This window comes from Haemorhous mexicanus, chromosome W (assembly GCF_027477595.1).
Source record: "Haemorhous mexicanus isolate bHaeMex1 chromosome W, bHaeMex1.pri, whole genome shotgun sequence".
NCBI lineage: Eukaryota > Metazoa > Chordata > Aves > Passeriformes > Fringillidae > Haemorhous > Haemorhous mexicanus.
This window is the reverse complement of record NC_082380.1, coordinates 7,099,316-7,243,494: the sequence shown is the minus strand read 5'-3', so window position 1 is coordinate 7,243,494 and position 144,179 is coordinate 7,099,316. Positions and strand designations below refer to the sequence as shown.

At 43.9% G+C, this 144,179-nt stretch overlaps 4 long non-coding RNA genes across 4 annotated transcripts; 3 read left to right on the top strand and 1 right to left on the bottom strand.

The window, feature by feature from the left end:
* The first annotated feature begins 51,960 nt into the window (after nt 1–51,960).
* On the top strand, nt 51,961–59,585 carry LOC132341477 (uncharacterized). The gene is made up of 4 exons (XR_009490233.1): nt 51,961–52,094; nt 53,933–54,078; nt 55,974–56,045; nt 57,035–59,585. It is a non-coding gene; the product is annotated as an uncharacterized LOC132341477 (long non-coding RNA).
* Nucleotides 59,586–94,390: 34,805 nt separating this feature from the next.
* Nucleotides 94,391–107,439, top strand: LOC132341403 (uncharacterized). Its single transcript, XR_009490182.1, has 2 exons — nt 94,391–95,102; nt 100,296–107,439. It is a non-coding gene; the product is annotated as an uncharacterized LOC132341403 (long non-coding RNA).
* A 1,971-nt stretch (nt 107,440–109,410) lies between these two features.
* On the top strand, nt 109,411–123,501 carry LOC132341402 (uncharacterized). The gene is made up of 3 exons (XR_009490181.1): nt 109,411–109,871; nt 115,166–115,291; nt 117,976–123,501. It is a non-coding gene; the product is annotated as an uncharacterized LOC132341402 (long non-coding RNA).
* LOC132341404 (uncharacterized) lies at nt 112,875–140,900 on the bottom strand. The gene is made up of 2 exons (XR_009490183.1): nt 140,789–140,900; nt 112,875–113,451 (listed from the first exon to the last, which is right to left on the bottom strand). It is a non-coding gene; the product is annotated as an uncharacterized LOC132341404 (long non-coding RNA).
* Nucleotides 140,901–144,179: the final 3,279 nt, after the last annotated feature.

The window sequence follows — 144,179 nt, the reverse complement described above, 5'->3', positions numbered from 1 at the left end:
TTTACACTTAATAGCAATTTTACTGAGAAACTCTAAGTGCTTGCTAGCATTATTTGGACAAGACTCTTAATCATACGCTTTAGTTTAGGTAGTCTTGCAAAGAGCAGGGAGTTGTACTTGATGATCCTTTTTGCTCTCTTCCAACTCAAGATATTCTATGACTATATGAGTTGGGAAGTCATGTAATTTTATTGGCATCTCATCTGAACATTAGCACCTTAGCACAATTGCTTTGGATTAGGTAGTCTTTGCTTATTTTTTTCCTTTTTTTATTTTTTAAAGTTCTCTAAAACAAATCAAACTAAGCTTCCTAGAGATCTTCTGTCAAGGTACTCAAGTGTACTCCAATTCCAAATTAAAAATCTACACTCTGATGAAATAATCAGTTGCTTTATAGAGCTCGGACTGTCACGCATCCTGAAAACATTTACTGTGCAAACCAGTGTCAGTTGCCCTGATGATTCAGGTTTTAGCTTTTATATTTTTCAGATTCTGTACTGCCTTAATGTGTAGTTCTGAGCTTCATATTAGGGGATAGTAAGCTCTCTTTGTTAGCGTTCAGGAACACATAATCACGAGAAATGATTATATGCAGGTGCTTTTATTGAAGAGCTCTGGGTGTCAGGGGTACAAACCTAAATCTGACTCCAACATAAGTTCGGGATGAACATGTTTTTATATTCTACTGTTATATAACTTTCATGTTAATTATTAAACTTACACTGTTCTATAGTATACATAGATTTCAGCCAAGCATAGCCACCTTAGACTAGGAACATACAGTTTCTCATTGTTCTTCTTATGATTATACAATAATTATTTTAATTACTACACAATCATCACATCTAGTAATTATACTACTTACGCAGGTAAAACACAAGGCTTAACATTTGAGAGTTTTATCTCAGCATTTTTCTAAGGCCCTACTATCATTATCCCCCCTTTGAAAGCATTTTCACTTCACTATAGGTGTAAATGTTTTCACTTGATACAGTCCTTTACTTCTCAATTTATGCTTGATGTTCTCCAAATCTAGGGTTGATGTAAAAGTTGTCGTGGATGCTATCACGGGCTGGAGAACTAGAAGATAGTGGGCATGGATCTCGTGTCAGTGCCTTTATTATTTTCTGGTTCTAGGACGTTTTCTTCTGTATTTCTCTCCTTAAAATGCTGTAAACTAACCAAATTGCTAAGAATACAATTAGTAAGATTATCACACTCTCAATGATAGATTTAATCTATGAACTCACATTCTACTCTAACTCTTTAAAGATTTTTCTTAACCAGCTTGTAGTCAAATTTTTTTGCTCTTCTTGTGCTTCATGTTCTATTTGTTTCAACTGATTGACGTCATATTCTACATCTGCAGTTACATTTGGGATGTGAACACAGCAATGATCAACTTGTCCCTTTAAAAATCCACATACTCCATGCTCCTTCAGGAGTAAACAATGTAAGGCTAATCGATTTTGTAAAGTCATTTTTGTGGTGGCTTGTAATTGTATGTTCAATTCTTTAAATCCTTCCCGGGTGACTCTTGCCAGTCTATCTACCTGACCTGTAAGTTTGTACAGCATCTCTCTATTCTGATAGTTTGCTATAGGACTAAGCAAAGACTCTAGGGCTCATCTAAGTTTCACTCCACTAGAGGGTTCTTGCCAAGTGTCATCTGGAGTTTCATTGTCTAGAACTTCTCGTCTTGCTCTTATCTGCAGAAGTTCATGTTTTCCATTAAATGGGGACTTTTTCCAAATTGGACATAAGGTTGGGAGGCCCAAAGTAATTTCCTTTACTTTCCCATCTACAGGCAGATGTGTTGTCTAAGCACCATCGCTTGTTGCCCATACAAATTGTCCTGGACTTTTAATTGTACTCTTGGTACATCCTATAATCACTTTATAATTCATTTTGCCTTGTTTATGTTGGATCCCTCTGCAAGCACAACAAATCTGTAGGGCTATTGCCAGGGGTGGCATCTGTTTTATCTCTGCATTATCAGAAGTGCAGTCATAAGTTTTATTGCACACCTACTAACTTATTTTGTCTGCCTACATTCTGCTACTAGTGGCAGTGTATGTTACTGCTGGATCTGTTTCATTCTCGGAGCCTTCCAACTTAATACACCAAGAGGTGTTTGCCATATATTGGAATTTTTGAAGTATACTCACAGACCACGCACTGTCCCAAGGCTCTATCTGATCTTTCTGATCTTCGGCCTCACACTTCCATATTAGAGTGGTTTCTGTAACATTTTCTATGATCTTTTTATAGTGTGGCAAATAGCATTGCCATTGTGTGATGCCTCTCGACTGTCCCATAGGGGTTCTTAGTATGCCATCACTTAGAATACAGTCTTTCTGGCCCATAGGTCTTATCCATGTTCCTATTTTCTCTCAAGTTTCTTTGACCCCCTGTCTCAACTCGGGTACCTGTTTGCATGCAATTGTTTTGTTCTTTTGTATTTCAGGTAGTTTTGATGTTATGATTCTCTAATTTACTGGGTCTCTTGCTGCCTTTGGTATTGGCAGACAGGCAGTTATTCTACTGGTGTTTTGTATTTTGGCAAAATCTTTGACTAATCTAATGATTACATTCTCAGCTCGAACTGCATTAGAAATTTTTATCACTTGTGTTTCTGCCTCTCTCTTCATTCTAGAATGAAGAGTGGTTAGTTGATCTTTTGCCTCTCACATCTTAAAAACATTAATGACCATAACATTAGCACAATTACTAATAACAATCTCAAAGTAATTAAACACATCTTATCCGCAGTCTTGGTTCCACAGTTTACACAGTCTGTGATCCAGGATGGACTTTCTTCACTCGGGTATAGTGAATCCAGGGGTCCACACCAGCTACTTTTACTGCTGTAAAGGTGGTCAGCAGTACCTGATAGGGTCCATTCCACTTTTCTTTCAGCAGTTCTTCGTTCCAGTTTTTAACGTACACCTCATCTCCTGGATGTATGTTATGAACTGGGTTCTCGAGAGTTATTGGTCTATTCTACACGAGGATGCTCTGGAGCCGAGCTAAAGTTTTCTCAAGAGACAGAACATAAATATACACTTCTTGCTTTCCTGTGACATGTACATTAGGGTTAGGCTCAGGAGATTCATATGGTTTCCCATACAATATCTCATAAGGACTGACTGACATCCCGCTCCTAGGTTTTATCTTAATCCTCTCTACCTGTCCATTTGACTAGGGTCTCCATGGTGTGTGGAGGTCCCAAGTTGTCCCCAGCAATCTACTTAGCTCTTTTACTACTGTAGCTATGAAATGGGGCCTCCTATCTGATGATACCCCTAGGGGTACCCCGAACCTGGGAATAATTTCCTGTATTAACCACCTAACTGTTTCCTTTGCTTGGTTTGTGCGACAGGGAAGGGCTTCTGGCCATCCAGAAAATGTGTCAACCCCTACTAACAGGTATTTGTGTCCTCGAGTTCTTGGCAATTCTACAAAATCTACTTGCCAATAGTCTCCTGGCTCTATTCCTGTTTGAATTCTTCTTAGCTGTGCCTATCGCCTAGCCACTGGGTTATTTTTCAAGCAGATATCACATTTTGACATGACTGATTTTGCCATTGTTAACATCCGTACCGATATTAAACTTTGCTTTAGCAATTTTACCAATGCCGCTGCACCCCAATGACATTCGTTATGTTTAATTTGTAGAACTTCTCTCGTTATCAAGGGGGGTACCACTGTTTGTCCTTGTGTAGTCAAATACCATCTTTCCGAGTTTTTGTGCATTTAGTAAACGTGCCAGTCCCTCATCTTCTACTGAATATCTTGGTTTTGGAGGCAAATTGAATTGGGATATATTGAGCTTTGAAGGTATCAATGCCGTTGTTGTTTGCACCTATTGAGCAACTTGTCGCGCTGCTCGGTCTGCCTTTCGATTTCCTTCACAGATTTTGGAGTTTCTTGATTGGTGTGCTTTACAATGCATAATTGCCACTTGTTCAGGTTTTTGTACTGCTTTTATCAATTGTAGGACTGCATCTTGGTGTTTAATGTGTATACCTCGAGAAGACAATAATCCTCTTTCTTTCCACAGTGCTCCGTGTACATGCACCACTCCAAAAGCATATTTTGAGTCAGTCCATATATTTACCTTTTTCCCTTCACTTAATTCTAGTGCTCTGGTTAGAGCAACCAGTTCTGCCTTCTGGGCAGATGTATTTGGTGGTAATGCCTTTGCCTCCACTACTGTACTGACTGTTGTTACCGCATATCTAGCGTATCTGGTTCCGTTTTCCACAAAGCTGCTTCCATCTGTAAATAGCTCCCACTCCGGCTGCTCTAGCGGGACGTCTTTCAAGTCTTCTCTTGCTGAATAGGTGTACTCTCTTACCTCTACCCAGTCATGCTCTAATGGGCCTTCTTCACTTGTGGTACCTAGGAACAAAGCTGGATTCAAAAGGTTAGTTGTTTTTAATGTAACATCATCTCGCTCAGTCAGGACTCCCTGGAATTTTATTATCCTGCTTGGAGATAGCCAATGGCCCCCCTTCTGTTCTAAGACAGTGGTTACCATGTGTGGTACATAGACGTCTATGTGTCTTCCCATAGTAAGCTTCCTGGCTTCTTGTATCAGCATCACAGTGGAAAAGTAGCCCACCGGCCTTTTCCAACTTCCCAGACGTTGGGTCAGGACTCCCAGTGCTAGGTGTAGCCTTTCATGTACAAACAGCTAAAAATCTTTAGACAGATCAGGTAACCCTAATGCTGGAGCAGTTGTCAGTGCTTTTTTTTAGTTTTTAGGAAGGCTTCTTTCTGTGGCTTGCCCCAGGTGAATGGCTGCGTCTTCTGAGCTTCATACAGGGGTTTCACAATCAGTCCATAGTCCATGATCTACAAGCGACACCATCCTGCCCTCTCGAGGAAGACTCGCAGCTCATGTAAGTTCTGGGGCTCTGGAATAGCACAGATAGCTTGGATACGGTTAGTACCTAGTTTTCGTTGCCCTTGTGAAATTTCACATCCCAGGTAAATCACAGTCTGTTGGGCAATTTGTGCCTTTCCTCTGGATACTTTGTAACCTCCCATTCCCGGTGAATTTAAAATCTCTATGGTTACCGTTATACAGGTTGCTTTTTTTCTGTAGGTATTAGTATATCATCAACATACTGCAACAATAGGTATTGGTCTCTTGGTACTTGCCCATTTTCGGTCCAAATCTCCAGCTCCTTTGCCAGTTGGTTTCCGAATAGGGTCGGCGAGTTCTTGTTCCCTTGTGGAAGTCATGTCCAGGTGAGCTGGGTCTTTCTTCCGTTCCCTGGGTTTTCCCACTCAAAGGCAAACTGTTTCTTACTTTCTTTGTCAAGGGGGATGCAGAAAAAGGCATCTTTTAAATCAATTACAGTAAACCATTTATATATCTCTTTTTAAGGATGTCAGCAATGTGTAGGGATTTGTTACTACTGGATAAATGTTCTTTGTTATTTTATTTATTGCTCTCAAATCCTGCACTAATCTATATTCACTATTTGGTTCTTTTACTGGAAATATTATGTCCTAACCTATTTTACAAATTCTATGTCTAATCAGCTGCTATATTCTCCCAGCCCCATTGCCTTGGTAATGTTTTCCTGCCGTAACTGATTGCCCTGGTGAAACCTGTCTGGGCACTCTCGTTTCCAATGCCCTTCTCGCTTGCAATACGCACATTGATTTAGGCTTAACCCTTGCATAACTGGTCCTCTACCACGACTACTTCTGCCATGTCCCTCGAAACTTGGGTTCCCTTTTCCTCGTACCACTGCCAAAGATTTTGCTGCTGCCCCCCACCAGCTTCTCTTTCAAGATTATCATACACTCTCTAGGCCACCCCCAGGATTCTGAGTTTTCATAACTATTCCCACTACTCGTGCCACCTTACCAGGACCTTCTCTACAAGTTCCAGCTGACTGCCTCTAAATAATCAAATCTGCAGGAAAAAAAAGGCACTTCTATAAACACTGGCCCCTCCACTCTCACGCCTTGTCGCAAGGGAGCAATCACAGTCTGTTTTTGTCTGCCTATGTCTTTTCCCTCCATAACTAGGGCAAGCCCCGACTGGCTTCGGGTTCCGCGGGCCACTGGGGTCGCTGATTCATTACCACCACCATCTTTTTCACTTGCATCCCTCTCCCTCCTTTCTATCACAGCCAGGCTTTGCCCAGCTTCTGAGGAAGAGGGATCAAGTGTTGATGGGAGAGGAGGACAAAGAGAGAAAGGTGTACTAGATGAGACAGGTTCAGGATCAGGTGAGGTAGGGGCAGGCAGTGGGATAGGGACAGATGAAGCAGGTGGGATGGGGTTAGGTTCTCTTAGTCTTATTGGAGCTACCTGTAAATCAATATCTGTATAATTTTCCCTAATCAACGCCAAGTGTTCTAGACAAAACTCCACACTTATCACTTGCAGAAGCTCTAACCACCATTAATCTACATTCACTCCGCCATTCTGGCTTTCCCCGTAAATAGAAAAACAAATCTACATATGAAACCTCATCCGTTGTTGGATTTTTTGTTTTTTTCTTTTTCTTTTTTCTTCTTTTTTCTTTTTTTTTTCTTTTTTTTTTTTTGCTTATGAAACGACATTAACTGTGAAATACTGTTATATTGCAAAGTGCCGCATTTTGGCTATTTTTCACCATTCTCCAAGACATATTCTGGCCACCATGTATTACAATAATTAATCAACTTAGCTTTACGTAATTCTTACCCAAAATTACCCTGTTTCCAATGTGCTATTAAGCACCCCAAATGCGAAGTTTGTGGAATAGAGGCATTGCTGCCCAAAATTCCTTTGACCTTCTCCATCTAAAAAACCAAATGCCGGACCAGCAACGCTTTCGCGATTGTCTTACGGAATGGCGCCTAGGCAATACCACCCGGAATTCCTTAGCCCAGCCAAGCGTAGCTTTCACTGCGTCTTATTGGCAGGCACCCAAACCAAAATAAAAGCACCTTACCTCTCTCCCAGGGACGTTGTGAGCGGCAGAGGGGGTCACGGCCAATGGGCTCCCTGAGAATTCCTCGGTGCCGGCTGGAGCTTGATCGTGTGGCTCAGCAGCACCCACAGGGTCCCATCTGGGTCTCCAAAATGTTAGCGTTCAGGAACACATAATCACGAGAAATGATTATATGCAGGTGCTTTTATTGAAGAGCTCTGGGTGTCAGGGGTACAAACCCAAATCTGACTCCAACATAAGTTCGGGATGAACATGTTTTTATATTCTACTGTTTTATAACTTTCATGTTAATTATTAAACTTACACTGTTCTATAGTATACATAGATTTCAGCCAAGCATAGCCACCTTAGACTAGGAACATACAGTTTCTCATTGTTCTTCTTATGATTATACAATAATTATTTTAATTACTAAACAATCATCACATCTAGTAATTATACTACTTACGCAGGTAAAACACAAGGCTTAACATTTGAGAGTTTTATCTCAGCATTTTTCCAAGGCTCTACTATCATCTTCGCAGAGTAGGTAGACAAAACAATTCCTTCTCTAGCTGGGGACCAAGGACAAATGATCCAAATTTCAGGCCCAAGAGCATAAACAATGGTGGACTGAAGAGAGAAAAACAAGATGCAACTTCATAAGCTAAAGTTATAATTGGACAATTAACTCCAATATGCTAATGGACTAGAACTTATAAAAGTGTATGACCCCGTGACCGGTCATCCATTTTGTGACCATTTTGGGTTCATCTTGGGTGTAGCCCTGGCTGGGCTCTTGTACTGCCTAAGGTATATCCATTGAGGCCTTCTAATAAATACCTACTTTATTTTTTAACTCCATTTAGTCTCTGTTCTAGGTCAGCCTTCCCAAGGCATCAGTTTCTGGCGACCACAAAGGGACAGAAGGCATCTGGAAAACCCCCTGGACTAGAGCCATAGGAACATCCAGCTCTTGCCCCCCGACTACTGCAGGCACTCCCGGGGGGTGGGGGGGGGGGGGGGGGGGGTGGGGGCAGCTGCAGTTCAGAAGATATCAGAGCCCAGAGCCCAAGAACCCTTGGACCTGACAGACACGCATGAGTAGATAAAGGGGTATTCTGTTTAGCACCTAAGTTAAGTGTTAAGGGGTCTCTTGTGCTCTAGAGTCCAGACAGAGTGCTGATGGTGCTCTCTGTCTCCCCCGCTGGTAGTAAGGGAGGATGTTATCTGAGAAATTAAGCTAGATTGCAGTGTTGCTGGCTGTAGGCCAGGAGGGCTGGTGCAGGGGACAGCTCCTGTGCTGCAACTCCAAAGGGCTGGGGTTCAAATCTCATCTCTTCTTTCTCTTAGTCGCTCTCCTTCTCTCCCTGGTTCTTTTAATTTCTACTCATAACTGTTAAGATATGGGGTGTACATTCTCCTGCGAGTGTTATAGTAGTAATATCCTGAGAGATAATCCCCTGGGATTTATACTGAGACACTGGGCAGACCTCACAAATCTAAATTTATTAGACTCTCCGAAAAGATGTGGCCGACCTATGAACTAGAGGATAATCAGACATGGCCCGATTTTTGTAGTTTGGATAAGAGATTAATATCAAGTTTGATTTCCCATATAAGAGAGGATAAATACTTAGGTGAGTTAGAGTACACTAGGCTCTTTATGGCGATAGCATGTCAACGAAGCCCAGCAGCAAACCAAAAGGAAGACCATATCTTAGTCTTAAAGGAAAAAGAGGGGTAAAGTAAAAAAGAGCCAATATTGAACAACAAAAGAAAACAAAAGATGAAGAAGAGTTAGATCTAGTTACTCCCACCCTTAGGGTGGGGCCAGTTGTGGTCATGGTGGGCGCAGGCCTGGGCCAGGGCATGGCCCCCCTGCCACAGCTGCCATCACCCCCACCACCGCCGTCACAGACCGAGTCCCAGTCAGTGAAGGAGGAGAAAGGCGGGCCTTGGAAGGCCTGGATGCCGCCACCCCTGCCCCCACTCCCGCCACTGCCCCCACCCCGAGAGGAGGAGCTGGGGGGCAGAGCCTTTTTCAAAGAGGGCAGAGAGGGAACCTCCCATGGGGGGAGTGGTCTCTCCGCTCTCAGTCTTGTGAGTTTCCACAGCAACCCAGAACGCTGGGGAGCAGCTTCAGGGGTTGACGTCACCGATGCATGAAGACATGCAGCCCAGGTTAAAAGACGCAACAAATCCTGCATAATGCTTTTTAGTCAAAATAGATTATATGATACAAGAGAGTCAGCCGAATCAGAGAGCTCTTGCTCAAGTAGCTCAGAGGAAGATGAAATTGATGAAATCATGGCAGCCCTGAGCAAGTGAAGGAGGAGAAAAATCATGATAAAAGACATCAAAGAGTGTAGCCCAATAGCCAAACATACTGGATAAAAAAAGGGAAAAGAAAAAGAACCAGTTTTACAATCCCCATTACGACAAGCAGTTGGCAAGCAGGGGCCGATGTATGTAAAGGTTCCATATTCCCTTACTGAGTTAGAGGAGTGGAAAACTACTGTAGGGAAGCATAAAGAGAATCCAGTTAAGGTGGCACAATTGGTAGAAAGAGCAATTAACTCACAAAATCCTGACTGGGCTTATTTGAATTCTATGTTAGACACATTACTTGACCCCATTGACAGATGAACGGTCAATAAAGCCATCACAATATTTGTTGAGGGGAACATAGACAGTGGGCTGCTTCAAGGCACTATCACTGAGATATTTCCTCTTGAAAATCCTGGATGGGATGCAAATATACCAGAACAGATGGTGAGGTTAAAGCGATTTCAAAACCTTGTGGTATATGGGTTAAAGCATGGGGTCCCTAAAGCTATAAATTGGTCAAACATTTATGAAGTGAGGCAAAATTATGATGAATCACCCACTGATTTTTTTAAACAGGCTAAGAGAAACTGCCATCAAATATACATATCTAGATCCTGAATCAAATTATGGTAAAACACATCTAGTATGTTTGTTTATGAGTCAGGCTTCAAATGATATAAGAAGAAAGCTGCAAAACGTAGAGGAAGTTTGAGACATAGATAAATTGCTAGAGGTTGCCTGGAAAGTGTTTCGAGATAGGGGCCCAACTAAAAGACTTAAATCCCAACCTAGTAAGAAGGCTACTCAGGAAAAGTCATCCAAGAAAGCTCCCCCTACAGAGAAAGACAAGTGTGCATACTGCAAGAAGTGGGGACATTGGAAGAACAACTGTCCAGTGCTGAAAGAAAAATCCTCAGTTCCCCAACTCCCAGTAGTACAAACCTCAAGTGGTTCAAGTTCCGAGTGATGGGGACTGAAGGCTACCCCCCCAGCAGAACCTTTGGTTATAGCTAAGCTGGGGAAAGATGACATGGAGTTTTTAGTAGATACTGGAACAGCATATTCTGTGTTAAATACCTTAGAAGAGAAACTGAGTCGTGATACTGTACATGTTGTTGGGGCGACCAGAGTAAGTGAAACACGGCCTTTCTGCCAACCTTTAAATTTAAAACTGGGGAAGCACTGGGTAACCCATTAATTCCTCTATATGCCTAACTCCCTATAACCATTGCTGGGGAGAGATTTGCTAGAAAAATTAGAAGCAGAAATTAAATTCAAGAAAGGGAAGGGTGTACGAGTTGTAATTCCTGAATCTTAATTTGTCCAAGTTGCTGCACTTTTTATACAGGAAAAATGTGGTGAAATGCCCACTGGAGTTGAGAATGCAGTCAATCCAATAGTGTGGGCCAGTGATATCCCAGGAAGATCCAAACTGGCTGAACCAGTGAGTATTGCACTCAAACCAGGAGCCACAGAGGTAAGGCAAAAGCAATACCCTTTGATATTAGAGAACTGTAAGGGATTAGTGTCTATAATTGAGAAATTCCTACAACATGGTTTATGAGTGCAATGCAAATCCAAATTCAACACCTCCATTTTAGCTGTTAAAAAGGCAGATGGCAAGAGTTATCAATTACTACAAGATTTGAGAGCAATTAACAAAATTACAGAGGACATACACCCAATGGTAGCCAATCCCTACAACCTTTTGACTACACTGACAGTCGAATTAGGGTGGTTTACTGTTGTGGACCTGAAGGATGTCTTTTTTCTACATTCCTGTGCACAAAACCAGCCAAGAGCTTTTTGCTTTTGAGTGGGAAAATCCCAAGACAGGGAGAAAAAGTCAACTTACATGGACAGTTTTACCCCAAGGTTTCAAAAACAGTCCAACAATATTTGGAAACCAGCTAGCAAAGGAATTAGAGGACTGGAAAAGACAGGAACCAGAAGGAGTTATTCTTCAGTATGTGGGTGACATCCTGATTGCAGCCAGAACCAGAGATGACTGTATACAACTAACCGTAAGTTTATTAAACTTCTTGGGACTGAATGGGTACAGAGTTTCTAGAGACAAAGCACAGATTGCTAAGGAAGCAGTAGTTTACTTGGGGCTTGAGATCTTCCGTGGACACCGACAGCTCAGCAAAGAACAGAAAGAAGCCATCTGTTGACTCCCAGAGCCCCATACCATGAAAGAGATGCAAGCTTTCTTGGGGATGGTAGGTTGGTGTCATTTGTGAATAACAAATTATGGATTGCTGGTAAAACCAGATATGGAGCATTAAAGGCAGCCAAAAAAGGAATTATCATATGGACTGAAAACACTAGAGCAGCTTTTAAACTGCTGAAACACTCTCTAATGTCAGCTCCAGCACTGGGACTGCCAGACTTAACTAAACCCTCTGAACTTTTCACACATGAGAGACTGTGAAGACTCTTGGGGGTACTAGCACAGTGCATTGGGAACCAACGAAGGGCTGTGGCATATTTTTCTAAACAGCTAGACAATGTTGCCCAAGGCTGGCCAGGGTGCCTCAAGGCTGTGGCGGCCACTGTCATCTTGATCCAGGAGGCCCAAAAACTCACCCTTGAGCAACACATTTTAGTGTATGTACCCCATGCAGTAGTGGCTGTACTTGAACAAAAGGGGGGACATTGGCTGTCCAGCAACTGGATGCTTAAATATCAATCACTATTATTAGAACAGGATGATGTTACCTTGAAAACAACTTCTGTTGTTAACCCTGCCATGTTTTTGTCCTCCATCTTAATTGACAATGAGCCTGAACATGATTGTTTGCAGACAGTTGACAAGGTCTATTCTAGCTGACCAGACCTGAAAGACATACCCCTGGAAAATCCAGATTGGGAGCTTTTAACAAATGGAAGCAGCTTTATGAAAAATGGCAAAAGGATGACAGGCTATGCAGTGATGACACAGGACAATGTGATGGAGGCAAAGGCTCTGCCAGCAGATTTGTCATAACAGAAAGCTGAACTGATTGCACTAACAAGAGCCCTAGACCTGAGCAAAGGGAAAAAGGTAAATATACGGGCTGACTCTAAATATGCATTTAGTGTTGTCCACACCCATGGAGCCATCTGGAAGGAGAGAGGACTTCTGAATGCTCAAGGCAATCAAATCAAACATGCTGAATGAATACTTGCCCTCTTAGTGAGCATTAAAAACCCTGCAGAAGTAGCTATCATGCATTGTAGAGTTCACCAAAAAGGGAAAATCACTCCAGAATTGGGAAATTGTTTTGCTGATAAAGCAGCAAGAGAGATTGCAGAAAAAGGGATTCTCACAGCAATTCCATATAGAGATTGATTTGTCGGGGTTCACCCCAAAATATGATCAAGCAGACCACAAACTAATTAAGTTTCCTAAAGCTGAGATCACAGAGAGTGGATGGGCTGTTACACCAGCAAACCAGGTGGTAGTCCCCCCCCCCCGATCCTTCGGGAGCTAGCTCAGAGAGAACATGAAAACACACATTTCGGGGTAGAAAATCTTTTGAAACATCTAAAAAATGTAGCAATAGGAAAGGTAATGACTGATATTATACAATTAGTAGTGAGTAAATGTGAAATCTGCTGTAAAAACAACCCTAATGTGAGAAAAAGAGCTGTGTTAGGAGTAACAAAAGCAGGGTATCTTCCTGGAGATTGCTGGCAAATAGATTTTGCAGAGTTACCATGCAAAGAGGAATACTGGTACATGTAGAGGGTGATCTTGTCCCCCAGTGAGTTGCAGCTGGATCAGTTGCTGAAGACTGGAGGCGGGCCTGATCTTGACAGGCCACACCTGTAACCAACAAGAACTAGTGATATATAAGAGTAAGGAAAGAGGGGTGAGAGTAGTCAGATTACTACTGCAAGGACCTGGAACAGTCAGTGTGTAGAGGAGCTGCCTGTGAGGAACATCAAGAAGGTATGAAGCTCTGACAATACGAAATCCTTGCGCTATGATGATGCTAGAACTCGTGATATCTAAGACAACAGGTACATACTGGTAATAATTGACACCTTCAGTGGATGGCCGGAAGCTTACCCCTGTTGCACTAACATAGCCAAGGAAGTGGTCAAAGCTTTGCTCAATCATATAATTTCAAGGTTCGGGGTTCCTTTGGGGATGTCATCAGACAGGGGACCACACTTTGATGCAACTGTGGTTAAAGAAGTTAGCTGGATTTTGGGAATTTCTGGGGATCTGCATACACCTTATAGACCCCAAGCGAGTGGTAAAGTTGAACGTATGAATGGGACTCTCAAAACACAAATTAGCAAAATTTGTCAGGAAACATCCATGACATGGCTTCAGGCCTTGCCTATAGTTTTACTGAGAATCTGCATACAACCAAGGCGAAGGGATAACATCAGTCCCTATAAAATACTGTATGACAGACGTTATAAAATTCCACATATTCCAGGTTAAATTCACATGAAGGGGAAACTTGATTTAGAGATATCTAATGGCTTTAGGTTCCACTTTGCAGAAGCTCCAGAATTACATCATGCTATCCAGACCCATAGGACTGGACACACCTGCACATCCCTTCCAACCTGGAGACTGGGTCTATGTTAAATGGTAGGACAGTGATCCTCTACAAGCCAAGTGGAGAGGACCATTCCAAGTTCTACTGACCACCCTCACCGCATTGAAAGTTGCTGGCAAAGTACTCTGAGTTCACTACTCCAGAGTTAAGAAAGCTTCTGCTCCTGAAACAACTGTAAAAACAGAGACTGATACAGACAAAAACCTCTTTTAAATTATTCCTCTTCAGTGCCCAAAGAACTGTTCACAATAATCATTATTCTTCTTTGCATGATACCCAACTGTGCAAGGCATTACTGTTGTTAGATGTTCATTACTGTTGTTAGATGTTTATTACTGTTTACGATAGTTTCTTATTAATATTATTAGATATTTATCTATTATTAGACATTTACTGTTATTTACGGTTATTAGATATTTATCTAGTATTAGATGTTTATTTACTATTATTTATCTGTTGTTAGATGTTTATTATTCGATGTCCATATTGATAGTTGCTCACTATTTTAAGATACTTATCTGTTATTAAATACCTATTATTAGTAAATATTTAGAATAGAGACTCGACGAGAAAAAGTCCTTGTTGAGCCTCTAAAGGGGGGAAATGATGCCTCAGGTTTTAGCTTTTATATTTTTCAGATTCTATACTGCTTTAGTGTGTAGTTCTGAGCTTCATATTAGGGGATAGTAAGCTCTCTTCACAGAGTAAGTAGACAAAACAATTCCTTCTCTAGCTGGGGACCAAGGACAAATGATCCAAATTTCAGGCCCAAGAGCATAAACAATGGTGGACTGAAGAGAGGAAAACAAGATGCAACTTCATAAGCTAGAGTTATAATTGGACAATTAACTCCAATATGCTAATGGATCAGAACTTATAAAAGTGTGAGACCCCGTGACCGGTCATCCATTTTGTGACCATTTTGTGCAGAAAACCAAAAACCAATCATGAGGCTGATCCTAACACAGCCCAGCCACAGCTCCCTGCCACAAGTTACCAGTGGGTCAGGTAGGCCCTAGGCAGTATGTTAACCCTTTCAGTGCTCCAATGCTTCAATCCTCCCTCAAGTGAGAGAAAGAACCAAGATACAAGCATGTAAAGGAACAGCATGAAGACATCAAGGTCAGTGAGAAAGAAGTTAGGTCCCAGATGAGAGGGAGGAGGAGATGCCTTGTTTTGGAGCTAAAATCCTCTTATAAGCTATAGAGAAAGGACTCTCTTTCCTTATAAGGCATGAAACTATAGGAACATGAAAGTATTCAAATTAATATCGAGCAAAAGCCTCCATGCTAGCATAAACAGATGTTAAAATAGCTGTGATCCCATGAGAAATTTCAACAGAGGAAGAGAGAAGACTAGTCCTGTGCTTCCAGGAGAAGAAAAAGATCTCTGTTCCGAGGGAGGAAGATGATTTTAAAAAGAGATAATAAGAACTTTTACCTTTAAACAACTCATCTTTAAAACAATACCCCATAAGTCGACATGGCCCATTGACAAGCTGTGGGAAAGTTTATAGAAATGAGAAGGATTTCACGATGACAGGTTTACCCGGACAGCTGTTATTCGTAATGAAATTGAGAACCACGAGAGAACTGGTTTTTTTCTTCTTATAGAGAAGTCTCCATAACCTTAACAAGAGGGACTTCTCTCCCTTAGTAAACTGAAAAAAGACTATTTTAGAAATAGTAAACTGACTAGAAGTCTTAGGTTTAGTTTCTTTACATTATCAGTGGGAAAGAAAAGGTTGTGGGGGGAGGAGAAGTGTTCTGAAATGTTTGGTTTGATTCTTACTACTTTTTTTCCTTCTAATTGCTTTTAATAAAATTTTCGTTATACCCTCTTAATGTTTTGAGCCTACTTTACCTTTGTCCTAATCCTATCTCACAACAGGAAATGAGTATATTAATGACTGAGCAACACCGAACCCACTACATTCTTTAGTATGTTAGCTGGAAAAATCTAATAATTGGGGAAATCTTAAATTAGCGAACAAAAACCACTACACCATTTTGGGTTCATCTTGGGTATAGCCCTGGCTGGGCTCTTGTACTGCCCAGGGTGTATCCATTGAGGCCTTCTGATAAATGCCTTCTTTATTCTTTAACTCCGTCTAGTCTCTGTTCTAGATCAGCCTTCACAAGGCATCAGCCCCCTGCCATAGTATTTCTTGAATACTCTCAAGGAGGATTTTTTGGTGTCTTTTTTAACACACATCAGACTCTTGGTGAGAGGAGAATGACGTTGAAGAATACAAAGTCATTATTCTACACTGTTGTTCATCATCCCACTCAGAGCAAGCTTTATCGATACAGCTTTTTATGGCAGCTCAGAAATGGTTGGCAGAGGTGCATGTGTGATGAGGAACAACAGCTGTTTAGCCACATCAAGAAGAGTTTACAGGGAAAGAACCAATGACTTAATTATACTATTTACTCTTTATTCAACTCCTTTTGGAGAAGGACTGTATGATAGCAGATGCAGAATCCTGCTTTTCCTAGACATGAGAATGGCTGACATTCAAGAAGAGTATTTTTAGTAATTTTTAAGGAGAAGACAGATAAACACTCAGATATAAAAGTCCAGCCCACTAGCAAGAAAATGCTTTTTCTGAAACTCACTTTTCTACTGTGTCATAGGGCTAAGCTAGAGTACTGAACAGGCTGAGGGAAAACAGAAATAAATCCACAAAATACTGATCAAAAGGGAAGCAAAGCATAACAAAATTCAGCAGATAAGCCTCTTTGCTCAAATCAGAAAACAAAAATCTGTGGATGCTGACAGAGAGAGAAACAGATAAGTTTACCAGGCATCGTCCTGGGAAAGTTGTGAGAATGCTCAGAGAAAGAATTAAAACAATTCTTATCTTAATCTCTGCACCTGGTGTTTGTGAACATGTGGAATGTTTGTACCTGATGTTTATGGAAAGATTTACAAAAAGGTGTTGTTCCTAATTAACCAGTGGTGTGAGGGGTGTTATTTAAGAACCAATTGGGTTCTGGATGAATGATCCTCTCTATAAATATGTGAAGTTCCTAATAAATCTCACTTCATGTATGTTGTGTTGTGTTGGGTTGTTCTGTTTCCCTCTCAGTTTGTATGTTGGATTGTTCTGTTTCCCCCCCTTAGTTGCAATGGTTCAAGCTTGGTTCACTCTGCCCTCCTCCCCACTACCTGTCATCCCTGCTTCCCCCGCCCAGCCCTATGTATCCTTCCTTTGATCCCTCACTGGTGCCCTGTCTGTCACTTGGCACTCCCTCCCTTCCCTCTAGAAACTTCTAGCTGGAGCATCGAGTGATTGGATCAGGGACCAGGACCCCTCCCTCGATGTATTCCCGTTGGTCTGTCCCTAATGTCAATCCCCTGCATCCCACGCCCCTCTGGTTTCCCACTCGTCCAGAGGTGGTTTCGTCCCCTGTTTCCCCTGCCCCCTTAAAAGCTGCTGCATTTCTGGGATCGGGGCTTCAGCCGTGGGATTTTATTAGAGCCGTAAAAGCCTGATTATACCCTCGGCTGGAGTCAGCTCTCTTTTTTCTGTTGGCTGTTGCTGCGAGCCCCGTCCGATGCAGGGAGCTGCCTTCATCATAGCGTGGAGCTGTATCCCTAGGCGCTGTCTCGGGTAAGACCCGAGAGAGAGAGTCCCCCTGCTGCAAGCAGTGTGCTGGTCGCTTGCCGGGCGAAAGGGGAAGGACAAGCCTTCCCCCGACGGCTTGCTGCTTCAATGTCTTCTGAGCATTGGAGTCAATGTCACCTTCCTTCAGCTGTTCCTAACACAACGGTGACATCTGGTGACCTCTCTGGAAACTGCAGGACGAACGGGATGCTTTGGATCTACCCCTTCGGGAGACGCCGCGGCGGCCCCGCCGGTCCTCGCAGGATGGACTGGACGCCTTCTGTCCTCCATTTAAGAGAGGTAACAGTGATTTTCCCCGCATCTCCTTGGGACAGCTGGTCTTTTCGTGGCCACGGGTAGAAGCCCAAGGCCAAAGAGCTAGGGTGGAATGGCTTTTCCCAGCATAGCTAAAGTGTCTACATCCTGGGGTAGACTGTTGCTTTGTGCGGGCTGCTGGGAAGTGTTTCCTTTAACATGGGGAACCAACTTTCTACAGAAGAGAGATTAGTTCTTTCTACATGGAAGGATGCTTTGCCACGTATGGGGGTGTGGATGCCATGGGACAGAGAGAGAAATGGCAAGCGTTTCTCACAGCAGCTTGTGAGAAGTTTTAGGGAGCTAGAAAGATGTGATAAATTGTTAACTGTAAACAATTTGCAGGTGGTGTTTTTTTACTTTATTTTTCTGTTCCTCTCAAAGACAGTGTGAGAGAAAGATGTTTCTGTTAGTTAGCCAATGGAATAGAATCTATTGTACTACTCTATAAAAATTAATAAAACCTTCTTTGCCTTTCTACGATCCTGCCTCTTGCCTGTTCCTGTCCCAACATCAGTGTAAGAGTAGCATGGGGTTCCTATGTCAGATCATTCCCTGTGTGCTTTACTTGCCTGGGCAAGGTTCTATGATTTTTCAGTAGACGCAGACACCGCATTTAATCCAGACACTTGGCAGTTACTAGGCAACTGCCTGTGGGACAAGGTCATCAGCGGAGATAAGACTGCATCTCAGTTAGCAGTTACCTGGGGAGTCCTTTCAAGGGCTTTGCAAGGTTGGACCCCAAGGGGAAGTGAAACAGAGATGGGGAACTCAGAAAGCGAAGATGCTCTCTCTGTGGACACAGACATCCTGGGGGGAGAGGGGGCCTGGGCCTGGGAGGGCGGATGCCAGCTCTTACTCGGCTCTGCCAGGACCCCCGAGAGACATGGGGATTCCCCGCAGAATCTACCCCTCGCCCAGGGACTATGTTCCGCCGAAATATCCTTTCCCCCGTGATTATATAAAGCCGAAATATCCTTCTCCTGCGACGCTGTCCCGACGACTTCGGTAGCTGAGTCCCAATTGGACCTGGCAGACCGTCCCCCTCCATTCGCCACAGGCGGTGGCTGGGGTGTCCCTGCCACAGCCGGCGATTCCAGCTCCCCCTGCACCACAAGAGACCATGGGGGGGGGGGGGTGTCATGATCCGCTCGTATAAGCAGGGGTTGTGATGGTTCGTTAACTGATCTCAGAGTGCAAAAAACAACACAGAAGGGATTTCAGTATTAATCAAAACAAATGTACCTTTTATTGAGTGCCCACAGCAAAAATGCAATAGAAGGATTTAGAAAGGAGATAAAGGATAGAGAGAGAAAGAAAAAGAGGGGATGGGGTATAGCTACCAAATGGAGAGACGAAATCCTGTTGTGGTCCAGCCAGTAGATCCATCTTGTCACGTTGGGGAGAATCTCAAATCTCTTGGTTTACTCAGGGGTCTTTTATAGTCCTCTGCCGAGGGGGGAACAGGTAACAGACAATGAAAGTCTATTGGAACTGGGTACAGACAGTCCATGTTCCGAAACAGGATAAGTCAGCCTCAGCAATGAGCGGGACCCATTGTTTCAGGACTGGTTTCTATGGGAAACCAGTCTTGGTCCAGTGAACACATCTGCAGACAACACTTGGCAGACATCCTGCTTCAGTCAGTCCAGCACCCCTGTGTCAGAATTATAGGAGTCTCAGTCCAAGGGAGGGAGCTTCAATCTCTGTCCGTCACAGTGGTCATGAGGCAGATGAGGGATCTTCCATGAGGGGATCAACAGTTACCTCAGAAAGTTCATTTGGCCAAGAGGTGGGGAAATTAATGGGCTATTGTGATGAGGGGATCGTGAAGCAGGTGTAAGCGTACAGAGTAAGCTGCTCCTTGTAAGCAGTGTGCCATGGTGGCACTGCAAACACAGCTGCAAACAATCACTTGGCAAGCATCCACCTCAACCAGGCCAGAACTCCAGTCAGGGTCTTCAGGGTCTTGGTCTCTGTCTTTGCGACGATCGTGAGGCAAATGAGGGAAACTTCAGACCGTCTCTTACAGGGGGTCCCTGCCGCAATTGGTTTCTCCCCCCCACGGCAGCGCCAGCTTTCCTTGCTCCACCAGCGGCAGCCGGAGTGTCCCCCTCCACAGCCGGCGTTTCCAGGCCTCCCTGCACCACAGCTGGCCAGGGGACAACCCTTGTACGGGCAGCCGGCTTCCCTGCCCCTGCCACCGGTTCTTTATTCCCCTGCATTGCATGCGGCAGTGCAACCGTCTCCACCGCCAGCAGGGGCCGGGGTGCCTCCACCACAGCCAGAGCCCTTCCCCCCGCTGGCCCCTCCATCGCCAGCGGCACCCGGGGCAGTTCCACTCCAGGTGGGTGGCGTGACAGGAGCCGTGGTCCCTTCTGCTCTTCCGTTCCCATCTGCAGAGCCAGCCCAAGAGCATGCGCTACCTCCCCCTGCATTGCCAGCACTCGCCGGTGCGCCTTTGTTCATGTAGACTTCGTTCCCCCCGCCAGTCGCCCCCTCCCCCACGGCGTAAGCGGCAGCGGCAACGGCAACGGCAGTGCCTTCACTGTTGACAAATGACGTGACCACAGATGTGGTCTCCTCCCCCTATCCGCTTTCATCTGTGGAAATGGTGCAACTGCCTGTGCCTCCTCCTCCTCTCTCTGCTGCGTGCGCATCATCTGGCATCATGTCTCTTGCAGCTTCATCTCCACAGCCCCCGCTGCCCTCCATAGCCAGGCAGACCATGCCGCCTGTCATAAATGAGAATCGCACCATGTAAATCTCTTTTTCTAATAAGAATTTATTCGATTAAAAAGCAAGCAGTGGCAAGCAAAGTACAGCGCTGGGCGGCCGAGAGTCTCCGCTCTCCTAAGGCACACATCGTTCCATCCCCAAGGTTCGCCTTTTATTGCCTTCTTCTCCCGGGTTCATGGATGACGTGTTCTGTCTTCTGTGCTTGCTCCTCCGGTTGCTAGGGGGTCTTTTTCTGCCTTCTGGTGGTCGTTGGATGAAGGCCCAAGTCTTCCTCTTTGACCGCTGGGTGAACCTTCCCTTATAAGGTGTATCTATAAAGTGAAAACTCTCCAAGGCACTCTACGTTTTCTGCAAGCTAAGCAATTCTTGCGAGGTTAATGATTGTTACAGACTTTACCATATGTGGCTGCATATAGGTACGAATTGTATTCTGCTGAACAAGCGGTTTTAACTATTTAGCTATTGCTTTTATATTGTAAAATTATTTAGCTATTGATTTAATTAATGGACAAACATATTGCTACTTATTACACCGCCCGCCATGGCTGGGTCCTCCGCCCTGCCGCCTGCAGCCGACTTCCCCGCCTCGGGGCTTGCAGCCGGCCCCACCGCTTCGGTGCCTCCAGCCGGCCCGCCATCCTCCGCCTCCCGCATGGTGTCCTGCCCGCCCCCGCCGCAGGACACGGGCAGTGGCAACAACAAAGATCAGCAACCTGCTCCTCACCAGGGACACGGCCTGGTGGCGGAACGCCGGCACCAACGAGCAGCGACACCATCGAGAGTCATCTCTGGATGCTGCCCCCTTGTCGGGTGACTGTAGGACCAAAGCACCCTGGATATTTTTGGTACTCTGTCAAATTGTGAGCTCTGGAAATGGGGAATTGGGACTTGCTAAGGAAGATGGGGGTCCCCGAGAACAGAATTATCAAAGCCATAGATGGGGGGGGGGAAGGAGGGGAACTCAGGGGAGAGTCGGGTGGTTGCTCCAGCTTTTAAGAAAAATAATAATTACAGACTAACCAAAATATAAAATCTTTAATCTTACTAACAAAGTAAAACAAAAACTACCACATACTAAAAGAAACTCCACCATACAATCAGCTACCAACTAAAGAAACACACTACACTCTTTTCACTAACAATTCCTATCACATCATAAAAACAAACTGAAAATAAAAATTTGCCATTTAAATATACATATCCTCAAAAATAAAAATAAAAATAAAATAAAATAAAACACTAAAACAATTGGCAAATAAATCAAACCACAAAAACAAAAATCTCAAAAATAAACCTAAATTAACAACACAAAAAAAGAAAATTATTCCTAAATAAACGAACTCATAATACCTCTGTAGTGGTTTTGGTTTGCCAATTTGAGATTTCACCAATTTTGAGGTTTTCTGGCCAATGCACTAATGAGTGTGGTGGGTTTGGTGCTGGCCAATCACCAATCACTCACTTCCTGCTGTGAGATAGGATTAGGAGAAAGGCAGAGCAGGCTCAAAACCTTAAAAGGGTATGAAGAAAATTTTATTAACAGTAAGTAAAAGAAAAAAAAAGTAGTAGGAATCAAAAAAAACCCTTCAGAACACTTTTCCTCACCTCACAACCTTTTCTTTCCCACTGACAATACAAAGAAACAAAACCTAAAATCTCCAGTCAGTTTGCCACCTCTAAAATAGTCCTTCTTCAGTTTACTGAGGAAGAGAAGTCCCTCTTGTTAATTTTATGCAGACTTCTCCACAAGAGGAAAAAAATAGTTCTCTCGTGGTTCTCAATTTCATCACAAATAGCAGCTGCCCGGGGAAATCTGCCATTGTGAAGCCCCTCCAATTTTCTACAATCCTTCCCACAGCTTGTCGATGCACTATGTCGACTTATAGGTAGTGTTTTGAAGATGAGCTGTTCAAAATCAAAAGTTCTCATTATCTATCTCTAAAATCATCTTCATCCCTGAGAACAGTGATCTTCTTTGTCTTCTCCCTGGGGGCACAGGGTCTCATCACTCTTCTCTTTTTCTCTGTTCAAATTTCTCATGGGATCACGGTGACTTAAACATCTGCTTACTTTAGCTTGGAGGCCTTCGCTTGATATCAATTTGAACTCTTCATCTCCCCATAGTTTCATGCGTTATAGGGAAAAAGAGTATTTTCTCCATAGCTTAAAAAAGGATTTCAGCTCCAAAATCAAGGCATCATCTCATCCATCCCATCAAGGCCTTAACTTCTTCCTCACCCCTTATGATGTTTTCCTGTTGTTCCTTTACATGCTTGCATCTTGTTCCTTTCTCTCACTAGAGGGAGGATTGAAGCACTGAAAGGGTTAACATCCCACCTGGGACCCTTAAATGGTCACTTGACCTGCCTGTAACTTGTGGCAGGAGCTGTGGCTAAGCTGTGCCAGGATTGGTTTCATGGCCGATCTCTGGTGGCATATAATACACCAACCCTGGGGAAATGACTTCTTTTTCCCATGGAAAATGGCCTCCATTGGTGGCCACTCGCACTGGCTGACACTGATGTGCCAACGTAAAAATGTTCAATTTTTGCTGAATTTCTCTTAAACTAACGATGCCAGCAATTAAGACCCTGGATGCCCTTAGAGCCCCAAATGCCACCTATGCGCTGATACCCAGACCCTGGGAAACATACTTCGTTTTCCCATGGAAAATGGCCGCTGTTTGCTGCAACTCGCAATGGCCAACAGTGGGGACCCGACCTAAAAAGTTGCAAACTTCGCTGGATATTGCTAAAAATAAAGGTGCCAGTAACTAGAACCCTGCATTCCCCTACAGCCCAAAACGCCACCTCAGAGTTGATACCCAGACCCTGGGGAAATGAGTTCTCATTCCCATTGAACATGGACTTTGTTTGTTGCCACTTTCTCTGGCTGAAAGCTGGGTGCCAAATTTTAAAATTTGAAACCTTTGCAGGATTTCCCCAAAACTAAAGGTATCAGAAGTTATGACCTTTCATGCCCTTACAGTACAAAAGGCCACCTCTGAGCGGATACCCAGACCCTGGGGAAAGGGCTTCTTTTTTTCATTGAAAATGGCCTACGTTTGTGGCCACTTGCACTAGCCGACACTGGGGTGCCAATCTAAACATTTGCAACCTTTGCTGAATTGCACCGAAACTAAAGCTGACAGTAACTAGGTCCAAGCATTCTCTTACAGCCCCAAATGCTACCGCTGAGCTGACTCCCTCTATCTGCAGCTCTCTCCATAGAGAGCAGCAGGCACAACTTTCCCAGGCATTTTCCGGGGGAAGGCTGTGAGGAGATCAAAGAAAACAATGAGAAGCAATTCTTATCTTTATTTGCTACACCTGTTGTTGTGCACATGTGGAATGTATTATGGAAATTTGTTTACCAAAGTGTGATTTCTTAATTGGTCACTAGTGATGGTGTTTGGGTTTGATTGACCAATCTGGTCAAAGCTGTATCAGGCCATCTGCAAAGGCAATGACTTTTTTCTTGTATAGTATAGTATAGAATAGGAAACCATAACTCACATAACATAGTGATTGATCTGCCTTCTAGAATCATGGTATTGATGCTAATTATTACCCGGCTGGGGGCTTGAGAGGACAATACCCAGACCCTGGGGTATGGGGTTCAGCTGTCCGTCTCTGCTCCCACACACGCGTAGGATGGTTCTTTGCACGCTGGGCCTCAAAAGATGAGTCTGGACTCTAGGTTTTTCCGGTCTTCAGAATTGTTTATTGTTTCTTATCAACAAAGTTCCTTCTGTGCCCGACCTGGATCTGACCAGCATGGCAGCCAAAGGCACTCTGACCGCCCCTGAGGCGGTCGCGTCTTTTTATAGCAAAAACTACGTATATCATATTTACTCTTTATTCCCAATACCTATCACCCTCATCACCAAGTGCACCTTAACCCCAGACCAATCCACAAGTGCCAACATCACCACAGAAGATGGATGACAAGAAGAAGAAAGAAGAGCCTTGTGACATGCCCTGATTCTTCCATCTTGTCTCCATAACCCCCCTGTACCAAAACCCCAAAATCTGTGTTTCACCCTATATTATGTCTTCCCTTCACCATTCACACCCGAGTGATTCTCACAGGTTTCATCTCCTCATACACAGGTGGCACATCCCTAGATGGATCAAAATCAAGCCACCAAGTGCTTCTGGCAACATTCCAAGACTCCCAAGCGCCCCCCCCCCCCCCCCCCCCCCCAAGGGTTCTCTCGGTAGCTCTGGACATCAGGAGGGATGTGCTGAGTTCCCACACTGGGGAAATGACTTCTTTTTCTCATGGAAAATGGACTCAATTTGTGGCCACTTCCACTGTCCACCAGTGGGGTACCAAACTTAAAACTGAAAACATCACTAGGTTTCTCCAAAACTTGTTCTGTCAGCAACGAGGACCAAGAATTCCTTTACAGCCCCAAATGCCATGTCTGAGCTGATACCCAGATCCTGGGGAAATGACTTCTTTTTCCCATGGAAAATGGCCTTCATTTGTGGCCACACACGCTGGCCAGCAGTTGGGCGCCAATATAAAAATTTTCAAATTTTGCATGATTTCTCCAAAACTAAATCTGACAGCAATTAGGATCCTGGATGCATTTAGAGACCAAACCCCACCACTGAGCTGATACCCAGATCCTGTGGTAATGACTTCTGTTTCCCATGCAAAATGGCCTCTCTTTGTGGCTACTCGAATCTGTAGACAAGACAGTGACAACCTAAAAACTTGAAACATTTGCTGGATTTCTCCAACACTAAAGATGCCAGCAATTAGGACACTGGATGCCCTAAGAGCCCCAAATGCCACGTCAGAGCTGATAATCAGATCCTGGGGAAATGACATCTTTTTCCCATGGAATATGGCCTCTGTTTGCAGCCATGCACGCTGGCCACCAGTGGGGTGCCGAACTTAAATTCACAAATTTTGCTCGATTTCTCCAGAACTAAAGCCGACAGCAACAAGGACAAAGCATTCCCTGAAACCCCCAAATGCCACCTCTGAGTTGACACCCAAACCCATGGGAAATGACTTCTTTTTCCCATGGAAAATGGCCTTTGTTTGCAGCCACTCGCACTGGCCACAAGTGGGGCCCACACCTGTACATTTTGCAAAATTCTCTGGATTTCTCCAAAACTAAAGCAGAGAGAAACTAGGATCAAGCATTCCCACTCTGCCCCAAATGATACCTCTTAGCTGATAGCCAAACCCTGGGGAAATTACTTCTTTTTCACATGGAAAATGGCCTTTCATTGTGGCCACTTGCACTGTCCACTAGTCCAACCTAAAAATTTGCAACCTTCAATGGATTTCTCCAAAACTAAAGCTGACAGAAATTAGGACCAAGCATTCCCTTACAGTCCCAAATGCTACCTCTGAGCTGACACCTAGACCCTGGGGAAATTACTTCTTTTTCCTATGGAAAATGGCCTCTCTAGCCATTCGCACCAGGCAATAAGATGGTGACAACCTTAACAGTTCCAAGCTTTGTGGGATTTCTCCAAAACTAAAGATGCCAGCAACTAGGACCCTGCATGCCCTAAGAGCCTCAAATGCCACCTCTGAGCTGATACCCAGTCTCTGGGGAAATGACTTTATTTTCCCATGGAAAATGACCTTCAATTGAGGCCACTCACATTGTACAATACTGAGGTGCCAAACTAAAAATTTGCAAACTTTGCTGGATTTCTCCAAAGCTAAAGCTGCCAGCAATGAGGACCCTGGATTCCCTTACAGCATGAAGCACCACCTCTGAGCTGATACCCAGACCCTGAGGAAATGATTTCTTTTTCCCATGGAAAGTGGCCTCAGTTTGCAGCCACTCGCACAGGCTGACAGTGGGGTGCCAACCTTAAAATTTGCAAATTTGGCTGGATTTCTCCAAAACTAAAGATGCCAGCAATTAGGATCCTGGATGCCCTTATAGCCAAAAATGCCATGTCTGAGCTGATACCAAGACCCTGGGGAAATGACTTTTTTTCCCATGGAAAATGGCCTCCACTTGCGGACACTCACGGTGGGCATCAGTGGGGTGCCATCTTAAAAATTTGTAACTTCTGTGGGATTTCTCTAAAACTAAAGCTGCCAGCAATTAGAAACCTGGACACCCTTAGAATTTCAAATGCTTCCTCTAAACAGATACCCAGACCCCTGGGAAAATACATCTTTTTCCCATGGAAAATGGCCGCTGTTTCTGACCACTCCCACTTGCCAACGGAAGGGTGCCAATCTAAAAATTTGCAAAATTTGCTGTATTTCTCCAAACCTAAAGCTGACAGCAACTAGGCCCAAGCATTCCCTTGCAGCCCCAAACGCCACCTCTGAGGTGAGACCCAGACCCTCAGGAGATGAAATCTTTTTTACCATGGAAAATGGCCTCTGTTTGCAGCCACTAGAATAGGTTGACAGTTGGGCACCATCCTAAAAAGTTCCAAACTTTGATGTATTTCTTGAAAAACTAAAGATGCCAGCAATAAGGACCCTGAATGCCTTTAGAGCCACAAAGGCCACCTCTGAGCTGATACCCAGACCCTGGGGAAATGACTACTTTTTCCCATGGAAAATGGCCTCTGTTTGTGGCCACTCGCACTCTGGCCAACACAGGGGTGCCAACCTAAAAATTTTCAACTTTCACTGGATTTCTCCAAAACTAACGCTGACAACAATGATAACCAAGCATTCCCTTTCAGCCCCAAAAGCCACCTCTGAGCTGGTAGCCAGACCCTGGGGAAATGACTTCTTTTTCCCATGGAACGTGGCCTCCATTTGTGGCCATCCTGGTTTAGGGCAAATTTGGGAGAAAACCTCCAAAGGGGGCCCCTCCAGAAAGCAAACCCACATGGCCCCTTCCCCCCAACTGGTTCAGGAAGAATTTTCTTAGAGACAAGTGGTAAGAACCTGTTTATTTAACAGGCAAAGCAGTCCCCAGAACACAAAATGAACAATACCGGATGACAAAACTCTTTCACCGCTCTGAAGACATGGCAAATTCAAAAAGTCTCTCCTGGGAGTAGTCGCTCTGTTATCAGTCCCTCTGGCTCTGGGAATGGCTGCTGCAGGCCAGAAAGTGCAAACTCTCGGTGTTTCTCAGGTCCCAGTCTGGAGCAGGTTTGAATGGTTCCAAGAAAAGGGAAAGAAAGACAGTCCAGAGAAAATTCAGACTGCCTAGCTAAACTAACTAACAAGCAAAAGCACGAGCAAAAGCAGGAACAAGAGCAAAAGCGAAAGCAAGAGCAAAAAGCAAAAGCAGCACTATGTACTGCCCCATCTGGATCCCGCCGACTGTGGAGGAGTGAGCAGGCTGATAACAAAACAAAACTTTGCTTTCCAGAGCCAGTCTTGAAGGCACAGAACACAATATCCAGCATAAACAGAACACACGACTGGGGATACAAGCATCATAGCATCACCCTAGGAAAGTGGCCACTCGCGCTGGCGGACAGTGGGGTGCCAAACAGAAAATTTTAATACTTCGCTGAATTTTTTCAAAAGTAAAGCTGCCGCTAACTAGAACAAAGCATTCCATTACAGTATCAAACGCCACCTCTGAGCTGATATCCAGACCCTGGGAAATGACTTCTTTTTCCTGTGGAAAATAGCCTCCGTTTGCAGCCACTCGCACTGGCCTACAGAAAGGTTGCATCCTAAAAATTTACAAACTTTGCTGGTTTTCTCCAAAACTAAAGATGCCAGCAATTTGGACCGTGCCTGCCCTTAGAGCCCCAACATTTTTTCCATGGAAAATGGCCTCTGTTTGCTGCCATTCACACCCTGGCCACCACTGGGATGCCAGCCTAAAAATTTGCGAACTTTTCTGGATTTCTCCAGAACTAAAGCTGACAGTAACTAAGGCCAAGCATTCCCTTACAATGCCATATGTCACCTCTGAGCTGATACCCAGACCATGGGGAAACGACTTCTTTTTCCTACGGAAAATGGCCTTCAATTTGCGGTAACTCATAATGGCTGACACTGAGGCGCCAACCTAAATGACTGCAAACTTTGCTGAATTTCTCTAAAACTAACACTGACAGCAACGAGGTCCAAGCATTCCCTTACAACCCCAAATGCCACCTCTGAGCTGATATCCAGCTTCTGGGGAAATTACTTCTTTTTCCCATATGTCCTAGGGTGACGTTATGATGCTCGTATCCCCAATTGTGTGTTCTGTTTATGCTGGATATTATAGTCTGTGCTTTCTGTGAGTGAAGGCGGGGAGAAGAGGAAGCATGGAGTTTGTTATCAGCCTGCACTCACTCCTCCACATTCTGCTGGACTGTGTTTTCTGGGCACAGACGGAGCAGAACAGAGCTCTCCTTTGCTTTTTAGTTAGTTTAGCTAGCTGAGGCAGAGGAGTTTTCCCTGGACTGGTTTTTTTTCTTTCCCTTTTCTTGGAACTGTTCAAACCTGCCCTGGACTGGGACCCGGGGGGAGCACTGAGAGCTTGCACTTTGTGGCCTAGCAAGGCCTACTCTGGACAGCAGCCTTTCTCAGTTCTGGAGGGACTGATAACAGAGCGACCACCCACAGGGGAGACTTTCTGAATTTGACATGTCTTCAGAGCAGCAAATGAGTTTTGTCATCTTGTATTGTTAATTTTTTCTCCTGGGGAGTTCTTTGCCTGTTAAATGAACAGGTTTTTTCCACTTCTCTCTGAGGAAATTTTTCCCGAACCCGTTGGAGGGAGAGGCCGTGTGGGTTTGCTTTCTGGAGGGGCCCCCTTTTGGAGGTTTTTTCCCAAATTTGCCCTAAACCAGGACAAATGGCCTCCGTTTTTGGTCACTCGCCGAGGCTGACATTGGGGTGCCAACATAAAAATTTGCAGACTTTGCTGGATTTCTCCAAAACTAAAGCTGACAGCAATGAGGACCCAGCATTCCATTACAGCCCCAAATGCCACCTCTGAGATGATACCCAGACCCTGGGGAAATGACTTCTTTTTCCCATGGAAAATGGCTTCCGTTTGCAGCCACTCACACTGGATGACAGGTGCCAATCTAAAAATTTGCAGACTTAAAAGTTAACTTGCCGTAGTTTTGATTTCCTTCTTAGATATATCACAGAGGTGTTACCAGCTTGTCTAATTGGCTTAGCGGCATGTTTCATCTTAGAGCCAAGGAGGGATTGGCTTTGTCTGGCATGGAGGAAGATTCTAGCAGCTTTTCACAAAAAATCCCTTCTGTGTCTGGCTTCTTCCCTCCCCACAAAAAACCAAGCCATGCAAAACCTACACATCAATTAATCCGTAGTACTTAGTGCACATCCAATAATTTCTGTTAAACGATACTTTGCATTTTTTTACCAAATGCACTGAAAATAAATGTATAAGTAATATTGATAAAAATAGTTCCTGTTAAATAGAAATATTGAGTCATGCAATATAGTGGCAGCAGTCCCCTGAACAGGGAATAATGAGCATTGACTCCATGATTGCAGAAGGCTGATCAATTGCTTTATTGCTACTACATTAGACTATACTATACAATACTATATGAAAAACTCATCGCCCTTGCCAGACAGTCCGATAGAACTTTGACCTAATTGGTCAATCAATCAAAACACCATCACCAGAGTCCAATTAGGAAATCACTCTTTGGTAAACAAATCTCCATAACACATTCCACATGTGCACAACAACAGGCGCAGCAAATGGAGATAAGAATTGTTTCTCATTCTCTTCTCTGAACTTTCTCACAGCTTCCCGGGAAAATCCTGGGAGAGAATTATGTCTCACTCTGTTCAGAGGATATGTGATTACCACAGTGCAACTCTCTTTTTTATAACTATTTTTTGTACAGTACACAGAAGCCTTTTTCACCTATAAAGAAATGTTTCCTGATGGTTTGGATCAGAAGATCCAGTATTGCCATCCTGAGATTTTTGTTTTGAAGGCCATAAGCTGTAGTCAGTGTTTTGGGTATATTCTTTGTTGTGCCTTGTATATATTTTGGATAGAAAACCAGTATAGATGATGTCCTTGCTGCAGTAGCGATACTAAATAAGGCAGAGGGTCTGGCTGAAGTACTGGAGCTGTAGACTATCCACCACTCCCCAAGGGTGGCGAGGATCTCTAAAGGAATATAATATTGGCTGTGCTCTGGGAGTTTTACAGAGAGAAAGATCCTCATAGCTCTAATGGTTTGTCTCCTGGAGCTCTGAGGAATATGTTGTAAAGAAGAAGGCTGCTGTCTTTTCCAACAATCTTCCGGGCATTCAAGAGGATAATTTAAGTTCTTGTCTGAGAATGAAAGAAATAATAGTAGTATTTAGTTCTTTCTCTCTGTGCATCACTGATTGAATTTGGGTAGGTTATGTTTCATTTATTTATTTTTTTTAAATATTACATTATAAGGTGTTCCAAATTCCCAAAATCTGCTTCACTTTATTTTGTAGGCCAGACTGGTCCATCTTCGCTCTGCTATATTATTGCAGACCATATCTGAATGGATTTTTTTTCATTTTGAACATTATTACATTTAAATTGTATGAACAGAACACTTTATTTTATCATTATTTTGCCATTTTGCAAGGAAATACACCATTTTGAAGACAAGTGGCACGACTCCACTTGCGGTTTTCAATGGAAGAGAAGAATTACAATGTCCTACATTCACAGCACTGTTTACAGTAATATTGCAGCTAGTTTTCAGTAAGTTAGGTCAGGTTCTGGAAGCAGGCACCCATGATAATATAGAGGTCTAAAGAGTTTCAGTTTGGCTGTTTTTCTTGGAAAATAGCTAATATGTCTCAACGTTGTGCTGAATCTTGTTGTACAGACACTTCCTTTGACATCTGAACTCCTTGCTGGACTTCCGTTTCTCTGAATCAGATACAGTAAATCTGTGTTTCCTTATAGCTTTAAGAATTTGGTTCTAATCTATGAAAGCAAGAAAGGGTTGCCATATTAATACAAGAAAAGGAATATATTAACAAAGCAGTTAATGGACTGCTTTTTATACAAATTGGGACAGATATTTTGTTGTTTGATGGGGTTTTTTTTGCTTCTCAATAGAATTTTAGAAGCGGTGGGGTAAGAAATCGTGGATTTTTATAGGTTTGCCTTAAAAGAATTACAGGGGAAACTGTTGAAAATAGTTAATCCAGAACTCTATGCCTTTCATACAGAGTTTCAGAACTGAAAACCAAGAGGAGAGAGTCCAGACAAGATGATTTAATAGAATGAATTCAAAATAGCATTCTTTTCTCTCTGAATTACAGCTCTAAACCTCAGGATATTAATAGGAAATACATACCAATCTCTAACATTTTAAAATGGATTACAAAGTTTTATATCCAGTAAACTGTAAGGTTTCACATTTTAATCTGATTTGCATTTTGGTGGAAGCCTGGAATCTTTTGCAATTTGCCAGATAACAAGGGATTTAGAACAGTAAGTATGCAAGTAATCTTTTGGACCCTTCATCTCCTTTCTTATGACAATTAATACATTTATTATACTCCTATTTTTATTCCATCAGGGGATTTGATCATAAAAATGTCTAGTCATTCTTTTCTTGTTTTCAACCACTCAAAGAGCATTAATCAAAACTATTCAGAAGTTGTTGATCTGCAGCAGTGACAAGCACTATGCTGGTAAAGAGTCAGTGGACATCAGCAGATCCCCTATGACAGCACATGGTGGGGTGTTCTGGCAGGACTGATGTTTGAGTGGTTCTAATTCTGTGAAATATAACATTCTAGGGATGGAAAAAATGGAAACAGATTCTGAACTTTCAACCCAACACATGAAAAAATAATAGGGCAGGTAATTTTCTGTGGAAATTTCTTTAGCCCCAGTGTTGTGGATGATGATTACTCTTCCTACCTCATTTGGCCAGCTACCAATGCAGACACTTGTTACTCTGCTTATGGACAGAAAACCAGAACAAGTGATCTTTTGAACAAAACATCTATCAGGACCTTAGAGTGCTTTTTGGTCCAAATGTTTCAAGGGAGATAGGAAAACAATTTCATTTCAGAGAGTGTGTTGAGAAGACAAGGTTGAAAGTTAAAAACCGTGGGTTCTGTTTCTATATATGTTACTCATTTTGCTCATTATCTCAGTCATGTTATATATATAATCTTTTTTCTTTTATTTTTTTTTTTGAATGCTTCCATGAGATTAAAGCATAACACAAAAAAGTACTGTAAGGTTAAAATACTTTTGAGATGCTTCGTGCTGAAAAACCTGTAGCTACTGTTAAAGGCCCATTGGCCTATTCCTGCTTCATTTCTGAGAAGCTATACAATTCCCATCTGTATTTTAGTTCTAACGATCTGTTGTTATGGTGGAGATGCAAATTAATAACAACAATTTTTTAATCTGTAGGGATGTATTTACCCTTTTGTAGCTGCCTTTTCAGTCTCTGAGCCATTAATGAGAAAAAGGAGAAGTATCTACACTGTTTTCAACCTGTGGACCATACACTACTGTCCTTATGCTCAGATTCAAAGGAAAACAATCCTCTCTGGCCTCATCAGGAGGAATTATTTGGATTCAAAATACTAGACTAGTATTTGATTTCCACCAGCACAGTCCATTGGGCAGCTTCTATCATCTGCATTTCAATATTTAATCCTCCTCTATGTTTACTGTGCAAAGCTCTTTCAGAATTATGGTGTGCCCACCACCTGTGATGTTTGCACCAAGTCTCCCATGGAAAGGAGCTGTAGAAAAGGCAAGCCAGGGCAATGATTTCTGTTGCTCACCTGCAATACCCACAAATAAAAGATATTTAGCCTAATTTAAGGCTGAAAACCAAAATACCTTAAAAGGATTCAAAAAATCATAATTCAGTACTGTGGTTCAGTATTCAGGACTAGAGCAGCTCCCACAGGCTGAAAGAACTAGGGCTGTTTAGCCTGGTGAAGAGAAGGTTGCATGAAGACCTCACAACACCTTCCAGTATCTGAAGGGAAGCAGGAGAGGGACTCCTCATTAGGAACTGTGGAGACGGGACAATGGGGAATGGCTTCAAACTGAAAGAGGGCAGGTTTAAATTAGATACTAGGAAGAAATTCTTCCCTGTGAGGGTGATGAGGCACTGGCACAGGATGCCCAGAGAAGTTATGGAAACCCCAACCTGGTGTTCAAGGCCAGGCTGGATGGGACTCTGAGCAACCTGGGCAAGCAAAAGGTGTCCCTGCCCATGTCAGAGGGTTAGAACTAGATGGCCTTTAAGGTCTTTTTCAACCCAGTCCATTCTATGATTCTGTGATTCTGCTATGGTAGTGTTCAGGATAAAACATGTTCTGCATGTTGGCCATTTCCAACACACCATTGGTTCCAGGTGCCATATACTAGCTTGCTACCTAAAAATTCTGTCAGAATAAACTATATATATATATATATATATATATATATATATATATATAAAAATATATTATACACATAATAAATGAACAAATGGGTTTACACATTTGTCCACTAAGTTTTTGATGAGATTGTTTTGAAGTTTCTTTTGGTTTTCTTGTTTGCTCATGAAGCCCACTGTCCTTGTGTCAGCTGCCTCAAAGGCAGCTTGTGCCTCCTCCTCCCTCTTCAGGGGTAACAGTTTCTTTCCACCAACAATTCATTGTCCTTTTCCCTTTCATGCCTGAAAATCCCTGCATGCCTCTGGGTTTTCTCCCTTTTCATACAGATCTTCTTCCATCCTTGACAATCCATACTTTTCATAACATAAGGGCATGTTTGTTGGCATAAAAGACTTTTATTCCTTATTATATCTATGGGAATTTAGTTAATAGCCTTTTCATAGAAACAGTGGGGGGAATTGATACCTTGTTCCCTGAAGTACGTTAGGAAGAGAATGAAAAATTAATAATGTTGAGTGGAAAAGTTGCTATCTATTTTCTTCTAAGAACTACCCCAAAAGATGCAGGGGGAGATGAAGCCTGGCTATATGAGTTTCCCTTCTAATGCAAGGAAACTACCATGCGAATAAGGGCTCTGTGCTGAGGTCTCAGAAGAATAGGGAAGCAAATGTGTTTGTAAAGTGGAATGTCTGTTAGGCACTTCCCTCTTCAAAGCAGCATGTTCCATGCTAAGCACACAACAAATAAACAAAAGATGAGTGTGACTCTGCATTAAAATCATGCAATGTTCCCACAAGTTAATTTCTCTCTTCTATAGGATTGACTTGAATGAAGATACACAGTGAAGTGTACCAAATGTCCGCTTTTCATTTACATGTTTACCCTTTGTCTAATAATAACCTTGACTATAAAAATAATGGTTACTTTCCTCACTCAGACATCTACACTCCTGTGGTTTTAATCCAGCTGAAGTTACCCATCCTTGGCAACAAGTTTGCTATTAGGTCTCTGATTACACAGATGCTTCTCACGCCAGTAACAAACCCATTGCAGTATCAGCTTCTAGACAACACCCTACCCATGCAAAGTCTTCCCTCTTCAACCATTCTACACTTGTTTCATTTGTGGAAAGATTAATACATAAAGCAAGAAATTGCTGTGCTATTGAAATGTGCCCTGTCAATACCTTTTCCTTCTCTCCAAGGAGCTATTCATTTGTGGGAAAGGCAAAGTTATTCCAAAAAGGGGGTTGCCCCAATGAAGATTAATATTCTAATAAGAGGCCACTGTTTGCATAAACACAACTGTTCTGCAGGAGATTTTCCTTTCTTTATGTATCTCTGCCTTACTGTCAAAACATTTTACTGAGGAATACTTTTTATTCCTGGTTTTGGTTGGGGGTTGCTGTTACATTGCTCTGCATCAGTGGTTCCAGACTCCACTCCGTGGCATTGGAGTCCCTGGATTGATAGACAGGGACCTGCACCTATCACACTCCATCCTGGGCTGCAGGTATCTCATTAGTCAGGAGTTGGGCTGTGTGAGGATCAGACCAATGAGCTGTCTAGACCCAGGAGTTTTGAACTCCCTATAAAAGTAAGCTCTGAACAATAAAACAGGCTGTTTGTCACAAGGACCTTTGGAGTGTGTGTCATCTCTGTCTCCAACCCACATCCCTCACCGTAACACTGCTCTGCTCTCACTGCATGTGTGTGTGAGCACACACATCTCATTGATGATGCACAAACTTCTGTCTATATGTTCCATAGCTGGGACATTAGATTTTTCCTTAGATGGGCAATGTTTGCATGATCCACCCAGAAAAAGCCTGCTTATGAAGACACTGAAAAACAGTCAAGTTGGAATTTCCTGTGAGAGTTTGAAGAGGTGTGGGAATCAGAAAGATCGAAATCTTCACAGACTCAAGAGGGTTTGATTTACAGCCTTAGAAGAAGCCTAGATTGATGTGAAAGCAAGGTACACTGACATTGAACAGAGAAATCATAAACTTATGTTTCTATAGTTATTAGTAAGAATATGCCTTAAGTAAGAAACTGTATTAGATAAGATGATGAAGGGTTTTATAGTATAGTAATGTAGCAATGTGATTGTAATAGAATAAACTAAGAGTTTAGCTATTATAATAAAGACATATATGTCTACATGTAATAAGATCTTATTGGGCAAAAGTATCCACATTGCAGTAGAAAGAAGTAAAGGTGACAAGTTAGAAAAGCAAAACATACTCTGTGGCGACTGTCTATTGGATTAGAAAGTTATATACTGTCTTGCAACAAAGAACTTGTGACCGTTTTAGACTATGGCTGACTGCTTGCTGTCTTATAAATCTAAAGGCCTTTGAGACTGATGTTATCTAAGCAATAAATCATTCTTATTCTGATTGTGGTTGCCATTGGGGCTCATCTCTAAACGTGGACATGAGCAATTTCTTAAACGTTCATTGTGGAAGGTTTCTGGGGAACAAAAAGTGTTCTTCCTCCAAACAGATTTGGAAGAATGCAAAGCTCTCTGCTGCTTCTCAGCTAGACGTGCCATTCCATTTTTCACTCTCACAACTCTCCTGTCATCTTTTAGCAGCTGCTCCTGTAGAAATAGTCTGCAGAAGTAAAAGCCAGCCATGGGCTGCACCTTGCCTCTTGCGCCACGTAAACCACATCAAACTCACTGGTGTACTTCTCTTCTGCAGCTGCCATAGAGTTCTCTGGATCTCAGAGAACCTAGTCCTCTTCCAGCCCTATTTATTACGGCAGGGGTTTTTGGGGTCTCCCCGACCCTGGCTGCCATAGGATTCCAGATAGCAAAGTCCCGCTATGCACAACCTGTCCGGGTCCCTCAGGCAGGCTCCCAGCCACAGGCAATCTTAGCAAGCAGCTCAGCTCTTAAGTGAGATCAGCTCTTTGGTGAATTCAGCTCTTTAGTGATTTCAGCTCTTTGCTTGCTAAGTGCCTCAGCAGACACAGGGAGAGAGAGGAGAAGAGCTGTGTGAGGTTCCACAGAGGTGTCTTTATTGGCAGCTTCTGCGAAGGGTCTCAGTGACAGCTCTTCTGCAGATCTGGGCAGCAGTGGGTGTTTATATAGGGTATGTGGGTTTCAGGAAACAGTCCAGTAGTAAGGGTCAAGGTGAATATGACCTATCATCTTACAGAGAGATAACGAGGGTCCGAAGGTGGAAGAGGGGCTTCTTTGGTTCAGTCATCATGACTAGGCATTTCTTATCTTAGGCAACTCACCACCAGGGAAGCCTTGCAGGCCCTGTGGCTGCTACACAGCCCTATGTGGAAACTATTGCACTTCCCTTTAGGCTTCCAAATACAGAGAACCATATGATAGATTCAGCAGAGTAAAGTTGTAGAAAGTTAGTTTGATGTGGATTACCTGCAGAAGAAGTAAAACGCAGCCCAGCACTGGCTTTTACTTGTACAGCCATTTTCTGTGGGAGCAGGTGCTGAAAGTCAGCAAGGGAGTTGTGAGAGTGAAAAATGAGACAGCACATCTGTTTGGGAAGGAGAGCGCAGTGTGTTGTGCATGGTTTCAAGGCTCTTTGGAGAAAGGGCACTTCAAGAACACCTATTTTTTCCCCCATAAAACCTGGAAAGCATGGTCAGATCGCGGTGCTCTCTGCACAGTCCTTCCCAGTTGGAAGTAGATCTGTGCACATTACAGCTTCAGTAGGACTAAAGATCCCCAAAGATGTCACCGTGGATGTGTGCAGCATCCATGCGGAAAAGTGCCAAAGCTGAGTGCCGTCACCTGGCTTCTACAATGTGCAGATGACAGAAGGTGAAAAATGAAGTAGCAGAGCACAGGGCTTGTGTGTGCAGTGTACCAAACTGCAAACCTTCAGCAAAAGCTCATCCACAAAAAGAGTCAGCAGAGAATAAGTTTTCTGTTCGGAACAGTAACGTGCTGCTGTTACGCCTCATCCCAAAACAGGGAGATGAGCACTTTCCATCGAGGGATGGAAGAGGACTAGGTAGAAGCACAAGAAAGTTTTCCATGAACTTCCTCCATAAGAATGCTAATGAGAATTTGGCAGGCAGATGAATGGCATGCACGCTCCTCTAGCAATCTGAACGCTGCACACACAAGCCCAGTGCTTTATGGCTTCGTTCTTTGCCTCTTGGAAGCTGTAGTGCTTTCATTCTCCCAGAGGCAAATCGTCGTCTACTTCTCGCACAGAACACTGTATCGGCTGCAAAGCGCTCCGGTGCACTGCTTTGACTGAAAGATGCCTAGACCTTGCACAAACATTCTCAGCGCTGCATATCTCCACAATCTGCCCCGCTTGGCATCTAAATCTGGATGGAAAGCATTACACCTACATCTTGCACAGAGAAAATGTGCCACAACAACACACTTGCGCGGAGCCTTCCCCTGGTACTTGTAGAAACTTGTATTTGCACCCCTTCAAGCTGCAGTCCTCTTTCCTATACAACCTGTAAACTGCTGCCAGATCATGGTGCTCTCTGCCCCCTCCTTCCCAGCTCAAAGTATCAGCGTGCAAATCACAGCCTCGCAAGGACAAAAGGCCCCGAGAGATGTCACACTGCGTACGCATAGCCCTGGCGCTGAAAACCTACAAAGCTGAATGCTTTCACTGAGCTTCAATTCTGGCAGATCACAGAAGGCAAAGAATGAAGCAGTACAGCACCGGGCTTTTGTGTGCATTGTACAGAATTGCAAGAATCCCGCAAGATATAATTTACAATCAGCATCTCCTTGGTATGCTCTTGCTTCTTGAGACTATAATGCGCAGCTGTGGGATCTCATGGCAGAACGTGGAGATAAGCACTTTCTTAAGCATTCACTGTGGCAGGTTTCTGTGAAATGCAAGGCGTTTCTTCTCCAAGCAGCTTTGGAAGAGCGCACAACACCTTGCTTGTGGATGTGACAGCCTGGTCAGAGAACAAGAAAACTAGGTAAGTTTTTCCAGAATCGGCCTGAGAGACCTTAGGGAGTTGAAGATAAACAATGATACTTTATTATTATAAACAGCCTGCAGGTGTTGTTTTCCTACTCTCTGTTTTCTTGTTTTTCTCAAAGATTGTTTATAAGAAGGGCGTCTTGTTAATTAGCCAATCAGGTGAAATGTTTTAACTAAGTGACCAATCAAATCCACCTGGATCGGAACAGCTTATAAAAAGGAGCAGTTCCAAATATACAGCACATTATGCTAATCAGCCTTCTAGTGAGTCTGTGTCATTTCTTACTCAACAGCGACACTTGCTGTTTGGCACTCTCCTTCTCAGATAGACGTGCTGTCCCATTTTTGACTCCCATGACTTTCATGGCAACTTACAGCACCTGCTGCCACAGAAAAAGGCTGTACAAGTAAAAGCCATCCATGGGATGTGCCTTCCCTGTTCCTCAAGCAATCCACATCAAACTCACCAGTGCACTCTCTTCTACACTTCTCTGCTGCATCTATCATAGGGTTCTCGGCATATTGGAGCATAAGGAAGTGCAAGAGTTTCCAGAGAGGGCTGGGAAAGGAATAGGTAGCAGCACAAGAATGTTGCTGAAGAAGTTCTTCCATAAGATTGCTAACGCGATTATGGCAAGCAGGCGACTGGCAGCCACCATCCTCTAGCAGTCTGAACGCTGTGCACACAAGCCTGATGCTTTGTGGCTTCGTTCTTTGCTGCTTGTAAGCTGAGGCGCTTTCCTTCGCTCGGAGGCAAATAGGCATCTGCTTCTTGCACAGATTGGGCATACTGATTCTTCCAAAAGAGGCTCAGGCCAGGCACTTGCCTTCTCAGCGTTACGAAGCCCCATATTCTGTGTCTCTCGTCATCTGAATCTTACCAAATGGCTTTTTGACTACATCTAGCAGGGACAAAATATGCCACGGCAGCAGACTTGCCTGGAGTTTGCCTCTGAATCTTTTATTTGTACCACATTCAAGGGGCAGCCCTCTTTCCTATACAACATGCATACTGCTGTCAGATCGCTGTGCTCTCTGCATGCTCCTTCCCAGCTTGAAGTACCAGCATGCACATTACAGTCTCACAATATAATTATACATAAAAACCCGATAACTACATTATTTATTATTTATTTTTATTAAAACTGAATCTACATCTAACCATAACAAACCAAAACAACCAAAACCAGACAAAATTAAGTTTAGCTTTGTATTTTGCTGGTATTTTTTATCAGAATGGTGAAATAAGTCTGCTAATCATAGAGATGTAAATATGAAATTTCTCATGAAGGATAGGGTTGCATCATAACAAACACAGAGTTTGTGTTAGTTGAAGCTATTATTTCAGAAGTTCAATGCTATCCTTACTCCATGGACTAAATTAAAGGAGAATTAAAAAAAAATCAATAGACTAGGATGGCAATACACTTTCTGGTACTTGATACCTATATGCAACTTTGCTGGAAAAGCTTGGGAGGAAATTTGGCTGTGCTACATGATTACTATTCAGTTTTCTAATTCCGTGTGGCCTTTATTTGCACAACTTTATAACAGGCTTAGTAATTTAGCACACCAGTAACCTTAGATAATTTATGTATTTTTGAAGTCTTACTGTAAAATATTGACTGTAACAAGCTCATCTCAGTGTATTTGTTTCAGAATATGAATTATGGATATCGTTAATTATATTACCAACAAATTATGTTTCAAAAGTTGAAATAACTTTATCTCATGTGTCATACATTCATGGGATGCTTTATTTGCATACTTAATATTTCACAGAACTTACATTAAAAATGATTTCATTTTTTAAATCATATGAGAGAGAAAAATTGTCTAGTAAAAAATAAAATAGAAGGTTAAAAAGAGTAAGCCACTCATTCTCAGACAGAATGGTAAAAATAAGGAAAAAATATGAATGTTCACTATAAAACATAATCAGCAAATATAAAGAAATAATGGTGTCAGAGAAAAAAAGTGAGAACACTTTTCAGCAGTGCTTAAGTATTGCACAGAAAAGGAGTAAGAAGAAAGTGGGGGGAAAAAACAGGGGGAAAAAAGAAAGAAAGAAACAAAAGAAAAGGAAGAAAATTAAAAAGGAGAAAAGAAATAAAACAGGCTGTGTATCGAGATCCTTGCACTGAGTAACACTACATGGGGAATTTCAAACAAGATTGTTAGTCACTGTGCATTAGTTGCCCCAGCAGCCTCACCTGCATTCTCCAGCAATGCCTCCACCCCTGCTCTGCTTGCCTAGATCAGGTGCTATGGGACTGTCTCTGTTCTTGACTGCCCACGGCCTCTGCCACGGTCACCCAGGGCTCCAGCTCAGCTCAGGGAGGAGCCCTGCTCTTTGCTCCTCCCTGACATACATGCCCACATGACCAGGATGCGTACAATCCAATCCTTTTACCACACGTGAAACATCTCCTGCTTATCCTCAGTACGCACAAGAGATTGTCACATATGACCATTTCTGTATCTGCGCCATACGATAGTAATTGTTTACAGGGGTCTTATTTACTCAAAGGATGGTTACTTCTGCACAGGAACCATTTGGAGTTTCTGAAAAGCTCAGGTTTTTCACCCAAGGTATTAGTCAATACTTTGCACATACAGACTGGTACAGATGACATATTTCACCTGGGAAAATCTTAGGGACAGTCTGAAATTCTTACCTGGAGAGGTCCTCTGCAAATTAGTAAACGGATTTTTTGGGAAGATGACTAAGATTTCAGTAATAAACTTCTCTCCAGTCAGTCCACTATCTCAACTATGCAGAGAGCTTCACAGGGAATTTCTGGACCACACCAAGAACTAATGACTTAAGTGCACTGGGTGTTCACAAAAGCTCAGAACTCATACCCTGCTATACAGCAATTATAGCTGAAAAACAAATTTGAGTCTAACTTGCAAATTATATTTCCACTAGTAGTAGCTCTGGGAGTTGGATGTGCCTGCAGAAGAATCAAACATAAACAAGGTAAGATAAATTATAAAATAGGAAAAGTGATTCAGAGAGTGGTATGTAGTACAAGTACAATTCAGAGTCCAGGTCAGTTTGTATGGGCAGCAAGTGATGGCACTTGGACAACGCACCTGCCTGTAGATGGAAAGGTAAAAAAAATTACTCTAGGTCTCCCCATCTTATGCCAAATTTAGAAAAAGTCCCCATTTAAGAGAAAGCATGAACTTCTGCAAATAAGGACGAGATGGGAAGTTCAGGAAAACGAAGATCAAGATGAAGAAAATTGGCAGGAACCCTCTAGTAGTGTAAAAATTGGGCAAGCCCTAGAATCTTTGTTTGGTCCAATAGCAAATTACAACAATAGAAAAATGCTGTACAAACTTACAGGTCAGGTAGAAAGATTAGCAAGAGTCACCAAAGAAGAATTTAGAGAATTAAATGTACAATTACAAGCCACAACTAAAATGACTTTGCAAAACAGATTAGCTTTAGACTTGTTACTTTTGAAAGAACATGGAGTGTGCGGATACCTAAAAGGACAAATTGATCATTGCTGCATCCACATCCCAAATATAACCGCAGATGTAGAACATGACATCAGCCAGTTGAAACAAATTGAGCATGAGGCTCAGAAAGAATGAGAAGATCTGACCACAAGTTGGTTAGATAAAATCTTTGAGGGGTTGAGATGGAATGTGAGCTCATAGATAAAATCTGTTATTAAGAGTTTAATAATCTTAATGATCATGTTCTTAGTAATTTAGTTAATTTACGCTGTTATGAAAGAAGAGATAAAGAGTATCCTGGAACCAGAAAATAATAAAGGAACTGACACGGGACAGACATCCACATCCTCATTTGTCATGTCCAGTTCCTCCAGTCTGCAACAACACTTATGACAACTGTGGATTTGAAGATGAACATCAAGTATAAACTCAGAAGCTAAAGGACTGTATATAGTGAAAGCATTAAACTTATTGTAGTAAAGTGAAATACTTTCAAAGGGGGGGAATGTTAGTATAGGGTTAAATGTTTCTGAAAATCATGTATAACTAGGCCGAAAGAATGCTTGGTATTCGGGATAGTTTAGCAAGCTAGAATGTTTATAGTAATGGAGATCAGTATTTAGAGCTTCTAAGATACGTATAGATAAGATTCGTACATGTTACATGTTCGTACAAGATCGGGCTAAGCTCTAATGAAGCAATATTTATAAGGTTGTCATAGTGATTAGTGCTACAGCTGAAATGGTATAAATATGTGCACTTTGAACAAAATGATGGAACTAGATTTGGGTTGCTAATACCCCTAGTTCCCGTGCGCCTCAATAAAGCACCTGCATATAATCTATCTGTGATTATGTGTGTTCCTGAACGCTAACATTATGAGGATACTTTTCAAATCCATCCAAACTTCCTGCAAATGCAAAAACTTGCATCCTGTATACATAGTGAACTACATAAGAAATAATGGAACAAATTATTATTTAAATTTTCTAATGGCTAGAAGACATTAGAAAAGTCCATAGCAAGTCTTCAGAGCCTCTAACTTTGGAGACCTTGCAAAACAGGAGTGCCACTGTGCATCTGCTGGAGTAGATAAATTGACATGTAAAGGAAAATGAAGTTTAACTTGTTTCAGAAGGGAATCAGTAAAGGCGAATATAAATTCTTTTCATCAGAAGATGTTTCCAGAACCTGTTCTTCTTTTCTACCTGACTAACCTAATTGTTTGAATATATTTTACACTTTGATAGTATATTTTTCCCAGGTAGAAGACTTTGTTGCCATGCAAATGAGAGAAAATGTATATTTATTTATTTATTTATTTCCTACTGTAACAGAAATATTTTCAGTATGCTCCTGTCCAGAGAAAAGCTCTTTTAAATGTTGTTTTTTTAGTTCTTAATTGGAGGAAAGGTGTGGATTTACAACAGCAGATAGAGGTGAAATGAAGGAGATGTCCAGTGTCTTGATGGAGGCTATGTTTGGAAACTGGGATTTAGACAGCATTAATAGGAAAGGAAATTTAACTTTTTCAGCAGCTAATTTGTATAGAAGAATGGTTCTGCACTTTTATTACTTAAGTAGTCTGAGTATTCTTCTTTATCAACTTCTAAGAAATCAGAAAGAAAATAATATTAATTATGAAGCAAATTAAACATGATAAAAGCTAGCAGAAGTCCTAAAGATTGGAGGCTTGTCTCCCCCTTATGCACAGATTTTTGATGCACTGAACTGATGCTGCAATGCAGCACAACCGACTACCATTTGTGCAATAGATGATTAGAAAAGAATAACATTGTAGATTCAAAGTAATCAACATGTTTCTCCAAGAAATATAATTTGAACAAAGGAAATAGTAACTTAATGTAGCCTGTTGAACTGCAGAAGAGAATATAATTGCTAGTTATGGGATATTTTTAAAAAATTCTGAAAATATACCATATTACATAAATTATAAAAATATTTTTGGTATCCTTTGTATAACCACATTAGTTTTATCTGTTTCAACTTCCTGGTAATTTCCAGATTCCCCTGATAAATTTAAGGCAGTATCAGAACACATATATGTGAGGCGGATGAAGTGTCAAAGTGAACAGTACCCTATTCTGTCAAAGTCAGATATGTCACACTCTGCAAAGTATTTAAGACACCAAGATCTGATTAGCACAGCACTGAAACCTAAGTTACAAGCCATAAAAAGTGTCAGTTGACACTAAAATGCTCTCTGCTGAACAAATTGAGCCATAGTGAACATAGCTGTGCAATATATACATATGGACGCCAGTTCATTTTCTTCATTTACATTCTTTCCCAAAGCTGTCTTTTCTTTGTGGCTGCATCTTCTCTCAAACTCCCATAACTTTTAGAGGTGTAAATGCTAGCTGAGATGATTAGTCTTACAAGATCAATAGAAAGTAGATGGATCTGTAATTTGCTAGATGTTCCCCATTGTTCTGCCACTACATGCATTTGGAAAAAGTTCCTTTCTAGATTTCTTGTAGACCCCCTTTAGATACTTGAAGAGTGTTTCTAATTTCTCCTCAGTGTCTTCTCTTCTCCAGGCTGAATGGACCCAATTCTCTCAGCCTACCTTCATAGGAGAGGTGTTCCAGACCTCTGATCGTGGCCTCCTCTGGATTTGTTCCAATGGGTTCACATCTTTCATGACTTGGGATTCCCAAACCATGGCAGTTCGGTTTAGGCAACCCACTTGAGTCTATCCCTTTCTTATTTTCTGTTTTCCATGTGGAGAACTCCAGTATTCAAAGGGGTTTATGGAAATCACAGTTTATGAGAACTTAATCATTTGCATTGTAAATTCTACTGCTGGAACCGAGCAGTTACATTTCACAATTTTGAGCATCATATAACTGAAGTCTTTTGGTTGAAAGCCTGCCTAGCTCTGTTAGTTTAATGCAACTGCACCACAGAATGCTAATGCTGCAAAGAAAAAGTATGTTAAAAACAAGTAAGTCAATATGAACTCATAAAGCAAAATGACATTTCAACCCAATACATAATTTAATAAAAGTAATTGTTTTAATTACCACACAGTATATAAATATAACTGAAATTAGAAAAATGTATTTGTCATGGTTTGAGCCTGGTGCAATGCCAGTGCCCCCATGAAAATACTTCTTCCCTGGTATCTACTGTGAGATGTGATCAGAAACAGAGCAGAGCAGGCTCCAGCTTAAGAATGAAAGGAAAAAAAACTTTATTAACCTAGGACTATAAGAGAAACACACAGAACACAGGATGAAAACCTTCCAAATATCCTCCTCCTCCCCCCACCAGATTTTCAACACATCACAGTAAGACAAAACCTTGGATTTTCAATTCAATTACCACCCCTCAGATCACTAACTCTTGGTCCATCACCACCCTTGAGATAATCAATTCTCAGTTCCACAAGAAGAGAGGAGTCCCTCTTGTACCCCAGACTTCCCCAGGAAACACAGTTGAAACCTCTTGTGTAGTATTGTCCACAAGGGTCCCAGGATGAGGGAAGAGATGAGAAAGTTGACTCCATGTATCAGAAAGCTAGGTTTATTATTTTATGATAGATAATATATTAAAACTATACTAAAAGAATAGAAGAAGGGATTTCATCAGAAGGCTAAGCTAAGAATAGAATAAGAATGAAATAACAAAGGTTTGTCTCTGACTGAGACAGTCTGGGCAGGTGAACTGTGATTGGCCCTTAATTAAAAACAACCAGATTAGACCAATCACAGATCCACCTGGTGCATTCCACAGCAGCAGATAAGAATTGTTTGCAGTTTGTTCTTGAGGCCTCTCAGCTTCTCAGGAGGGAAAAATCCTAAGGAAAGGATTTTTCATAAAACATGTCAGTGACACCTCTCGTGTTTCCATGTCACACGTGGCACCGCCAGGAGAACATCTGCCATCATGACATCTTCCTTCCATGCCCAGTGCTCTCACCACTGCGCATGGACCAGAGCAGCTTCTAGGGTTTTCCTTTTAAGGGTGCTTTGTCCAGTTCCAAAAAGAGCACAGTCTCTCACCTTTGGGACACCTGTCCCCCCCAAATTTCACCCCCTTGGGCCGAGGGGTCTCGAGAACACTTCCTCTTCTTCTTCTCTGAAGATGGAGGGCACCACCACCCTCCTCACCCATCGTCTCTGTTCACGCACTCCTTCACATCACTGCACTCTCCCGGCTCTGAGCCATTGCCTCCCCCTAAATGCAGTCTCTGTGTCACAGGAACAAAAAGTGGTTCTGCCCATAGCTATACAAGAAAAGTCCAGCCAAAGGCCACTCCATCATCTTCTCCCACCTAGGATTCTTCTCAGCTTCTCTCAAACCTCTTTCACTTGCACCAACTTGCACCACACTTGCCCATTTCCTGTTGAAATGAACAGGGCAGGAGATTTTCCTCCTTTTAATGCCTTTATTAAAGTGATCAGCTCAAAGTGGGGTTTTTGGCAGATCTGCAGAGTTCTGCCGCAGCTCCCAGCAGTGACTCAGAAGAGGAGGATTTGCAGCTCTGTCCCCTAGGGGGGCAGAGCCGGGAGTCCTGTCCTCGCAAGGGCAGTGGGGGTATATCCAGGTTTCTCAGTTTGGGTTATCAGTCCAGGGGGTCCTGGGTCCGACTGGCATCATTTTTAGTTGGGGCGAGGAGTGACCGAGGTTTTCAAGCATCTCTGCCGGCTCCGGACCACGGCCTTGATGTCCAGACACCACCCTGACTTCTCAATTCTGCTTTGGCTCGTCTTTTTTTGGGGTATTTTCCAGGATTTGGTGAAGGTCCCGTCCCAGTGCAGTTTGGGTTTGAGATAAATTTGCATGTCTCCTGAGATGCAAATTTCTCCCTCTCCCCACCGTCGGAGGGGAGGTTGTCATCCTCCTGGCAACAGGCTAGGGTGGTTCTGAAAAACAAGAATTCTCCACAATAGAGAGTTAAACGGCGGTACTTAAGGATACTCAAGGGGTGATTCCAACATTTCACTAACAAAGAACTCTTGGCCAGCGATCAATTCCTAGCTCAACTGAAGACTCCTCTGCAGCCCCTTCTCTTAAAAAAAACTGTAACTTTTTTGTTCATAACACTGTTATCCTGCTATCCCATCTCTATCTCTCTCCTCATTCAACTCCAGGAGGATCAGCATTTGCATGGTTTCCATCATCCACAAGAAGGGTTAAAAGTCCCAGGCTCTGCCTGTCCATGAACTATGAACTCCCACGGCTGGCTGCCCTGCTGGGCACACCCCCCCCCCCCCCCCCCCCCCGCCCTTCTCCTTCACGACGGCCGTGCTATCAATTTTCAAGGTAGCACCATCACAGGCACAGGTTCTCTCCCTCTCTCTCCGGGGGCACCTCGCAGTGTCCCTCCACCCTTCTATCTCGCAGGGGCCTTCACCTCCCTTTCTCTGCCCAAGGCCCGGCCTGGCGACTTACCTCCTCCGGCCGCATGGCTTCCCCTCCCCCGCCCAGCTCGGAGCTGGGCAGGGGAGGTGTGTTCTCTTCAACCCAAGAGACTTTCCCCCTGGGAGTTCACAGCTTTTAACCCCCTGTGTTCTCAGAGGCGTATCCATATACTCAGTGGCCATATCAGGTGCCAATATTCAATTCTGAGCACCTATTGGTTTGACCACAGCATCCCAAAAAACTCACTTCCTCTCAAACCACGACAGTATTAAAAGTGATATGCTATAAATTATAAATCATAGGGAAACCTATAAACCAATTGCCAAACTCAGAGAGAAATGTCAATGAATTAATATATACTTGTGATGGCTTAAACTCATAAATTCAAACCTAGATACTTCCTTAAAGGAAAAATTAAAAGGATATTTTTCCCGTGGTGATACATATTGGCTGATACTACTATTTATTATGTGTAGTAGCCCTATTATCTTCAAATTTTTCAGAGCACTATTTGCATAGAATAAAGTAGTCTGCTTCTTCCATTACAAAGTTTTACTGCATCTTGATTAATATTCACTACTTATTCTGTGATTTTTTTTTCTACTTATACTCTTTTATTCAGCCTTCTGACTTTAGAATTCAAAGATCAACGTATGAAATACCTTGAGGTATATGCTCATGGGACAAGATGACTTTTACATTTTCTTTTGGCATCCCCTACTGTAGCAGGCACAGGGCCTGCCAGGGCCCCGTGAAGAGCAGAGGCCTAAAGACAGGAAATGCCAAGTCATGGTGAATAGCTAGAAGCCCCTCTCTCCCGCCTTCGGACCCCTGCTTATCTTTCTGTAACCCTATAGGTCACTTTCCTTAACCCCTGCTATTGGACAATTTTTGATCCCCCTGTGCCCTATATAATGGGCTGTTTTAGCCTATTCTGGTGAGAAGAGCTGCCACTGGAACTTTACAGAACACCCAATAAAGACATCGCTGTGGAACACCAGAACGGCCTTCTCCTCTCTCGCCCTGCATCTGCCTGCCTGTGGCACCTAGCAAGCTAAGAGCTGAAATCACTAAGAGCTGATAATCACTAAAGAGCTGATATCCCTTAAGCTTGCTAAGGTTGCCAGCGGCCGAGAACTGCTTGGGAACTCAGACAGTCTGTCCCATAAAGGACTGAGCTATCCGGACCCGTGCAGCCTGCTTGGGGGCAACTTGAACCCAGCAGGAGGCTGCATAACCCTACTGGTGTACAGCTGTGAAGACTCCTCCATGCCACTGAAGATCTCAAAACAGCTCCCATGCTTCTTTGGCTAAATCTTTTTGAATGTTAATAACAGCTAAAGAAATGGCAGGTTAATGGGAAAATATTTATATTCTCTTCAAGCAACATAATTTCATTGCTTCAGTGAATATACCATTACCTTAAACAGTACATCTAATTACACTACTTTGCTTGCTTCACATAGTTTATCTATTTTGATTTTGATTTAGGTTTTGTGGTTTTTTAAATCTTAATAGCAGAGAAGTAAATGTCAAATTTGTCATTCAAACTAAACTGTGATAAATATGCTTTGTGATAATGCAGTGAGGCAATGCATAATTTTCCATCACTTCATGAGTCATGTGAAGATGAAAAATCTGCATAAAAATTCCAACTCCATTCCTTGAGGACTGGACAGAATTTTTTCCCATTATTATTATTACTTATAAAAACTTTCTTTTTCCGAGAAGAGGGAAAAGCATTAGTGACATTAACATCTTTCTATTTGTTGCAGCTGCAGCATTTCTATATTAGGTAAAAACCTTCATCTCACTTTGGGCACCTGGCATATCTGGAAACATGATCAAACCAGGCTTCCTAGAAGAATCAAAGGAGACAAACTAGCATATCAGATTAACAAACTAGGAATTCTCTGTTGGCTATAGAGGTATTGGCCAACTGCACTTTTAGATAAAATTTTTCTAGGACACCAAGCATACACTGTTTTCTGACCATTATTAAGCATGCTCATGTGAATTTTGGCAATAAAGGACCCCAGAAATGGACAACTCCTGTCTGGTCTATGATCGCAGGGTGTGCACATGAATGGGAGCTGAAGGATCTTTCTGTGGATACTTACTAAGAATAGAAAATAAAGATTTTTTAATAGAAATCAAATACACTACTGAAAGCTGGTGTTGATCAATGACACCGTCCAAATGGCAAATTATTTCTAATTGCAGATTTTGCTCATTCTTTGAATGTTCATTAATTTCTAGTGAGTATAAGATGGAAGTATGTATTGCTAAATATTAATACTTCTCAATAATCTTAAAATGCAATAATGATTTTCAGTTAGATGGAATAATATTATCATATGTGTCCTGTCAGGTTATCTATTGGACAGAACTAGTCTCTTCCTTTTTTGATAGACTACTTTGACTCTTCACCCACACATATCTTTATATTTTCTTTTTTTTTTTTTAATCAAAATGTGAGATTTCTTCAACGATAAAGTTAACTGATATTTAAATAAACATAAAAATCCCTATTATCTAACCTTCCCTATCCCTCCCCCCCCCCCCGGTTGTTTGGGGTTTTTTTAACTGTAGGTTATTAGTATTTTTCTAGAGTTAATGACTAAAATATGCCTTTTTTATAGATGGGATTTTTGAAGCATAAACAGCTCAGTGACTTGCTAAATAGGTAATACCTGCCTGGAGCAGAGAGTCCAGGAGTCTTTATTCCCAAGTGCATATTTTCATTTTATACAATCTATTTTCTTCCAGGTATAGACTATAAACTAAGAGGATTTAATTTCATATATAATGAATGTATTTGCCATGCACCTTAACTTTCAAAACAAAAGTCTTGAAAGTGTGCCTTATATTTAAGTAAAGGATAATGCTGACACCAGAAACATTAATAAACATCTGCCAGACACTGAGGCTATTTCTGTGTGTATAGGTAGCACAGGGACAGGAAGAAGGTTTGCCATTATTCATGCTTAATTGCCAGCATCATCTACAACATTGTTTTCTGCATGCCAGCTCTTCCCCAGGAAGCATCTAGGCTTGGACAGCACATCCCCCCAGGCAGTACAGAAGAACAAACCCTGTGTGGTGATGAGAGAGTTCAAGCAAGAGTACACAATAAGGCTTTGCCACCTAAGCCTGAGATCAAAGAAGTGTCCCTTGCAGAAAATAACATGTAACTGCATTGAAATTGATTTCTTTAAAACTGCTATATCCTTAACCATGAATCAGTGTGTTTGTCTATAGAGTTATCTCACTTCCCACAGTTCTTAGACTGCACTGAAATAAATTTCCTTGAATTTCAGAGGGTCAAACATTTCATTACAACTGTAGGGCAAACTGTACTGCCAGGTACAGACCAGTATCTACACTGGACCCAAACCTTGTTTCTTTTGAAACTTTTATTGAAATCAGATGCATCACTTCTTGATATTTAGAATGCTCTGTGTGAGTCATGAAATAATACCATATGGTATCAACTGTTACTTAATTTCAGACATAGTGAAGGAGAAAATGAAGTTTCTACTTTTCATCTTAAAGTGCATCTGACTTGGTTGCCATGCTGTTTCAATGGTTTTGTCTATGCCATTTGGTTGAACATTTTTTTCCCTGTGAAATGACATGCTTTTTATCTTTAAAGCCTCATTTTAGTCCAAACCACACTATCTACACAATTTATGTTCACAACATAGGCCACTCTTTCACTGTAGTATAGAACAAATACAATAGGAAGTTATTTTTCTTCTTTTTGTTATAGAAAAGTAGATGGTTGGGGGTCAAGCATCTCAAGATACGGAAAAATATTCAACTTACATCATCATATATTTCATTGAATAGTAGTTTCTGTGAACGCAAATACTGCACTGCAGTTTCCCATAACATTAGGCAAAAATTTTTGGGTTTAGGTTTTATCTCTCCATGAAGGTAAAACCAGTTCAAATCTTTTGTCCTGCTTCAGGGTAACAGTCATTCAACTGAAGGGTAAGGTTGCTCAAAAAGCATAAATTCATTCTAGCTGCCTTTTTTTTGCTCTTACTACTTCCCTTATGGTAAACAAACAGCTAGCATCATGTAGTATCTCATGAACTCCCTCCCCCATAGCCAATTCCCAAGGGCATTGCACCATAGAGTTCATTCCTCCTGGGGGAAAAGACAAGACTCCCCCATGGACTTCTGTCTCACTGATCCCTATATTTTGCAACCTATCCTGGTTTCTCCTTTCCCTGTTCCCTCATTGGTTGGATAACCCTGGTGGCTGCGCCCTCTCCCCTGGAGACCAATCTCCTTTTGCCCTGCCCTTAGGTCCGCCCCCCCACCCCTTCCCCTTCTTATGCTGTCTGTAGTGCGTGGTTGTGCTCTTTCTTGCCTGGGTTTCTTTCAGCCACCACATGCAATATATCTTGCTGAAATAGAATCCTGCAAAAGGAGCCTTCTGCCTCTCTTGCTGAGCCAGCTGTGGTGAGTGTTGTGTGTGGATCTGACTGTGTTGCCTGAATGTTAACCCAACCTGCTTTTCTACAGGAGAGGTTTGGAGGGAACAGATAATAGGCAGCAGGTAATAGGCAGCAGCAGCAGCGACTATCCAACTCCCACTTTTTTAGTATCAGAAGTCAAAATCTGCTTTGTTCTGGGAAAAAACATTATATGTACATAATAAACAATAATAATACAACTATTTCTTACAAATCCATAACCTATTACTCATACAGTTAATATGAAATAATCCCATATTTGAAATTCATAAACCAGATATTTATAAAATTAATTAAACTGAAAGAAATAAGATGGTGTTTGTTAACTCAATACAATATTCAAAGCTACAAAGTGAAACTCTAACGTTTCCTGTGGGTTTCTGTTCCTCTTCTCCCAGACTCAAGAAAAGACTATATTCCACAGATGTATTCTGGATGTGGAAAGAAAATCTTAGAAATGGTGACTTAAATAGTTCTAACATTTCTTAACAGTTTAATACTGACTGCCTACCAGCTGCAATCCTTTGATTTATGGCTCTCCATTTCTTTCATTCCTTTTATTCTGAACAGCACAAAGATATTGTGCCACCATTTATAATGCAACAGGGGTAGGACATTTGCAACATTTCCTTAGTAACAAGAACACCACATAGTTCATATTTACTGAGATATAATCAAGTAACAAAATGCAGTTCAAGACTTTTGCCAGAAAAATAGGATCAAATTCAAAGATGCAGTTTTCAAAACTCCCAATGCCTAGTGTCAAGCAGGCATCATCATTTTAAGTTTTTTGTTTTTTCTTTTTTCTGAAAAGAAATGTCTATATAGTACATCCTAGCTGTCTCTCATGGGCCAGAGAAATTACTAAATAACTAAATCTTCATGTTACGAGTGTCTTTCAGTCCTAAAAAACTAATAAAAGGGCTCAAAAAATGTCCTGAAGATTTTATTAACAAAATCTGCAGAGTAGAGTGGGGGGAAAAAACACACAGGGAAAGTTCATGCTTTTAGTTTTAATATAATCTTCCTTACATGCACAGGTCAGCTACTGTCTGCATTGTAGCAAGAGTGTAGAGCCAGCTGTGTGTTTCTGGCATCGATATGCAAACCTCTGCCTATTAGACTGCACTATGCTGAATGTCAAAACCTAGCTTAGCTTTTTTTTGTCCCCTTTGATAAAATAAAAGATTTTTAAGATTTTCTTTTTGTTTTTCATTAGAATATAGTAATAGTGAAATAATAATTTTATTCCTGCTCCAGTTTAAGAAGAGGTGAGTTCATCTATTTGTATATTAGTATATATTCATTGCATAAATACAACAGAATATGAGATCTAGACAGAAAAGATCAATCTCACACTTTTTAATTTTACAAATGTCAGTTGCACAGTGATTGGATTTTTTTATTTATCCACGAAAATTAGCAAAAATTGTTAATTTTGGATAAATAAAATTAGCATTTTATTTAAATGCAAAATCTACTTTATTGTAAACAGACTCTTCACATGGTGTTTAATAAAAAAACAACTGAAATCGCTGGGAACTTTTCCCATTTCCAATAGGCTTTATTTAAATCTGATTGTCAGCAGGAAATATCTGAAGTGCAGATATAATTATCTTTTCTCACATTTGTGACCCTTGTAGAGACTTGTTTATACTCATGCCACTGTGACTCAACAGGAACTAACTCGGTACAACCTATATATCCTTCAAAGACTGAAAGCATGCTTCTTAATTAAATATGCATGCATGTATGTTTGCAATGACAATGTATGTGCTGATTGATTTTTTCTGTGCCCTCACATCTCAATTCACTTCTCTTCAGCTGTTAATTGAATGTGTTTGCCTCATGAACCAGTAGCCCCCTATGATGGAGCAATTGCACCAGTGAACAAAGGAAAAACTATAAATGTCATCTACCTGGACCTTTGATAAGGTCCCGCACAACGTTCTTACATCTGTATTGGAGAGGTATGGATTTGTTGAGTGAACTTTCAGATGGATAAAGAATTGGATGGATGGATGGATGGATGTGTGGATGGATGGATGGATGGATGGGTGGGTGGGTGGATGGATGGATGGATGGATGGATGGATGGATGGATGGATGGATGGATGGATGTGTGGATGGATGGATGGATGGATGGGTGGGTGGGTGGATGGATGGATGGATGGATGGATGGATGGATGGATGGATGGATGGGTGGGTGGATGGATGGGTGGATGGATGGGTGGATGGATGGGTGGGTGGATGGATGGATGGATGGGTGGGTGGATGGATGGATGGATGGATGGATGGATGGATGGATGGATGGATGGATGGATGGATGTTCAAAGAGTTACAGTCAATGGTTCAATGTACAAGTGGAAACCAGTATCAAGAGGTCTTTCTCAGGTGTCTGCACTGCAACCGATAGTATTTGATATATTTATTGATGATGTAGACAGGGGGATTGAGAGCACCCTCAGCAGACTTGCAGGTGACACCAAGCTGAGTAGTGCAGTTGACATATCTGAGGGATGGGATGCCATCCAGACACTGGACAGGCTGGAGGAGTAAGCCCATGTAAATATATGAAAGTTTAGCAAGGCAAAGTGTCAGTACAGACTGGGTGATGAAGGTATTAAAAGCAGGCAGACAGAGAGAAGGAGATGGGGATCCTGTTGGATGAAAAATTGGACATGAACTGCCATTATGCGCTTGAAGACCTAAAAGCCAACTGTACCAAGTGTGGCCAGCAGGTTGTGGAAGGTGATTTTCCCCTTCTAATCTGCTGTTGTGTGACCACACCTTGAGTATTGCATCCAACTCTGGGGTCCTCGGTAAAGGAAAGAAGGGGACTTGGAGTGAACCCAGAGGAGGGCCATGAAAATTATCAGAGAAATGGAACACCTCTCTTATGAGGAAAAATTGAGAGAGTTGGTGGTTTTCAGCCTGGAGAAGACTGGGGACACCTTATTGTGCCCTTTCCATATATATAAATGCAGCCTATAGGAAAGATGGAGAAAGACTTTTTACCATGGGTCTGTAATGATAGGACAAGGAGCAATGGTTTTAAACAGAGAGAATAAAGGTTTAGATTATATGCAAGGAAGAGCTTTTTTAGAATAAGGATGGTGACACATTGGAATAGGTTGTCTAGAGAGGTTGTAGACTCCCCATTAGTGGAAATGTTCAAGGCCAGGTTAGAGGGGGCTTTGAGCAACCAGATCTAAAGTCAGGTGTCTCTGCCCAAGGCAGATGCTTAGAACTAAAAATACTTTAAGGGTTCCTTCCAACCCAAAGCATTCTACGATTCTGTGATTGCAGATATGAGTGATATCATCTCTGGTTGTATTGATAGAGGCATGAGAATAGTATAGAGACAATTTAAAATCTGTTTACTTTGAATTTAGAGTCATGTGATTTTGATCCTTAATGTTCTGTTTTGTATGTGCAGCACTGAATAACACATTTTCAATTAATTCTAAACAATAATAAAGTATAGAATAGAAATGGAAAATCTCTTTAGCCTTTAGGCATTACTGCATTACTTATATAATGCATAGAATTTTTTAAAAGGCCAAACAGTTTTACAGACAACTGTGTGTTCTTATTTTAAGTGTGATGTAGTAATTGATGACACTGTTTTCAGAGATCTGTGTTTTTTCAAAAACAGGCAAATAGATGTAGGCAAATGTGGATCAAGTACAAGTTTCCATCAGTTTCAGGGGTACGCTCTGGGCAAGCTTGTCGTACTGGCACATTTTCTCAGTGTGAGACGTAGCCAAAAACCTTGCCAGTATGATTCAGATGACAAGAGACGTAGAATATGGGGCTCTGTAATGCTGGGAACGTAAGTGCCTGACCCGAGCATCTTTTGGCAGAAGCAGTGCACCGGAGCCCTTCACTGACGCCCCAGTGATCTGTGCAAGAAGTAGACACTTATTCGCCTCCGGGTGAGTAGAAGTGTGACTGGCTAGTGAGTGCAGTGTACCGGCTGTAATAGGAGCGTGACTGTCACTGGCCTACACACTGAAATCATCATGGCTGTCATAAGGATTAAAGTTTGAAAGAGCTCCTTGTGCTGCTACGTAGGCCTCTTCCAACCCCTCTGTGGAAACAATTGTGCCTACCTTTAGGCTCCAAGATCCAGAGAACACAATGGTAGATGCAGCGAAGGGAAGGACAGAGTGCACCACTGAGTTTGATGTGGCTTATATGGGGCATGTGGAAGGTGCAGCCCTGCACTGGCTTTTACTTCTAGAGCCTTTTTCTATGAGACTAGCATTTGGATGTTTGCAACGAAGATGTGAGAGTGAAAAAAGTGATGGCAGGTCTATCTGGGAAAGAAGATGCAGAGCATTGTGCGCAATTTAAAAGCTGTTAAGAACAGGAGGTACTTTAAGAACATCTTCCCTCTTGACACTTCCACCTATGTGATCTCTAGCTGCTTGGACATGGTGCCAATGAAAGTGTGTGAAAATATTTGCGCTGCTAATGTCCGGTTGCACAGGGAAGAGGGTAGGTCAGCAAAAGCTTTCTGTCCTGGCACATCAATCAGTCAGAACTGCAGCTGGAAATGCTTCTCTGTAACGATAGACTGTCACTTTGAGAGAATGTGCTGATGCTATATATATCATTGAGAAGGAACATGCAAATCACTAGTGTGTTTCGTTTCGGTGACAGACTGCAAAGAGACTATTATTGCCAGCACTGGCTTTTTGTTGTAGAAGTTTTTCTATGTGAGCAGCTGCTGGACGTTTTAAAATGTTTTGGGATCTGTGAGAGTTAGAGTGCAAGATAGCACATAGAGCTTGAGGGAAAGTGCATATCTCCAGGGAGCTGGATGCAGTTCAGTGGGTGCGAGTTACATGTTGAGCAGATGATGGCACAGAAAAGGTTCTAAAAGGAAGAGGCCATGCTGCAATTGCCTTTTCTTTTGCAGCCTATAAACTGTGCAACCAACAATGAAATGCTTCCTCTTCCTTCTCGACTACATGCAGGATCACATTCTGTCAGTGCCCAAGGGCCAGGATCCACAGTGGAGTTCTTGCCCCCACACTGCTCCCACACGAATGAGGTTGGGCCAGAAAAGAGCTTGGCTTTTTTCTGGGCACTGTCAGCACTCATCAAAATAACCACACGATGGCGCTGTCGACTCACAAAACAAGGACACGCACGGAGCCCAGCTCGAAACCACCCCCAGGACACAGCCAAGTCAGAAACATCCCTGCTCTCAAATCAACTGTCGGAAGAACAAGATTTCACTGATTTCCCCTTCCAAGTGCATACTTTTCTTTGCACCACACTCAAAGGGCAACGCCAAGTCCTCTGCCCTAACAAACTTTTTCACTCTCGTCGAGTCTGGTAACAAACTTGAAAACATCTGCCAAAAACAGCTCGCAAAAGTGTCAGTGGAGAAAGCTCTTGGCTGCCTACAATTTCAACTGCACCCATCAAACTATGAACACATATCCTGCTATTGCCACTTTCCTTCTCAGCTCTAGGTACCATCCTAAGCCTTCAGTCTCACTGAGTCAGGATCCAAATGGAATGGTACCAGAGACTGCTCACACACTAAAGCTACAAAAACTCCATGGCTTGGCCTCTGCATTCCCACTGACAGTTCAACATCTCTAACCCAGAGAACTGCCTATTGGGAAAAGCCTTTAAATTCACGTTGACCACTCAAAGTGCCCTCCAAACTTGCTTTCTTTGCCAAAGAGAGGAACTAGAAGCCCATCTCAAAAGAAATGGCATCCCCTCCAAAATCCAAAACATCCAGGGACTGATCTTATACAAAGGGGTCAGAACACTGTTACTGGGCATTACCTGCGCGGGGCACTAGATCTGCTGCACACCAAGACCCAGCACATCTGTTTACCTTGTCCAAAAGAAGTGTGCTGGCAGAATTACAAGAAGGTTGCCTCGAGGAAGTGGAAAACACATGCCAAATGGATTCTTTCAGGAGGCAGACCGCCTTCCAAAGATGGATACCAACTCCATGATTATACAAATTGAGTCAGTGCTTCCAAACCAATGCTAGGACAGAAAGTTGCTGCCTCTCTTGAGCTGCATGATGCAGCTTCTTATCTGCACCTTCAACACTGGGGCTACGTTCTTTCCTTTCCATGAGAAAGCATTGCCGTTCTCGTTCAGTAAGTTAGCAAGCGAAAGTTGCATACCACATCCAGTACTGACTATGTCCAACAATGGCTCCTACACAGAAGGGGCCAGGACAGAAATGTCTTGCTGGCCTATATCTCCCCCATGGTACCTTAACATCTGCCCTACCAACATTGGCACTATATATTTTACATCCCAAGGAATGTCACTCCAAGTCACTTGGCCTTGCCTTGCCTCGCCTCCAGTACCATGCCTAGTTTTCCTAACCTACCCTTGCTTTGCTTGCTTTGCCTATGTCTGCCTTGCCTAGCTCTACAAACAACTTCCTGGCTTTGCTTTGCTTTGCCTACTGCTCTTTGCCTTGCCTTCCATGCAGGTAAGGCAATGCAAAGCAAGTGTAGGCAATTGTAGGCAAGTCAAGGGAGATGTTGGAAAGGCTGGTAGCATGAGGGGAAAGCAAATGGAGTGGTAAGTGGGAGAAGGCCCAGAAGTCAGAGGCAAGGCTGGGCATAGGAAGGTAAGTCCAGTAATGGCTAGGCCAGGCAGAAACAGGAAGGTCTAGACAATGCAAGACCCTGGAGGAAAGAAGCAGCAAGGTGAAAGGTGGGGCATGGGCATGCGACAGAATGCAACGCAATAGAGGATCAGCAGGGCAAGGCAAGGAAACTGTTGGGTGTCCAAAGCAAGGCAAGTGGCAGGTACGTTCAAAGATTGCTGGTACACAAAAGCGGCCAGGACAGACTGCTCTGTCCGGCCTTGATCTTGCATGGGCCATCTCTAATCAGCACCTAAAACACTTGGGTTACCTGCTTTCCTTTGTATGCAAAAGAACTGTCCTTCTGGTCCTGAAGCCCAAGGGTGAAACATGAATTTTGTGTCCAAAATTCAAGACATGTAAGGATAGATGTTAGAACAAAGCTGCCAGGACAGATAGGTGTGCTTGCACGTGATCTCCTCTGGGCTTCCTCTCACATCCTCTTGAAACACTGGACCCTTGAGAAAAAAAAAAAAAAAAAGCCAGTGAAAGCCTTGAGAGTCCTAGGAGGAGCAGTCAGGGCAATACAAGTTGAAGAATTTCCACCAAAAGAGAGATGTTCAGTCTAGCAAGCGCAGGGCCGGCTACGGCTCCGTGGAGGGATGTTTAGAGATAGGTATTTGCTGAGTCATAGGAATTGAACCAGGAGTCCTCACTCTGGTCCTCTAGGCCTGCTTATCTCTCTGTGACCCCATAGGCTAGTTTCCCTAACCCTTACAATTGGTCAGTTTTCAATCCTCCCTAACCCTATAAAAGAGGCTGTCTTGGCACATTCTTTTAGAAGAGCAGCTTCAAGACCCTTCGCGAGACCCTCAGAATAAACCATCGTGGAACACTTGGCCGCCTTCTCCTCTCTCTTTCCTCTGCCTTCCAGTAGCCACGGCCAGCCACAGCCCCTACGAGCAAGCTAAGAGCTGAAATCATAAAAGAACTGATTTTCACTGAGAGCTGACAATCACTAAGCTTGCTAGGGGTCACGGCTGTGCTGCAGTCTGGCCTAGGGCACCCCAGCCTCCAGAGGGCTGAGGTATCCGGCCTTGAGACTGCTTGCCTGGGGCGCTTACCCTACGAGGGATCAGCTATCCGGCTAAGAAGCTAGCCCCGGTGGCTTCATTTTTATTTTACATCTGACGCATCGAACAGGTGAACGAGAGACTCTTCACTGATGGAGCAGCATTTCTCTCCGAGAAACTGTAACTGCCGTTCTTTTGCGTCTCCCTGCGAAGTTATCCCTCGTTCTAGCGGAATTTCCTAGCAGGGGGGTCGATTCGAACCTCAAATCAGTCATCTGGACAAAGTTCCGAGGAGACGGCCCGGCAGACGCCTTCCAGCAGCTTTTTGACTCACGGCTGAAGAAATATGTAAGTTTAAACCAGCCTCTAAGCGAGCTAGAAATTTTTTTCGGGTATTTTTTTTTTTTTTTTTTTTTTTTTTCTTTTTTTTCTCGTTTTAGCTGCTGGAGGGGAATTCATAACATGGGGATGAAAATTTCGAGTTTAAGGCTATCCCCTATTGAGAGAGATTTATATTTACTAATCCTAGAAATCTTACCTACTAACAACTTTTCCTTATCACGTGGTAAACTTTCCAAGACTAACCTAAAGAAATTTATAAAATGGATACTTTCTCAGTTTCCTGATACTAACACAGAAATAATTACAAAAAATTCTTTTTGGGATATGATTGGGAAAACAATATATAACTTACAGACTAACCAGGATTTTTCTGTAACGATATATATGCCTCTTTTTCATGTTATAACCAAAGTGGTCGAAAAATCTAACAAAAAGAACCTTGATTGCATAACAGAGGTAGAGGCTCTTTTACATGCTAATGAACCTGATAACCATCTAAATTCTTCTGCGAAAGCTGTCTTACAAACTTCTCCCCACCGCGCGAATTCCTTGCTTTTTCCCTCGACGGCGAAAAAAAACAGCTCTACCTCTGCGGGGGAGGCTGAAACTCTAGCTTTCTCAACCCGGGTTCAGCCCGCTGTTGCGGGGACCCCTGTTTTCTCTCCTGCTCTTATCTCGGCCCCCCAGACATCCGCCTCTCCTTTCCTCGCGCCAGAGCCCACTCCTCCACCTCCCCCCCCTCCTCCCCCCCCTCTTCCTGTTTCCCCCACCCCCGGCCCCGCTCCTCTCCCTTTCCCCTCGGTTTCGGCGTTACCAATTCAAAGCCCGGTTTCATCCGTTCCCGCTCCTGGAAATGCGAGTTCCCTTCCTGCTTCCAGCCTTTTCACGGGACAACCTTCGGGGCACAGCCATATATTCCAGCGGTCGCATACCAATTTGGCTGCACCTCCGCCCCCGTCTGCTTCTTGTCCCCACTCTCATGTTACCCAGCCCTCCTCCCACTCTCAGTGCAACCCCTGCGTTATCTCCGGGACACCTCATGGTGTCACCCCCCCCCTCACGTCTGTGTTTGCTGTGGTGCTACTCCAGTTTCAATGACTACTGCCCAAACGCCTAGTGCTTCCTCACAAAATACAAAGCTTTTGAATAAATGCGCTGTAAAGTGCTGCAAAAAGCACAGGCTTACAGTCTGCCTGCCCCAACTCCTCATTGGAGAATAACAGCAGTTCTAGTGATTCGGACTCTGATTCTTTACAAATTGATCCTTGGGCTTTAATTAAAATAGAGGCGACCAAGGCAGGCGATTGGCAGATGGCAGAAAAGATAAACGCCTTTCCGGTGGAATACAGACAGGGGAGGAATGGAGGGGAGTCTGCAATTAAGACGTGGAGACCTAACTCAAATAAGGAACTTGTACAATTAAGAAATATAGATAAAGAATATGGCAGAGGCTCACATATTTTTAGAAATTTCTTAGAAGCTATGTTCTCAGCACATGTTTTGCTTCCACACGATATTAAAAACATATCGCATTGCCTGCTTTCGCCAGCTGAATATATGTTATGGGAAAGACATTGGAAAAAACAATTAAAAACATTATCGGACTCTTATTCAGCAGATGCTGATAAAACAAATTTTATGGTAGGACAGCTGGCTGGGGAAGGCGAGTTACAGAAACCAGCTGACCAGCTTGAAACATTGAATAAGGATGCTCTCCAAGATGTGGCACTTGCAGCAAAAACTTCCCTGTTAATTATCAATGACGAATCTATGTCTAGTTCTCATTTTTCTATTATTAAGCAAGGAGCAGATGAAAGCTTTATCAAATTTGTGGACAGACTTAAAGACGCTTTGGAAAAACAGATAGAGAGTCCAGAGGCAAGAAAGGAACTCTTATGTAAGCTTGCCATGAGTAACTCAAATGAAAAATGTAAAACAATCTTGAGGTCTCTACCTATAGATACAGACCCTACCATAGAGCAAATGCTAGAATGTTGTACATGCCATTTGTCCACTGATAATACAGCGGCCCAAGCTGTTGCTAAGGGCATTGCTGAAGGTGTCTCTGGTGCATATGCAGTAATAGCCTCTAAAGAACAGGCTCAATGCCATCACTGTGGTAACATAGGTCATTACATAAAGGACTGTCCAGAAAGGACACCTCCCCGATATTCTCGTTACACCTATCAAAGACCCCAATATCAGCACCGCTACCAAGAGCGTCCGGGAAACGCCTCGCGCAGCCCGGTGGAGCCCCGGGCTATAACAAATCAAAGGCCACCCAGACCCAACCACGCTCCATCCCAGGAGATCCAGGATCACAGGAGGAGGTTCCAACAATCGACGTGATCCAGATGGGAACCCGTCGCCAACTGGTAACTGCTTTGTCTATTGACTTTAAAAATGAGAAGGTTTATCATGTTCCCACAGGCAAATATGGACCAAAAGGTAGTCCTTCTGACATGTTAATTATAGGTGATTCTCTTAATAGCCCAAAGGAAATTTTTGTTGTTCCAGAAGTGAAATCTGTGCTCCCAGGACAAGAGATTCTTGTCCGGGTGTGCTGCATGGACTTACCATTTTTTCTTTCAAAGGGAACTCCAATCGCACAAGCTTTTCTACTCCCAAAAAATCACAGGGAACAGGTTCCTCTCAACCCTACGGCAATGTGGGCACAAGTTGTGGGTCCGAGCAAGCCTACCATCGAGTGCGGTCTTAACTACAAAGGGGAGAGGATCCACCTACCGGGAATACTGGACACCGGTGCTGACGTGACCATCATCGCTCGCTCAGACTGGCCTTCTCACTGGGACCTACAACCCATCGCAGGCATGATTTCGGGAATTGGTGGGGCTACTGTATCCATGCGAAACAAGAACCACATCCTTATTGAAGGACCTGAAGGCAAGCTGGCAACCATCCGCCCATTTGTGGTAAGGGCTCCTATCACCCTTTGGGGCAGAGATGTTCTATCCCAATGGGGTGCTACCCTTTGCATTCCCACTCCGGATTTTTAATTGGGGCCACTGAGGCACGTGCACTGCCAGAGACTCCTCGCTTAACCTGGAAATGCCATAAACCGATCTGGACCCCTCAGTGGCCCCTCTCTGATGTAAAGCTGCGTGCATTACAAGATCTGGTAAAGGAACAGCTCGACAAAGGCCACATCGTAGAGTCTACCAGCCCTTGGAACTCTCCAGTTTTCGTACTACCTAAACCTGGGACGGGTAGGTGGAGGCTGCTCCAAGACCTTCGCAAGATCAACGAGGTCGTCGAGGACATGGGTTCTCTCCAGCCTGGCCTGCCCTCCCCATCGATGCTGCCCAGAGACTGGTCACTTGCTATCGTAGATATTAAGGACTGTTTTTTCAGCATTCCGTTACATCCTAATGATGCTGAAAAATTTGCATTTTCTGTTCCTTCTCTCAATAAAGAGGCCCCACTCAAAAGATATCATCGGCATTTTCTCCCTCAAGGTCTAAAAGTCTCTCCAACTATATGCCAGTGGTATGTTGCTCACATATTGTCACCAGTTCGGGAATTATTTCCACGTGATATCATCTACCACTATATGGACGATATTTTAGTTTGTGCATCCAATAAGGGTTACTTAGAGGAAGCGATCAAAACGACCATCGAAACCATAGTAAAGGCAGGATTTGAGATTCGTGAGGACAAAATTCAGTACACCAGCCCATGGACCTACCTTGGAGTCCAGATCCGGGAAAGGACCATCGTAGCCCAGCAGCTCTCCATACGAGACGACCCAAAAACCCTGAGAGACTTACACAGCTTATGCGGATCTATCAACAGGGTTCGTCCTTTGCTGGGTTTAACTACAGAAGATCTTGCTCCTCTGTTCAACCTTCTGCGTGGCAGCAAAAACCTGGACTCTCCATGCACTCTCACAACAGAAGCCCGAGGTTCCATCATCAAGGTCCAGGAAGCTCTATCCTCACGCAAGGCTCATCGCTTCGAGCCCAGCCTGCCTTTCCAGTTTGTCGTCCTGGGAAAAGCACCTCGATTCCATGGACTGATTTTCCAATGGGTCTCTCAGCTTCGAGACCCTTTGCTGATCCTGGAATGTATTTTTACTAGCAACCAACCTACAAAGACAATTACCACCTGCCAGGAAATCATGGCACATTTAATAAAAAAGGCTAGAACTCGCCTCCGCTCTCTTGCAGGGTGTGGCTTCAACTGCATTTACTTGCCAATAACCACTGAGGACTTGGAGGATTTGCTCCAAACCAATGAAAGTCTCCAGTTTGCCCTAGACAGTTATACAGGCCAAATTTCAGTTCAGTTCCTAAAACACAAACTTTTAATGAATCTTTTCATTTGACCCCAAAATCAGTTCAAAGTAAGGAACCTCTCAAAGCTCTAACCATCTTTACAGATGGTTCAGGGTCATCCCACAAGTCTGTTAGGACGTGGATGGACCCCCAATCACAAAAATGGGAGTCTGACATACAAATAGTGGAGGGATCTCCACAAATTGCGGAGTTAGCAGCTGTTGTCAGAACCTTTGAAAGATTCAAAGATGAACCTTTTAATCTGGTTACAGATTCAGCCTATGTTGCGGGTATAGCTACGAGAGCAGAACATGCTCTTCTCAAAGAGGTTTCCAATCCAATTTTGTACCAATTGACGTCTAAATTAATATACTTAATTTCTCACAGAAAGCAACCTTACTATATAATGCATGTGAGGTCCCACACCGACCTCCCAGGTTTCATTGCAGATGGGAACAGGAGAGCAGATGCATTAGCCATGGCAGTACAAACTGCTAATGTTCCTAACATCTTTGCCCAGGCAAAGCTGTCACATGCATTTTTTCATCAAAATGTACCTGCCCTTGTTAGAATGTTCAAACTTTCAAAAGATCTAGCTAAAGCTATTGTTGCTATGTGTCCTAACTGTCAAAGTTATCAGATACCATCCATGGGGATGGGAGTCAATCCCCGAGGTCTGAACAGTTGCCAGTTGTGGCAGACAGATGTGACTCATTTTACACCTTTTGGAAGGTCAAAATACGTGCATGTATCGGTCGACACGTTTTCAGGAGCAGTATTTGCCTCATCGCATCTAGGAGAAACTGCACAGCACACAATAAAATATTTTCTCCTTGCCTTTGCCACCCTAGGAGTACCAAAGGAGATCAAAACAGATAATGGACCTGCCTATACTTCTCGCAAGTTAAAGGACTTTTTCAGTGATTGGGGTATAACACATGAAACAGGCATACCTGTAAACCCCACAGGACAATCCATCGTGGAAAGGACACACCAAAGCCTAAAAAGGGTCCTCAATCAACAGAACTTGGACACGAGTATCAAATCTCCAGTGGAAAGACTTTGCAAGGCTCTCTATGTTATCAACTTCCTGAACTGTACAGCATCAGAGCCTGACCCACCAGTATTTCGCCATTTTGCTAATTCCACGCAAGCAAAGCTTACTGAGAAACCACCCGTGCTCGTGAAAGACCCTGAAACTCACCAAATCTCTGGACCTTTCCAGCTAATTACCTGGGGCCGAGGATATGCGTGTGTGCAACTACCCTCTGGTCCAAGATGGTACCCAGGAAAAAATATAAAACCGTACCTAGGCACTGCAAACACAAAAAAAGATGACAAGAATTCTCCTGAGACAAACACAGATCCTCCAAAAAATCAAACCAGTTCTGCCTGGAGACGAAGACGTCGCCGAATACCCACAACCAGAAGAACAGACCGCCCCATCACGAGACAGCAGACAAAGAAGATAGCTGAAAAATATTCTGTTGCCTTAAACTGTTGATAGCCTGAACACAATAGTGTACTCTGAACTATATGTTGTTACCTCTTATATACCTCAAAAACCCTATTATCCCCTTTCCTTGACTCTTTTTCAATACCCCTTAATCTTATTCCTCTTCTTTAGCTTAGAAAAAATAAAAAAGGGGGGAGGAGGGACAGAAATAGTGAAAAGAACAAAGGAGTTAGCCCTCCCCTCCCACTATAAAGATAACAAATTTTGCTTATATTCCCTATCAGAAGCCCTATTCCTGTCCAAAGATGAAAAATATCTCCGTTGGTGCTGTCCTCTCTGCTGCTTGGATGTGCTTCACTGTACCGCATGCCTTTGGCTGGATTAGTCCACAGCCTAGCCATAATGTTTGGGTAACCTTAGCAAAGACATTAAAACAAGATAACCTGTGTTTATCCATGGGAAGCATTGATAACCCACTTTCCACATGCCTAGTAGGGATTCCCTTTGTAGCAGATGATTGGCCTGTCTATAACTCAGAGCTCCTCCGCACCACAGGTAAGAGACCCAATTTGGCAGATAATTGGGACGAGTGGACAAAAATGCTGCCTAATGCTTTAGATGAACCCCAAGAATTGGATCTGCTGGGGTCCTCCAAGGCCGCATACTGTGTTAAATTTTACTTTAGACGCCCGAAAAACAATTGGCCAGAAATTGATCAGACAAAAAACACATATCGAAAAGACATATCACCCATTAACAAAGCCTATAACTATCCAGACTGGTGTAATTACACTGCTCGTGTGATATCTGTGTCCTCTCTCTACCCTAAAGTATTACCCAAAGGTACATTTCTCATCTGTGGTGACAGAGTTTGGTCTGGGATCCCCTCCCGACTCCAGGGAGGTCCCTGTACACTTGGAAAACTTTCTACTCTGACTCCAAACATCACACTTACATAATTGGAGAAAAGAAAGTGAATCAAAACGCCACAAAAGATCCTACACTGAATTTGATGAAAATTGCGATCCCAAACTATACGATTGGAACAAACCCAAAAAGATTGCTGTCTCCCTATTCCTACCCTGGGTAGCTGCAGCTAAAGCCCTCGGTGAAATAAATCACCTTGGGTGCTGGCTCAGTAAACAAGCTAACACTACATCTGCTGCCCTAAGCGATCTTTTAAAGGAAGAAGAAACCACAAGACATGCTTCTCTCCAGAATCGAGCTGCGATTGACTTCCTGCTGCTTGCCCACGGACATGGTTGTGAAGACTTTGAAGGGATGTGCTGCTTCAATCTCTCTTCACGCTCGGAATCCATCCACGCGAACATCCAGAAACTGAAAGATCTTGTGAAGGACTTGAAAGTAGAAAAAACCCCAGACTGGGTTAATGACCTTTTTGGTCAATGGGGACTAACTGGATGGGTTGCATCTTTGGTTAAGGGGATGTTGTGGGTTCTCCTTGTAGTTGTTATTGTATTAGCCATGTTTTCATGCCTTGTTCATTGTTTTAAAAGAACCATAGGAAATGTCTTTTTTCTAAAAACAGAAAGTGGAGTTGTAGCAGGCGCAGGGCCGGCTACGGCTCCGTGGAGGGATGTTTAGAGATAGGTATTTGCTGAGTCATAGGAATTGAACCAGGAGTCCTCACTCTGGTCCTCCAGGCCTGCTTATCTCTCTGTGACCCCATAGGCTAGTTTCCCTAACCCTTACAATTGGTCAGTTTTCAATCCTCCCTAACCCTATAAAAGAGGCTGTCTTGGCACATTCTTTTAGAAGAGCAGCTTCAAGACCCTTCGCGAGACCCTCAGAATAAACCATCGTGGAACACTTGGCCACCTTCTCCTCTCTCTTTCCTCTGCCTTCCAGTAGCCACAGCCAGCCACAGCCCCTACGAGCAAGCTGAGCTGAAATCATAAAAGAGCTGATTTCACTGAGAGCTGACAATCACTAAGCTTGCTAGGGGTCACGGCTGTGCCGCAGTCCGGCCTAGGGCACCCCAGCCTCCAGAGGGCTGTGGTATCCGGCCTTGAGACTGCTTGCCTGGGGCGCTTACCCTACGAGGGATCAGCTATCCGGCTAAGAAGCTAGCCCCGGTGGCTTCATTTTTATTTTACAGTTCAGTTCCAGGTGAGGGATGGGTGAACAAGATAATGCAAGGCAAGGAAAGGGTTCAAGGGCAAGGCAAGACAATTGATGGCTTTGCAAGGCAAGACAAAGGAGATGGAGGCAAGGCAATAAGAGTCCTAGAAGGAGAAGGAAATGAGGGATTGGAGCTGGACAAATGGGAAGGAAAAGAAGGATAGGTGAGCAAGTCAGTGCAAGGCACTGGATTGGTAGGAAGGGCAAGGGAAGGATATGGATGGGTCAGGAAGGCAATATGACAATACACTCAGCTGAGAAGCAAAGTGCAATGCCTCAGCATGTGCTCTGAAAACAAAAGTCTGCAAGGAAAAGGCAAGGGGGCAGGTCAGCAAAAGCTTTCTGTCCTGGCATACTGAGCTGTTTGAAGGCAAACTGCTGTTCGATTTCTCTAAGGACTCTGTGACACTGAGAGGATGTGCTTTTCCATGTAGCTGAGAAGGAAAGTGAGAATCGCTGGTACATCAGGCAGAGTTTGTAGACTGCAAGGGGAAGGTGAAGGTCAGGCCTGGCTTTTGGCTGTGGCACTTGTTGCAAGGAAGAAGCTGCTAGATGATTTAAGCTTTTTGGGGTCTGCAAGAGTGAAAGACTACACCGGTACCTAATGAAACTAATGATTGTTGATCATCTGGCTGAATCTATGACATAAACCAGGACTGAGATTTTTCCCCCATTCACCCCAGTTTTTTCACCTTTTCATCGAGCAGCCTGAGCCTCTTTTGAGGATACTGTCAAACGCCTTGCCTTGAAAGCTAGAAGTGTCTCCGTTCACCTGCTAAGAAACATGGAAAACAGCTAAAGTCAATTTCAGAATTGCCCTGAGCAGAGCTGGTGTTTCAGTACCTGAAATTATCATTGTGAATATTTGCACCATTTTATTACGCAGACATCTGAATTACGGTAGCAGCTTCATCTTATTCTCATTGCAGTCCTTGGAAGTTTTGCTATTTACTGAAATAGGAAACAGATCAAACACGAGAAGCTTAATAATCCAAGCTTACTCACCATTGTGCAAATAGCACTTGATTAATTCAAGGTACCATTGTAACATACAGAATAGCTCTGTGCAGGAATATGGAAGTGTCCTTCTTCACAGGGGCAGAAAACCTTTCTACCACATGAACTCTGGGAGTAATACATCATGCCTCAGTGTGCCGTGGCTGGTTAAAGAGTTACACGATGGGTCTTTGGGCCCATGGCACTCATAGGGCTCAAGGCCGCATATAAACTCGCCTCCTTACAGACACTCAAGTAAAGCCCACCAAAAATGCAGTTCTCCAGACAGCTCACTGAAACCAGATAGGAGTTCCCAGCATCACACAGAGAAATTCTGTCCACAGATAGATTTGGTTTCAATGAATCCAGAAGAATGTTGCATTTTTCTAGTCTTTAGCTTTACTAAGGTATTTTATGTAGCACAGCAAGAATAAATTTGTTTAGACAATGATAAATAACAGAGGGGATAATGTCCATTTTGCTGCTGTCTTCTGTCAAATAAATGCTAGCCAAATACCTCATCAAGTCTTGCTGTGAAGACAGACTGCCAGAAAGGTAGAGAAACTTGGAACCTTTACAAGACCCTTGTACCATGTGTCTTGGTCAATTTGTATGCAGATCCTTTCTTCCAGCAGGACTTTTTTGCACCGTTAGTACACGTTGAACTGAATCCAGTACAAAAGCAGTGACTGTAGGAACTGTTCTCTTTTAATTTGAATGGTGATAAAAATGCATATCAAATAAAAGCATTGAAGAGCAGCAGGAATATTTTATATGTAGGTAGCAAATAATAAAATGATGCATATTTACAGGTTGGGTTCCTTTTAAAATTTACAAGAATTCCAGACAAAAACCATAGTTTAGTAAACTGCAAATCTAATTCACAGTATCTAGAAAGGTGACATGAAAAAGAACAAGAGGAAGTAACAAGAAAAGAAAACATAGGAAGGCACAACCTCTCCTACTTTTCTGCTTACTACAGTATCTTAGAAGTACCTTAGAGTGTCTTAACAGTCATGTAAGCAGAAAACTGTGCCGAGAACAGTTGTGGAAAACTGTGGAAACGTGTGCTATCTGAACATAAAAACTGTTTGCTTTCATGGCGATTAAATCTGCAGGTAATTAGTAAGTTAAGCGTATGTTTTGTATATTCAAAACCAATTTTAAAATATTTTCAAATTGAAAACTTTTTATTTGTTTTGAAGTACTTGGCTAAATATGGCACACATTAAAATACTGCAGACATGTCGTTCATTTTAGAGTTGCCAACTGCAAAGGAGGGAAACATTTTGTGTGCTTAAAAAAGTAAAGTATTTTAGAGTGCTTTTGTTACTTGTTTAGAAGGTTAGAATATGTGTAAAATATGCTAGCTGGGGACTTGCAATTAATGAAATATTTGCTGTAAGTAGGTCAAATTGCATTAGCTTTCAAAAAGAAAAAGTAGTCTTAATCCACGTATGGAAGAGGGATATGACCTAAAAGGTTAAGGAGCACTGTGGATGGCAAAAAACTTATCTGCTTCACACAAATACAGGAGATCAATTACTATTTTTACTCAAACATTGCTAGTCAGAGCTTTCCTTGAAAAGTTTCAATGACAATCATGACAGTAAAATTCTGAGCAAGCGTGAGCTAAGTACCGTAAGCAAAGGGTAGATCAAGCATGACTTGTATTTGATGTAAAAAAAGGCGACTTGGCCTGCGTTTATCATGTCTACTCCATTAAAAAGCTTACTCTGTCTCAGATTCCTTTACAGGGATACCAACTCAGGCCGTGAAACTGCATGAAAATGATTATTTAAAGAAGGATATATTTGAAGAATGGAATGATGGTTAATTTTTTTTTTCCTTTCAACTGCTTTTTTTTCCCTTTTTAATTTTTTTAGTCTTTTCTATTATCCCCATGGTAGCACTGCAGCAAGTGTTCAGTTCTAAGCTGTCCATATTGCCAGCTTCTGGACTACCTTCAGAAAACTTCCCACTGGTTTCAGATAGCCATCATAAGCAGTAGAGATGACTAAGACTGCAAAAATCTTCTCATCTCCTTCTAGAGCAGGACCATGTCTTTGACCCACTCTTAACTAGACAACTTTCATCAGTCATCAGGGAATCTCACATTCAAGAGCTAAGCAATGACAGCCATAAATGACAAAAAGTACACTGAAATTCTCTTTGGACTCTAGCGTAGAGCAATGAAAGAGCTTGAATTCACCTTCTAGGGAAGTTTTAAAATGCACCTTAACTTTAGGACTGGAGCTAAGCCATCGTAACCTGTGTGGAGTATGTCTGCGTAGACAGTCTCAGAGTTTCCATCAGTGCAGAAGGAATGCCATTTAACCCACATTAACATCACTAGTTGCTAAGCTGCAGTTACTGCAGAGTATGAGCAACATATTTTACAGGGTGGGCTTTTATGTGTAAACCCTGAGTAACATTTCAGAGAGAGGTATTTTGTGGGGGCAAAAGCCCCCAACTCTTAAATATTTCAGAGAATGGGTGCATTTAAAAGTAAAAACAAATCTAAAGCCTTTCATTTCTAGACATATTACCAGCACAAACTGTACCAGAATTTATTACTGTCCTGGTTCAGGGCAAATTTTGGAGAGAACTCCCAAAAGGGCTCCTCTAGGAAAGCAGATTCGATTGGTCCCTCCCCCCAACCAGTCCGGGAGAAAACACCTCCTTGGAGAAAAGTGGAAAAAACCTGTTTATTAAACAATAAAACCTAAACAATATTAAACAATAAAACCCCTTGCTGCTCCAAAAGAGATGACAAACTCAGAAAGTCCCCTCCCTGGATTGCAGTTCAGCTCACTCAGTTGCTTATCAGTCCCTCCAGTGCTGGAAATGCCACAGCCCAGGCCTGGCCCAGTGGGCCACAGGTGCGAGCTGCCGATGCTCTTCTGGGTGTTCAGTCCAGAGCAGGTTGAAACAGGTCCAAAGAAAAGGGAAAAAGGAAAAAAAAACCCCACAATCCAGGGAACTTCTTTGCCTCAGCTAGCTAAACTAACTAAAAGCGAAGGAGAACTCTGTCCCGCTGTGTCCATCCACAGACAACACAGTCCAGGAGCAGGAATGTGGAGGAGTGAGTGCAGTGTCTGAAAACAAACTGCGCGCTTCTTCTGTCCTCCCTTCACTTTCTGGAACAAGTCTTAAAGGTGCACAACTTATTATTCAGCATAAACAGAACAAGACAATTGGGGATAAAAGCATCATATAGTCAGCCTAGGACAATGACACTTTTGATTATGACAGCATAACTCTACCGTGGGCGGACTTGGTCTTGAATATTCCTTAAGAAACAAAGCCTTCGCTAGAAATAAAAAAAAAAAATAGCCGAAATTTGGGGCTTGATTTCAATGGCTACATACTAAAGGCCAAACAGTTATAATAGCAATTAATGGACTAAAAGTTAAATCAATACAGCATAACATAGGTCAAAGATGTCTTGTGTCCTAACGTTCCCACAGAAGACTGTAAAAAACCTCTATTTTTGTGGGTTTGTTTTAACCATTTAGGTGTACCTTATACTTATTCCCACAGTATGAGAATGTTTATGACAAGGTTGGATGACCTCATACAACCTTCTATAAGTAAAGAAAGAGAAGCCAGAAAAGAAAGGCAAAATTGTTAATTGCAGGTGGAAAGAGGGAGGCAGACAAAACAAAAAAAGAAAAATAATAATCAAAACCCCCACTGTTTTCTGTGAAAAGTAAAGGCACGGACAAGAAAGAACAACTGCAAAAGTCTCACTAGAAAAATGCAATTTATTTGGCTCAATTATTTTGTGGTACATTTCTTGCTGTTTTCTCATGCCAAACAGCTTAACCACTGAAGGTGTCCCTTTTCTCCTTCTGGAATACAGCTAGAAAGATCGGTGTGTCATTGCTGACAAGCTGCTATTCTCAGAGGTGCCCAGCTGGAAGTCCTATATCAACTGATTTGCTCTGTCACTTTAATATGGCATGACTTCAGCCACCTACAGTTTCAGCACCGGACGTTCCTCAGCCCTACAATTCTTTGCCCCTTTGAATGGTTACGCTCCTTGGCAACTGGCATTTGTAAGTATGCGAAACTACGCAGAATTTGCACTATGAGATGATACCAAATGAATCACACCGGTAGATTAACTAGGGCATGCAAAGCAGAGAGGGGGGAATAAGAGCACAAGAAGAGACTACACAATAAGAGAGTACAATCTACTTTTTCTCTGCAACAGGCCTCACACCGTAGAAATCAAAATTAACACAAATCCTCCTAGGGGCAATTCTTGCAAAAGATAAAGACTTCCTTTGGTGTTCAAAGGCCTGGAATATTTAGCTTTGGAATATCAACTCAGTTACAAATGTAACTGCAGGAGGGAACCACCATTCTTACAATTAACCTTTATATGTGTATAACTTTTCATGGGGATCCATCTTCGTCACGCACATCACATTTTATAACAGAAGAGGCATTGCTGAATGGCTTCAGTGAAAAAAAAAATCTTAAATGTACTCTGAATAGAATAAGGATCCAAAATAGCAAGTATTTCCAGAAAGCCCAAGATATTGCCTGTGATGAGATCCCTTTTAACAGGTTCGCTTAAGGTACCAAATTCTCCATGCAAATACTGGCAGATTAGTCAGAGGAGAAAAGCAACCTTTTTAAATGTTCCTTTGGGAAGACAGGGTTTGCAGGGAATTCAGTACTTGCTGGTCTACTGCCTACATTCCAAGAAAGAGTATTAAGTACTGAAATGACCTATGGAAGATGAAGTCTTTGTGAATGTGAAAGTCCAGTGCATGGCAGTCTCAGAAAGGAACCCATCAAAGCCCTTGAAATCCCAACACACAAGTTGTGAGTTGGCAGTGTATGCCAATTCTTACCAAACCAGAGCAAAATGCTGATGACAAAAAGAGGCCATTAGGTTACATATAGTATGAAGCAGTATGAAAGAGGAAAGCAGCTGAGAGCATCAACTCTGTTAAGTAGTGTCATTATTCTTATTGCTATTCACAGAAATTTGCAATGAGTCTATGAAAATTACAAACGAGGCAAAAGAAAAGGGAGAGATGACTACTCTGGCATAGTGTTTCCTAACAGGGATCTTCAAAATGTAAAGATGGTGTCATCCTTTAAACTGAAGGAAGGTATTAAAATGACAGAACGGAAATGGCATCAAATGCTAGAAAGACTCTGGGCAGCGGACTTATAGATAGAAATGCCACTGATGGAAAACCGACTAAACTGGCACCAATGCAGCAGCATTGTACTAAACCCCAGAAACGTCCACCTCTTCACTCTCTGCCATTCTGTTAATATGCACACAGCAGCTCTGCAACATTCCTACTGATCATCTCCTTGGCAAACTGTGAGTGAGGGGCCGTAGTGATACAGAGTCGCCAGGCAGGTGCAAAGGAGAGATGCTTTATTGCAAAAACCAGGCTTTTGAAGCAGTCAGGCCTTTCTCAGTTACATAGATGTAAATCATAACAAACATAAGTCAAACAACCACCATACATCACAATGTGAACACGCGATGGTTATACAACTTGTTTTTCTACCTCTAATTCTATTGTGGAGAGAAAATCCTGTCTGAGATGTTCAGTCATTCCCTTTTCTAGACAGAGCAAATAAAAAGAAAAGCAAGCTATAGGACTGTGCACTTGCTATTACAAAACACCTGCTGCCATCTGAAAATGAACTAGCAGAAAATCAGCAAAAATGAGACTTGAGGCAAATACCCCTGTCCTGGTTCAGGGCAAATTTGGGAGAGAACCCCCAAAGGGCCCCCCTAGGAAATCGGATTCTACCACCCCTCCCCCAACCGGTCCAGGAGAAAATACTTCCTTGGAGAAAAGTGGAAAAAACTATTTATTAAACAAGAAAACTTAATATTAAACAATAAAACCCCTTGCTGCTCCAAAGATGATGACACACCCAGAAAGTCCCCTCCCCAGATTCCAGTTCAGCTCACTCAGTCCCTCATCAGTCCCTCCGGCGCTGGAAATGCCGTGGCCCAGGCCCGGCCCGGCCCACTGAGGCGAGCTGCTGGTGCTCTTATGGTTGTTCAGTCCAGAGCAGGTGTGAACAGGTCCAGAGAAAGGGGAAAAAAGGGAAAAAAAGCGCAGTCCAGGGAACTTCTTTGCCTCAGCTAGCTAAACTAACTAAAAAGCAAGGAAAAAAAGAGCCCTGTCCCGCCGTCTGTTCATCCGCAGAAAAACACACAGTCCAGAAGCAGGAATGTGTAGGAGTGAGTTCAGTGTCTGAAAACAAACTGCGCGCCTCCTCTCCCCCCCTCAATCCTTGGAGCAAGTCTTAAAGGTGCAAAACTTACTATTCAGCATAAACGAAAGGAGACGATTGGGGATAAAAGCATCATATAGTCAACCTAGGACAACCCCATTGAAGGGAATAATGATGTGATAAATGAACTAGAACAACTCTAATAGAAAAAGGCTCTAGAAGTAAAAGCCAGTGCAGGGATGCATCTTTTGAGTGCTACACATAAGCCACATCACACTCACCGGTGCAGTCTGTCCTTCACTTCTCCGCTGCATCTACCATTGTGTTCTCTGGATCTCGGAGCCTGAAAGTAGTATTTCCACAGAGGGGTTGGAAGAGGCATAGGTAGCTGTGGCTGTCGTCACATTAATCAAAGGGATGGAACCACAATCAGAATAAGAATGATTTATTGCTTAGATAACATCAGTCTCAAAGGCCTTTAGATTTATAGGACAGCAAGCAGTCAGCCATAGTCTAAAACGGTCACAAGTTCTTTGTTGCAAGACAGTATATAACTTTCTAATCCAATAGACAGTCGCCACAGAGTATGTTTTGCTTTTCTAACTTGTCACCTTTACCTCTTTCTACTGCAATGTGGATACTTTTGCCCAATAAGATCTTATTACATGTAGACATATATGTCTTTATTATAATAGCTAAACTCTTAGTTTATTCTATTACAATCACATTGCTACATTACTATACTATAAAACCCTTCATCATCTTATCTAATACAGTTTCTTACTTAAGGCATATTCTTACTAATAACTATAGAAACATAAGTTTATGATTTCTCTGTTCAATGTCAGTGTACCTTGCTTTCACATCAATCTAGGCTTCTTCTAAGGCTGTAAATCAAACCCTCTTGAGTCTGTGAAGATTTCGATCTTTCTGATTCCCACACCTCTTCAAACTCTCACAGGAAATTTCAACTTGACTGTTTTTCAGTGTCTTCATAAGCAGGCTTTTTCTGGGTGGATCATGCAAACATTGCCCATCTAAGGAAAAATCTAATGTCCCAGCTATGGAACATATAGACAGAAGTTTGTGCATCATCAATGAGATGTGTGTGCTCACACACACATGCAGTGAGAGCAGAGCAGTGTTACGGTGAGGGATGTGGGTTGGAGACAGAGATGACACACACTCCAAAGGTCCTTGTGACAAACAGCCTGTTTTATTGTTCAGAGCTTACTTTTATAGGGAGTTCAAAACTCCTGGGTCTAGACAGCTCATTGGTCTGATCCTCACACAGCCCAACTCCTGACTAATGAGATACCTGCAGCCCAGGATGGAGTGTGATAGGTGCAGGTCCCTGTCTATCAATCCAGGGACTCCAATGCCACGGAGTGGAGTCTGGAACCACTGATGCAGAGCAATGTAACAGCAACCCCCAACCAAAACCAGGAATAAAAAGTATTCCTCAGTAAAATGTTTTGACAGTAAGGCAGAGATACATAAAGAAAGGAAAATCTCCTGCAGAACAGTTGTGTTTATGCAAACAGTGGCCTCTTATTAGAATATTAATCTTCATTGGGGCAACCCCCTTTTTGGAATAACTTTGCCTTTCCCACAAATGAATAGCTCCTTGGAGAGAAGGAAAAGGTATTGACAGGGCACATTTCAATAGCACAGCAATTTCTTGCTTTATGTATTAATCTTTCCACAAATGAAACAAGTGTAGAATGGTTGAAGAGGGAAGACTTTGCATGGGTAGGGTGTTGTCTAGAAGCTGATACTGCAATGGGTTTGTTACTGGCGTGAGAAGCATCTGTGTAATCAGAGACCTAATAGCAAACTTGTTGCCAAGGATGGGTAACTTCAGCTGGATTAAAACCACAGGAGTGTAGATGTCTGAGTGAGGAAAGTAACCATTATTTTTATAGTCAAGGTTATTATTAGACAAAGGGTAAACATGTAAATGAAAAGCGGACATTTGGTACACTTCACTGTGTATCTTCATTCAAGTCAATCCTATAGAAGAGAGAAATTAACTTGTGGGAACATTGCATGATTTTAATGCAGAGTCACACTCATCTTTTGTTTATTTGTTGTGTGCTTAGCATGGAACATGCTGCTTTGAAGAGGGAAGTGCCTAACAGACATTCCACTTTACAAACACATTTGCTTCCCTATTCTTCTGAGACCTCAGCACAGAGCCCTTATTCGCATGGTAGTTTCCTTGCATTAGAAGGGAAACTCATATAGCCAGGCTTCATCTCCCCCTGCATCTTTTGGGGTAGTTCTTAGAAGAAAATAGATAGCAACTTTTCCACTCAACATTATTAATTTTTCATTCTCTTCCTAACGTACTTCAGGGAACAAGGTATCAATTCCCCCCACTGTTTCTATGAAAAGGCTATTAACTAAATTCCCATAGATATAATAAGGAATAAAAGTCTTTTATGCCAACAAACATGCCCTTATGTTATGAAAAGTATGGATTGTCAAGGATGGAAGAAGATCTGTATGAAAAGGGAGAAAACCCAGAGGCATGCAGGGATTTTCAGGCATGAAAGGGAAAAGGACAATGAATTGTTGGTGGAAAGAAACTGTTACCCCTGAAGAGGGAGGAGGAGGCACAAGCTGCCTTTGAGGCAGCTGACACAAGGACAGTGGGCTTCATGAGCAAACAAGAAAACCAAAAGAAACTTCAAAACAATCTCATCAAAAACTTAGTGGACAAATGTGTAAACCCATTTGTTCATTTATTATGTGTATAATATATTTTTATATATATATATATATATATATATATATATATATATATAGTTTATTCTGACAGAATTTTTAGGTAGCAAGCTAGTATATGGCACCTGGAACCAATGGTGTGTTGGAAATGGCCAACATGCAGAACATGTTTTATCCTGAACACTACCATAGCAGAATCACAGAATCATAGAATGGACTGGGTTGAAAAAGACCTTAAAGGCCATCTAGTTCTAACCCTCTGACATGGGCAGGGACACCTTTTGCTTGCCCAGGTTGCTCAGAGTCCCATCCAGCCTGGCCTTGAACACCAGGTTGGGGTTTCCATAACTTCTCTGGGCATCCTGTGCCAGTGCCTCATCACCCTCACAGGGAAGAATTTCTTCCTAGTATCTAATTTAAACCTGCCCTCTTTCAGTTTGAAGCCATTCCCCATTGTCCCGTCTCCACAGTTCCTAATGAGGAGTCCCTCTCCTGCTTCCCTTCAGATACTGGAAGGTGTTGTGAGGTCTTCATGCAACCTTCTCTTCACCAGGCTAAACAGCCCTAGTTCTTTCAGCCTGTGGGAGCTGCTCTAGTCCTGAATACTGAACCACAGTACTGAATTATGATTTTTTGAATCCTTTTAAGGTATTTTGGTTTTCAGCCTTAAATTAGGCTAAATATCTTTTATTTGTGGGTATTGCAGGTGAGCAACAGAAATCATTGCCCTGGCTTGCCTTTTCTACAGCTCCTTTCCATGGGAGACTTGGTGCAAACATCACAGGTGGTGGGCACACCATAATTCTGAAAGAGCTTTGCACAGTAAACATAGAGGAGGATTAAATATTGAAATGCAGATGATAGAAGCTGCCCAATGGACTGTGCTGGTGGAAATCAAATACTAGTCTAGTATTTTGAATCCAAATAATTCCTCCTGATGAGGCCAGAGAGGATTGTTTTCCTTTGAATCTGAGCATAAGGACAGTAGTGTATGGTCCACAGGTTGAAAACAGTGTAGATACTTCTCCTTTTTCTCATTAATGGCTCAGAGACTGAAAAGGCAGCTACAAAAGGGTAAATACATCCCTACAGATTAAAAAATTGTTGTTATTAATTTGCATCTCCACCATAACAACAGATCGTTAGAACTAAAATACAGATGGGAATTGTATAGCTTCTCAGAAATGAAGCAGGAATAGGCCAATGGGCCTTTAACAGTAGCTACAGGTTTTTCAGCACGAAGCATCTCAAAAGTATTTTAACCTTACAGTACTTTTTTGTGTTATGCTTTAATCTCATGGAAGCATTCAAAAAAAAAAATAAAAGAAAAAAGATTATATATATAACATGACTGAGATAATGAGCAAAATGAGTAACATATATAGAAACAGAACCCACGGTTTTTAACTTTCAACCTTGTCTTCTCAACACACTCTCTGAAATGAAATTGTTTTCCTATCTCCCTTGAAACATTTGGACCAAAAAGCACTCTAAGGTCCTGATAGATGTTTTGTTCAAAAGATCACTTGTTCTGGTTTTCTGTCCATAAGCAGAGTAACAAGTGTCTGCATTGGTAGCTGGCCAAATGAGGTAGGAAGAGTAATCATCATCCACAACACTGGGGCTAAAGAAATTTCCACAGAAAATTACCTGCCCTATTATTTTTTCATGTGTTGGGTTGAAAGTTCAGAATCTGTTTCCATTTTTTCCATCCCTAGAATGTTATATTTCACAGAATTAGAACCACTCAAACATCAGTCCTGCCAGAACACCCCACCATGTGCTGTCATAGGGGATCTGCTGATGTCCACTGACTCTTTACCAGCATAGTGCTTGTCACTGCTGCAGATCAACAACTTCTGAATAGTTTTGATTAATGCTCTTTGAGTGGTTGAAAACAAGAAAAGAATGACTAGACATTTTTATGATCAAATCCCCTGATGGAATAAAAATAGGAGTATAATAAATGTATTAATTGTCATAAGAAAGGAGATGAAGGGTCCAAAAGATTACTTGCATACTTACTGTTCTAAATCCCTTGTTATCTGGCAAATTGCAAAAGATTCCAGGCTTCCACCAAAATGCAAATCAGATTAAAATGTGAAACCTTACAGTTTACTGGATATAAAACTTTGTAATCCATTTTAAAATGTTAGAGATTGGTATGTATTTCCTATTAATATCCTGAGGTTTAGAGCTGTAATTCAGAGAGAAAAGAATGCTATTTTGAATTCATTCTATTAAATCATCTTGTCTGGACTCTCTCCTCTTGGTTTTCAGTTCTGAAACTCTGTATGAAAGGCATAGAGTTCTGGATTAACTATTTTCAACAGTTTCCCCTGTAATTCTTTTAAGGCAAACCTATAAAAATCCACGATTTCTTACCCCACCGCTTCTAAAATTCTATTGAGAAGCAAAAAAAACCCCATCAAACAACAAAATATCTGTCCCAATTTGTATAAAAAGCAGTCCATTAACTGCTTTGTTAATATATTCCTTTTCTTGTATTAATATGGCAACCCTTTCTTGCTTTCATAGATTAGAACCAAATTCTTAAAGCTATAAGGAAACACAGATTTACTGTATCTGATTCAGAGAAACGGAAGTCCAGCAAGGAGTTCAGATGTCAAAGGAAGTGTCTGTACAACAAGATTCAGCACAACGTTGAGACATATTAGCTATTTTCCAAGAAAAACAGCCAAACTGAAACTCTTTAGACCTCTATATTATCATGGGTGCCTGCTTCCAGAACCTGACCTAACTTACTGAAAACTAGCTGCAATATTACTGTAAACAGTGCTGTGAATGTAGGACATTGTAATTCTTCTCTTCCATTGAAAACCGCAAGTGGAGTCGTGCCACTTGTCTTCAAAATGGTGTATTTCCTTGCAAAATGGCAAAATAATGATAAAATAAAGTGTTCTGTTCATACAATTTAAATGTAATAATGTTCAAAATGAAAAAAAATCCATTCAGATATGGTCTGCAATAATATAGCAGAGCGAAGATGGACCAGTCTGGCCTACAAAATAAAGTGAAGCAGATTTTGGGAATTTGGAACACCTTATAATGTAATATTTAAAAAAAATAAATAAATGAAACATAACCTACCCAAATTCAATCAGTGATGCACAGAGAGAAAGAACTAAATACTACTATTATTTCTTTCATTCTCAGACAAGAACTTAAATTATCCTCTTGAATGCCCGGAAGATTGTTGGAAAAGACAGCAGCCTTCTTCTTTACAACATATTCCTCAGAGCTCCAGGAGACAAACCATTAGAGCTATGAGGATCTTTCTCTCTGTAAAACTCCCAGAGCACAGCCAATATTATATTCCTTTAGAGATCCTCGCCACCCTTGGGGAGTGGTGGATAGTCTACAGCTCCAGTACTTCAGCCAGACCCTCTGCCTTATTTAGTATCGCTACTGCAGCAAGGACATCATCTATACTGGTTTTCTATCCAAAATATATACAAGGCACAACAAAGAATATACCCAAAACACTGACTACAGCTTATGGCCTTCAAAACAAAAATCTCAGGATGGCAATACTGGATCTTCTGATCCAAACCATCAGGAAACATTTCTTTATAGGTGAAAAAGGCTTCTGTGTACTGTACAAAAAATAGTTATAAAAAAGAGAGTTGCACTGTGGTAATCACATATCCTCTGAACAGAGTGAGACATAATTCTCTCCCAGGATTTTCCCGGGAAGCTGTGAGAAAGTTCAGAGAAGAGAATGAGAAACAATTCTTATCTCCATTTGCTGCGCCTGTTGTTGTGCACATGTGGAATGTGTTATGGAGATTTGTTTACCAAAGAGTGATTTCCTAATTGGACTCTGGTGATGGTGTTTTGATTGATTGACCAATTAGGTCAAAGTTCTATCGGACTGTCTGGCAAGGGCGATGAGTTTTTCATATAGTATTGTATAGTATAGTCTAATGTAGTAGCAATAAAGCAATTGATCAGCCTTCTGCAATCATGGAGTCAATGCTCATTATTCCCTGTTCAGGGGACTGCTGCCACTATATTGCATGACTCAATATTTCTATTTAACAGGAACTATTTTTATCAATATTACTTATACATTTATTTTCAGTGCATTTGGTAAAAAAATGCAAAGTATCATTTAACAGAAATTATTGGATGTGCACTAAGTACTACGGATTAATTGATGTGTAGGTTTTGCATGGCTTGGTTTTTTGTGGGGAGGGAAGAAGCCAGACACAGAAGGGATTTTTTGTGAAAAGCTGCTAGAATCTTCCTCCATGCCAGACAAAGCCAATCCCTCCTTGGCTCTAAGATGAAACATGCCGCTAAGCCAATTAGACAAGCTGGTAACACCTCTGTGATATATCTAAGAAGGAAATCAAAACTACGGCAAGTTAACTTTTAAGTCTGCAAATTTTTAGATTGGCACCTGTCATCCAGTGTGAGTGGCTGCAAACGGAAGCCATTTTCCATGGGAAAAAGAAGTCATTTCCCCAGGGTCTGGGTATCATCTCAGAGGTGGCATTTGGGGCTGTAATGGAATGCTGGGTCCTCATTGCTGTCAGCTTTAGTTTTGGAGAAATCCAGCAAAGTCTGCAAATTTTTATGTTGGCACCCCAATGTCAGCCTCGGCGAGTGACCAAAAACGGAGGCCATTTGTCCTGGTTTAGGGCAAATTTGGGAAAAAACCTCCAAAAGGGGGCCCCTCCAGAAAGCAAACCCACACGGCCTCTCCCTCCAACGGGTTCGGGAAAAATTTCCTCAGAGAGAAGTGGAAAAAACCTGTTCATTTAACAGGCAAAGAACTCCCCAGGAGAAAAAATTAACAATACAAGATGACAAAACTCATTTGCTGCTCTGAAGACATGTCAAATTCAGAAAGTCTCCCCTGTGGGTGGTCGCTCTGTTATCAGTCCCTCCAGAACTGAGAAAGGCTGCTGTCCAGAGTAGGCCTTGCTAGGCCACAAAGTGCAAGCTCTCAGTGCTCCCCCCGGGTCCCAGTCCAGGGCAGGTTTGAACAGTTCCAAGAAAAGGGAAAGAAAAAAAACCAGTCCAGGGAAAACTCCTCTGCCTCAGCTAGCTAAACTAACTAAAAAGCAAAGGAGAGCTCTGTTCTGCTCCGTCTGTGCCCAGAAAACACAGTCCAGCAGAATGTGGAGGAGTGAGTGCAGGCTGATAACAAACTCCATGCTTCCTCTTCTCCCCGCCTTCACTCACAGAAAGCACAGACTATAATATCCAGCATAAACAGAACACACAATTGGGGATACGAGCATCATAACGTCACCCTAGGACATATGGGAAAAAGAAGTAATTTCCCCAGAAGCTGGATATCAGCTCAGAGGTGGCATTTGGGGTTGTAAGGGAATGCTTGGACCTCGTTGCTGTCAGTGTTAGTTTTAGAGAAATTCAGCAAAGTTTGCAGTCATTTAGGTTGGCGCCTCAGTGTCAGCCATTATGAGTTACCGCAAATTGAAGGCCATTTTCCGTAGGAAAAAGAAGTCGTTTCCCCATGGTCTGGGTATCAGCTCAGAGGTGACATATGGCATTGTAAGGGAATGCTTGGCCTTAGTTACTGTCAGCTTTAGTTCTGGAGAAATCCAGAAAAGTTCGCAAATTTTTAGGCTGGCATCCCAGTGGTGGCCAGGGTGTGAATGGCAGCAAACAGAGGCCATTTTCCATGGAAAAAATGTTGGGGCTCTAAGGGCAGGCACGGTCCAAATTGCTGGCATCTTTAGTTTTGGAGAAAACCAGCAAAGTTTGTAAATTTTTAGGATGCAACCTTTCTGTAGGCCAGTGCGAGTGGCTGCAAACGGAGGCTATTTTCCACAGGAAAAAGAAGTCATTTCCCAGGGTCTGGATATCAGCTCAGAGGTGGCGTTTGATACTGTAATGGAATGCTTTGTTCTAGTTAGCGGCAGCTTTACTTTTGAAAAAATTCAGCGAAGTATTAAAATTTTCTGTTTGGCACCCCACTGTCCGCCAGCGCGAGTGGCCACTTTCCTAGGGTGATGCTATGATGCTTGTATCCCCAGTCGTGTGTTCTGTTTATGCTGGATATTGTGTTCTGTGCCTTCAAGACTGGCTCTGGAAAGCAAAGTTTTGTTTTGTTATCAGCCTGCTCACTCCTCCACAGTCGGCGGGATCCAGATGGGGCAGTACATAGTGCTGCTTTTGCTTTTTGCTCTTGCTTTCGCTTTTGCTCTTGTTCCTGCTTTTGCTCGTGCTTTTGCTTGTTAGTTAGTTTAGCTAGGCAGTCTGAATTTTCTCTGGACTGTCTTTCTTTCCCTTTTCTTGGAACCATTCAAACCTGCTCCAGACTGGGACCTGAGAAACACCGAGAGTTTGCACTTTCTGGCCTGCAGCAGCCATTCCCAGAGCCAGAGGGACTGATAACAGAGCGACTACTCCCAGGAGAGACTTTTTGAATTTGCCATGTCTTCAGAGCGGTGAAAGAGTTTTGTCATCCGGTATTGTTCATTTTGTGTTCTGGGGACTGCTTTGCCTGTTAAATAAACAGGTTCTTACCACTTGTCTCTAAGAAAATTCTTCCTGAACCAGTTGGGGGGAAGGGGCCATGTGGGTTTGCTTTCTGGAGGGGCCCCCTTTGGAGGTTTTCTCCCAAATTTGCCCTAAACCAGGATGGCCACAAATGGAGGCCACGTTCCATGGGAAAAAGAAGTCATTTCCCCAGGGTCTGGGTATCAGCTCAGAGGTGGCCTTTGTGGCTCTAAAGGCATTCAGGGTCCTTATTGCTGGCATCTTTAGTTTTTCAAGAAATACAGCAAAGTTTGGAACTTTTTAGGATGGTGCCCAACTGTCAACCTATTCTAGTGGCTGCAAACAGAGGCCATTTTCCATGGTAAAAAAGATTTCATCTCCTCAGGGTCTGGGTCTCACCTCAGAGGTGGAGTTTGGGGCTGCAAGGGAATGCTTGGGCCTAGTTGCTGTCAGCTTTAGGTTTGGAGAAATACAGCAAATTTTGCAAATTTTTAGATTGGCACCCTTCCGTTGGCAAGTGGGAGTGGTCAGAAACAGCGGCCATTTTCCATGGGAAAAAGATGTATTTTCCCAGGGGTCTGGGTATCTGTTTAGAGGAAGCATTTGAAATTCTAAGGGTGTCCAGGTTTCTAATTGCTGGCAGCTTTAGTTTTAGAGAAATCCCACAGAAGTTACAAATTTTTAAGATGGCACCCCACTGATGCCCACCGTGAGTGTCCGCAAGTGGAGGCCATTTTCCATGGGAAAAAAAGTCATTTCCCCAGGGTCTTGGTATCAGCTCAGACATGGCATTTTTGGCTATAAGGGCATCCAGGATCCTAATTGCTGGCATCTTTAGTTTTGGAGAAATCCAGCCAAATTTGCAAATTTTAAGGTTGGCACCCCACTGTCAGCCTGTGCGAGTGGCTGCAAACTGAGGCCACTTTCCATGGGAAAAAGAAATCATTTCCTCAGGGTCTGGGTATCAGCCCAGAGGTGGAATTTCGGGCTCTAAGGGAGTGAAGGGTCTTTCTTGCTGGCAGCTTTAGTTTTGGAGAAATCCAGCAGTGTATGTAAATTTTTAGCTTGACACCGCACTGTCAGCCATGGCAAGTGGCTGCAAATGGAGGCCACTTTCCATGGGAAAAAGATGTAATTTCCCCAGGTTCTGGGGATCAGCTCAGAGGTGGTGCTTCATGCTGTAAGGGAATCCAGGGTCCTCATTGCTGGCAGCTTTAGCTTTGGAGAAATCCAGCAAAGTTTGCAAATTTTTAGTTTGGCACCTCAGTATTGTACAATGTGAGTGGCCTCAATTGAAGGTCATTTTCCATGGGAAAATAAAGTAATTTCCCCAGAGACTGGGTATCAGCTCAGAGGTGGCATTTGGGGGTCTAAGGGAATGCAGGGTCCTCATTGCTGTCAGCTTTAGCTTCGGAGAAATCCAGCAAAACTTGCAAATTTTTAGGTTGGCTGTTGATTTCTCGATCTCTGGGCCTGAGGCTGGGCTCTCCCAGGGGGCTCCCGTCGGGGCAGACACTCTTGGAGCAGTTTTGTGTCAGGAAAGAGAGACACACTGGAGTTTTTTAGTCCTCAGGTTCTTGTTTATTATTATCTTATCTAAAGTTTTGTACACTGTCCACACCAGGCTCAGCACGCTGGAAAAGCACCGCACAAATGGCTAACAATCTCTTGTTACAAGGTATTTTAACACTTAACTATCCAATTAAGAACCGACACTTAGATTATGTCCCTTTTAACCCAATAACTAATCCCTAAAAGTCCGCAATGCAGATTTTTCTGCCCAATTACAAAATGCCACCCAAACCCATGAAGAAGAAGAAAGAAGAAGCATGAAGAAGAAACCCAGGACGACACTCTGTGCCCTCCATCTTGCTTCCATCCACAACATACTAAAAATCCCAAAACCTAAATTTCTCACCAAGTTATACACCTACACTACTCTCTATAATCTATTGCACACTTTAGTGGATTCTAGTCTATCCTGAAGTCTAGGAAACTTTCTCTGTGAATGAGGGTCAAAGTTAGTGCTCCCCTGGGGGTCAGGACACCCCAGAGTAGACAGAGAAATATTCTCGGTGCCCTGGGTTTCCACGTCCCCCTTCTCTTTGAACCAAAACCACTCCTTTGACAGCCTCATCCATCATCCGTCGGATACACTGAAGTAGACATGGCACAAGTATTAAAAGGTCTGCGACACCAAACAATACGTACACACCTATCTTTAAAAATTCTCTCAGTGCTGGTGCAAGATTAAACCAACTGAACACACCATCCAGCCATGACCCATTTTCTTCTCCAAGTTTGGCCACTCCATCTTCCAATTGTTTTATGGTTTCGTGAATAGATTTTGAATGATCAGACAAATTCGTGCAACACATTCCCTCAAATTCCTCACATCCATGTCCATGCACTAACAAAAGATAATCAATTGCCGCTCTGTTTTTTAGAGTTGCCTGTCTCACACCTTGAACATCAGCTAATAAATTGCTCAGTGCAAGAGAGGTAGCACAAGAGTGCTTATTTAACCAACACCCCATTTGATCCAATTGTTTCAAGGCCGCTGCTGCAGCTGCCTGTGGCAAAAGCAGAGCTGTTATAAATCTCTGGCTTTTTTTCCATGTATTAACATTGTCACCACAATTGGGGTCATATCGACTGACAGATCTTTTCCCTCTACATCTTTGTTCTCTTATCATTGTCATATTGGGTGTCAGTAAAGAAAGTCTCCCCATGCTGCATGTACCACCTTTGACATTGGATGGGATGGCGGGCCAAATTCTCTTCCCACAAATGAAAAAGATTCCTTGTGGTAATTGCAATGGAACCTTGTTGGACAGTGTGATCATCCTTGCTGTGAAATTGCACCAAGATGTCACAGTTCTATATATAATGTGATTTGGGGTTACATCTATTATTTTGTTTAGATCCAGGAAGACTAAATACTATACAGAAATCCATCTTCACTGAGCCAAGAATTTCCAATTCTTGAGGTTCATAAGGAGCCTCAGGGAGAAATTTGGTCCAAACTCCCAAACCGTCCACCAGATTTAAAATGAATCGTGACTGTTTTGAAGGGATGTTTTCTGGAATTGGCCATTTGTCTACCAGTAAACCTACCAAACACGTTGAAAATGGCTTCCTCGGCCTCGAGTGAGTCAAACAAATGGTGTCCAGACCTGACGCATTGGCCAGAGTTTCCCAAACATTTTCCCTTGGTTGGCTCACTGGCAAGGCCATGTTGCTTAGAGCAACCAGCAGAGAAATAAAGCTGAAGCACAATATTTGATCAAACTTCATTATCATCTCCCACAAAAATTCCCAAACCTCCACACAACTCTCCCTCACAAAACCCAGTCCACAAATTTTGCACGCGAGATGTAAAGATGACTGATGCCTGTTTGCTTTACTGCTCCTGGGGTCACCACCTGCTTGTTTCTGGACTCAATATGGTTTCATGTGTTTTGCCAGAATCCACTTCAGTCCTGCACCTGTGGAGACACAAGCATACCCTTTGCCCCAGGTTATTAGTTAGAATGGGCCTTCAATCTGCCCTGTCTCTAGGTTCCTGATCAAAACTAAAGGATTTTCCCTTAGTTTCGCCTGGGTACTATTTGAAAAATGCCTGATAATTGGTGGAGCCGGTTCTGCAAAGGAGCTGTTCAAAAAGTTTAAAACATACAAAGCTTTGTTCAGCCACATCTGAGGCATAGCCTCTGCCTCCCCCCTTTTCTGTTTATTCAAAATAGATTTCAGTGTGGTGTGTTCTCTCAATGATAGCCTGGCCCGTAGGAGAATGAGGGATGCTGAAACTGTGATGAACACCCCAATTTTTTAAAAATGTGTCTAGTGTTTTTCCTCTATAAGTTGGGCCATTGTCTGTTTTAACTTCTTCAGGAACACCTAATGATGCAAATGCTTTCAAAAAATGCTGACACGCATGCTTTGCTGTTTCACCTGAGTGCAGGGAGGCAAAGACTGCGCCTGAGAAGGTGTCCACTGACACATGAATATTTTTGAGTCTCCCGAAAGACGGGTATTTTCTGACATCTGTCTGCCACAACTGCAGACTCTACAATCCTCTCAGATTGACCGCTCCTGTGGAAACAGGAGGTTGCACGAGCTGACAATCAGGGCAAGCACTTATGATGGCCTTCTCTTGGTCTTTAGAAATGTGAAATGTGCGCATGAAAGCTTGTGCATTCTGATGAAAGAACACGATTCAGTTTTGCCTGCTCAAAAATGTTTGGCAAGGTGTTCGAAACTATCATGGTCAGTTTGTCTGCTCACACATTTCCTTCTGCTAAAAATCCTGGAAGGGAAGAATGAGATCTGATGTGGGAAATAAAGTATTTATGTTTTCTGTGCTGTATCACTCTCTGCATGCTTACAAGATAATACAAATCCTCATTATCAACTTCTTTCAGAAGTGATCCTTCTGTTCTTTTGACTATGTTAGCTATATAGGCTGAATCTGTAATTAAATTGAGAGGTTCTTGAAACAACCGGAATGCTCTAAACACTGCTGCTAATTCTACAATTTGAGGTGAGCCCTGTATTGTTTGAATGTCTGATTCCCACTCTTTAGTGCTTGCATTTTGCCAAGTTATGACTGATTCATGTGTTCTCTCTGAACTGTTGGTGAACAATGTTATCGTATCCAACAGTACTTCCCTTATCATGGGTTTTTCCCTGAAGCTCAATTTTGTTTGCAGCAGCTTGTGGCCTGGGAAATTACTTGAACAAACAACTGGATAGTTTAACAACGCAATTTGCAAATCCCCTGATTTTTGCAAGGCCCAATCAAGATAATCTTTTTTCAAAGGCAGGTAAATTGTTGCAAAATCTTTGCCTGCCATGGCTAACAATCTGGCTCTGGCTCTGATTATAATCTGGGCTGTCATTTCTAAGGTGGTGAAAATCGCTTTGGGAGATCTGTAGGGTAAGAAAATCCACTCAATTATCAACAAAGGGTCTTTTTTTGACCAGTCCCATTGCAATATGAGTCCATACAGTAGTATTTTTTTTCCCAAGACTGCAAGGAAAAATAGTTGCGTCATTACAAAATGATGCGCTTGTCTCTGTTAAAGAGCTTCAGTGATCTTCTCAAGGGTATCATGAGCCTCAGGTGTGAGAGTTCTGGGGGATTTGATGATAGAGGCTCCTTTTAACAGATTGAAAAGTGATGAAAGTTCATCATTTGTGATCCCCAAAATTGGCCTGATCCAATTGATCTCTCCTAAAAGTTGTTGTAGGTCCTGTAGATTATTGGTTTGAGTCCTAATTTGTATCTTCTATGGTCTTATTGTCTGTTCTGTGACTTTCCATCCCAAGTAACTCCATGGTGAGACTTCCTGGATTTTTGAGATGGAAACTTCCAATCCTTCATTCTGGACTTCTGCAATCATGCTGTCACAAGCCTCCCGCAGCTCTTGATGCGTTGGCGCTGCAATGAGCAGATCATCCATATAATGAATGATCAATGCCTGTGGATGTTTTTTCCGCACCGGAGACAAGGCTTGTGCCACAAACCATTGGCAAATGGTCGGTGAATTCTTGAGGTCTTGCAGAAGAACAACCCAATGATATCTCTGCAAGGGATCCTGCCTGTTGATGCTTGGGACAGAAAATGTAAATTGAGGAGCATCTTTTGGATGAAGTGGGATGTTGAAGAAACAATCCTTGAGATCGATGATCACAAGTGGCCACTGTCCCAGAATCATCGAGAGAGATGAAAGTCCAAGTTGAAGTGGTCCCATCTCTTCAATGACCTCACTGATTTTCCTGATGTCATGGGGCAATCTCCATGAATCTGAAGGTTTCTTGTGGATCACAAACACTGAAGAGTTCCAGGGACTAGCTGTTGGCTTGATGTGACCTTAATGCAATTGCTCTTCAACCAGTTTCTTGAGGGCACGCAATTTTTTTGGTTCAAGGGGCCACTGATCCACTCAAATGGGATCATCAGTCTTCCAAGTCAACTTCAAGGTGGTGAGTGCCAGAGTGACCCCAACTAAAATCCATCTCCATTTTCATCCCCCATTGGGATAAAATGTCTCTCCCCCACACCATGATGGGCTTTTGCACAATGAAGGGACAAATAACGGCTGTCTTCCCTCCTGGCCCTGAAACAATGATGGGATTCTCACTTTGCAGGCACAGTGTGTTTCCTCCGATGCCTGAGAGGGCACCCAAGGGTGTTCTCGAGTTCCACTCTCTGGGCCAAAAGAGGTAGGAGATGACTGTAACATCCGCACCTGTGTCCAGCATGCCTGTGATTGAAATAATTTTGTTGCCACGCGACAAGTTGCAGGCAATCACGGGTCGATGCGACCTATTTGTTTCACCCAGGTGGCATGGATGTCCACGCCTTCAATGACAGATAGAACCTGCTGACCCATCACTGGCATGATCTGCTCTGTTGCATGAAGTGGCAAGGCAATGGCCTTGGCTATTGGAGTATTTTCTGGGAGAATCAATGGAGGACGTAAAGCTTGTGCCAAAACTGATAGTTCTTAATTTTGATTTGCCAAAACAATCGATGGATAAACAATGAGCCCTAAAATGCTGCATCTGTCTTTGCCTATAATAAAAAGTTGTGCCACTTCCACGATGTTCCAGTGACCCCCGTGGGGATCACTGCATGATCGTCATTAAAAAAGCATACTGATTTGGACATGGCCAATTCACATTGTGCACCTGGGCATAATAATTCTGGGTCACTGGGGAAGTGGCAGATGGCCCTGCTGATGGAATCTGACTGATGTTCCCCAAAGGTTGTGTTCCCACCGGGAACCCCTGTGGGCCTGTGTCTGAGGCATCACCATAATTTGTGTCGTGGCGTATTGGCATCCCATACTCTTCTTCGAGTTTCCTGGAATGGGTAGGGGTTTTCCATCTACATCTGTTTTGGAGTAACATTGATTTGCATGGTGTTTTCCTCTTCTATATCTGGGACGAAGGCTTGGCGCTTTTGCGCTTTTTGCTGATTCTGGACAGTTCCTTTTCATGTGTCCATATCTTTCACATCTGAAGCATGGTCCTCCAGCAAATCTTCTTGGCATCAATTGTGTGGAACTTGCCTGTTGAAGAGTTGGACGAAGCGCTTCGAGCATTTTCAAGAATTCTTCACACTGCTCTTGAAGAATTTTTCCGACTTGTTCCGTCCAAATGCCTGCTTGAATTGTTGCAATGTGCTGAGGTGTGCCTACCTTGCTACATGCTTCTATCATCTCAGTCACGGTTGGTTGTGTTCCAGGCATGGCACTGATGATACGTTCACAGTCTGCATTAGCGTTTGCAAAAGCAAGACTTTGAAGTAAGTGTGGCTTTGCCACTTCATCATTCACTTGCCAGTCCACTGCTTGTGTGAGACAATCGATGAATGCAGTGAAAGACTCGGAGAGACCTTGCTTTACTTCTGTGCAAATACCTTCTGGAGTTCCAATTGGTTGAATTTGCAAAATTGCCCTTTGGGCTGCCTCTTTGATGTCTGCGATCACTTCTCAAGGCAAATCTGCTGACTGGTCTTCCGGCTTATTGTGTGGTTCATCTCCTGCTAGTTGAGCCAATGTGAGACCTGTATGTGACCCTCCTGCATATCTGTTTCTCAGTTGAGTGAGAGCCCTTGGCCATCTTCACATCCCATAGCAGGAGTTGTGAATCTGTAAAAATTGTTGAGGCAATGTACCTACAATCGAAAGGAACCAAATCGTAATTTTTGAAGATGCCTCTCAAGAGCTGCTTGAAATATGGTAATGCAAGTCCTTCTTTTCTTGCAGCCTCTAATAAGTCTTTCAAGACCTGATGGTCCAAAGGTTCCCATCTAGGGTTTTCATTTCTTCTTCCGTACCTCACTGGCATTGCAATGCTGTCTGTATCTAGTATTTAATAATCTCTGTCTTGCAGTGCTGTCTTTCTGACATTTGCCCAATTCATTGACAAAGCGTCTCTTAGAATATTTCTGGGAATGGTAACCAAAGCCACACCTGTATTCGGTGGGCTTGTAATTCGCTTGGATGCACCTTCTTCTGGCCCAAAGGGTGCATGCATCCCAGGCACCCCTCCCCCTTCTCTTTGAGGGGAGGTAAAAGAGGTTGCAGGCTGTGGCTGTTGGGGAATTGAGGAAGAGATGGTTGATTTTGCTGTCTGTGTTGGTAATGATGGAATAGAGCGGGCATGGTGTTTTTGTGATTGAAAGCAATGAGCACACTCCTGAAGTTGGAGAAAAAGTTGATTACCAAAATCTTGAGAAAATGAAAATAAATCATGGCTGGGTTGAGGAACTGGATTGTTGCCCTGAAAGCCAAGTCCTTGGAGCAGGCACGTAAAAGGCTGAAGTGCCTGATGATGTCCAAAAGCCAGATGGTTCTTTAGATGACATAGGAATGCCTTGTCCTGCTGTGATGGAGATGACATCTTCATTGCTGGCACCCTTGGTTGCAGGGAATTGTTGTTGCTGTGGAGCATCCATGTCTTGAGTGCTGGTCTGTAAAATAAAATGAATCCACCGGGGCTAGCTTCTTAGCCGGATAGCTGGTCCCTCGTAGGGTAAGCGCCCCAGGTAAGCAGTCTTAAGGCCGGATACCTCAGCCCTCTGGAGGCTGGGGTGCCCTAGGCCGGATTGCGGCACAGCCGTGGCCCCTAGCAAGCTTAGTGATTGTCAGCTCCTAGTGAAAATCAGCTCTTTTATGATTTCAGCTCTTAGCTTGCTCGTAGGGGCTGTGGCTGGCCGTGGCTACTGGAAGGCAGACGAAAAATGAGAGAGGAGAAGGCGGCCAAGGGTTCCACGATGGTTTATTCTGAGGGTCTCGCGAAGGGGCTTGAAGCTGCTCTTCTAAAGGAATGGGCCAAGACAGCCTCTTTTATAGGGTTAGGGGGGCTTGGAAACTGACCAATTGTAAGGGTTAGGGAAACTAGCCTATGGGGTCACAGAGAGATAAGCAGGCCTGGAGGACCAGAGTGAGGACTCCTGGTTCAATTCCTATGACTCAGCAAATACCTATCTCTAAACATCCCTCCACGGAGCCGTAGCCGGGTAGCCGGCCCTGCGCCTGCTATACTGGTCTAGTATTCAGTGTGTGTGTCCTGGCCAGTCATTCTCATTTTGCCTGGGAAGAATACTATTGTGCCTTGGTCTTCTTCTGAAAGGGAAGCTTTGAGGGCTTTGATTGATTGCTGCTGACTAGGCATGTCCTGCATTACAATAATTTTGCATTTCTTTTGAAGGTTTTGTAATGCTTGTTGTAACGTTGTTGCAGTTCCACAAGGTAGCACTGTTGCGCGATGGATCTACCGAGTGTTGCTCTTCGCAGAGGCTGCCGCGGCTTGGAATGCTTTTAAAGGCTCCGTTTGGCAGAGATGTGGCGGAGCGGTGTGAGCCTTCTTGGGAGATGGGGTTTGCCCCAGGTCGGCGATGCTTGACGGCATTGGTCGCCGGTGGGGCACAGCCACTGCGGCAGCAGAACGAAGAGGGGCAGCTGCCGTGGCTCCGGTTGGGGCGGGGGGGGGGGACGACTGTGGCATGGACCGGGGATGCGCAGGGGGCATGCGCGGCCCCTGGCTGGGACTGGGCCTGCGCGGACCGGTGGGAGGGGCGTGTGGTGACGTCAGACCCACTTGCCATGGGTTCCGCCCTCCGTGCCGCAGTCCGGGACTCAGGGGCTGGAGAGGGAGTGATCTGAATGACGTCATCCGTACCCGGAACCGTTCTAACCGAGCAGCGGGACGGGGCAGGCTCTTTTGACGTCCTTTTCGGAAGCTGGGCGGTGCCAGAGGCTGTGGTTGGCCCGCCGAGAACTGGAGACGTTGCCAGCAAAGCCTCAGGCGCCTGTGGCGCCTCCCTGGGCGGGGAAAGGGGCGGGGATGTGGAAACCTGCGGGGAACAGGGCGGCTCCTCGAATCCCCCCTCTCCCACCTCAGGAATTTGCACAGATGTAAGAAATTCAAAAAAAGACTTATCGTCTTCCTCCTCTTTACCGAGGAGTAGTTTAAACTTGGGGGTTCATTCTCTCTCGGGGTACGCTTGAGCCGCGGTCTCCCGATCCTCCTCCTCCTCCCCTGAATCTCCTCCCTCCTCCCCGGAAAAGTCCCCTTCTTCCTCAGAGGGAGTGTCTTCCTCCAGGACCTGGGGGGCGGGGGGGGTGTTGCGGGAGATCAAGAGTTTCAGAAGATGTCATGGGGTTCGCACGGGGGGGCAGTGGGTTCCTGCCCTTCTGCCACTGAGGAAAAGCCGTCACCTCCCCTGAGCGCCTGCAAAAGTGTACGTACAAGAGATTCTGGGTATTTCGCATCATATGTCACTTGGTAAAGAGCTCTAGAAGCAGCCAACAACGCCCCTGCATTTGGATCCTGCGAGGTGACACACTCATATAACTTCATGCTAACATCTGCCCAAAACCAGGGTTGAAATAGGTCTTTTTCTTTTAAAGCTGGGTAAGTTTCTAAATCCTTTTTTTGTACTTTTGCTGGGTGCTGGTTTACTAAGTGTTTTATTTTCTGGAAAGCGTTTCTGTCTTTAGTGGAGAGATTCCCTCCCATTCTGGTCCCCTTTGAGAGCTCACCGAATTTGGAGTTCAGCTATCAGTCCTGATTTACGTCTATGCAGAGCATGGGGTCCAAATCCTCTGGCCACAAGGAATTCAGATGTCTGATAGGTGAGTTCTTTCACCTCCGGAGGAATTTGGCTGGATCTGGCTCCATTCCAGGAACTCGTGGGATGAGTTCTTCTGAGATGAATGATGCTGACACAGGGCACCAGTTTTCGATTTCTCAATCTCTGGGCCTCAGGCTGGGCCCTCCCGGGGGGGGCCCTGTCGGGGGAGACCCTCCTGGAGCAGTTTTGTGTCAGGAAAGAGAGACACACTGGAGTTTTTTGGTCCTCAGGTTCTTGTTTAATATTAAGTTTTGCACACTGTCCACACCAGGCTCAGCATGCTGGAAAAGCACCGCACAAATGGCTAACAATCTCTTGTTACAAGGTATTTTAAGACTGAAATATCCAATTAAGAACTGACACCTAGATTATTTCCTCTTTTAACCCAATAACTGATCCCTAAAAGTCCGCAATGCAGATTTTTCTGCCCAATTACAAAATGCCACCCAAACCCATGAAGAAGAAGAAAGAAGAAGCATGAAGAAGAAACCCAGGACGACACTCTGTGCCCTCCATCTTGCTTCCATCCACAACATACTAAAAATCCCAAAACCTAAATTTCTCACCAAGTTATACACCTACACTACTCTCTATAATCTATTGCACACTTTAGTGGATTCTAGTCTATCCTGAAGTCTAGGAAACTTTCTCCATGAATGAGGGTCAAAGTTATTGCTCTCCTGGGGGTCAAGACACCCGAGAGAAGAGAAATATTCTTGGTGCCCTGGGTTTCCACAGTTGGCACTCCAGTGTCAGCCAGTGTGAGTGGCCGCAAATGGAGGCCATGTTCCATGGGAAAAAGAACTCATTTCCCCAGGCTCTGGGTATCAGCTCAGAGGTGGAATTTGGGGATGTAAGGGAATGCTTGGGCCTAGTTGCCAGCAGGTTTAGTTTTGGAGAAATCCAGCAGAGTTTGCAAATTTTTAGGTTGGCACCCCAGTGTCGGGCAGTGCAAGTGACCGCAAACAGAGGCCATTTTTCATGGGAAAAAGAAGTCATTTCCCCAGGGTCTGGGTATCAGCTCAGAGGTGGCCTTTGGGCCTCTAACAGCATGCACGTTCCTTGTTTCTTTGAAACAAAATGGAAATTTTCCATGGTGGAAATCCACTTCAGATTTAGGTGAATTGTGCCATTTTGAATTATTAAGTCTCTATCTTGCTTGCATAGATGGGATATGTTGTTCAGTCTGAGCTCAAGACTGCCTGTTCTTGCAAAAAACCAGTGCTCGCAGAACTGCCTCAGCCGAGGGAAAAGAATGTGAAGGAGATAAGAGGGGCCCCTTAAACTTTGAAACAGATGAAAACCAAAGCTGAGGCTGCGCTGAGGCTGCGGGAGGGTCACAATCCGCTCTATGAGCAGGGAGTCGTGATGGTTTGTTTTACTGATCTCAGAGTGCAAAAAACCAACACGGAAAGGGGTTTGCAGTATCAATCAAAACAAATGCACCTTTATTAAATGACCATAGCAAATGTGTTAAAGGAATTAGGGAAAAGAAAATAATAGAAAAGGGGGGGGAAGAGAGAGAGAGCGGAATATAGCTACCAAACATAGAGACAAAGTCCTTTGTAGTCCAGCCGAAGGAATCCACCTGTCACGTCGGGGAGATATCAAAAAGTCCTTGTTAACTCAAGGTTCTGTTATAGTCCATTGCTAAGGGGGGAACAGGTCTTGAAACTGTTGAGGGGGAACAGATACAATAAAGAATAAGTCTATTGAAATTGCTGAGGGGGAAAGAGGGTACAGAAAGCTCATGTTCTCAGCAGTAGGCGAGAACCATTGTCTTCTTGGTCCAATGGCCACACCTGCAGGCAAATATCTCACTTTGGTCAGGTTGGCTCCCCCACACACTTCCCCCCCCCCCTCCCATGTTAGGGGTTTCAGTCTCAGTCCTTGGGAGGGGAGAGCTTTTCCATATAGGGGTCTCATGTCTCAGTCCTTGAGAGAGAGAGGCTTCTTCCATCTCAGTCTGTCCGTCATGGCGGTTGAAAAGCAGATGAGGGGTCTTCCGTGGAGGGACCACCAAAGGTTACCCCAGAAAAGTCCAACCAGGCCAAGAGGTGGGGAAATTCTCAAGCTATTGTTGCAAAGCAGGTGCCAGCATATAGGGTGCGTCGCCCCCTTGGCAGGCCCTGCTAGAAGCAGTCATTGTAGACACAGCTGTGAACAATCGCTTGGCACGCCAGAACTCTGCTCAGGGGCCTCAGGATTTTTGGCGTTCGTCCACCACCGGCAGGCCAGAATTCCAATCAGAGTCCTCAGTGTCCCAATGTCTGTCCTTGAGACGGTCATGAGGCAAATGAGGGGAACTCCAGACCATCTCTCACAGGGAGACAGGGCAGGATGACCCAGGAGTTCTTTCTGTACTTTCTGATAAAAAACTACCTGCAAGTGTAATGCGAAATCAGTAAAATTAATATGTATGATCCTATTGTGAAATTCTATGCATATGAATCAATAAGCAGGGGTGACGGGGGACGGGGGGAGGGGGGGGGGGGGGGCGCGACACAGACAGACCTCCAAGGCGTGCCCTGGGATTTTCTCCGGCTTGCCTCCTGTGGAGACAGACAACCTGCTGGTATGCAGATAGTATGTATATCAAAGGAGGGCCCCGGGGAAGAGAGAGATAGGGCTGATAAGTCACTCAGAGATGTCTGAGCGCACAGCCTCGTCCCTGTGCTTGCAGGTAGCCATCGACCAAGAGCACGGTCGGCAGCAGAGGTCCCCTGTTGATAGAGTGACTTGGGGAATGGGTTCATTGCTCGATAGAGCGGCCCCTAGTGACTCTGGGGGGTGCGTCGAGGGAACCCGAACTTTGTGTGCTTGTGTCCAGACAAGGGTTTGTAATCGTGTGAATGCGTGGTGTATAAAAGAGAGCGAATGAGTGAGTGGACCCCACAGCGTGTGGGGGGGAAGTTCCACCTGCGTCTGAAGAGGCCGGGTGAGGCCTGGGGCCCCAGCTGGGGAGGCTGTGGGGGCAGGGAGTGCCCCGAGGAGAAGTGGAACCAAGTGGAGAAATGTGAGTGAGGACATTTATTGTGTTTAAAGGTGGTGATTTGTGTAGACTGGGCACATTTTAACTGTGGCTAAACGAACTCAGGGGGTTCCTCTGCCCCAGTAGTTTGGACTTGATCCCTGGAATTTTACTGTGTGCTGTTATTTTGATTGTGTCCAGAGTGTGTGAAGACCAGAGGAAGCTGATGTGGGTAGATGCTGAAGTATTGTATGTTGTGTTGTGTTGAGAAAAGAGGGCGCTTTGAGAGATACCCCCTTTCCTGGTGAGTTTGTGTGGTTCTTCCCCCGCATTGTGGTAATTTGATTCTCGGGATTGTATGGTAGTGTTTGTGGAGATTTTAGGATTTTGTTTGCAACAAGTGTAGCATTTTACGCAGAAAACCTACAGTATGGTGATTTATGTTTAACTGTGGTAAAATGAATTAAAGGAATTCCAGGAATTCCCCCCCCAGCAATTGATGCGGGGGGGGGGGGGGGGGGGGGAGGGGGGGGTGTCTGTGTTTGTGGACATAGGAGTTTTTGCTGTAACAGCCACAGCCTTTTGCAAGGCAGTAAAGTGAGTGTCAGTGGAAACAGTGCTCTAATTAGATTGTGGGGGAAGTGAACTGGAAAAGACTGAGATTATGTAAAACAGAGTTTAGACAGAGGAGATGAATGAGTTTATATAAAGGGGCTTTATTGGACTTCAGCTGGTAATCTAGTAAGTTTGGACTGAGAACAGCCCGCCATAGAGGTTAAGTGATAAATGCCAAAGTGATAAACGGAATAGCCTGCAGGCAATTCCCAGGAGCTTTTGGTGCATTGAGAGGCTGGCACCTTGTGTGCAATGCAGAGTTTGTGAGGGGTGCAGGTATTGCTGTTCTGTGCCCCAAGTGTAAATTGAAGGTTCCTGATCAAGCCAATTCAGAACCTGCGATCTTAAAGCTTATGTGCGGAGGATCGCATCTGATACCTGCCACCTGGAGATCTGTGTGTGAGAAAAACTGAGAAAAGACACTGTGAGGCTTGGGTGGAAACAAGATAGTATAAGGAGAAGGAGATAATGAGAACTAACCAGAGCAAAGAGGTTCCTGAACTAGCCCCTTTGGGAGGGGCTCACTGGGAGAAAGCCACCAGTAGGGGCAGCTCAGAAAATAAAAAGATTTGTAATACCTTATTGCAGTTAATGCTGTTTTAAGACGGGAAAGCAAATAAGATGAAGTCTCGTATGCTGATATGTTTTTCACCTTAAAGAATCACCCAGAATGGCAGAGTAACGGTGGGTTCAGAGCTCCCTCTGACCCACTGGTGTTAGCTCTTGAAAAAGAAAACAAAGCAAAGCAAAGGCAAATCAAACGTGTTGTTCAGCATGCAGCGTAAGACAGCAATGTATGAAATCAGACAAAGTTTATCATGCTGAAATGCAAAACGATTACAACTCGCAGAACAAGTACATATGATTTGTTAAAGGCTCCTCCTAAGGTAAGGGAGGATGAGGAGGACCTCCCCAAAAGGGAAGAGAACTCAGGCTCCAAAGGTATACCCACTTGCAACCATCCCCCTCCTGGCAGTCCAATTTCATCCGGAACTAGGAGGTAACAGACCCCTCTGCGAGAGGCAGTGAGACCAGAAGAAAGGAAAAGGGTGGAATTTTGGTTGATACAGGGGCCATATATTCAGTTTTAAATAAAGCTTTAGTACCTGTGGAGAATGATTATGTTGTAGTGTGGGGAACAACTGGCCAGTCTGAGAAGGCATACTTTTGCAAACCTGTAAAGTAACAATGGGCTATTTACAAGATTTTGTATATGCCCAATTCGCTAAACATTCACAAATGGGGACGTTACTCTGGAGGTAAATAATCAAAGGTATATAAAGGTGTTAGGCTTAACATTAACAGCCATTGGAATTAAGAAGGAAATTAGTAAAGAGATATTAGGACAAGTACTTTTGGGGGTATGGGCCTCTGGTGTACCAGGGAGGGTGAAGAATACCCCCCCATAGTAATCAAGCTTAAGGAAGGAACACAACCACTGAGAATTTTGCAGTACCCCCTGAAGATAGGAAAGAAATCAGCCCAGTAACTGATAGTACAAGATTGAGGGCTGTCAATAAGATAACAAAGAATTTATATCCTGTGGTAGCAAATCCATATGCTTTACTAACTTGTTTAACACCTAACAAACCTGGTTTACTGTTTTAGACCTGAAAGATGCCTTCTTTTGCCTCCCTATCCACAATGCCAGTCGGAAAATTTTTGCATTCGAATGGGAAACCCTTAAAAGCAGGCGCAAAACACAGCTCACATGGTCCATGTGCCTCAAGACTTCAAAAATTCCCCCACTCTATATGGAGAACAACTTGCAAAGATCCAGAGTCCTGGGAAGCTCCACAGGAAGAAAGAAGGCTATTGCAGTACGTAGATGATCTTCTAGTAACCACTCAGACAAGGGACTCGTGTGTGGCCTGGACGGTAAGCCTTTCAAATTTCCTAGGACTCCAAGGATACAGAGTGTCAAAGAAAAAGGCACAGGTAGTGAAACAGAAAGTAATCTACCTGGGGTACAAGGTCAGTGCTGGGCAACAGACATGAGGGCAGGCTCGCAAAGAAGCCGTATGCCAAACCCCAAAACCCCAAATGACAAAGGAACTCCGAACCTTCTTAGGCATTGCAGGGTGGTGCCGGCTGTGGGTTTATAATTATGGACTGCTCGTCAGACCCCTCTATGTTCTTATTGCCAATGGAAATAGAGATCTCCAGTAGAAAAAAGAAGCCACATGGGCCTTTCACCTGCTAAAGAGTGCCCTCATGTCAGCTCCAGCTTTGGGACTTCCAGATGTAAGTAAACCATTCTTTCTATTTTCCCATGAAAGACAGGGAATTGCCCTGAGAATACTGGCTCAGGACTTGGGTCCATACTGGAGGGCACTTGCTTACTTCTCCAAGCAACTAGATGCAACAGCCAAAGGATGGCCAGGTTGCCTCAGAGCTATAGCAGCAGTCGTGCTGAATATTCAAGAAGCACGCAAGTTTACCCTGGGACAGAAAATGACTGTGCTGGTGTCTCACACAGTGTCCGCAGTACTGGCAGTAAAGGGCGGCCACTGGCTTTCACCACAGAGGTTCCTGAAGTAACAGGCCATCATGGTAGAACAAGATGATGTAGAGATAGTAGCAACTAATATTGCCAACCCAGCTTCCTTTCTCAGTGGAAATCAAGGAGAAGCAGTACATCTCGATTGCCTGGAGACCATTGAAGCTACCTACTCCAGCCGCCCAGACTTAAAGGACACTCCTTTGGGCAATGTAGAGACCTGGTTTACTGACGGGAGTAGCTACGTTGCCAGTGGAAAGCGACATGCTGGTTACAGTGACTACATTCAGAGAGGTAATAGAATCTGGACCCTTACCAACAGGCACCTCTGCACAGAAGGCCGAGATAATTGCACTGACCCGTTCCTTGGAAATGGCAAAAAGAAAGAGAATAAACATCTATACAGACCTGAGGTATGCATTCGGAGTCGTGCATGCACATAGAGCCATCTGGAGGGAGAGGGAACTGCTGACCTCACAAAGAAAGAAGAGATAATCCAGCTGCTGGAAGCAGTTCAGCTGCCTGAAAAGGCATATTAAGGCACACCAGAGAGTAAGCTCAGAATTGGAGGAAGGAAATGAGCTGGTGGATGGAGAGGCAAAGAAAGCAGCAAAAGGTGAGGTAATTATGGACAGATTTCCCTTGATGGTAAGCCAGAATATAATAATACTAATCAAAAGGGACATACAACCACAAGGGGTGGGCTACTGTGAGAGTCTGTCCGAAATATCCCTCAATCTGCCTCACGACTGCCATTGAGAGACCACTGAGAAGACCCCCTGTCCCAAGATTTCTGGCCCTGCAGTGGAAATTTCCATGCCAGCCAAGGGCTCGAAGACCTGCAAGCATTGCTAAGCTACTGTTACCACAGGTGTGTGTGTTTTGCTGCTGCATGCTACACTGCACTCCAGGAGAAGACAAAAAACATTCTGACCTTTTTGCAACAATAGCTCTGGGATTTTCTTCCCCCAATTCTTGGCCTGGCTGGACTTCTCCTGAATTTTGGAGGGTGGTCCCTCAAAGAAGACCCCTCTTGTTCATTTACAACCACCGTGACAGACAAACCGAGATGTAGGAAGCCACCTCACCAGAGAAAAAGCCGAGACATGAAATCCCCATGTGAAAAGGCCTCCCTCACACTCCCCAAGGACTGGGACTGAAGCCCCCAGCCCGGGGGAGGTGCGCAGGGGAGGCAAGCTGACCAAAGCAAGATGGATGTTGCAGGTGCGGGCATTGGACCACGAAAACAGTGGCCCTCGCCCACTGAGATATGGACTGTGTGTACCCTTTTTCCAAATACCATTCTTTTTACCAGAAGATACAATAGATTCAGTTTCTAAATAATCCCCCTTCCCCCCATTGAAAAAGTGTATAATTGGGGTCCAGATGGACTGCATCTCTGAGATCTCCCCGGACGTGACCTGGTGAACCTCATCGGCTGGACACCGAAGGACCTTCGCCATTCCCACATTTGGTAGCTATATACCCTTTTCTTTTTCCTCCCTCTTTTTCCTTATTTTTTCCTTTTTTCCCCAATTCCTCCCCAATGCATTTCTGCTGTGGTTATTTCAATAAAGTGCATTGTGTTGATTATCACTGCAAACCCCTTGTACCGTGTCGGTTTTTTGCACCCTGAGATCAATCCATGAACCATCACAAAACCCATTTGCAAGGACGGCTCGTGACAGCTACCATTGAAAGGGAGCTGGTAATCCCTTTCCATTTTTGTGGTCACTAGTGAAGGAGAAGCACCAGAAAACACACTGGGGCCTAACTACTTAAAAGCTTTTATAAAGTGTGGCTCCTTTCCCAGAATGACCAAGGCTGCCAGTGTTACAGAACGCATTGAAATGAAGTGTTGACTTTTAAGGAGTAGTTTCCACAGGCTTTCTAGAACACATATCTGATTGAAAGAATCGTTGCCAGCAATTTATATGCCACTATTACTCAGGTAAACTGACAGTGTGATCCTTGCCTCCAGACTAACCCCATGAATACCCCCAGACCAAAACTAGGTCAGATTGGGAAGGGTCATGGATCTGGAGAGCAGTGGCAAATTGACTTTTCAGAACTCCCATGGAAAGGGGGGTGTCAGTATTTATGAGTATTGACAAATACATTTTCAGGGTGGCCAGAAGCATTCCCCACGAGAACTTTCAAGGCTTGAGAGGTGACCAGAGTAAACAGTACTGCTTTCGGAGTTTCAGCCACAATATCTATATGGCAGCTTTAAGTAGACAGCTCAGAGAAAATGGAAAACATGTGACTGGAACTTGGAGCAGGGAGCTAGATGGACCAGTACATAACATACAGCCTGGAGATGATGTATATGTTAAGCCTCTTGCAGACAAAGACTTTGGAACCACAGTGGGAGGGACCGTTCCAGGTGCTTCTCACCACCTTTGCTGCAATCAAGATCAAGTGTGGCATTGTGTGTTTTTAGAATCAGTTATTCCTTTTGTAACTCAATAATGGTTCGGTCCTCGGTTCCCCCTCCCCCCCCCCCCCCGTACTTCCCTCACAATGGTTTCTCCCTATTGGAGCTGCCCCCCCTCCCCTGCCTGTCATGGTAACCACCCCGCTTATCTCGAGAATTCTCTGTGTCAGTCATTCCTTAATTTGATGTATGATTTGCCCCTGTGGTTTTTCCCCTCCCCTGTGTGATCCTCAGTGGCTTAGCTGTAACCCACGCTCCTCCCTGGGTCCTTGCTATTGGTAAGCTTTGTGTCTCCTCCTATCACACCCACTCCCTTTATCAGCGTCCCCCAGGGACCCTGTCTTTGTCGCCTGTCCCTGAACCCACCAGGGAAGAACATTAAAAGATCCTTGGTACTTATACAGGCGTCCCTCCTCCTTCCTTTGCTTTGGTACCTCGTAGCCGAAGATCCCGCCTGCGCCACCCACGCCGCAGATGGTAACCACTACCAGGGTTCCGGAGGGGATCTGGGAGTGGCACTTTGTGTGGCCATCTTTGGCCGGGCCGTGGGCACCCGCACAGCCCCGTGGTCGCTGGAGAGAGGCTACAATCAAGGAGCAGAATGCCTGGATTCAGCACTCTTGAGTGAAGAAGGCCCCAGAAGCCCCTTTGGAGAGTGACATCAGGAGACAATGAACTGAGACTAAAACTTACTCAGGCAAAATGAGTATATTGCGGCCGGGGGTAGTTTGTAATTTCATTTACAGAATTGTTTTGTATATAATTATAACTGGCATCTTAGAATTAGAGAGTACCTCTATTCAAAGTGATACTGAATGGCCTTGGTCCCAGGCTTTTAATCGGTATACTGGATCCATGGGAGAACCTTCTGAGGTAAAAAATTTAAACCTATCCACTGTAGTAATCCACAGGAATCAGGTATATGAGGAGCTGGAGTTGTAGGAACAGGAACTGTGTACACTTTGAGGGATCAGAGGAGAAGAAATCAAGGTAGAGTGCTAGGTGGTCAATGGGATGGCTCATGAGAGACCAGATGCAATTAGTGTCTCAACCTCTCTTGTATACAGGCACCAGGAAGTTTGTGATAGCCCAAGCGAATCAGACTGTTGCTGTAATTTCACCTTAATACAGTCTGTAGAAGTGACTTGTCTTTGGGATCATTATGCTATTGGGCTCTCATTTAAATTTAAAATAGATATTACACTTTTTACAATGGCAGGACCTTATACATCTCACACCAGTACTCAAGCAGTTCAGACCCAACCCAAACTTGAACCTAAAGTGTATTAAATAAGCCCATACGTAGTGAGGAATATGGGTGAACAACAACTGTTGTTCAATCCAAAGTAGTCTCACAAATGTGTTGAATGGCTAATGCAAATTAACATCTCAAAAATCCAACCAGCCTGCTCCTCTTTCCTAAGAACATCCTTTGAGGGCTGGACAATGTGGTTACAAAGACAGGTATACCTCAAGAGCAGAATAAGAAAAGATCTAACTGGGATATTAGGGACAGGACTGAGAGTTTTAAATGGAATTGATTCAGAAATACTGATGAATAAGCTGGCCACTACAACAAGTGGCCTAGCAAAATTGAAACAGCCTTTACAGTCATCTCTATTAGCATTAGGAACTAGCCAGTGGCAGATTTCAAAAGTACTGCCAAAGTAGGAAAAGGCTGAGGACCAAGACCACAAGTTAATCGTAGAAGTGCTTGGTACAGTTCAAGATAATGTGTCTTTAGCTTTCAGTTGTATTCAAGCACAGTTATGGATGCAGGCTGTAGGTGAGACTGGGGGTTAGCACGGTCGGGACGGACGGAGACGAGAGATCTCTGAAGCCAAGTCGTGGAACTTGCGGTTTATTGCGAAGGGTGTGGGTACAGGGCCCTGCTGGGAGCTGCCAGCTGCAGCTCGGAGCAGGCCCGAGAGAAGAGAGAGAATGAGAGGGTAATAACGTAAAAGGCAAGAGCTAAGAGCATAGAAAAGTGAGAGCAAGAGTAAGAGTAAGGGCGCAAGAGTAAAAGCAAGAGCAAGAGAACAAGAGCAAAAGCAAGAGAGTGAAGTTCCCGTTACAATACATCATCTTCTGTGTTGAATATTCTGATTCTCACTAACCAATCTAGTACAACATACAAATCCTATAGCATTTACATACAGCCTATAAGAATCACTACATTACCATATTGTGCTACATTTTAAACCCTAAAAACTACTCTTCGGACCCCTTCTGCCAAGCTGGCAGGGTCTGCTCTGACCCTTGGACCTGCCTGCTTGCAGAGGGTATTGTTTCATCAAAAGGGGATTACCTTCAGCCGGCCACACCATTGTTTTCCTGTTGTTCAGTAACTAAGGGATGTCAAAGCTTGCTTTCATTTCAATCTCGCTTATAGTTTCTATATTCTCAAAATCTTTTGCCAGGCAATCATATTTGTAAGGCTTTCCTGTTTCATCTTCCCCAACAGCAGGCAACAGCAGCTTTGATCATACGGGAAAGGGGTGAAGGTGATTTTCCAGCTGAAATTTGGAAGGTTGTCTGAGATAATGTGATTGATTTTGGAAGGAAGTTTCAATCCTGGTGGACTACGGTAAATTTCCCCTATGATCCTGCTTCTAATGTGGCCACTGCCTTTGTGCTTACTATACGTAATGCCACTGTTTATGTTATCCACCCCATCATTGCACTCGGATTAAATTATAAAAAAACAGTGCTTTACCCTTCAAACATTAAGTGTGAGCATGAAAGGTGAATGAAAAGTAGCAAACAGTAAACTTAGAATCCTGTAGTACTAGAGAACAGCTAGGATTCATTTGTGAAAGCAATACTATTAATGCTCAAGATGTTTGTCTAGACACTGAACTTTGTATTTGCCACTTAGAGATTCATCCAGTCACTGATCAAAAGACTGTGCTTGTATATACTGGTAAAGGGTGTGTGTGCTTGAGAACTGCTTGTGCTAATGTAAAAATTGATAACAACTATGTTATTTTGTCTAGCAGAAATCATTCTAATTTTTGTATTTGTAATTTTGTTAAGATTAGCGAGTGTGATTTTTCGTACGTGGCCCCGGTGACATCCCACCAGTTGATTAAAACCAATTACACAATGTATCACAGACTGTCACCTACTCCTATTGGAATAGACCTCACATTAGTAAAACAAATAATTAAACACCAAAGACCTACTGGAGATCTTGAAGAAAACCCAAGAAAGCAGAGAGAAAACCCTAATTACTGTCCAACATGATACAAAAGAAATAACCAGAATTCTGCAAAGAATAAAACAAAATGCAGATCATCACTAGTGGGATGTAATCTTTGGATGGTCACCAACTGCAAATGGAATCTTTAATAAGCTTGTGTCATCCTATTGTAGTTTTGTTAATATTAGTTGGAGTAAGTTTAGGGTTATCCTTTTTATTGTTAATTTGGAATTGGAGAATGCTACAGCGAGTATGCATATGTATATGTATTTGATAGGGAGATAAAAGGAGATCTGGAGTTCCCAGAGGTATGCATGTCATTTTAGGGGAACGATCCCCACATGCGTCCAGCGCTGTTATAAACATACCGGCTTTACAACTTTCACAAAAGTTGTGGAGTTTTGTTTGTTTCCGCAAAACATTGGGACCTAAGAATTTATCTAATTGTTCAGCTGTACCTATGGGATCTTCCAATAATCTGTAATTTCCTTTTTAAAATTTCTGATTCCTGACTTCTGAAGAAGTCAGGGGGAAGTTTACAAATCCTGCCTCCCCTTGGACTCCACCTATTGGTACTTCTTGTAATGGAAATAAACTAACCTCTTGATCCCAATCCTTTTGTTCTTTATTCTTTATAACTTTTTCCCTTATTTTGGGGAAGTGTCAGGGGAGAGATTATTAAGCTGCTTTTTAACTGAGCTTCATGTATTTTGGTATGGTAGCCCTCTGTTAAGGAGAGAGTTCCCTTGAACAGCAGGAGCGGTCATTACCTAGGGAGCAGTAGCCTGGGCACTGGTTGATGGGGCTGCCAGAGAAAGGGGGTTGGGGGCAGGAGTCAGCACCGAGGCTGAGTCCTCCAAGAGTGGGGGGGGGGGGGGGGGAATGGAGGTGGAGACTGTAGCTGGAATCCCCAAAGGGACGGAGCCTTCTGGTGGAAACCATACTGGGGCATGGATGGTGTGCACGAGATCCATGCCGGCCGGAGCAGCGGTGTCCAGCGTGGCTGGTGTCAGCGCAGACAGAGCAGCTGCAAACAAGGTGGCTGGCACAGGAGGAAACCCTGGCACGGCTGGGGCAGACGGGGCTGCCACGAGCGAGGCAGCAGGAGCCAGTGCAGGCGAGAACCCTGGCGCGGGCTGGGCGGCTGGAAGATCATGTGCTGGGGGAACTAGCGGGAGTGGGGAAGGTAACATTTCCAAGGAGTTCCAGCCCTTTTCTTCCTTTTTTTCTTCTTGCTCTGTTTTTGGGGTTTCTGCTATTTTAAAAACTTTTATTCCCAGGGGTTCCATGTTTCCTGTTCAGCACGCAGCATATTGTCCCTCTTCCGGATTAAATGGTTCTTTAGAATTTACAAATGTGTTTAAGGCTTGGCAAATCCAGCCCTCGAAGGAACCATATCTAGGCCAATAAACATGGTCAGGTCTTATTTCCTTTTTTGTCCATTCTATCATACAATACTGAATAATTTTTACTTTATCCTTTTTTCTTGTACAAGGATCAATATCCCAGTTAGCTAACATCATTCCCAGGGGACTGTCTTGGGGTATATCTGCTGGCACCCTTTTACTCCCTCCTTTCCCAGAACCTGACTTACTGGTTCTCTGTCCCATTTTTTAAAATTTTCTTTTCAGGGTTATATCTGTTTGTCCCTAGCCCCTGTTTCTTACTTCCTAACCACTCGAATTTCACCCCTTTCCCACAACACAGAAAACCACCTACTCCCCACAACACAATGTAAAACACCTCCTTCCAGAAAGTAATGTTAACCCTAAAATCAACAACATACATTACATATACTTTCCTCCATTCACACTGCTCACTTTCATTTCTTTATTATGTCTGTCTCACTCTCACTCACAACAGGTCAACACAGAAATAAGGTACCTTTGTTCTCAAGTCACTTGTTGATATCCACCCATCGGTATTATAAAATCTCAAAATATTATTGGTTAACCCCAGATGCTCTTGGGCATATCCTCAATCCAGCAGAATTTTGTTCAACCCTGGATGTTCTTGGGCATCTTCATCCCTCAATTCAGCTATGTTGTTCAACCTGGATGCTCTTGGGCATGTTTAGCCCTCAATCCAGCAGAATTCCAAGGCCCCCCCCCCACTTTTTATCTGGCTTTCCCAGTGAATTGTGCCAGGAAAACCTTCGGCTCCCTCTCTCCAAAGGGTCCCACCCCTTCCTTGAGACCCAGTCCCAGTTACCCCAGGGGATTCTCATTCCTTTTATCTCTCGCTTCGTCTTTTTACTGGCCGTTTTTCTCGTGACAAAACGAAACTGCAGCATGGGAGACTCCTCACTCACTTAGCAGGTCTGGGATAACCAGTCCGCGTCTCATTCACACACACATTTGTTGTATTGCACTAAAGAGTTTATTTAGTTGTTGTTTTGCACTGGGTGATGGGAAATTTTTACTGAGTATGTTAGGTCACGTGGATGGTTTTTTCCCCTCCCCCATCACATGGTCTCTCCCTCACACACCCCCCGTTATACACACCTGGTGGTCTGTCCCATGGGTACCCCTCCCCTCGCCCCTCCCCAATGGCATCCCATTAGCCGCGGTCCTCTCTCCCCGCCCCCATCTCCTTGGGTATAAAACTCCACTGCAAGGGTGTCACTCTTTTTTCTACCTGTGTGGTTGCTGTCCCCAGAAGTGTCCTGTCCCAAGCCAATAAACAGGATACTTGTCCCCACGTGGAGAAGAGCGCTTCTTGTCTCTTACTTTCGTCTATGCAAGGCCGTGTGGGTTAGAGTCTGAGCTAGCCGGATTTGGACTCATGTAAAGCCCAGAAACCAACGGATTATTGCAGGTGGCGCCCCACGTGGTCGTCTCCCACAGCGGTCACGGAGCAGCTAGTAATTCCACGAGTGGATTACGTTAGCTTTTGGGACTTTCACCTTCCTCTGACTTCTTCGTCACGTTTTTGTCGGCAAGAAGGCTAGAGGGTGGGGTCGGGAACCCGCCGCGCCCACGGCAGACCGATCCCGTAGGAGGACTTCTTTACAGCTCTCCCAGCCAGCCACAGTCCCCAAGCGGGGTGAGTATTCCTCGCGAGTGTTAGTGGGACCCTGGGGGGGCCCCCAGAGTGTGGGGGTGAGCTCCCAGTGCAGGGAAAATCTGGTCCCGAGGAGGGTTTGGGCATCCCGCACAGTCCATGCGGGCGGAGCGGCTCCGGCGCTCTGGCAGCGCCTGTGCGCAGTTCCGGAGGCGGCGGCGGATCGGCACGGGCGGCTCCGAGCACCCGCGTAGCGGCCACGTGGCGCGGGGGAGGCGGCAGCTGGCGCCCGCCATATTAAAAAGCCGCGCGGTTTGTACGCAAGCAGTTCGTCTCTCCCCCGGGGCGGGGGGGGGGGGCTTCCCGGATTCTTTCCCGGATTGGCTGTGGACTCAGTGCTTTCAGTTTTTGTTTGTGCTGGCTGTAAAGAAGGTAGATTGAGTGCTGCAGAAAGCAAATATGGGTGCTGAGTTTTCTGCGACGCAGAGGAGCATTACATATTCATAGACCCTTATGCATAGGCATAAGCTAGTTTACATTTTCCAGGAACTATTACATTGCCCCTCCTTGGGTCCACCTTTTTAGAGCATGCGTATTTCTTGGCTGTGGTTTTGGCTCCTTCTCTTTATCACTTCCAGTCTGGGCCTTGGTCCATACTTTCTTCAGATGGCAGATGCTGATAGTTGGCCTATCAATAGCAGGGTCTTCATTACATATTCACTGGATGTTATCCCGACCAAACAGACAATTGATTCCTAACTATATCAGCTACCACTACTACTATGTCTAAGTTTTTGTTAATAGCAGAAATAAAAGCAAAGTTATTTTAACATTATACATATAACATTCATCCTAATGTTTGTGAAAAGCCAAAAACATAATATGTATTTATAACAGCAAATATTAAAATGGATTTTATATGTGTGATATTAAAGTAACTGTTATAAAGATATAGTTTTTATTTCTGTTGTTAATTAAGCTTAGATATAGTAGTGAAATAGCTGATGTAAGTATGCTTGTGTTAAAATGCTTGCTTGGATGGGATAATATCCAATGAACATGGTATCAGGACACCTGCTACAGATATGCCAACTATCAGCACTCATCGTCTGAAGAAAGTATGGACCAAGGCCCAAACCGGAAGAGATAAAGAGAAGGAGCCAAAACCACAGCCAAGAAACACGCATGCTCTAAAAAGGCGGACCCAAGGAGGGGCCATGTAAAATAGTTCCTAGAAAATGTAAACTAGTTTATGGATATGCATAAGGGCCTATTAATATGCAACAGGCTGATGTAATGGAAAAGGTATTTAAGGGATAGACGGGGTGCTCTTGGCTGAGTGCCAAGATACACGCAGCCATAATAACCTTTGCTCTATGGTCTTTATCTCCTATTGTCCTTTATTAAGCTTTTTAAATTTTCACAGGAGAGTGAACATGTTTTTTTCACACTCACTAAAAAAGGACTTTTACCCTCTACTTGGGTGCCTCAGTCGAAAACCCTGGGATCCCCGAGCCCCCTCATCCTCCAAGGGAGCCTGTATCTCAGGGCTGTGTGTAGGAGCCAGGCGGCCACTGCTCAGCCCCTGCCATTTTCTCTGCCACTGCTCAAAGGTTTCTTTGGTACACTGTAATTCGCACCCCCTGCCTGCCCGGACGCCCTGTGGTTCCAGCTACAGCTGCCAAGTTTCTGACACATCTCATCTACCACTCCGGGACTTGGCTCATCCCTGCCTTCCCAGCTTGCTATTCCGAGATCCCTGCTACAGCTCCTTTTGCTATCCAAAGGGGGCACTGGGATCGGCTGTCCCTGGGGGTTTGTAAGGGAAGCCCCTTCTCCATCCCTTTCTGCCAGCTGGGTCCACCATAACTACATGGAGAAAAGACAGTGGGACTTACACCACAGCGCCCTCTGCAGCCGAGGGGGTGTCATCGCACCTGCCCTGTCCAGCTGGGAGCCTGCTGGCTGTGACCAGAACAACACCAAAGGGGAAATTGCTTAAAGAGAGGGAAGAGACTGTTTTTTGGGTTTTCTGTTCTTTGTTGTTGCTGCCATTGTTGTTGTTTGTTTGCCTTGTCATACACATACATATTAGTAAAGAACTGTTATTAATTTTCTCATATCTTTGCCTGAAAGCCCCTTAATTTAATAATAATAATAATTTGGGGGGAAGGGGTTCATATTTTCCATTCCAGGAGAGGCTCCTGCCTTCCTTGGCAGACACATCTTTCAAACCAAGACATTTGGGTATCTGCTTTTAGCTAAGGCTGGTAGTAGGGTTTCCTGTGTTGTATTTTGAGTAAGAAGTGCAAAGATGCTGATTGGGGGCATTTAGATCAGGGAAGCTACAGATAAAGAAGTATCTATCTAGAGGTGTGTGTGGCTTTCAGTGGTCATATATGGAAAGTGCTTGCACGCTTAACTTTAACAAATTGTCAGATGGTGAAGATTCCTGAGGTCTGAGTGGATTTAGTAGTTTGTTAAAAGGGAGACGCTTCTGCTGGTTCCCTTTCTTTTGTTTCTGTGCTCATCTGACCTGTTGTTGAGCCAGTTTCAGCTGATCTTATGAACTGAATTACCTCACCATATAGTCAGAGAAACCCAGGGATAAAACGGGTGGATGAATATGAACTTTATGACTTATTCAAGGGGTCTTGAGGAATATGCCTTTTAGTGTCAACAGGCTCTTAAATTAGCACAAAGGTCTGTGTTATCCCCAAACTGAAATTCATTAAAAAAAAAGAGTTGAAACAGAGGGGAGATAATATCTAAACTTATGGGTTCCCACACAACTTGCACTGATTCGTCCTCATAGAGATCTTTGCTTTATCTCTTAAAAGTGCGAATACAAAATGTGACATTAGAATTTGATGTATTTTAATAGCCTTTCTTGGAAAATTAGTTGGGAATGTGGATTCTTCAACAAGGTTCATTGCTTGCTTTCATGGTTTGACTCTGAAGCAATGCCAGTGCCCCCATGGAAATACTTTCTCTCTGGTGTCTACTGTGAGATGTGATCAGAAATAGAGCAAAGCAGGCTCCAGCTTAGGAATAAAAAGGAAAAGAACTTTATTAACCTACAGCTATATATAAAGAGAAACACACACAGAACTCGGAATGAAAACCTTCCAAAAAACATTCCTCCTCCCCCCCACCAAATTTCCAATACATCCACCCCTCAGATCATCAACTCTCAGTATATCACCACTCTTTAGATAATCAATTCTCAGTTCATCAAGGAGAGAGGAGTCCTTCTTGTGCCACAGGCTTCCCATGGAAACACAGTTGAAACCTCTTGTGTTTCCATATCACGTGGCACCGCCCGGAGAACATTTGCCATCATGACATCTTCCTTCTATGTACAGTGCTCTCACCACTGTGCATGGACCAGAGCTGCTTCTAGGGTTTTCCTTTTAAGGGTGCTTTGCCCAGTTCCAAAAAGGGTACAGTCTCTCACTCTTGGGACACCTGTCCCCCCCCAAATTTCACCCCCTGGGGCCGAGGGGTCTCAAGAACAGAGATCCTCTTCTCTTCCACCGAAGATCGAGGGCACCACCGCCCTCCTCACCCGTCGTCTCTGTACACACACTCCTTCCCATCGCATCACTGTGATAGTGGGGCCCTGGAAAAATGTCAAGATAGACTCTGAAATGTTAAGCTTTGCGTTGCACCTACGTAAGTAGTATGATAAATTATATAATTGTTAGATGTGATGATTGTTTAGTAATTAAAAATAATCATTGTATAATCATAAGAGTAACCATGAGAAACTGTATGTTCCTAATCTAAGGAGGCTAGGCTTGGCTGAAATCTATATATACAATTGAACAATACAAGTTTAATAATTAACATTAGAGTTATATAACGGTAGAATATAAAGACATATCCATCCCGAACCTATGTCGGAGTCAGATTTGGGTTTGTACCCCTGACACCCAGAGCTCTTCAATAAAAGCGCCTGCATATAATCATTTCTTGTGATGTCGTGGTTTGAGGGGAAATGGTTTTTTTTGGGATGGTGTGGTCACGCCAATCGGTGTCCAGATTTTAATATTGGCACCTGGTTTGTCCACTGAGGGCATGGATACGCCTCTGAGAACACAGGGGGTTAAAAGCTGTGAGCTCCCACTGGAAGTTCCTTTTGAGTTCCGGCCCTGGACCAGAGGAGACCTCTCCCCTGTCCAGCTTGGAGCTGGGCAGGGGGGAGGGGAGCCATGTGGCCGGAGGGAGGTAGGCCAGGCCTGGGCCGAACAGTGGAGGAGCATTGCACTGCGAGGGCTTCGGACAGCCATCCCCCCATTTCCCCCCCCGGAGGAAGGGAGAGAGAGAGAGAGCAGACTGTGCTTGTGATAGCGCGGCTGGAGTGAAGGAGAAGGGGGGGTGCCCAGCAGGGCAGCCAGCCGTGGGAGTTCATGAACCAAACTGGCAGAGCCTGGGACTTTTAACCCTTCTTGGGATGATGGAAACCTTGCAAATGCTGATTCCTCCTGGAGTTGGTGAGATTGAGAGAAGTTGAGAAGAATTCTAGGTGGGAGGAGATGATGGAATGGCTTTTGGCTGGACTTTTCTTGGATAGCTATGGACAGAACCCTTGAGTTCCTGTGACACAGAGACTGCATCTAGGGGGAGGCAATGGCTCAGAGCCAGGAGAGTGCGGTGATGTGAGAGTGTGTGAACAGAAACGACGGGTGAGGAGGGTGGTGGTGGTGCCCTCCGTCTTCGATGAAGAAGAAGAGGAAGATGATCTCTGTTCGAGAGACCCCTCAGCCCCAGGGGGTGAAACATGGGGGGGACAGGTGTCCCAAAAGGAGAGGGACTGTGCTCTTTTTTGGAACTGGACAAAGCATCCTTAAAGGGAAAAAACCCTAGAAGCAGCTCTGGTCCATGTGCAGTGGTGAGAGCACTGGACATGGAAGGAAGAGGTCACGATAGCAAAATGTTCTCCGGGCGGTGCCACACGTGACACAGAAACACGAGAAGTTTCGACTGTTTCCTGGGTGAAGTCTGTGGTGCAAGAGGGACTCCTCTCTTCTCAAAGAATTGAGAATTGATTATCCAAAGGGTGGTAACGGAATTAGGAAATTTGGTGGTGGGAGGAGGAGGAAATTTGGAAGGTTTTCATCCTGTGTTCTGTGTGTTTTTTCCCTGTAGTTTTATGTTAATAAAGTTTTTTTCCTTTCAATCCTAAGTTGGGGCCTGCTCTGCTCTGTCTCTGATCACATCTCACAGCAGATACCAGGAAAAGAGGTATTCTCATGGAAGCACTGGCATTTTCCTAGGCTCAGACCATGACACGTGATTATGTGTTCCTGAGCGCTAACATTTTGGCAACCCAGACAGGACCCTGTGAGTGCGGCTGAGCAAGTTCGTGACTCGATCACGGTCCAGCCGGCATCAAGGAATTCTCGGGGAGCCCATCAGCTGCGACCGCCTCTGCTGCTCACAACGTCCCCAGGAGAGAGGTAAGGTGCTTTTATTTTGGTTTGGGTGCCTGCCAATAAGACGCAGTGAAAGCTACGCTTGGTTGGGCTAAGGAATTCCTGGTGGTATTGCCTAGGCGCCGTCCGTAAAGACAATCGCGAAAGTGTTGCAGGTTCGACATTTGTGGTATATTTTTGGATGGAGAAGCTCAAAGGGATTTTGGGCAGCAATGCCTCTATTCCGCAAACTTTTCCTTTGGAGTGCTTATTAGCACATTGGAAACAGGTTAATTTTGGGGAAGAATTACGTAAAGCTAAGTTGATTAATTATTGTAATACATGGTGGCCAAAATATGTCTTAGAGAATGGCGAAAAATGGCCAAAATACGGGACTTTGCAATATGACACCATTTCGCAGGTAATGTCGTTTTGTTAGCAAGAAGGAAAATGGGATGAGGTTCTGTATATTGATTTGTTTTTCTATTTATGGGAAAAGCCAGAATGGCGGGATGAATGTGGATTAATGGTGGTTAGAGCGTCTGCAAGTGATAAGTGTGGGGTTTGCGAGAAATGTTGTCTAGAACACTTGGCGTTGAAAGAAAGTCTGAGTAGGGAAAATTATACAGATATTGATTTACAGGTAGCTCCAATAAGACCAAGAGAACCTAACCCTATCCCACCTGCTTCATCTGTCCCTATCCCACTGCCTACCCCTACCTCACCTGATCCAGAACCTGTCTCATCTAGTACACCTTTCTCTCTTTATCCTCCTCTCCCATCGTCACCTGATTCCTCTTCCTCGGAAGATGAGCAAAACCTAACGGTGATAGAAAGGAGAGGGAGGGATGCAAGTAGAAAAGATAGTAATAGTAATGAATCAGCGACCCCAGTAGCCCACAGAACCCGAAGCCGGTCAAAGCTTGCCCCGGTTGTGGAAAGAAAAGACATAGGCAGACAAAAACGGACTGTGATTGCCCCCTTGCGACAAGGTGTAGGAGTGGAAGGGCCAGTGTTTGTAAAAGTGCCTTTTTCTCCTGCAGATTTAATTATTTAGAAACAGTCAGCTGGAACTTATAGAGAAAATCCTGATAAGGTGGCACAAGTAGTAAAAATGATTATGAAAACTCAGAATCCTGACTGGGATGACATACAAGTAATATTAGATACTTTGATGGATTCTACTGAGAAAGAGATGGTACTTAAGGCAGCCAAAGAAAGGGCAAGGGAAGATACCAGAAACGGGCTCGTAACAGGAACTCTAGATGAAAATTTTCCAATTGAGGATCCAAAATGGGACCCTAACTTGCCTTGGGGTATGAGGAGACTACAGAGATATCAGGAGTGGATCCAAATAGGAGTTCAGAATGCTGTGCCCAAAACTATAAATTGATCTAAACTATATGAGGTTCGGCAGGAAAAGAAAGAATCTCCCACTGCGTTTTTGGAGAGGCTTAAGGAGGCAGCAAGGAAATATACAGATCTCCAAATAGACACAGAACAAGCAAAGGTTCAGCTCACTCTCATATTCTTGGGACAGTCACAAGATGATATTCGGAAGAAATTGCAAAAATTAGAGGGGGAGGAATTAAGGAATCTGGATAAGCTACTTGAGGTAGCCTGGAAGGTATATAATAATCGTGAAAGAGAAGCTAGTATAAGGCAGCAGTAAAATCTTTTGGCAATAATACAAGGAAAAGGGAACCCAAATTTCAGGGGATGTGGCAGTGGTAGTCGTGGTAGAAGACCAGTTATGCAAGGGTTAAGCCTAAATCAATGTGCGTATTGCAAGCAGGAGGGGCATTGGAAGAGAGAGTGCGCAAACAACCCAGACAACCGGTTTCACCAGGGCAATCAGTTCCAGCAGGAAAACATTGCCAAGGCAATGGTGTTAGGCGAATATAACAGCTGACTAGACGTGGAACCCGTAAAACAGGTTAAAGAACCTCTCAAAACTATACAGCTAGAGCATAAAGAAGTCAATTTTCTAGTGGATACAGGAGCTACATATTCCGTGCTGAATGATCTACAAGGAAAAATTGGAGATAAGCAAACAACAATAGTTGGGGCTACAGGGAAGGAGGAAAATCGGCCGTTCTTGCAACCCCTAGATTTGTGTTTTGGGAAGAAGACTTTACCGCATGAATTCCTCTATGTACCTGAGTGTCCAATTCCGCTTTTAGGGAGGGATCTGCTGGCGAAACTTGATGCGGTAATAACCTTTGAAAACGGGGAACTTGTAATGAAAATACCTGAATCAAAGACGGGACAGATTTTAATGATCAAAGAAAAACCAGTTCCCTCTATCCCTAGGGAGGTAGAAGATGCAGTGATTCCCTCTGTATGGGAAACGGATATACCAGGGAAATCTAAGTTGGCACAACCAGTGCATGTAGAGTCAAAAGAAGGGGCAAGGGCTGTACAGATCAAACAGTACCCCATACAACCAGAAGCACAGCAAGGGATAGTAAAGATTATTGAGAAATTCTTGAAGACCGGAATTTTAGAAGAATGTGAATCAGAATTTAATACACCAATATTTCCAGTAAAGAAACCAAATAGTGAATATAGATTAGTGCAGGATTTGAGAGCAATAAATAAAATAACAAAGGTCATTTATCCAGTAGTAACAAATCCCTACACATTGCTGACATCCATCAAGGAGATATATAAATGGTTTAGTGCAATTGATTTAAAAGATGCCTTTTTTTGCATCCCCCTTGACAAAGAAAGTAGGAAACTGTTTGCCTTTGAGTGGGAAAACCCAGGGAACGGAAGAAAGACCCAGCTCACCTAGACACGACTTCCACAAGGGACAAGAACTCGCTGACCCTATTCGGAAACCAACTGGCAAAGGAGCTGGAGATTTGGACCGAAAATGGGCAAGTACCAAGAGACCAATACCTATTGTTGCAGTATGTTGATGAGATACTAATAGCTACAGAAGAAAAAGCAACCTGTATAAAAATAACCATAGAGATTTTAAATTCACTGGGAATGGGAGGTTACAAAGTATCCAGAGGAAAGGCACAAATTGCCCAACAGACTGTGATTTACCTGGGATGTGAAATTTCACAAGGGCAACGAAAACTAGGTACTAACCGTATCCAAGCTATCTGTGCTATTCCAGAGCCCCAGAACTTAGATGAGCTGCGAGTCTTCCTCGAGAGGGCAGGATGGTGTTGCTTGTGGATCATGGACTATGGACTGATTGCGAAACCCCTGTATGAAGCTCAGAAGACGCAGCCATTCACCTGGGGCAAGCCACAGAAAGTAGCCTTCCAAAAATTAAAGGAAGCGCTGACAACTGCTCCAGCATTAGGGTTACCTGATCTGTCTAAAGATTTTCAGCTGTTTCTTGCCGGGGTCTCTCTCTCTCTAGCTGGTCAGAGTGATCCCGAGAAAAGTCTGAAAGTCTCTTTTCCCAGCCTGGTGCTTTAAGAAGGAGTCAGAGCTCTTAATTTCTTCGGTCTCAAGGTTGTTCATTGCATCTTATCTATAAAATTCTTTCTCCCTGTCCAGCCGAGATCCGTTCGGCTGGACAGTCCAGAGGCACTCCGCCTGCCCCCAGAGCGGTGTTATCTTTATATACTACAAACTACATGTAAAATATGTAGTTGTTTTCCAATACCTATCATCTATATTAGACAGTGAGTTTCTACTCTAGACCAATCTAAAAGTGCCAACATCACCAGACAAGATGGAGGTAGAGAAGAAGAAGAAGAAAGGCTAGACATGCCTAAATCCCTCCATCTCCTCCCCAGAAACCCCCATACCAAAAATCCTAAAACCTACATTTACACTCTGTAATTATTTTATTTTTACACTATTCAAACTGCTGGTGCTTTTATCTCCTTCTATAAAGGTGACAGTTTGCTCCGTGGTTCGTCATTGAACCCACTGGTGTTCTGGGCTGTGTGCCAGAGTCTCCGAGCCCCCTGGTGAGGGTCTCAGAAAACTCCAGACTCCCAGAGGGATATCCTAAATTCCGACAGTTTGTACATGAAAGGCTATGCCTAGCACTAGGAGTCCTGACCCAACGTCTGGGAAGCTGGAAAAGGCCGGTGGGCTGCTTTTCCAAACAACTTGACAACATAAGTGCCGGATGGCCTCCATGTCTGCGGGCAGTCCTAGCCACTGTGATGCTGATACAAGAAGCCAGGAAGCTTGCTATGGGAAGGCACATAGATGTCTATGTACCACACATGGTAACCACTGTCTTAGAACAGAAGGGGGGCCATTGGCTATCTCCAAGCAGGATGATAAAATTCCAGGTAATCCTGACTGAGCAGGATGATGTCACATTAAAAACAACTAACCTTTTGAATCCAGCTTTGTTCGTAGGTACCACGACTGAAGAAGGCCCATTAGAACAAGACTGTGTAGAGGTAATAAGTACACCTATTCAGCAAGAGAAGACTTGAAAGACGTCCCGCTAGAGCAGCCGGAGTGAGAGCTATTTACAGATGGGAGCAGCTTCGTGGAAAACGGAACCAGATACGCTGGATATGCGGTAACAACAGTCAGTACAGTAGTGGAGGCAAAGGCATTACCACCAAATACATCTGCCCAGAAGGCAGAACTGGTTGCTTTAACCAGGGCACTAGAATTAAGTGAAGGGAAAAAGGTCAGTACATGGGCTGACTCAAAATATGCTTTTGGAGTGGTGCATGTACACGGAGCACTGTGGAAAGAAAGAGGATTATTGTCTTCTCGAGGTATGCACATTAAACACCAAGATGCAGTCCTGCAATTGATAAAAGCAGTACAAAAACCTGAACAAGTGGCAATTATACACTGTAAAGCACACCAATCAGGAAACTCCAAAATCTGTGAAAGAAATCAAAAGGCAGACTGGGCAGCCCGACAGGTTGCTCGAGAGGTGCAAACAACAGTGGTATTGATACTTTCAAAGCTCAATGTATCCCAATTTAATTTGCCTCCAAAACCAAGATATTCAGTAGAAGATGAGAGACTGGCGCGTTTACTAAATGCACAAAAGAATTCGGAAGGATGGCATGTGACTGCACAAGGACAGATAGTGGTACCCCCCTTGATAATGAGAGAAGTTCTACAAATTAAACATAAAAAATGTCATTGGGGTGCAGAGGCATTGGTAAAATTGCGAAAGCAGAGTTTAATTTCGGTACGGATGTTAACAATGGCAAAACCAGTCATGTCAAAATGTGATATCTGCTTGAAAAACAACCCAGTAGCTAGGCGACAGGCACAGCTAGGAAGAATTCAGATAGGAATAGAGCCAGGAGACTATTGGCAATTAGATTTTGTAAAATTACCAAGAACTCGAGGATACAAATACCTCTAAGTAGGGGCTGACACATTTTCTGGATGGCCAGAAGCCCTTCCCTGTCGCACAAACCAAGCAAAGGAAACAGTTAAGTAGTTACTACAGGAAATTATTCCCAAGTTCGGGGTACCCCTAGGGGTATCATCAGATAGGGGGCCCCATTTCATAGCTACAGTAGTAAAAGAGCTAAGTAGATTGCTGGGGATAACTTGGGACCTCCATACACCGTAGAGACCCCAGTCAAGTGGACAGGTAGAGAGGATGAATCAGACACTAAAGAGGCAAATCAGTAAAATATGCCAAGAAGCCAAGCTGCAGTGGCCCAAGGCTTTGCCAATGGCACTGTTGAAGATTAGGATAAAACCTAGGAGCGGGATGTCAGTCAGTCCTTATGAGATATTGTATGGGAAACCATCTGAATCTCCTGAGCCTAACCCTAATGTACACGTCACAGGAAAGCAGGAAGTGTATAATTATGTTCTGTCTCTTGGGAAAACTTTAGCTCGGCTCCAGAGCATCCTTGTGTGAAATAGACCAATAACTCTCGAGAATCCAGTTCATAACATACATCCAGGAGACGAGGTGTACATTAAAAACTGGAACAAAGAACCGCTGAAAGAAAAGTGGAGTGGACCCTATCAGGTACTGCTGACCACCTTTACAGCAGTCAAAATAGCCGGCATGGACCCCTGGATTCACTATACCCAAGTGAAGAAAGTCCATCCTGGATCACGGACTATGTAAACTGTGGAACCAAGACTGAAGATAAGATGTGTTTAATTACTTTGAGAATGCTGTTAGTAATTATGCTAATGTTATGGTCATTAATGTCTTTGGGATGTGGAATGCAAAAAGATCAACTAACCACTCTTCATTCTAGAATGAAGAGAGAGGCAGAAACACAAGTGATAAAAATTTCTAATGCAGTTCGAGCTGCGAATGTAATGATTGGATTAGTCAGATTTTGCCAAAATGCAAAACACCAGTAGAATAACTGCCTTTCTGCCAATACCAAAGGCAGCAGGAGACCCAGTAAATTAGAGAATCATAACATCAAAACTACCTGAAATACAAAAGTTCAAAACAATTGCATGCAAACAGGTACCCGAGTCGAGGCAAGTAGTCAAGGAAACTTGGGAGAAAATAGGAACATGGATGAGACCTATGAGCCAGAAAGACTGTATTTTAAGTGATGGCATATTAGGAACCCCTATGGGACAGTCGGGAGGCATTACACAATGGCAATGCTATTTGCCACTCTATAAAAGATCATAGAAAATGTTACAGAAACCACTCTAATATGGAAGTGTGAGGCCAAGGATCAGAAAGATCAGAGAGAGCCTTGGGACAGTGCGTGGTCTGTGAGTATACTTCAAAAATTCCAATATATGGCAAACACCCCTTGGTGTATTAAGTGGGAAGGCTCCGAGAATGAAACATCCAGCAGTAACGTACACTGCCACTAGTAGCAGAACGTGGGCAGACAAAGTAAGTTGGTGGGCATGCAATAAAACTTATGACTGCACTTCTGATAATGCAGAGATAAAACAGATGCCACCCCTGGCAATAGCCCTACAGATTGGTTGTGCTTGCAGAGGGATCAAACATAAACAAGACAAAATGAATTATAAAGTAGTTGTAGATTGCACCAGGAGTACAATCCAAAGTCCAAGACAATTTGTATGGGCAACAAGCGATGGTACCTGGACAACACATCTGCCTGTAGATGGGAAAGTAAAGGAAATTACTTTGGGCCTCCCAAGCTTATGTCCAATTTGGAAAAAGTCCCCATTTAATGGAAAACATGAACTTCTGCAGATAAGAGCAAGACGAGAAGTTCTAGACAATGAAACTTGGCAAGAACCCTCTAGTGGAGTAAGATTTGAGTGGGCCCTAGAGTCTTTGCTTGGTCCTATATCAAACTATCAGAATAGAGAGATGCTGTACAAACTTACAGGCCAGGTAGATAGACTGGCAAGAGTCACCCGGGAAGGATTTAAAGAATTAAACGTACAATTACAAGCCACCACAAAAATGACTTTGTAAAATCAATTAGCCTTAGATTTGTTACTCCTGAAGGAGCATGGACTATGTGGATTTTTAAAAGGACGAGTTGATCATTGCTGCGTTCACATCCCAAATGTAACTGCAGATGTAGAATATGACATCAATCAGTTGCAACAAATAAAGTATGAAGCACAAGAAGAGCAAAAGGATTTGACTACAAGCTGGTTAGGAAAAATCTTTAAAAGGTTAGGGTGGAATGTGAGTTCATGGATTAAGTCTATTACTGAGAGTGTGATAATCTTACTAATTGTATTCTTAGCAATTTGGTTAGTTTACATCATCTTAAGGAGAGAGATACAGAAGAAAACGTCCTGGAACCAGAAAATAATAAAAGCACTGACACGAGATCCAGGCCCACTATCTTCTGGTTCTCCAGTTCGTGATAGCATCCACGACAACGTTTACATCAACCTTGGATTTGAGGAACATCAAGCATAAATTAAGAAGTAAAGGACTGTATCAAGTGAAAGCATTTACACCTATAGTGAAGTGAAAATGCTTTCAAAGGGGGGAGAAACCATAGTGGGGCCCTGGAAAAAATGTCAAGATACACTCTGAAATGTTAAGCTTTGCGTTGCAGCTAACTAAGTAGTATGATAAATGATATAATTGTTAGATGTGATGATTGTTTAGTAATTAAAAATCATTATTGTATAATCATAAGAAGAACCATGAGAAACTGTATGTTCCTAATCTAAGGAGGCTATGCTCGGCTGAAATCTATATATACAATTGAACAATACAAGTTTAATAATTAACATGAAAGTTATATAACGGTAGAATATAAAAGCATATCCATCCTGAACCTATGTCGGAGTCAGATTTGGGTTTGTACCCCTGACACCCAGAGCTCTTCAGTAAAAGCACCTGCATATAATAATTTCTCGTGATTATGTGTTCCTGAACACTAACAACTGCACTCTCTTGGCTCTGAGCCATTTCCTCCCCCCCGAAATGCAGTCTCTGTGTCACAGGAAAAAAATGGTTCTGTCCATAGCTATACAAGAAAAGTCCAGCCAAAGGCCACTCCATCACCTGCCACCTAGGATTCTTCTGAACTTCTCTCGTGGCCCATTTCCTCTTATCTCATGTCTATCTCTCTTCTCATTCAACTCCAGGAGGAATCAGCATTTGTAAGGGTTCCATCATCTAAGAAAGGGGTTAAAAATCTCAGGCTCTGCCTGTCCAGAACTCCCACGGCTGCCCTGCCAGGCACCTGCTCATCGCACCCCCCTCCCCTTCTCCTTCACTCCGCTGTGCTATCAAGTTTCAAGGTGGCACAGGTACAGACACCAGCTCTCTCTCTCTCTCCTGGTTGGGGGGGGGGGGGGGGGCAGGGGGTGGCTGCCCGAAGCCTCTCAGTGCTCCTCCACCCTTCCATCTTGCAGGGGCCTTCACCTCCCTTCTCTGTCCAAGGCCCGGCCTACCTCATCCATCCGCATGGCTTCTCTCCCCCGCCCAGCCTGCAGCTGGGCAGGGCAGATCTGACCTCTTTCATGGACAGAACCCAAGTGAGCTTCCCCCGGGAGTTCTCAGCTTTTAACCCCCCTGTGTTCTCAGAGGCATGTCCGTGTCCTCAGTGGCCACACCAGGTGCCAGTATTCAAATCTGAGCACCTATTGGTTTGACCACAGCATCCCAAAAAACTCGCTTCATTTCAAACCAGGACACTTGCATTCTCATTTTCCCTGGTGCATGTGTATGAAAACTGTCTTTAAAATATCTAATTTTAATATGGGACTATAAATGTTTACTTTCAAACAGAACTCTTACTTATGAGGGCTAAGCTGTTGGAAGCTGTTGTACTTTGTAGGAATTTTGCCTATAGTGAGAACTTCAGTTTCCATGGGTTTTTGTCAACAAAGAATGAAATTGGATTTTACGAGCTGATCTTGATTTTTGACTGAGGTCTCTATTCTGCTGTGATGATATTCAATTAAAAGTCTAACTCCTTTCAGAAGGTAACCAATTTAACTTCTAACCAGTACCCATTCGCTTGTTTAAATTTATTTGTCTCAGATACCTGTTATAACAACTTAATTACATTTTAACAAATTGATATAGGAACTCCTTTGGGGTCAACTATTTTGCTCTAGTCTAGTCCTCCAGTACTAGCATAAATTGGTACTCATATCCATAAGTGCAGAAACTTAAACAACTTATGTGTATATACACAGTAATTACATGCCTTACGATATGTTGCAGACATAAAAGGACTAAGAAGTATTAGGGAAAGGGAAATAGATTGGCTGAGTTCCACCCTTCCATCCTTGAGGGAATCCCACCGTGAGTCAGAGGACTCCCATGCCTCCCACTGTCAGGCAATAGGACACTTGGTGGATGAGGGGGAGTGGAAATGGGTCCCTACTCAGGGAGGTAATAAAAATTCCTCCTGACCCCCATCACCTACCCAGGTGCCACTTCAGAATTGGTATGAGGCCCTGGGTCTAAAGAATCAGCCAGATGACCTAGAAGAAAATTATCTGCACAGTAAGCCTCCTAATTATGTTTCATCTATCAGACAGATCACCACCTCTAACGTTAAAAGAAGGGTAGTAGTAGTGGGTGACTCCCTTCTGAGGGGAACAGAGGGCCCCATATGTCCACCAGACCCATCACACATGGAGGTCTGTTGCCTCCCTAGAGCCTAGGTATGGGATATTACCGAGAGACTCCCTGGACTGATTCAGCCTTCTGATTATTACCCACTGCTGATACTCCAGGCTGGCAGTGATGAGATTGAAAAGAAGAGTGTCAAGGCAATTAAAAGGGACTTTAGGGCACTGGGTCAAGTGGTTGATAGGAGAGGGGCACGGAGTATTCTGCACAGTCCCTTTGGTGGCAGAGAAAAACAATGAATAGGAGAGCCCACATTATCAACAAGGGGCTCAAGGGTTGGTGTCATCAGCAGAATTTTGGGTTCTTGGATCATGGGGCAACTTTTATGGCACCTGATCTGTTGGAACGGGATGGGCTCCATCTCTCTGTAAAGGGCAGAAGGATTTTAGCTCATGAACTGGTGGAACTCACTGAGAGGGCTTTGAACAAGGTTTGAAGGGGGAAGGGGATGCAGCTGGGCTCTCTGGAAGCAGGCCCAAGGGTGATAAACCTGAGTTAGGGGTGAAATCAGTAGCCCAGCTGAAGTGCATGTATGCTAATGCATGCAGCATGGGTAACAAACAAGAAGAGCTGAAAGCCATGGTGCAACAGCAAAACTATGATGTAGTCGCCATCACAGAAACGTGGTGGGATGACTCATAGCTGGAGTGCTGCACTGGATGGCTACAAGCTCTTCAGAAGAGACAGGAAAGGGGGAAGAAGCAAAGGGGTGCCCCTTTATATTAGGGAGGTGTTGATGCCATGGGTATTGAAATTAATGACAATGAAGTTGAATGCCTGTGGGTAAGAATTAAGGGGAAGGCCAACAAGGCTGACATCCTGCTGGGAGTCTGTTATCTTCCACCCAACCAAGAAGAAGAGATGGACAACTTATTCTATAAGTAGCTGGAGAATGTTTCAGGATCACTAGCCCTTGTTCTTGTAGGTGACTTTAACCTACCAGACATCTGCTGGGAACTTAATACAGCAGAAAAGAGGCAGTCCAGGAAGTTCTTAGAGTGTGTAGAGGACAACATTTTGTCACAGCTGGTAAGTGAGCCCACCAGGGGAGGGACTATATTAGACCTGTTGATTGCAAATAGAGATGGGCTGGTGGGAGATGTGGTGGTTGGAGGCCGCTTGGGACACAGTGACCATGAAATTATAGTGTTCTCAATATTTGGTGAAATCAGGAGGAACATCATATAAGACTTTTACATTTGACTTCCAGAGAGCAGACTTTGGCCTATTTAGGAGACTTACTCAGAGAGTTCCTTGGGAAGCAGCCCTTAAAAAAAAAAGAGTCCAGGAAAGGTGGGCATGCTTCAAAGCAGAGATTTTGAGGACACAGGAACAGACTGTCCCTGTGTGCCAAAAGATGAGTTGATGAGGCAAACATCCAGCTGGGATGGGCAATGAAGTTTTGAAGGAACTTAGGAATAAAAAGAGGATGTATCATCTTTGGAAGGAGGGTCAGGTCTCTCAGGAAGTATTTACAGGGGTTGTTAGGGCATGTAGGAAAAAAATTAGGGAGGCCAAAGCTCAGTTCGAACCTAATTTTGCAACTTTTGTTAAGGATTATAAAAAATATTTTTGCAAATATATTAACGGCAAAAAGAAGGGTAAGACCAGCCTTTTTATTCTACTGGATGCGGGAGGGAACTTAGTAACTGTAGATGAGGAGAAGGCAGAAGTGCTTAATGCCTACTTTGCCTCAGTCTTTAGTGGGAAGATGGCTTGTCATCAGGACAGCTGTCCTCCCAGGTTGGTAGATGGTTTCAGGGAGCAGAATGGTCCCCCTGTTATCTAGGAGGAGGCAGTCAGAGAACTGCTGAGCCACTTGGATGTTTATAAATCTATGGGACCAGACGAGATCCATCCCAGGGTGATGAGGGAGCTGGCAGATGAGCTTGCAAAGCCACTCTCCGTCATTTACCAACAGTCTTGGCTCACTGGTGAGGTTCCAGATGACTGGAAGCTGGCCAATGTGACGCCCATTCACCAAAAAGGGTGGGAAGGAGGATCTGGGTAATTATAGACCAGTCAGCCTGACCTCAGTACCTGGTAAGGTTATGAAACAGTTTATACTGAGTGTCATCACGCAGCACTTACAGGATGGCCGGGGTATTAGACCCAGACAGCAGGGGTTTAGGATGGGTAGGTCGTGTTTGACCAGATGTGGCATTCACATTCTCTGAAAAAAAATCTCTTCGCCCAGGATTTTTCTCCTGGGAAGCTGAGAGGCCTCAGAGAAAAAGGAAAACAATTCTTATCTCATTTGCTTCTCCTGTGTTTTGCTCATCTGGAATGTGTTTGGAGATTGTTTACCCACAGGTGATTGTTTCATTGGATTCTGGTGTGAGTTGTTTTGACTCATTGGCCGATTGGGGCCAAGTTGTGTCGAGACTCTGGAAAGAGTCACGAGTTTTCATTATTATCTTTTTAGCATTCAGTAGGTATCCTGTCTGTATTCTTTAGTATAGTTTAGTAATGCCAGATAGCTGGCTTCCTGCAGGGTTGGTGTGCCCCAAGCAGGCAGGTGAGCACGGGTCAGATAGCTCAGTCCTTTGAAGACTAACTCTCCGAATACCCAAGCCATTCTTAGCTGCTGGTAACCTTTAGCAAGCTCAAGTGATATCAGCTCTTAGTGATTTTCAGCTCTTAGGATTTCAGCTCTTTGCTTGCTAAGGAGCCTCACTAGCTAGCCGGGAAGCAGACGCAGAGAGAGGAGAAGGCAGCCTGGAGTTCCACAGCGATGGTTTATTGGGAGGTCTGTGACGGGTTCCAACGACGGCTCTTCTGGCCAGAATGGGCTAAAGTAGCCCCTTGTATAGGGTTAGAAGGGATCAGAAATTGTCCAATATCAGGGGTTAGGGAAAAGTAACCTATGGGGTCACAGAAAGATAAGCTAGGGTCTGGAAGACGGAAGAGAGGGGCTTCTGGCCTATTCACTATGACTTGGCATTTTCTTATCTTTAGACCTCTGTTCTCCAAAGGGCCCTCGCAGGCCCCATGCCTTCTACAGTTTAGTATAGCATTCTTTAATATAATATAGTATAATAAAGTAATAAATTAGCCTTCTGAGAACATAGAGTCAGATACATCATTCCAGCCTTCATTGGGGCATTCTCTGCAAATAGAATAACCAGCCTGGTCTCCTTTTATAACCAGGTAACCTGCCTGGTCTCCTTTTATGACCAGGTGACCCACCTGGTGGATGCAGGAAAGGCTGTGGATGTTGTCTGTTTGGACTTCAGCAAGGCCTTTGACACTGTCTCCCACAGCATACCCCTGGAAAAGCTGGCAGCCCACGGCTTGGACAGAAGCCCGTTTTGCTGGGTGCAGAACTGGCTGGATGGCCAGCCCAGAGAGTGGTGGTGAACGGTGCCACGTCCAGCTGGCAGCCAGTCACCAGTGGTGTCCCTCAGGGGGTCTGTGCTGGGGCCAGTTCTGTTCAATATTTTTATTGACAACATGGATGAGGATATTGAGTCTTTCATTAGTAAATTTACAGACGACACTAAGCTGGGAGCATGTGTTGATCTTTTGGAAGGTAGGAGGGCTCTGAAGAGAGACCTGGAACGGTTGGATAGATTGGCATAGTCCAGTAAGGTGAAGTTTAATAAATCCAAGTGCTGAGTCCTGGCATTTTGGCCACAATAACCCCCTGAAGTGTTATAGGCTGGGGACGGTGTGGCTGGCCAGTGTCCAGGCGGAAAGGGAGCTGGGGGTACTGGTCGACAGCCAGCTGAACATGAGCCAGCAGTGTCCCTGGTGGCCAAGAAGGCCAACGGCACCCTGGCCTGTATTGGGAACAGTGTGGCCAGCAGGAGCAGGGAGGTCATTCTACCCCTGTACTCAGCACTGGTGAGGCCGCACCTTGAGTACTGTGTCCAGTTCTGGGCCCCTCAGTTTAGGAAGGACGTTGAGATGCTTAAGCGCATCCAGAGGAGGGCAACATGGCTGGTGAGGGGCTTGGAACACAAGCCCCATGAGAAACAACTGAGAGAGCTGGGGTTGTTTATCCTGGAGAAAAGGAGACTCAGAGGTGACCTTATCACTCTCTACAACTTCCTGAAAGGTGGTTATAGTCAGGTTGGGGTTGGTGTCTTTCTCCAGGCAGCAACTGACAGAACAAGAGGACATAGTCTATATATAGGTTGGATATTAGGAAAAAGTTTTTTACAGAAAGGATGATAAAGTACTGTAATGGTCTGCCTGGGGAGGTGCTGGAGTCACCATCCCTGGATGTGTTTAACAAAAGGCTGGATATGGCACTTGGTGCCAGGGTTTAGTTGAGATATTAGGGCATGGGCTGCACTTGATGATCTTGAAGGTTTCTTCCAACATAGTGATTCTGTGATTTTATGCCCTAAAGTAAAAGTTACTGTAACACACCTAGTTAGTATGCTATTTCACTGTTCTGTAGCAGTGATTGTTGGCATATAGTCTGTGACTGAACAGTGGTATGTGCAGTCATAGGTTGGAGACAGATTCATGACTCAAGTCACCAGGATCATGCGACAACAGTGTGTTTTATTGTTCAGAGCCTTCTTATATAGGGAGTTTTAAACTCCCAGGTCTTGACAACTGATTGGCCGAAGTCTCAGCACTGCCCAGCTCCTTGACCAGTGATATCTCTGCATTCTGGATTGAACATGATTGGCTGAGGTCTCTGAGTTTAAATCTATCCTATGACTGCTCACTCAGAGACTTGTGTATTTCTGAACTAGGCAAGACAAATTTGATCTATATTATGGCTAGATTTATTTTGTCCAGCTACAGACTAGCTGTACTGTGACACAGTGGTCCATTTAGTTGCATGCAAATAGTGATAGTAGAAGACATAGCTATAAAGGCATTAGTAAATCCCAAGTTTAGTTTAGAGCTAGTGGTAGTGAAGAGGCAACATTGTGAAAACTTGTATGCATTTCTTCACTGAATGCAGCAGTGTTCACCATGATATATGTTTGTATAGTGACTTAGCTGACATGCGTGAACTTTGATCAAAATTACTTGTACAAGATCCAGACTTGGAAGTCAAAGGCAGCAAGTTATGTTTTGTTTTCTGTGTTAGCTGCCAACTGTAGCTACAGATTTCTTTCTTCATGACACCACTTTCATTTTATAATTTCTGCCCCTTTTCAGCCTGTCTTGAAAGTCTCCACTGTTCTCATTACTTGATTTCCTGGTGGTTTTAGTTTTGCTATGCAGCCTTCAAGCTTTGTTTTGGGTCTTCTGAGTGTTGAGAGCACATTTTTAAATGAATGGGAAAGGATTATTTTTGTACTCCCAAGGGCTTTTGTTTCTTTGTTTTTAATCCAGAAAAACTGCTATTGCTTATGTCTCCTTTTGATTGCTTGCCTTGATTTCTAATACCTGACTTTGGATGCTGGTCACAAACTGCAATTAGTTTGCTTACTGCTTTGGCCCTGTGTGTGTGCATGTGTGTGTATTAAGTTAACTAATAGCTTTCTCTCGGGTCTCTAGCTGGTCAGAATGACCCCGAGATGCATTAGAAAGTCTCTTTTCCCAGCCCAGTGGTCGAAGAAGGAGTCAGAACTCTTCAGTTCTCGGTCTCAAGGTTGTTTATTGTTTCTTATCTATAAAATTCTTTCTCCTGACCTGCCAAGGTCCGCTCAGCAAGACAGTCCAAGGCACTCTGCCTGCCCCTGGGGAGGTGTTATCTTTTCATACTAAAAACTATATGTACAATATTTACAATTACTTTCCAATACTTATCACCTATGTTAGACAGTGAGCTTATACTCTAAACCAATCTAAAAATGCCAACATCACAGCAGAAGATGGAGGCCAAGAAGAAGAAGGAGAAAGGCTGGATGGACACGCCCAGATTCCTCCATCTTGCCCCCTGAACCCCCATTCTAAAAACCCCAAAAATCTATTTTTCACTCCGTGATAAATTCACTATCATTCTACTTAAACTGTTGTGGCTTGTAGATCTTCATATAAGGTTGGTAGTTTGCTCCATGGGTCATAATCAAAGCCACAGGCATCTTGGGCTTTTTGCCAGGGTCTCTGAGGCCCCTGGCAGGGGTCCTGACAATCCAGGACAGCCAGAGGGATGTCCTGAATTCCGACAGCTTTCCAGAAAGAGTCCCATGCATGATTCGAAATCAAGAAAAAAAGTTCCTTGGGGGACAAAGACACATGATCTCCAGAGGTCCCTTTCATCCCTAAAAATTCTGTGATTCTACGATAATGAATACAGCTTCAAAAACTGTGAAGGGCCCATCACTGCGTCATATATGGGAAATCTTCTGAATGAACTCTGGGAGATGGTAATGTAAGGGTAAGTTGACTCTTATCCATTTACATGTATTGAAAGAACTTTAATAGTTTTGTTAATGCTTTATTTCTGACACTTATGCAAACAGCTCATGTCCTTTTTTGTGTTCATAACTGCATGTAACCGACACTGTGGGTGTCAAAGCACTAAATTATTTAGCTAGTAGTGATGCCTTTTTCAACCTATAAATGAAACAACACATACTTTCATGATAATATTAGTATAGGAGGTAATAAAAAAGGCTGATCTTTATTTGGAGGCCTCCAGGGGCAGTTATGGAAAAATGTCCACAAAAGCCCATCCACATGGGGTGAATACAGTTTTTGTAAGTTTAGCAAATTAGCATATTTGGCAAGAATGCCCAATTAGAAGCATGTATGATAAGGTAATTACCCCCTCATGGTTCACTCTTTTCCTGGAGCCCCACCTTTGGTACTAGCTGTACTATGTTGATGAAAATATGTCTCGAAGAGCTGTTTTTCAGCCTTGGTTCCTAGAGAGAACCAAGATGGGATAGGGGCTTTGGAATATCTTTTGTCTTTCTGCCTAGGGAAAGGGCATGGAAAACTACTGGGAAAACTAGCAACTATACAACAGTACGTGAAAAAGCTCCAAATATGTGTTAAGAATACAGAGAATATATAAAAGAAAAAAGGCAAAAATCAATAGGCATCAGTAGACTACTGATCTTCAGTGGAAGGAACACATAATAAACTTATTCTCCTTAATAGGAGTTAAAGAAATATTTTCCTTATTTAAATTTTTCTAGAATGTCCTAGAGTGGGCAAATTCTCTCCCAAATTTGCCCTAAACCAGGACAAAATTTGGCGCCCAGCGCGTGGGGCTCGAGAGAGAGTGGAAAAACCCTGCATTTTAGTTGCCATTACTCTGTGTCAGTATAAAGCAGTTAATAGCCATGCTTTTTGAATTCATAATGTCTATTGGGGTGAAGGCTTGCATGCATTTCTGGTCCCTAGGGTTTTTTGAGATCTTAATACCTCTATGGTCCCTCGGTTTATTTTCTTATCCAGAAATAGCTCTCGTATTGTCCCTAATACGTAGCTTTTACAGCAGAGGGGCAGTGACCAGAATAGCTATCCTGCTGGGCTTGGTGGTAATAGCTTGTAAGAAGTTTATAAACATGCTGGGGTCTGCTCCAGGTGTGAATGGTTCATGGTTATGGTTATACACCCAGTTTGTTCGAGGAGGAGCAGGGGATGAGGCTTTTCCGCCTTTGCTTTCCTTCTTCTCCTCTGAATCTGTTACATCACTATTGGAGAATGTTCAGTTTCCCCTGAATGTTAAAGAGACCATCTTTCTGGTACTCAATCTGGTAAGCTTCCTCTATACAGTCTGCTGCATCTCTAGAATGAGGGCTGAGATTTCTAGACGGGCTGATGAGATCCCTGACTCAGGAATAGACCCAGGTGTGGAAAATCCTAAGTGGTGTGGGAAATGGGAGAATATGGGCCAAATCCTGAAGGAATTTTCTGACCCTATAGTCTGGGACTTCCCTCATGAACAAATTCAGAACCCAGCTGAGGTGGGGAAATACCTGAAAGAGAAGTACCAGGATGGCCCTAAGGAGAAAAAGATCATTGCAGTGAGCTGGGCCTTGGCATATGCTTATCACACATTGCTAGATACGGTTGGGCAGCAGACAGAGGCAGGGGGGCAGGGAGATAAAACAGCAGCTATCCCGGTCACTCTGGCTGCAGCCAACACCCCAGGCTCAAAGCCAGCAGCCAAGCTAGATACTGAGCCCAAGCCACCAGCTAAACCAATGGCTGTTGCTACCAGCACTAGAAGTGGAAAATGCACGGGCAAGACCAATCAACCAGTAGATGATGATGATGATGATGATGATGCAGGACAAAGACCCTCAACGCCTCCTGACATAAAATCAGGAGTCAAAGAAGCAGGTGCAAGATCAGAAGCCAATATGGAGGCCTTTTCTCTGAAGGACCTCCGTGGCCTAAGGAAGGATTACAGCCGGCGACCTGATGAATCCATAATTAGTTGGTTAGTCCGTCTTTGAGATGCTGCAGGTAAGGCCACAATTCTGGATGGCACTGAAGCAAGGCATTTGGGATCCCTGTCACATGATCCTGTCATCGACCAAAGAATGATGAGGGGGGTTAATCCTCACAGCCTCTGGGCATGGGTCTTGGAAAGTGTTGCACAAAGATACCTGTGTGCAGATGATCTTTATATGCAACAAACACAGTGGAAGACCATAGAGCAAGGGATCCAAAGCTTGAGAGAAATGGCAGCGGCAGAGATTATCTTCTCAGATGACGTAACAACTAAGAACCCAGACATGGTACCATGCATGTCTGTGATGTGGCGGAAACTTGTACGACTCGGGCCACATGAATATGCTTCTGCCTTAGCCATAATGAAGCGGGATGAGAGGGATGAGACCGTGCTGGATATGGCAAAGAATCTCCGAGCATATGCAGACGCTGTGCATGGCCCAGCACATGCCAGAATCGCAGCAGTGGAAACACGTCTGCAGAAGTTAGAGGATAAGATAGAGGAGAATCACAAGAAGCTCAGAGAGGAGATTAAAGAAGACCTTCTCCAAATCTCAGCAGTACAGATCAGAGGTTCTAGTGCCCAATACAGACGTTCCCCAGATGGAGAGAGAAGGTACACCCCACGAGCTGAGCTGTGGTTCTTCCTGCGTGATAGTGGAGAAAACATGGGGTGATGGGATGGGAAATCTACTGCTGCTCTGGCACGACGGGTGAGTGAATTGAAGGAAGACAGGACTCAGAGAGAGAGTTCCACCAAAAAGAAAGCAGCTCCAGTTGCCCGTAGCCGAACTGCCAGATATGATGATGATGATGACATGTCCGATCCCCTTGAAAGAACATCCAAGACATATGCCCAGGGAAAGATGGATGACCAGGCTTAGAGGGGCCCTGCCCCTAGCCAGGTAGAGGCTAGAGAAAATCGTGTTTTGTGGTCTGTGTGGATTCATTGGCCTGGCACATCAGAACCACAGGAGTATAAAGCTTTGGTTGACACTGGTGCACAATGCACATTAATCCCATCGAGACGTTGGGACAGAGTCTGTTTCTATTGCTGGTGTGACAGGGGGATCCCAGGATTTCAATTTGGTGGAAGCAGGTGTGAGCCTGACGGGAAATGAGTGGAAGAAACATCCTATTGTGACTGGCCCGGAGGCCCCATGTATTTTAGGCATAGATTACCTTTGAAGTTGGTATTTGGGATAGCAGCTGTAGTGACAGAGGGCATCCAGCAATTGGACACCTTGCCTGGACTCTCTGAGAATCCATCTGCAGTAGGACTTCTGAAGAGAGAAGAGCAACAGGTGCCAATTGCCGCTTCCACAGTTCATCGACGACAGTATAGAACCACTCGAGATGCTGTGATCCCCATCCATAAGATGATCTGAGAGCTGGAGAGCCAAGAGGTGGTCAGCAAGACCCACTCACCCTTCAACAGCCCCATTTGGCCTGTGCGTAAATCTGAAGGAGAATGGAGATTGACTGTGGACTACCGTGCATTGAATGAAGTGACTCCACCACTGAGCGCTGCCGTGCCAGACATATTAGAGCTCCAGTACGAGCTAGAGTCCAAGGCAGCAAAGTAGTACGCCACTGTTGACATTGCCAATGCATTTTTCTCCATTCCTCTGGCAGCAGACTGCAGGCCTCAGTTTGCTTTCACGTGGAGGGGAGTGCAGTATACCTGGAACTGACTGCCCCAGGGGTGGAAGCACAGTCCCACCATCTGCCATGGACTGATCCAGACTGCACTGGAAAAGGGTGAGGCTCCAGAACACCACCAGTATATTGATGACATCATTGTGTGGGGGAACATAGCAACGGAAGTGTTTGACAAAAAGAAGAAAATCATCTAAATCCTCCTGGGAGCTGGTTTCGCCATTAAAAAGAGCAAAGTAAAAGGACCAGCTCGTGAGATTCAGTTCCTAGGAGTGAAGTGGCAAGATAGACGGCATCAGATTCCTACCTTTGTCATTAACAAGATCACAGCTATGTCTCCACCAACCAATAATAAGGAGACACAAGCTTTCCTAGGTGCCATAGGCTTTTGGAGAATGCACATTCCCGAGTACAGTCAGATTGTGAGCCCTCCTTACCTGGTCACCCGCAAAAAAAACCTTTTCCACTGGGGTCCTGAGCAACAACAAGCTTTTGCCCAGATCAAGCAGGAAATTGCTCATGCAGTAGCCCTTGGCCCGGTCAAGACAAGACCAGATGTGAAGAACATGCTCTATTCTACAGCCGGGAACCATGGCTTGTCCTGGAGCCTTTGGCAGAAGGTGCCTGGGGAGACTCAGAGTGGACCACTAAAATTTTAGTGTCAAAGCTACAGAAGCTCTGAAGCCAACTATACTCCAACCGAGAAAGAAATCTTGGCTGCCTACGAAAGAGTCCAAGCCGCCTCAGAGGTGATTGGCACGGAAGCACAACTCCTCCTGGCATCCCGACTACCAGTCCTGGGGTAGATGTTGAAAGGCAAGATTCCTTCCACTAACCATGCCACCAGTGCTACATGGAGCAAGTAGATTGCTCTTATCACTCAGAGTGCCCGTATAGGTAAACTAAATCGCCCTGAGATTTTAGAAGTAATTACAAATTGGCCCGAAGGTGAGAATTTCAGTGTCACAGATGAAGAACAAGAACCAGTGACACGGGCTGAAGAGGCTCCTCCATTTAACCAACTGCCACCAGAGGAAACACGTTATGCTCTTTTCACGGACGGTTCCTGTCGCATCGTAGAGATGAACCTGAAGTGGAAAGCAGCCATATAGAGCCCCACACGACAGGTCGCTCAAGCCACCGAAGGAGAAGGTGGATCGAGCCAACTCGCTGAACTCAAAGCTGTTCAGCTGGCCCTGGACATTGGTGAGAGAGAGAAATGGCCAAAGCTCTACCTTTACACTGATTCATGGATAGTAGCTAATGCTCTGTGGGGATGGCTGGAGAGGTGGAAAGAGGCCAATTGGCAGCGTAGGAGAAAACCAATTTGAGCTGCGGATGAGTGGAAAGACATCGCTACCAGGGTAGGGAAGCTACCTGTGAAAGTCCGCCATGTAGATGCCCATGTCTCCAAGAGCAGACCTAATGAAGAGCACCAACACAATGAGCAAGTAGACCAGGCTGCAAAGATAGAAGTGTCAAAGATAGACCTAGATTGGGAACACAAGGGAGAGTTATTCCTAGCTCGGTGGGCCCATGATGCCTCAGGCCATCAGGGCAGGGATGCCACCTATAAGTAGATACGAGACCGAGGGGTAGATCTTACCATGGACAGTATTTCTCAAGTTATCCATGACTGTGAGACATGTGCTGCCATCAAGCAAGCCAAGCAAGTCAAGTCCCTATGGTATAGTAAGCAGTAGTCCAAGTACAAGTATAGGGAGGCCTGGCAGATTGACTACATCACACTGCCCCAGACATGCCAAGGCAAGCGCCACGTGCTCACAATGGTAGAAGCCACCACTAGATTGTTAGAAACCTACCCTGGGTCTCATGCCACTGCCCGAAACACCATCCTAGGCCTTGAAAAACAAGTCTTGTGGAGACATAGAACCCCTGAGAAGACTGAGTCAGACAATGGGACTCATTTCAAGAACAGCCTTATCAACACCTGGGCTAGAGAACATGGCATTGAATAGGTGTACCATATCCCCTACCATGCACCAGCTGCAGGGAAAGTAGAGAAGTACAATAGGCTACAAAAACCCAGCTGAAAGCATTAGGAAGGGGATCTTTAAAAAACTGAGAGCAGCATTTAGCAAAGGCTACCTGGTTAGTTAACACCCGAGGTTCCACTAACTGAGCAAGTCCTGCCCAGTCTGAGTCCCTCAATATAATAAATAGAGATAAAGTCCCAGTGGTATATGTCAGAGGTCTGTTAGAGAAGACAGTGTAGATTAATTCTGCCTCAAGTACAGACAAACCCATCCGTGGGGTTGTCTTTGCTCAGGGACCAGGTTGCACATAGTAGATAATGCAAAAAGATAGAACGACATGATGTGTACCTCAGGGAGATCTGATTGTGGAGTGAGAATGATACGCAAATATCACTATTTGCTATGTTATTGACATTGTCTGTACACTAAACCGTATAAACATGAAATAAGAAGAAATTATTTGATGATATGGAGATAAGGAGTAGAATGTCCTAGAGTGACGTTAAAATGCTGGTATCCCCATTCGTGTGTGTATTTATGCTCGCTATTATGTTCTCTGCCTTCAAGACTGGCCCTGCAGAGTGAAAGTTTTGTTTTAGGCCTCTTATCAGCCACTCGGCGGGACATACAGATAGTACAGTACATAGTGCTGCTTTTTCTGCTTTTTGCCCTTTTTGCTTTGCTCTTGCTTCTGCTCTGCTTCTGCTTTGCTTGTGCTTGCTCTTACTTTTTTTTTGTTTTCCCCCTTCTCATTAGGTAATTTAGCTAAACAGTCCAAATTCCTTCCTGGACTGTTTCCCCTTTCCTGTTTAGACCTACCAAACCTGCTCCGGACTGGGACCTGGGAAACACCGAGAGAGAGTTTGCATCTTGTGGCTGCAGCAGCTGCCCCAGCACCCGAGGGACTGATAACAGAGCAACCCCGCAAGAGAGACTTTCTGCATTTGTCATCTTTTTCAGAGCAGTGAAAGAGTAGTGTCATCCAGTATTGTTCATTTTGTGTGCTGGGGGGTGCTGTGCTGGTCAAATAAACAAGTTCTTTCCACTTCTCTCTGAAGAATTCTTCCCGAACCGGTTGGGGGGAGGGGCTGTGTGGGTTTGCTTTCTAGAGGAGCCTTTTTTTAGAGATTCTCTCCCAAATTTGCCCTAAACCAAGACTGAGTCCTAGAAAATTTGAAAGGCTTCTTCCTTCTTCCTGTGGAGCTTCCCAGGACTCTGGATCTTTGCAAGTTGTTCTCCATATAGAGTGGGGGAATTTTTGAAGTCTTGAGGCACATGGACCATGTGAGCTGTGTTTTGCGCCTGCTTTTAAGGGTTTCCCATTCGAATGCAAAAATTTTCCGACTGGCATTGTGGATAGGGAGGCAAAAGAAGGCATCTTTCAGGTCTAAAACAGTAAACCAGGTTTGTTAGGTGTTAAACAAGTTAGTAAAGCATATGGATTTGCTACCACAGGATATAAATTCTTTGTTATCTTATTGACAGCCCTCAATCTTGTACTATCAGTTACTGGGCTGATTTCTTTCCTATCTTCAGGGGGTACTGCAAAATTCTCAGTGGTTGTGTTCCTTCCTTAAGCTTGATTACTATGGGGGGGTATTCTTCACCCTCCCTGGTACACCAGAGGCCCATACCCCCAAAAGTACTTGTCCTAATATCTCTTTACTAATTTCCTTCTTAATTCCAATGGCTGTTAATGTTAAGCCTAACACCTTTATATACCTTTGATTATTTACCTCCAGAGTAACGTCCCCATTTGTGAATGTTTAGCGAATTGGGCATATACAAAATCTTGTAAATAGCCCATTGTTACTTTACAGGTTTGCAAAAGTATGCCTTCTCAGACTGGCCAGTTGTTCCCCACACTACAACATAATCATTCTCCACAGGTACTAAAGCTTTATTTAAAACTGAATATATGGCCCCTGTATCAACCAAAATTCCACCCTTTTCCTTTCTTCTGGTCTCACTGCCTCTCGCAGAGGGGTCTGTTACCTCCTAGTTCCGGATGAAATTGGACTGCCAGGAGGGGGATGGTTGCAAGTGGGTATACCTTTGGAGCCTGAGTTCTCTTCCCTTTTGGGGAGGTCCTCCTCATCCTCCCTTACCTTAGGAGGAGCCTTTAACAAATCATATGTACTTGTTCTGCGAGTTGTAATCGTTTTGCATTTCAGCATGATAAACTTTGTCTGATTTCATACATTGCTGTCTTACGCTGCATGCTGAACAACACGTTTGATTTGCCTTTGCTTTGCTTTGTTTTCTTTTTCAAGAGCTAACACCAGTGGGTCAGAGGGAGCTCTGAACCCACCGTTACTCTGCCATTCTGGGTGATTCTTTAAGGTGAAAAACATATCAGCATACGAGACTTCATCTTATTTGCTTTCCCGTCTTAAAACAGCATTAACTGCAATAAGGTATTACAAATCTTTTTATTTTCTGAGCTGCCCCTACTGGTGGCTTTCTCCCAGTGAGCCCCTCCCAAAGGGGCTAGTTCAGGAACCTCTTTGCTCTGGTTAGTTCTCATTATCTCCTTCTCCTTATACTATCTTGTTTCCACCCAAGCCTCACAGTGTCTTTTCTCAGTTTTTCTCACACACAGATCTCCAGGTGGCAGGTATCAGATGCGATCCTCCGCACATAAGCTTTAAGATCGCAGGTTCTGAATTGGCTTGATCAGGAACCTTCAATTTACACTTGGGGCACAGAACAGCAATACCTGCACCCCTCACAAACTCTGCATTGCACACAAGGTGCCAGCCTCTCAATGCACCAAAAGCTCCTGGGAATTGCCTGCAGGCTATTCCGTTTATCACTTTGGCATTTATCACTTAACCTCTATGGCGGGCTGTTCTCAGTCCAAACTTACTAGATTACCAGCTGAAGTCCAATAAAGCCCCTTTATATAAACTCATTCATCTCCTCTGTCTAAACTCTGTTTTACATAATCTCAGTCTTTTCCAGTTCACTTCCCCCACAATCTAATTAGAGCACTGTTTCCACTGACACTCACTTTACTGCCTTGCAAAAGGCTGTGGCTGTTACAGCAAAAACTCCTATGTCCACAAACACAGACACCCCCCCCTCCCCCCCCCCCCCCCCCCGCATCAATTGCTGGGGGGGGAATTCCTGGAATTCCTTTAATTCATTTTACCACAGTTAAACATAAATCACCATACTGTAGGTTTTCTGCGTAAAATGCTACACTTGTTGCAAACAAAATCCTAAAATCTCCACAAACACTACCATACAATCCCGAGAATCAAATTACCACAATGCGGGGGAAGAACCACACAAACTCACCAGGAAAGGGGGTATCTCTCAAAGCGCCCTCTTTTCTCAACACAACACAACATACAATACTTCAGCATCTACCCACATCAGCTTCCTCTGGTCTTCACACACTCTGGGCACAATCAAAATAACAGCACACAGTAAAATTCCAGGGATCAAGTCCAAACTACTGGGGCAGAGGAACTTCCTGAGCTCGTCGTGAGCTCGTCGTCACGGTTAAAATGTGCCTAGTCTACACAAATCATCACCTTTAAACACAATAAATGTCCTCACCCACATTTCTCCAGTTGTTTCACTTCTCCGCAGGGCACTCCCCGACCCACAGCCTGCCCCAGCTGGGGCTTCAAGCCTCACTCGGCCTCTTCCGACATGGGTAGAACTTCCCCCCCCCCCGCCACCAAACTCACTTGTTTGCTCTTTCATACACCACGCACACACACGATTACAAACACATTAACATTAACCATACAATGTCCGGACACAACAAACACTCATAGGTTCACTCGACCCACCCCCAGGGTCGCTAGCGGTTGCTCTATCGAACAGTGAATCCCCGACTCTAGTCCAGCCGCTCTATCGGCTGGTTTGCCTGCAGGTACAGGAACGTATCACTCAGACGTCTCTTAATGACCGTCTCTGAGTGACTTACTCAGCAGTCCTATCTCTCTCTTCCGGGCCCCTTTGATATACATACCGTATCCTTCTTTCCTTCCGAACACCAGCAGGTCCTTCTCTGTATCCACAGGAGGCAAGCTGAAATGAGCAGAGCTCCTCTGGGAAAATCCTGGGGCGAGCCTCAGGAGGTCTGTCTTCCCCTCTGCCCCTGTGAGGACAGAGATGGTCTCCTGCCTGGCTCGCCATAATGTTTTGCGGAAACAAACAAAACTCCACAACTTTTGTGAAAGTTGTAAAGCCGGTATGCTTATTACAGCGTTGGACGCACGTGGGAATCGTTCCCGTAAAATGATATGCGTACCTCTGGGAACTTCAGCTCTCCTTTTATCTCCCTGTCAAATACATATGCATGCAATTTCACAATAGGTTCATACATACTCATTCCACTGATTTTGCGAGACCCTTGCCACTAATTCTTCAGCAAGAACTCCTGGGTCAGGTTGCCCTGCTCTGTCTGCCCCCCTCCTCCCCCCTTATCTCTTGTCCTTCGGCTGAAGCAGTCCTTCCAAGCACAGGCCCTTCAAAAGAACAGGCAGTCAGACTAAACAGCAAGCTACAGACCTAACTCAAAGATGTACATTTCACCTAAATCAAAATGGATTTCTACCCTGGAAAATTTCCACTCTGCCTCCATAGGAAGAGGGACATAACATGCCGGAGATCATAGGGGACAAGCACATAAGTTGAGAAAGTTACTTGTGTGAGATTTTTGAAATATGGGGAATAGCGGCCAAAATCTTTGGAAATTCTGCAGATTTCTCTGAGCTCATTATAAGGAATAGTTTTCCATTTTGGAGGAAACCCCCTTTTGTATCTAACTAGGGTGGCAAGGACATTTAATTTTTCAGCGAACTCCCAGCTCTTACCCAAAGCGGCTTCTCTTTTAATGTGAACCCAGGGATTCTCAAATTCACTGAATCTGAGGAATCACTGTTATCTGAGGTAAAGACAGATGTTCTAGAATCAGCACCAGAGCTCCAGCCCAGGTACACTTCATGCTTGGAGCCTTTGGTCTGTAAACAGGAGGGTTTTTCCTGACTAGCTTCCCTCCCGGTAGGGGGGGGAGGGGGGGGGGGACCCGGGGGAGCAACTGCAGGACGCAGCGCGGTGGGGGGGGGGGGAAGCACCCAGAGGGGGGTCCCGCAGGGGACAGGGGGGAAGGGAATCTCTGCTCCCGGGACAGCTGGTGCGAGCGGGTAGATAGGGGCGGAGGCTGCTACCACCGGGGGGACACTGGGAGCCGGGGTAGGGGGGACATCCAGAGCCACGGGGCTGGGGAGACACGGCGATGCGGGGAGGAAACCCAGGGCCGCGGGGAGGAGACCCGGGGCCGTGGAGAGGGGGAGGCCTGAGGTCGCGGGGAGAAGTGGCGCTGCTGGCAGGGGCGGAAGGGTTACGAGTGTACCCGGCGGGACTGGGACGGCTGCGGCCAGCGTGGCGGCGACAGGCACAGCTGGTCCTGCGGGCAGCAGGGGGGTTGGGGTTATCGCGGAAGCTGTGGCTTGAAAGGAGGGAGGGAACACAGGGGACGCAGAAGGCGCGGCCGCGGGGAAGGCGGGGGGGGGGCCCGGGACCGTGGGAGGCATGGCCGGGAATGGGGTGCTCGGCATGGAAACTGAACCGGGAACGGGAGGGACAGGGTAGGGAGGTGGGATAGGGTTGGAAGAGGGAATGGGAAATCCAGATGCCGGGGCGGAAACGTAAGGAGGGGCAGTCGCAGGGGGAGGGGGGATCACAGGGACGGGGAAACTCGGCGTGGGGGTGGCAACGGGGGCTGCGCCCGCCCTGGGGGGAACGCCCAAATCAGGGGTGGCACGCGCTGCGGGGGTTGGGCTCAAAGAATGTGTGGGGGAAGGGAAGGGATGAGGAAGATCCCAGACACCGTCCTGAGTGCCTGGGGTGGGAGATTTTAAAATGGAGGATTTGGCCATGTGGCCGTCGGCGTCTTGTTCCATAGCAGTGAAAGAATGTCGAGGATAAAGGATTTTAGGAGAGAGGGTTTGGAAAGAGCCCAGACTATCATGGCCAGTACTCGTCGGGAAAGGGGACGGGAGGGGACTGGAGGAGGCAGAAGGCAGGTAGCTCTCCTGTGCCTGTTTCAAGCAGTTTCCATCTCCAGACCTATCCCAAGGGGACAGGGGAACAGGGACGGGGGGTTGGGACACAGAGGCAGGGATACGGAGCTTTTAGAATCTTTAGAACCCTCTCCCAAAGCTTGAATCACCTTATAAATAGAGTGAAAAAGTGGACAGAACTTCCCAACCCGAAAATCACTCTCAATCTGAAGTTGATACATTGTTTTTCCTATATTATCCCAGAACTCAACAGACAACACTGACTCAGCTGTAGCACCTGGAAAGAATTTGAAGACTCAAAGAAAAAGAACCTTCAGATGACCTTTCGAGAACTTAACATTATATTTAAGAAGGGCATTGTAAACTTGGGAATATACTACTTTCTGCTTAATGGATAGTTTGGTACCCATTGAGAACTCTCCCCCCTAAGAGATTAAAGAAAGGAGGAAACAAAAAAAGGGTGACACTCACCAGGCTATACACACCACCTTGGTTTGCCAGAAAAAAAAAATCTCAGAGGAGGTTTTGCTGATTCGCCAGTCCTCAAAGCCTCGAGGGTTGTCAGCCGCCCCCAGAGGAATCCCCCAGAAAATTAGGGTTTTTTTCTCTTGGAGAATGGGAACGATGACAGCGACTTCAAATCCAGTGGAGATCCAGTGGAAACACTTTCAAAAGGCTAGATAAAGCCTCAAGGTCAGGGCCCAGTGGTGCACCAATTAAAAATGTGAGTGTTGAATGGTGGGTGCTACTGCCTATTAGCTGTTCCCAACAAACCTCTCTTATAAAAAAGCAGGTTGGGTTTACATTTAGGCAACGCAGTCAAATCCACGCACAACACTCACCACAGCTAGCTCAGTGAGAGAGGCTAGAAAGGCTCCTTTTTACAAGGTTTTATTCCAGTGAAGTATATCACA